At 44.5% G+C, this 123264-nt stretch overlaps 3 protein-coding genes and 1 long non-coding RNA gene across 6 annotated transcripts in view; 2 read left to right on the forward strand and 2 right to left on the reverse strand.

The window, feature by feature from the left end:
- Positions 1–46830: 46830 nt before the first annotated feature.
- LOC134537891 (zinc finger protein 260-like) lies at positions 46831–97828 on the reverse strand. Of its 3 annotated transcripts, none has more exons than XM_063378812.1 (6): positions 97669–97828; positions 97000–97059; positions 96866–96922; positions 72601–72660; positions 72467–72523; positions 46831–54371 (listed from the first exon to the last, which is right to left on the reverse strand). In XM_063378812.1, exons 2-6 carry the CDS (start codon positions 97027–97029, stop codon positions 52545–52547), a joined length of 2031 nt encoding a protein of 676 aa, XP_063234882.1. In that variant the 5' UTR covers positions 97030–97059; positions 97669–97828; the 3' UTR covers positions 46831–52544. The 3 variants fall into 3 exon arrangements, with proteins under 3 accessions (XP_063234882.1, XP_063234883.1, XP_063234884.1); XM_063378813.1 differs by having other exon boundaries at positions 97452–97828; XM_063378814.1 differs by lacking the exons at positions 97000–97059; positions 97669–97828 and adding an exon at positions 85126–85244.
- On the forward strand, positions 74930–77542 carry LOC134537887 (uncharacterized). Its single transcript, XR_010076061.1, has 2 exons — positions 74930–75563; positions 75644–77542. It is a non-coding gene; the product is annotated as an uncharacterized LOC134537887 (long non-coding RNA).
- A 16449-nt stretch (positions 97829–114277) lies between the features above and the next one.
- LOC134537892 (uncharacterized) lies at positions 114278–116607 on the reverse strand. Its single transcript, XM_063378815.1, has 3 exons — positions 116426–116607; positions 116141–116333; positions 114278–116027 (listed from the first exon to the last, which is right to left on the reverse strand). The coding sequence occupies exons 1-3, from the start codon at positions 116596–116598 to the stop codon at positions 115317–115319; spliced, it is 1077 nt and encodes a 358-aa protein (XP_063234885.1). The 5' UTR covers positions 116599–116607; the 3' UTR covers positions 114278–115316.
- A 4364-nt stretch (positions 116608–120971) lies between these two features.
- The window catches only part of LOC134537893 (tigger transposable element-derived protein 6-like), a 3053-nt gene continuing 760 nt past the window's right edge, over positions 120972–123264 (forward strand). Inside the window, exons 1-2 of the mRNA XM_063378816.1 lie at positions 120972–121600; positions 121878–123264. The exon at positions 121878–123264 is cut by the window's right edge and continues 760 nt beyond it. Coding sequence (XP_063234886.1) covers positions 121891–123264 — 1374 coding nt within the window. The 5' untranslated portion in view covers positions 120972–121600; positions 121878–121890. The remainder of the gene's footprint in view (positions 121601–121877) is intronic.

Here is a 123264-nt window from a genome sequence, read left to right on the forward strand (position 1 = left end):
ATTGTATTTGGGCAGGTCATGTAAATCCATTCTCTCTCTATTGCTGGAGGTAGTGGCATTAACTCTACTTGAGGACTGCATGTAAGCATAGTGTAATGGCGGATGGTGATTTTTGTTTTTGTGCAGATCTAAAAAAAATAATAGACATAAATGTTCTGCTAAATCTTTTTCTTAAAACAAAACGCATAACCAAACCTCAACAAACCTTTTCGGCGAACATTTTTATGTTTTATTGCTGAAGTGTGTATAAATGTTGCATGTCAGGTTGTCTTCTAGCTGAACTGATCTGAGTTGTAAAATATGGTGCCCGATGTGTTAGCATTAAATGGTAAATGTCATAAAAAAAATTCTTCGAGGTCAAAAGTATCACAAACAATAGTTAAGCGGGAAAACAGCCATTCATTTCTTCTCAAACTTTGTACTCTTCAAGTGTAAATTTGAATAATGAACAATGGGATTAATGTCAACCAACTTTATCATCGATGGAAAATGTAAAACAAAAAAAAAAAGATATCGGTAATGAGATCCAGTGGCTATGGAACATCGGGAACCCTAAGATGTAAATCAAGCTGAAGCAGCCCGCCGCCTCGTATGTCGCTACGTCACAGCCTTCCCACCCCTCTCCCCTTTCTCCACTTTTTCTGTGAGTTTGCTTCCCCCCTCCTTCTTTTTTCAACTTCCCTCACGATGCTCCGACCGCAGCGCGCTCTATGTGAGGCTTTATAAGCAGCCGTCAGCTGTGCCTCGGCCTCTTTAGCTTAGCATTCTTTGAGCTGTGATAAGGATGTGATCAATTAGTTTGTTAGTTGTTAGGCAGTGACGGCGCCGAGGGAGAGACTGCCGTGACTTGATTATTTTTTTTGCTCGCACGAGATGGCCGTGTGGTAAAGTAGCTACAGTTTGCTCCGAGGATCCCAGCGTTTAAAGTAAGGTAATTGTTTGACATCATGCTGGTTTGTCTTTGTATGGCTGCTGGGACCTCGATGGTTCGCCTATTCCAGGTCCTTTCTCTCTTTCATGCCGCGGTTTGCATTGCCGTCCGTTCATGCCTATTGTCTCCTGATGTCATTGTCCCTTATTTTTTAAGCACCATAAGTGCCGGTGTCACGAGTTGCCTGCCTGAGTGACTTTGCCTTGCTGTTGTCTTTGCTATCTGTTTCTCGCCACGTCTAGCGTAAGTGCTCCCTTGGGCCGTGCACTTGTTACGAATGGAGAGCTCGTGGTTCGTAGGAACATGTAAACGGTCATGCCGGCCTTGATATCTAGTCTACATGTTACAATTCTTTAAATATTAAATTTTTACATATTTTCTTTTGTAACTTGCTTGTTGTAACTCTGCGCGGAGCACGTTGGTACTCTATGTAATATTTTGTTAAATGCTCGTACAATTTCTAAAGTAAAACTAAATTTCTGTCCTGTATCATGTATGGGTGCTTCATATGCACATAGCTTGTTACATACTAAATGAACTTTGGCTGCTGCCTTTTTGGAGCATATGTTGGTGAAGAAATTATCTGAAATTAATTATTGTCCTATTTTCGTGTCCTTGAAGACCGGCATGTATTTTGTATGTAATGTGTAAACGATCATGAAAAAAAATTTATTAAAAGAACTCTATTCGATTAAACGTATTATTCTTGTTCTTACAATTTATAGTAATCTGATATATTGTTTTTACAAGACACTCTCTGCTAGGTACCCAGCAGCAGCCAAAGTTCATTTAGTATGTAACAAGCTATGTGCATATGAAGCACCCATACATGATACAGGACAGAAATTTAGGTTTACTTTAGAAATTGTACGAGCATTTAACAAAATATTACATAGAGCACCAACGTGCTCCGAGCAGAGCTACAACAAGCAAGTTACAAAAGAAAATACGTAAAAATTTAATATTTAAAGAATTGTAACATGTAGACTAGATATCAAGGCCGGCATGGCCGTTTACAGGTTCCTACGAACCACGAGCTCTCCATACGTAACAAGTGCACGGCCCGAGGGAGCACTTACCCTAGACGTGGCGAGAAACAGATAGGAAAGACAAAAGCAAGGCAAAGTTACTCAGGCAGGCAACTCGTGACACCGGTACTTATGGTACTAAAAAAGTAAGGTACAACGACATTAGGAGACAATAGGCATGAACGGACGGCAATGCAAACCTGGAATAGGCGAACCATCGAGGTCCCAGCAGCCATACAAAGACAAACCTGCATGATGGCAAACAATTACCTTACTTTAAACGCTGGGATCCTCGGAGAAAACTGTAGCTACTTTATCACACGGCCATCTCATGCGAGCAAACAAAAAATCAAACCATGGCAGTATCTCCCTCGGCGCCGTCACTGCCCAACAAACTAACTGATCACATGCTTATCACAGCTCAAAGTATGCTAAGCTAAAGAGGCTGATGCACAGCCGACGGCTGCTTATAAAACCTCGCATAGAGCGCGCTGTGGTCGGAGCATCGGTGGGGAAGCTGAAAAAAGAAGGAGGGGGGAAACAAACTCACAAGGAAAAGAGGAGAGTGTAGAGAGGGGTGGGAAGGCTGTGACGAAGCGTCATATGAGGTGGCAGGCTGCTTCAACACCCACCCCTAAAAGGGCCCCTGCCCGGAGAGAAAGCATACAGAGGTGGTATCTTGATTTGTGAAACGAGTATTGAAGATGAAGATCGATGTATCTTGATGCTCGACGAGGGTCTGCCAGTGAAACGAAGTACGTTGTTAACAGCGAGACTCTGCGGCAGTTGCAAGCAAATCCGTGCCCCTGTTGGGGCGACAATCGGCAGGATGCTGACTTTGCGCGGGAGTCGGAAACACAAGGGGCACCAGTCACCGAACTCTAGTCATTCACTATAACAAAGAATAGTTTTCAGACGAGCCCGACCAGTGCAACTCCGAGACCATGGGTGAGACGGGAGGGGTACACAGTCAGCAAGGAATCCCCAGTATAAAGGGCAAGGGGCTAGCTTCTCAACCAGAGGAACTCCAGCGGGAGTCGCTAGTCAACACGGCCCTGACAGCGGAGAAGACACCACACGCGCGGAAGCGGCCAAACTCAGCGGCTAGGCAGCGGGCACGGAGCTCCGGAGGCACTGCGGAGCGCCCTCACATAGCTCACGTGGTAACATTGTCCAGAAGCGAGCTGCCACACACGCGAACTGGTAGATGTCCTCACATATTGTAAAATCGATTCCACAAAGCGTCTCTTCCAGGATGAAGTCAATCCTAGGAGACGGCTCCGACGGAATATTAGAAAAACAGGTGCGACGAAGTTAGCGTAACTCACAGTACAGGCAGGCGGAAGCAGGCTCTCTCTCGGGCGGGTCGCACAGAGGAGCGGGTGCGACAGAGACGGCGCGGAGACGTCTCTCCACGCGGCGCTGAAGCAGCGGCGAGCGGTGCGTAGACGATGCGGTGAAGACAGTCGCGCACAGCCAAGGGAGGGGTCGGGATGAGAAGCGCGCGCGCACAACTGTAGACAATATCACCGCAGGCAGCATACCACAAGAACAAGAATAAACACGAGAATAAATACAGAGGCCTCACAAAACAAAATACACAATATTAGGTTATATATGTGTGCAAATATATATAAAATATGGAAGTATCAAAACTAAAAGACAATGCAACAAGATCATTATAAACAGTAACTATAATAAACAACTGTAACAAGAGGCTTAGCTGACATATTTTTAAAGCTGGGAAACGTGTCCCTTAAGAAACTAATGTTTGTTAATTATTAACTGCAATAGTGCCGTGTTGGGGGCGAGAAATCGGCTTATTACATAAGGCCCTTTGTAGGCGCAATAAGTTTAACATTTATCCTTGCTGCCAGAGATGGCAGGGTAAAGTTTCTACACAGGACCTGGTCACTGACCTCAAACGAGTGAGCTTTTCTATGCTTATCATAGTTAGAAGCCACATCGCATCTCGCGTTCGTGAGATTACATTCTACTCTATCCAAAATTCGGTCCAACTCGGGACCACTAAGGCTTGAGTCCAGCGACGGTATGCCCCACTGATTCAGAAGAGGATGGCTAAGTTCCCTCCCTAGGAAAGGTACAGAAGGGGGGTACCCCGTGGCGGAATTGTGGGCGGAGTTCAAGGCCATGTTTACATACTCGATTTCCGAGTCCCACAACGTTTGATCAGCGCGATTATTTGCCGTAAAGGATACTCTTCAGTACTTTATTTACTCTCTCAGACATATTTCCCTGGGGGAAGTAGGCGGTGCGGTACACAGGTTTAATCGCCCATTAAAAACAGAATTCACGGTAGACATCTGATTGAAAATACCTGGCATTGTCCGACACTATGACGCAAAGAGGACCAAATACCTTGAACACCTGCTCCCTGAGAACCTTTACAATGGAAATAGATTTCATGTTTTTTAAGGGGGCCAAAATCACAAACTTAGTAAATATGTCCAAAATTACCAAAATACACACATTACCTTTCTTTGATTGTGTTAAGGGTCCAAATATGTCTACGTGGAGAACATGCCACGGTGCCACAGGCGGATAGCGCAATACAACCTCACCCTAAAGTTGTGCGGGGGCTTGGAGATTTGGCAGTCGTGACAAGCACGGACAAATACACACACGTCCTTGCGGATCTCAGGCCAAAACAAGTGAAGAGCGATTTTGCGGAAAGTATTCTCTATACCTAAATGTCCGCCGGCGAGCGAGGCATTAAATAAGTGAGCACCATATTTTTAAGTTTATCCGGGACTAGCATCAAACGGGCGCGGCCGGAACTACCCACAAAGTAGATAAGTCCCTGGTCGTCCAAATATTCAACTGACTTTCCATCAGGCAAATCCTTGAGGTTTTGAACACACAAGGCATCATCGTGCTGACACTCTTTGATATTAATGAAGGATTCAGGAAAAACTTTCAGAACGGCAACTAACTTAGAAAGAGGCGGGGTTTCAAAGTCGGAGAATTCAAATTCTTCCGGGTTGTACAACCTGGATAGTGTGTCTGCTACAATATTTTCCGTGCCCTTCACGTGGTGGATGACAAAGCGAAACCTGGAGAGTCTGAGAATCCAACGGCCCAATTTCCGAAGCTGGTGGGGATGGTTAGACAACCAGCTCAGAGCCCTATTATCGGTGTACAAATCGAACTCCTTGCAGTCTAGGTAACTTTCAAATTTCTCCAGGCCGAACAGACATGCTAAGGCCTCTTTCTCGTAAATTCCTAAGCGGCGCTCTGCCTCTAGCAAAGTTCGGCTAGCGAAATCTATGGGTTTAATTTTCCGTCTTCGAAATGGCCTATGACAGCCCCTAGAGCTATAGACGAAACGTCGACCTGGACAGCAAAACGTTTGTCGAAATCAGGTAGAATTAAAACGGGAGGGGAAGCCAGCCATTTCTTAAGGACTGAAAAAGCCATTTCCTGCTCGTTGCCCCAAACGAATGACACATTCTTTTTTCGCAGGTGGTTGAGTGGGGCACAGACTGCCGCAAAGTCGGGAATGAATCTGGAATATAAACCCAGTAAGCCGAGGAAGCGTCGTACGCCCTTCAGATTTTTAGGGCGCGGGAAATCGACAACGGGGATATTTTGTCCGGATCCATCAACAACTGTCCATGGCCGATGACATAACAGAGAAATTTAACAAAATCCTTGGCAAGGGTAATTTTGTTTGGATTAACAGTTAAACCTGCTGCTCTAAGGCAGCTGAATACTTAAGTCAGATGGATTAAGTGTTCGTCAAACGAGTCACTGTAGACAATGATATCGTCAACATGGTTAAAGACAAATTTAAATTTAAGGTCACTTAGTACATGGTCCAACACGCGACTCAATGCCTGGCTGCCAAAACTAACCCCCATAGTGATTCTATTGAAGTGGTAGTGGCTAAGGGAGTAGAGAAAGCAGTGTATTTTAGGCACGCCGGATCCAGTAAACATTGGTGGAAACTCTGGTTCAAATCTAACACTGAAAAAATATTAGCTTTGCCGAGATGCTGTAAAGCACTTGCAGCCAAACGCCAGAAAACTGCAGTTTGACTACTAGTGCCTCGATTACAAAGAACAAGAATGAGATATTAAAATCCCTTAGCATAGGCCAATTGTTGTGTGTATAACTAAATCTTGTTTATATGGTGCTTCAATAATACATGCGTCTATCATCAATATAAGTTTATTTATATTTACAACCATTAACAGCATCATTTCTTTACATACGAATCTTTACAATTTGGGTATAACCTATATATATATATATATCTTTATATGCTGTGCATTTACTAAGTACGAATGTTGTACATATTTGATTTACTTTTACGGCACAAGATAATAGTAACAGCTCTTTAATGTCTTCCTTTACAACAAACATAAGCAAAACTATGTCCGCCTTTGTGTAGAACCAATGCTATACGCATATTGCCTTATGATTTTACGTAACATGTTGCGGAAACCTTCCTAACGTACATAGGGATTGGTTTACAGTTTTCTCGTAAATATGTAAGCGTATATTTTACCTACACCGGCTATGCGCTAACGTCTGAGTAAATAACGAAATAGCAAGCTAAATTAAATAGTGCTGGCGCACAACACGCAGTTGTAGAGAGCCGAACTAACAATATAAATTGCATATAAATAATGGCGGGCCCAACACTCAGCGATCGCCGTCACTATTACCAGAATTTACTTTGCAAAATGTTATGCCGCGGATTTACGGTTTCAAGATCTACGTAACAAGAATCTAGGTTCATGACGGTCAGAACGTAATCGGGCAGCATGACGACGCTGAGTGAAGACGTAACTCGTTAGCGCTAACCGACGGACTGTCCCCTTAGACCTACTGGGCAGACAGCAACTATAGAGAGCTGAGAGCCCGCTTAAATACTCTAAAAAGAACTAAAATCACAGATGTCGCTAGTGTTGAATCTAGAGGGAAAAAAGGGGAAGGATGAGGGGCGGTGGAGGGGGAACAAGACACCTAGAGTGGGAGTAGGGGAAATGAAAGGAGGTGGCGCTGCATCGCGACTGACGGCGACTGAGCGCAGCTACTGCTGCAATCTCCCCTCCCTTAAGACCGCGCCTATCTGATAGTCCGCCTAAGTAGTTTCAACTTGCAGTAAAACCATCCTCTTCATACCACTCATCATATACGGGTAGGGCCACTCATGGACACAACTATAACACTGTTACGTCAATGTACTCATACATAGTGCGTAGACAATAAAAAATAACAAGCACAAGGAACGCTTCTTGCAGCAGGGCTCTGGCTGGTGGCAGACAGTCCTGCGTGTCCCGCTCTTGAGGCCTCAAAGAGCCGGACACTGCAATGGGCCGCCGATGGTTATGCAGCCATCCTATACGAAGTAGCGCCAGGATATGCGCCCGGTCGTCCTCTGGGAGCCTAATCACGTAGCTCGTCCTCGGCGAGCTCGCAGAGCTGAGGCGTAGACTCCTTAGGCGGTCTCGATCAGACAGTGGTCGGGGAGGGGAAGCGACGAGAAGAGCCTCGCTAGGACGTCTCCTTGCGAGGTCGGCATGGGGCCGTCGATGCAGATGCAATCAGCAGATGCAGCGGGGGGGGGGGGGGGGTAGAGGGAAGGAAGGAGAGGCGCGCCCAGCTGTAAAAAGAATGGAAGCGACAAACACCGAACACACATAAAACACGAACACTCCTACAGTGGGGACAATCAACAAATAAATAAATTATAAATCTCACACCTTATAGCCTATAATATGTTGATATAAATATATATATATATATATATATATATATATATATATATATAAACTAATTACAAAGAGTCTTAACTCACAAAAGGTTTTACTTGACTAACATGGCACTTTTTATATTTATTTTTAAATTTACAAGAGCGTAGCAATAATGTGTTGGTGCCAAGTATCCTATCGACCACAAAGGGTCCATCGTACAATGGTAATAATTTCGAACTAACTTGGGCAGCTAAGTTGGGTAAGCGATATGAGCGACATAAAACAAGCTCACCAACCTTATAATTAGCCACTGTTCTGTTCTTGTTATAGACCTCGGCTACTGTACTGCGTGCCCGTTTCAGATTACATTCAACAGAATTTAAAATTTTATCAAGCTGTTGGGCTGTGAGACTGGAGTCAATGGCAGGCAGGCCCCACTGATTTAGTAAAGGATGAATTAAATCTCGACCCAAAAATGGAAGACATGGGGGGAAGCCAGTGGAAGAGTGATGGGCGGAATTTAAACCAACATTAATAAAGGCGATATCAGCGTCCCACATGGTCTGATCATCCCTGTAAAATGATATGAGGATGCTCTTTAAGACTTTATTTACTCGCTCCACCATATTCCCTTGGGGAAAATATGGTGAGCTAAACACGGGTTTTACCGACCACTCAAAAAGCGCATTTTTGTATATTATGGACTGAAAGTATGGAGCATTATCAGAGACTATGATATTTGGAGGTCCAAATATTTTAAAAACCTGCTCAGACAGAACCTTAACTATTGTTTCGGCTTTCATATTTCTCATTGGAGACAAAATTACAAATTTTGTAAATATATCCATAATGACCAACAAACATATGTTACCCTTTTTTGATCGTGTTAGGGGTCCATAAATGTCAATATGTATGGTATGCCAAGGGGCAACTGGCGGGTCTGCCGCATACAAGCCCACATTAGCATTACGTGGTGGTTTTGATACTTGACAATCTATGCAAGAACGTACGAATTTACGGACGTCATCGCGTAAATCCGGCCAAAATAGATATTTACAAATACATTGATATGTTTTCTCAATGCCCAAATGACAACCTATGACCGACGAGTGAAAGTATGTAAGAACCATGGGACGTAAAACGCTAGGCACAACTGCTCGTCGTAATTTACCATTTATTCCTGTATAGTACAGTATACCTTGCTCTACAATGTACGGAATTGGTTTCTTTAACTTCAACTCTTTTACAATTTCACAACACGATAGGTCTTGTTGTTGACATTGTTTTATATTTAAATAGGATTCTGGAATAAATTTGAAGGCCAGTGCGTGTTCTGTTTGTAATTGATTGTCAATGTCGTTCTGTTCAAACTCATCCGGGTTGTACATGCGGGAGAGTGAGTCAGCTATCAAATTTTCCTTACCGGGCACGTGATGTATAACAAATCTAAAACGTGAAAGACGTAAAATCCACCTACCTAATTTTCCCAGCTGGTGTGGATGATTAAATAACCAGCTCAATGCTTGGTTATCTGTGTACAGATCAAATTCACGTGAATCTAAATAGCTCTCAAATTTTTCTACGGCAAACAAACAGGCAAGGGCCTCCTTTTCGTATACACCCAGTCGGCGTTCGGATTCAGATAGGCAACGACTAGCATACGCTATAGGGCGGATTGTTTTTCCTTCTTTGTGTCCGAGTACGGCGCCCAGGGCCAAACTAGACGCATCAACCTGTACAGCATATCTGTCTTCAAAATTAGGAAGAATAAGAATTGGGGGTGCGGTCATTGCTCTCTTTAGGTTTTGAAAAGCCTTTTCCTGATCTGGCCCCCAATTAAAAACTACATCCTTTTTACGAAGTACGTTCAGGGGGGCGCATTTTGTAGCAAAATCTTCAATAAAACGTGAATAATATCCTATCATGCCCAGAAATCGCTGTACCCCTTTTAGATTAATAGGTCGAGGAAATTGAACAACTGCAGCTATTTTTTCTGGATCAATTGTAAGTCGCCCCTGGGAAAGTTGGTAACCTAAGAATTTTACTGAGTTTTTACAAAATTCAAATTTTTCCGGATTAACTGTTAAGTGGGCTTTTCTTAAGCGTTCCAAAACCTCTTTAACATGACTTATGTGTTCTTGCAAGGATTGACTATAAATAATAATATCGTCTATGTAATTAAATACGTATTTATACTTAAGGTCGGACAAAATATGATCTAAAATTCGGCACATGGCCTGGCTACCAAAGGTGACTCCCATCGGGATCCTGTTAAACTCATAATGGCCGAATGGCGTGGAAAAGGCAGTGAATTTACGACAATCTGGATGTAATAAACATTGATGAAAACTGTTATTCAAATCTATAACAGAAAAATATTTTGCCTTTCCTAAATGTTGCAGAGCGGACTCCACAGTGGGCAGGGGATACACGTCCTGATAAGCTATTTTTTTATTCAAAGGAATATAATTATGAGCTAGCCGCCAGCTTACGCCGTCTTTCTTACGCACAAGAAAGGTAGGCGTACTAAAGTCCGAAGTCGAGGGCGCTATAACTCCTGCAGCTAACAGTTTATCCACAATCTGTCGCATTGCTTGCAATTTAGGCGGAGATGCCTGATAAGGTTTACTATACACTGGCGTTTCGTCACGTAAATAGAATTTATAGGGAAGAATATCACATTTACCAATTTTCTTAGTTATGGTGTCTGCAAATTGTGACTTTAAAGATCGTAAGGTTTGTTCACGCGTAGACTCATTCACATCGCTACCAGCTACGACAATGTTACTGCATATGTCGTAACGTAAGGGAATCTTAACGTTAGGAGCAAAGTCAAACCGTAATTCGTGGTTACCCAAATCTACAACACTACGTGACTGACCTAAAAAATCTAAACCAATAATAAACTCAGGGGAAATTCCCGCCACTATGGCAAACTTCCACGACCATGAGAAATGTTTGATTTTAAAGTGCAGTATTACAGATTGTTCAGAGGGAACACAACTCCCATTTGCCACACACAGCTTTATAGATTCACTAACAAATGATGAGGCAGAAAATAATTTAGGAAATTTGAGCTGAAGGCTCTTTACAAAATGCTCACTCATTATAGATCGTGTGGCTCCAGTATCCACCAGTGCCGGATAGAACCTATCTTTTATCTGTATGGGCATGAAATGTAGAAAATTTCTGTAAGAGGATTTCACCAAAAAACGACGGTAACGCCCTCTTTTACGTCCCGTCACTTGTAGTTTTCCGGGCAATTCGCACGATAGTGACCCTTTCCCTGGCATCTAAAACACTTACGCTCTTGCGCCTCAACACGCGGCCCTTTACACTTAAATGCTATGTGGCCAAATTTACTACAATTAGCGCATCGTAGGTGAGTATTTTGCGTGTCGCCCTGTAGTTGCTGGGCAGTGCGGGCGATGTGAAGCGGCCGCGACGGTGTCTGTTCACCCGGATCACTTACACAAGGCGGAGTTACCTTGTGAGGCCCCTGTTGGGTGGTCATATGATACATACGTGGACGAGGTGTTTTAGTGCCTGTAATCTTTTGGCTTTGCGCACCTTGAAATTGCAGTTGATTATATTTATAATTACTGCTTGACTGCTGCGGAAGAACCGCAGGCTGCTTATATCCTGCTGTAAGTGTATCTGGAACGAGCCGCGTATTATCGGACATATGCCCGTGTAACCCTGTGCCGTGTAAACCTGTCTGTTTACTAAAAGTTGCTTCATACTTTGACACCGCAGCTAATCGAGCGTCCACATCCGTAGCCCAACTACGTAAATCATCCACGTCTTTGGGTGGTGACAGCATGCTAGCCATGCTAATGACGTGGGGTGCCACATTCCCTAACATTAAAGAAATTAGTTCGTTGTCACCAGTGTCCAATTCTAATACCGATGCGTATGATAGAACACTATCAACGAATTGGGACACGCTCTCATCGGGTCGTTGTAATCGCAGAACGTAACTACGTTTACATGAATCCAACACATGGGGTGGGCATACAGCACGTATAACAGAGGTCTTAAAGGCCTGGTATTCCACGCCTTGAATAATTGCCTCTGTCAGTCTATTGACATACACCCCTGCGCATTTAGTTAGAAGCCCCTTCATAAGGGAGGCGGAAGGGACCAATTTAAGTTTACTCAGGCGATCAGCCTCTAAAAAAAATTTCAATACTACCCCAGGGTCGGAACTATCAAGGGTTGGTAGTGCCTTAAGCACTGAAAAATAAAGTTTTTGGGAGAATGAGTCTGGAGGTACACTTACATTAGCGGCTGCCTGCCCGCCCACTGCTCCAGCTCCGTCGCCCTCACTGGGTTCAGCCACAGACTCACGCAAATGATGCACCAGACGTGCGCGTAAGACTGCGACGGTATCACTGGAATCTGTAGGTAGGTTGTTTTCTTCACAATATTGGACGAGGTCGGCTCGGTGCAGTTGGTAGACCCAACCGACCCCGACCGAAGACGCAGTCGAAGCCATGGAAACAAACATACAAAAAACAACAATTTAGCTGCCGCTTAAGCAGAGTTGCGCAGAACTTGCAGCCAAACGCCAGAAAACTGCAGTTTGACTACTAGTGCAGCGATTACAAAGAACAAGAATGAGATATTAAAATCCCTTAGCATAGGCCAATTGTTGTGTGTATAACTAAATCTTGTTTATATGGTGCTTCAATAATACATGCGTCTATCATCAATATAAGTTTATTTATATTTACAACCATTAACAGCATCATTTCTTTACATACGAATCTTTACAATTTGGGTATAACCTATATATATATATATCTTTATATGCTGTGCATTTACTAAGTACGAATGTTGTAGATATTTGATTTACTTTTACGGCACAAGATAATAGTAACAGCTCTTTAATGTCTTCCTTTACAACAAACATAAGCAAAACTATGTCCGCCTTTGTGTAGAACCAATGCTATACGCATATTGCCTTATGATTTTACGTAACATGTTGCGGAAACCTTCCTAACGTACATAGGGATTGGTTTACAGTTTTCTCGTAAATATGTAAGCGTATATTTTACCTACACCGGCTATGCGCTAACGTCTGAGTAAATAACGAAATAGCAAGCTAAATTAAATAGTGCTGGCGCACAACACGCAGTTGTAGAGAGCCGAACTAACAATATAAATTGCATATAAATAATGGCGGGCCCAACACTCAGCGATCGCCGTCACTATTACCAGCATTTACTTTGCAAAATGTTATGCCGCGGATTTACGGTTTCAAGATCTACGTAACACGAATCTAGGTTCATGACGGTCAGAACGTAATCGGGCAGCATGACGACGCTGAGTGAAGACGTAACTCGTTAGCGCTAATCGACGGACTGTCCCCTTAGACCTACTGGGCAGACAGCAACTATAGAGAGCTGAGAGCCCGCTTAAATACTCTAAAAAGAACTAAAATCACAGATGTCGCTAGTGTTGAATCTAGAGGGAAAAAAGGGGAAGGATGAGGGGCGGTGGAGGGGGAACAAGACACCTAGAGTGGGAGTAGGGGAAATGAAAGGAGGTGGCGCTGCATCGCGACTGACGGCGACTGAGCGCAGCTACTGCTGCACACTCTCTACTGTAGGGATCGGAAATACATCATCTATAATCTTTTGGTTTATAGGCTTGTAATTATGTACGATCCTCCAATCAGTACTATTCCTCTTAGTCACTAAGAAGGTAGGCGTGGAAAAATCCGAAGTTGAGGGAGAAATTACGTTGACGTCGTACCGACCGAAGGCCATTAGCCCGGTCTCAGCCCGCAGTACTGGCTCCTGCTGGCGGAACGCACCCCTCGCCAAGTCTTCACCCAAATGAGACGAGTGGCGTTACCTTGGTGCATGGAGGGAGTGTCCACCCCCTCCGCAAGCCAACCCCTGAGGCAGTTCTGATCAGCCCGCATCCCGGAGCGGACGTGCGCGTACCGTGGGGAGCCTTCAAGTTTTGTCTCTGATCCCTCATGACTGGTAACTATAGTCATCACCGAATACATTTTTCAACGCAACTCCCCACGCGACTCCGGGTCGGTTTTTTTTTTCTACGGTGCAGGGTTTAACCCGGCCGTCTCTACTTTCCAAGTCAAGCCACCGAGTCTAGGGGACACGCTGGGGCCGATCGACCCACTCACAGTTAGACGACAGAGCTAGCCTGGCGCCCTCCCGGAAAACACCCCAATTTTCACGTACAGCTCCTTAGACTCGCCGCGGGAATCGCACCCGAAAACCCAGCTGATGGTATATGGCGCCCCTGCGTGTGGCAAATAGTGCAAAATAAATTAGCAAGAGAAACACCCGTCAAGCAAAACCAGACAGAAAACAATCCAGGATAAATTTTAAAACAGAATTATTCAAGCCATTCCAAAATCAGACGACAAAGCGGGCACGAAACGGCCATTTTGCGGGCGAGAACGTATCAGGTTCAGACAGACGGCGCGTCGAGGCGAGAGGACATAGGAGCTTCTCCCCACCCACCCGCTTCATCAAACTTCGCGTCCTTCGCGACGCGGGAGCGCGACGCCACAGCCCGATATCCCCTCCCCTCAATGACCGTTTTTCACCTCTGCTTTGTGCGGCTGTCCGGGCGCTCTCGGCCGTCGCTTCGCACGCCCATCCGCATCCCCTCCTCCGCCGCGACCATTCTTGACCTCCGCTTTGTGCGGCTGTCCGGGAGCTCTCGACCGCCGCTGCGCATTGCTATCCGCACTCCCCCTCCTCCACCCCGCCTGTTCGGTCCTCTGCTTTGTGCGGCAGTCAGGGCGCTCTCGGCCCCTACCTTCACACGGGTGTCCGCACCACCCCCTTCTCCCGGCCACTGGAGCGGCGCGCGCAACCAACCCGCCCTCCCAATCGCGATCTCCGCTTTGTGCGGCTGTCCGGGCACCTAGCCCGCGGACCCGCTAAGGCGCGCGCGGCACGTCAATGATAACAGCTGTCCAAAGCACCAAGAGTCACAACACAACTATGTTTCACCAAACATCCAACGGGACATGCGCACACTGCAAGCAACCGAGAACCGCCGACTTGCTGACAGGCTCACTGCCTTGGCAAAGCACGTGCCAATGCGCAGCGCAAACCAATACCATGTCACCAACCAACCAAGCGAACCACGAACAATGGAACATATACTGGGAGAATATTTGGAAGGAAATATTAGAGACAGGGTATACAATACCACCACAACCAACACTGACAGTGCCAGTCACCAGGAACAAGCCAAACACATGTTACGGCATGCCCCCACACCAAACCACAGCACAACCGATTGGGCAACATAGCAACGCGACACACCAACACACGCATGGAGTCGGTGCGAACCGCCCCATACTCATCGAGGTTACCCGAATTCAGTGGTGCGCCTCACGAGGACCTTCGCGCATACCTCCACCAGTGCAAAATCCGACTCACGCGAAGCGGAACCCCAATCGACGAGTGGCCCGAGCGGACCAGCGAACAGCTGCGGGGTAGAGCCCTGACATGGTGGCGCCTATGGGGCCGCTTCGATATGGAGTGACAGGAGTTCACGGAGGCCTTCAGCCAACGGTTCGAAGCAGGCGCGACGATGGTGCAATGCACCGCACAATTCTACGGGAACACACAGCGAGACAGCGAACCCGTTGAGAACTTCGTGGCACACAAGCTACAGCTCTTCAAGTGCATAGCACCACTCGCAGAGCCCACCAGAGCACTCCCCACCATCACCCTACTGTTGAGGGACGAGCTCCAGCCGTTCATGCGCGTCACCCACGTAAACACCGTCATGGAATACGTGCAACTCGCGGTGGCGACGGAGAAAAATGTTCAGAGGATGTGGGGAAGGAGCGCACGTGGCCCCGAGCGAGAATGGAGCAGCCCACCCAACCGCCGACAGCTGCTTCCAATCCAGGCACCACCACCCAAACCACAACAGAGGGGCCCCAACCTCAGGGAGCCAATAACGCTACGCACCGACGGCCTGACGCGGCCAGAAGTCAACGCGAGTTATCAACCGCCGCAGTGCAGGTTAGGATGCTCCCAGGGCACGTACCACTGGCACAGCGACTGTACTAGGGGGGCAAACGCCTGGCGCACGACACAACCCGCCTACCGGCCACCCACTACCTCGCACGACCAAGAGCCGACGGGAAAGAGTAAGGGGGGACACAGATGGAGCCCCCCACCCGCAATACTGATGCGCGAACCATGTGATGCCACGACCACTGCAAACCCACCCGCGACAAGGGCAGCACGACGTGAACCACCCACCACAACACTCACGACAGGACGCGATGACCCCAGCGCCGCACCATGCTCAACCGCCGAGTGCATCCATCGTGCCGACATACGCCACATGAGCACCGGTGACAACCACGACGAGCCACGACAAGCGCCGCCCACCACAACACCTGGCTACCGAAGACCACCAGGTATACCAACCATGTCAGAACCCACCACGACACTCATGACAGGACCCAGCGACCCCAGAACCACACCACGCTCAACCGCCGAGCGCACTCACCGCGCCGACATACACCACGCCCAACAGCCCGGCCACAGCGGACCAATCCAGTTACAACCACCCAGGATGGGACAACTCGCACAGCCCAGCGACCACCTGCTCCGTGTGCCTGTCGAGGTGAATGGGCGCCCGACCCTCGCCCTCATCGACACGGGGGCGAGCCAGGTGTTCATCCACCCCTCGCTGGTACCTCCCGGCACCTTCCGCCCACACCAGGGCGAGCTCCGGCTGACAACCACCACCCACAACGGCCGGATGATGGGACATGCGGATGTGAAGGTAAGCCTTCGGGAGCTAACTACACCAGTGACCGCTGTTGTTGTGGGGAAGGTTTTCTCGGGGTATCTCCTGTTTGCTCTATAAGCGCTTTCGGAGATACCTGATTAAATCCAAACGCAGCAGCTTTGTCTTTCCTAGAACTTCGTGTTTGACGGATTGGGCAAAGTGTTTTCGGAAGTTGTTGCAAAGCGCACACAGATCGAGCACCACCTCCTCGTGGTATAGGGTGGAAACGAAGGCGGGTCATCAGTCAGTGCCTATCACTGCCATAATTCCGAAAGGATTCCCTGTCACGGCTAAGCGTGCAGCTGAGGCGATCTGTGAGGCCGCGTGGATGAGCGCCACGCGGTCTAAGGTCAACCTGGAACAGTTGGCCCAGGAAATGGGACTGGCCTCTGGTGAGGGAAGGGAGCCCAGAGCCATGCCATCCCAAAATCCTGACCGAGAAACTGGAACTGTGGAGGCTCCAGCCCATACGGGGCACTGGATGGTGAAGAGGGGCCGGGCTTACAGGCATAATTCTCAGGATCCCAAATCGCCTGAAGGTGGCACTCAGCGGGAGGGCCCCACAGAGAGCTCAGAATCAGATCACGAAGTGGGAACAAGGAGCAGGACGGCCTCCAAGAAAGTTTGTATTGGAAAGACTGGTAAGGGGAAGTCTCATCCTAGGGACAAGCCTCTAAAGGGCAAGTCCGATGATGGAGGACTATCTTCCAATGATCCGAAGTGTCCGCCTGCCGTGGTGAACACTGAAAAGCCATGCGATCAACCTCAGGAGGGTGCGACCATAGTGGAAGGTCCTTTCAGTTTGAGTCAGCTGGGTCTGACTACAAACACGATAGTTGGGGAGCTATCGAAGATTCTGAATAATAAAGATCTTATTCAACCTGAGGTTGCTCTGGAGATAAATAGCAGGGTTGAAGTACTCCAGATGATAATACATCGCATGGTCCATACAAACCTCTTCCTGGCAGGCCGTCTTGAAGGCAGGAGTGAGGCATGTGTTGAGGCTCCAGTTGGACAGCAGCACTCATATGCAGCTGCAGCCCGGGGGATGAATGTATCACAACCAGGATCGTCCCGAGTAGTTAAGACCTCAGCTGGACCTGTACCCATCCAACCTGTCAAGAAAGTGTTGGTAGTCTATCCGGTGGACACACTGGCACCTAGCAAAACAACCAAAGCAGCCTTGGTTGGTGGCCTGGATAAAACCAAAAAAGATGTAAAGATAAAGGCGATTAGGCCAGTCGCCAAAGGTGGAGTGTTGGTTGAAGCCGGAGATGATGCCACACTGAAGCACATAAGAACTGTGCTCAAGGATTCCTCTGAAGTGAGAGTACATGAACCAAGATAGCTTCTTCCTTCGGTCATAATTTATGATGTGCCAAGAAACCTGGCAAATGAAGCTGTGGCTGAAACAATCTATGGTAAGAACTGTAGCGCAGCTGATGGCACCTGTGAGGAATTTAAGCGGGACTTTAAAATCAGGAGGATGATTGGAGACAGGAAAAAAGAGGAGGTCCATCTGGTTGTACAATGCAATCCAGGAACTAGACGCACTATGATCTCTATGGGAAGGATCTATCTGGGTTACACCTCTTGTAGGGTTGCAGATTTTCTGAGCCCACTGAGGTGCTATAAATGTCTGAGATATGGACATCTTTCCGGCAGTTGCAAGCAGGCGCAAACATGTGGTCGATGTGGAAAGGAAGGGCACTCTAATAAGCAGTGCGAGGCCACGAGGGTTTGCTGTGCCAATTGTAAGCGAGAGAACCTCACTGATCTTGATCATGAGGTCACTGCCCGCACATGCCCAACTCTGGTCAAGATGACCGCCTTAGAGGCTTCTCGCATAGATTATGGTTAGGTGTGCACAACTTAATATGTGGGGTTCTTCGGTTGTCTCGGCTGAGCTTGAAGCTGTATGCCGTGAAAATAAGATTGACATTGCGTTGGTGCAGGAGCCGTACTCTGTAGGCGGAAATCTGCCAGGCCTGACAGGAAGAAAGGTATTTATAGGAGAACACCCCCAGGCAGCGATAATAGTCTGGAATGAATCCTTAGATATGCTGGTATGTGGCCACCTCTCGGGTAAATATCATATAGTGGTGCAGTTGACTGGGTCTGCACGAGAAGAGATATACCTGGTCTCCTCCTACTTCAAGTTTTCAGACGATGTCCAAGTTCACCTGGACCACTGGGATAGGATACTTAGAAGTATCGGAAATAAGCGAGTAATACTATGTGCAGATGCCAATGCTAAATCAGAGTTGTGGCACTCACCCGTAGTAGATTGGAATGGAGAGGAGGTAGACAGGTTTCTCTTGGCACACGGTTTGCATATCGTAAACCAGCCTGGGAGGATGGCCACATATGTCTCGGCCCAAGGAAGCGAGACATTTATTGATGTAACAGCATGCACGGAACGTGCCTGGGGAGTGATTACAAATTGGGAGGTAACAGACCATACCTCAAGTGACCATAGAATGATTCAATTCTATGTAGACCTTTTTCCTACTAATACTGCTACTGATACTGTCCCTAGGACCTGTTACATCCACAAGGGCACAAATTGGAAACAATTTGATGATGTACTCCTGCAGAGGGTGCTAGAGTATCAGGAGAGGCTGGAATCTGACTGCGTTGATGTGAGAGCACAAGCAATTACGAAGATAATACAGGAGACTTCTGAAGCTGTGCTGAGGAAACGCAAAAACAACCGCGTTGGAAATCCCTGGTGGTCAAGCAAACTTGAAGGTGCACGTAAACGATTGAGGGCAGCTAGGTGTCGGCTGTCCTCTCTGCAAGGAGCAGATCGTGAGGAGGGTTCGCGGCGGTATCGTCAGCTCCGCCATGAATATAACCACCGAGTAAGGGAAGTCAGACTGGAGTCATGGAGAAGTTTTGTGGAAACTGAAGGTAACAGGGACCCCTGGGGAATAGTATACAGAATAGCTGCTCAGAGACGGCGAGTGGCCAGTGCGATGCATGGATTGAACATAGATAACCAGTTCAGCACAGATATAGTGGAGAGTTCTGCTGAGATGATGGGAATGCTTCTCCCTGACGACTCTCTTGTCGGAGAGAGCAACTCGCATATGCACACCAGAATGAACATCTTAGAACCATATCATGCGGAGGACACTCCTCCCTTTAACAGGGAAGAGCTTACGGATGCAGTCAATAATATGAAAAACAAAAAAGCCCCTGGTCACGATAAAATAACGTCAGAAATACTTAAGAGAGTCTATCCCAGGATTTCAGAACACCTATTGCAGTTATACAACAAATCCCTTGCTGAGGGAAAATTTCCGAAGACCTGGAAAAAGGGCATCCTTAGAGCCCTATACAAAGGTGATGGGAAGGACCCGGCTAATGCAAAATCATACCAACCTCTCACACTACTGCCAGTCCTGGGGAAAGTCCTCGAAAAGTTAGTTAATAGGCGGCTCACCCACCACCTTGAGCAAGTGGGGGGACTGCACATCCGTCAGTACGGCTTTCGATCTGGTGTTGGAACGGAAACCGCTCTGCATGACCTCCTCAGCAGTGTGGAGCGATGTACGGAAAAATACCTGATGGGGATATTCCTGGACATCGCCAGTGCTTTTGACACAGCGTGGTGGCCAGGGATCCTCAGCCGGCTGAGAGAGCTGGAGTGTCCTCAGAACCTCTACTCCTTGTTGTGTGACTACTTTCGCAACCGCATAGCTGTGGTGGAATTGCGGAATGCGGAAGTAGAAAAGACTTTGTCAAAGGGCTGCCCCCAGGGCTCCGTGCTTGGACCCTTGTTGTGGAACATACTGTTCGATGGATTCCTCCGGACCTGGCTGCCTGAGGGTTGCGAGATCTTTGGGTATGCTGATGATGGACTTATTCTCATCTCAGGTTGTTCCAGGGCTGCTCTTGAGTGGCGATGTAATGAGATCTTGGGGCAGATTTCATCCTGGGCTGACTCGGTGAAACTTCGGTTCTCATCGGGAAAGTCCATATGCATGATGCTAAAGGGCAAGTTTAGCGGAGCCTGGGCTCACTACCCACATGTGAGCCTGGGGGGTGAGCGCCTGAAATTTACCACCACTCATAAGTATCTGGGAGTCTTACTAGATGATCGGCTCTTATTTGCTAAGCATTTAGAGTACGTTTCCCAAAAGGCTGTGGTGATGTTTCATCGCCTCCGAGGATTGTCCCCGACCAACCGGGGCCTATCGTCGCCCACGCTGGCATGTCTGTACAGGGGGGTGTTCATCCCAATCATGACCTATGGTGCAGTTGCATGGTGGCATCGTTCAGGATTGGTACACATGAGGAGGAAACTGCAGTCGGCGCAGCGTGCTGCCCTTCTTGCGGTTACCGGGGCCTACTGTACTGTATCCAATGACGCTCTGCAGGTTCTCGCTGGGGTGATCCCACTGGATCTGCTCGTGGCTGAAAAAGGGCAGCTTGCTGCCCTGAAAGCTGCGGGCACCCTCAGGCCGGAGGACCACATAAGGCTCAGGGAAGTGACCATGGGGCAGTGGCAGCACAAATGGGAAGCAAGTGAAAAAGGTAGGCATACCTATGAGATCTTCCCGAATGTACAAGATCGACTTCAGTACAAGCATATAAAACTGACGCGAGCCACGGTTCAACTTCTAACTGGGCATGGTAACTTCAAGGCCAAACTACACCAATTTGGTCTAGCAGAGAATCCGCTGTGTGGGCACTGCCACACAGTGGATGATGTCAGACATGTGCTGCATGATTGTGAAAAAGTTGAGGATCTTCGTGAACAGCTGAAGTTCCACCTGGGTCTGATTGGGTGTGACTACGACCTTGCAAATGTGGTGGCACGGAAAGAGAGTTGGGTTCTCTTCCGTGAATTTGCTCGGAGAGTCATAGTGAGACTTCAAGTGGCAGACGAAATTGAGCCACTGGCTCCGTGAGCATTCTCCCTTGCAACTGTCAGCGGAGTAGTATTCAACTACTACTGAGATACTTGGATTATGTACTCCTGGATAAGGCACGCACAGGATCATTGACTACCTACTGGTTAGTCAGGGCCCTAATGGGGGACCTGGCCCCAGTGGATGGTCCTCAATCTATGGCAATACCTGGATGAATGATGGGTAGCAGGTGCTGAAGCATGTCTGGTAATTTGTATATGGGTATATAATGGATATATAATCAATATAAGGAATATAATCAATATATAAATAACATGTAATGGACATATAATCAATATATAATGGCATATAAAGGACATGTAATGGACTTATATATATATTATGGTGTTGGTTTTGCTGGACTGTGAATGCGCCTGACTTGAACCCTTACCTGCATATAGCCCCATGTGGGGATTTCAGTCTACAGGTTCCTAAGAAGCCACTATGGGTTCCATAGTGGTGGAGGGGACATGTTTTCTGGATCTGGTAGTATCAGTAGGAAGGGGCCCTGGACTATACAGATATGAAAGCAGACTCCCAATCTACCCTTAAAGGGCGCACATTTGGGAGGGGCGGAAGGCGGGTGCGTTGGCCTTCGGGCATCCGAAAACATGTTGTTGTGGGGGACTTGGGGGAAGAGCTTGTGTTAGGGCAACCCTGGCTGGCAGAACACGATGCCGTGTTGGAGATGGGGCCAGCTAAAATCAATGTGGGACGAACTGAGAGATTCGTTGTGTATGTGGTGGGTCGAACACCTAGTCCATCAGGCCCAACCATAACCCTAGACGACCTCCACCACAATGTACCACCGGAGTTCCGTAGCACCATCAACAAAGTCCTGCACGAACGACGAGGCGTGTTCGCGACCGCCGACCCCCTACGGCGCATCACTGTAGCCGAGCACTCCATCCCGACCACCACCAACCAACCCATCTATGAATCACCCCGGGGTTATGGGTACAAGGAGCAGAGGATCATACGGGAGCAGGTCCCTGAAATGCTGCACAGTGGGGTGATCGAACCCTCGAACAGCCCCTACAATGCGTGTATCATTCTGGCCCCCAAAACGGACGGTACCCTGCGTTTTTGTACTGATTTTCGCCCCCTCAACGCTGTAACCATCAGCGCACCACCCCGCGGATCAGCGTCGAGATGGCGGTATCCGGCCTCGGGAGGGCCCGTGTGTTCAGCACGCTAGATCTGAAGTCAGGGTACTGGCAAGTACCAATCAAACACCAAGACCGGGAGAAAACCGCCTTCACCGTCCCTGATGGCAGGTGATTCCTGTACAGGGCCATGCCTTTCGGGCTCAAGTGTGCACCAGCGACATTCCAAGCAATGATGACGCGGGTGCTAGAAGGGTACCTCGGCCAGTTCGCCCTCGCGTATCTAGACGACGTTATCATCTTCTCGGAGACATGGGAGGACCACTGCCGCCACCTAGCACTCGTGCTCGAGAGACTCGCTGCCCACCACCTGACCGCGAACCCCGCTAAATGCCACCTGGGTACCGAGGAGGTGGAATTCCTGGGGCACAGCGTCAACGCGGAGGGGAGCCAGCCTCAGACTGGCCATCTCCAGAAGATCGCGACCGCGGAGGCTCCACGTACGAGGAAGCAGCTCCAAAGGTTTATCGGTCTGATCAATTGGCTGAGGGTATACATACCCGATTTCTCCCGCGTAATCGCACCCCTCACCGACCTGCTGTCACCGCAAAGGCGCTACCACTGGGGCAGCGATGCGCAACGTGCGTTCGAGGAGGTGAAGAGCGCGTTCACTCGCTGCCACACCCTTGCGTGTATTGACCCAGAACGCCCACTCATCCTGCAGACAGATGCCAGCGCCTTAGGGGTAGGCGCTGTCCTGTTTCAAGTTGACCACCTAGGAGACAAGCACGTAGTGGAGTACGCCAGTGCGAAGTTTGGGCCTGCTGAGCGTAGATACCACAGCAATGAGCAGGAGTGTTTGGCGGTGATCTGGGCAGTTAAAAGGTACCGGCCGCACCTCGAGGGCCGGACCTTTACTCTCCGGACCGACAACCGCTGCCTCACCTGGCTCCAGACAATGCAGGGCAGAAAAGGGAAACTCATACGGTGGGCATTACTCCTCCAGTCCTTCGACTTCGTGGTGGAGCACATGCCAGGGCGAGAAAACCAGCTGCCAGACACCCTGTCACGGCAACCAAGCGACCAACACGAGGTCATCGACGTGGAGGAGTGGGAGGACATGCTGCCGCCCGGTTGCAACACCGAACACCTCTCGCCACTAAACACCTGTTTACGGATCACGACCGACGCCAACCAAACCGACCCACCACCTGACACCGCAACTGACGTCGACCAACGGGTCATGACCGCTCAACGTCAATCAACCGAAATGACCCGACGACGACAACAAGCCGAAGACGAACTACACCCGACGTGGAGAGACCAGGACGGCCGGATCATGCACCGAGCGTTTGGAGTAGCTGGGTCGTGGTAGACCTACGTGCCTCCCGAGGCCGTCTTGAGGTTCTACCATGACCACGACCTAGCAGGACACCCCGGTACGGACCAGACACGACACGCGGTCTCCCAACACTACCATTGGCCTGGCGTGGCGCGAGATGTGAGGGAGTACGTCCGGGAGTGCGAGGTCTGCCAGGTCCGCAAGGCGCGCCGATGCGACGGGGAGCAGCAACAGCACCCACGACAACCGACCCACGCCTTCCAGACCATCGCACTCGACCTGATGGGGCCCTACCCCAGGTCGCCCAGAGGGAAGAGGTTCATATTCGTCGTGACAGATATGTTCACAAGATGGACAGAGGCATATCCGTGCAGCAATGCCAGGGCGTCCACCATCATCCACCTCATGATGCAGGAATTCCTGCCTCGGTGGGGCTACCCACAGTCGGCCTTGACCGATAATGGCAGCCAGTTCATCGGCAAGCAATGGCAGGACTGGTGCGCGCGGGTGCATATCCAGCACCACACCACCCCAGCTTACCATCCCAGAGCCAACCCCACCGAGCGCAGGAACCAGGACTTGAAGATCCAACTCCGACTCCGACTGACTGACGACCACTCGAAGTGGGACCAACACCTCGCCGACGCCCTGTTCTGCATCCGCCATCGTGTGAACGCAGCCACAGGCCACACACCCGCCGAGATGGTGCAAGGGAGTAACCTGCACCTCCCAGGCGAATGGGCCACCTACGGGACGCTGCACGATGGAGAAGGGACGAAGGAACGTGACCAGCGCAGGACAGACATGTATGAAGACGCACAGCAACGACAAACGACCTACTCGCAGAATATCACCCCCAAGACCACGCGGGAGCCACCCCTAGTACGAGCGGGAGACAAAGTCTACGCCCGGGTCCACCCGCTGTCTGCAGCCCCCCGCAACTACTGCGCCGGATTGGCACCGCGCTGGAGCGGGCCTTACAAAATCCAGAGATGCGTGGGCAGGACCGCATATCTGGTCAGACTCGGGGGGCGGCGCATCCGGAAGATCCACCGCGACGATCTACGACTGGCCACGACACCGGGTGAGCTGATGCCGGAAGTACCCGACCACGACGAGACACACAACGACATGCACGACGATGAACAACCGGTAGCAGATGAGCCAGAACCGGCTACCGGAGAGCAAGACCACGACATCCGAACTAGGACACCAGAAGAGGCCCTCGATGACCTGGAAACACCAAGTGATGCACAAGATCTCACGCACGAGATGACGTCACGCCAACCAGGACAGATGACCCGCCACGGACAGGTGACCATCACCGACGTCTCACTGAGCGATCCGGAGGGCCTATTGGGAGACACCACCACCGTCATCAACGAGCCCGACAACATGGTACTCGGCGCCACCAGACAACAACTACAACTCTGTGCGGCTGGGCCAGTGATCGCCCACGCATCAGAGGAGGAGGAGGCAACCCTACCTGAGGGCACTACACCCGTCGTGGAGGAACCCGACGACGAGGCAGCAGAAACCCCGGGTATACCCAAACGAAGGAGGCAACCTCACTCTAGCGGGCCATCCAACAACCACGACGCGAGCAACCGCCGTACAACACCGACGGAAGACCACAACAACAACACCACAACCACCACTCGGACGCCTCACGACCCACCAGAAGCGCCCGTCGAACCGCCCACACGTGAAGTGATGAGACCCGCCAGGGACAGGTGGCCCCCGGGGTACCTGGCCGAGTACGATCTCGGGAGGGCCGAGAGAGGCCACCGCGGCCCCCGCAATCCTGAGGGCACGACGGAGAAAACTCGACCACCAATGGACACGCACTACTACCTGCGACCGCCCAGAGCCCCAACCGCCTGGACATGCTGTGAAAACTAGGCCACCACACCACACCACCACACAACCACAACACTGCACACCACCACCTACCTCATCACGCCTCCACGTGGCCCCACCATCTGCAGCCACCCCAGGCGCCAGGATGGGGAGTCAACGACATGCTAGGGGTGCAAACCGCCGCAGAGCCTGATCACGTGCAAGGCCGGGCTTCTTCAGTGGGGGGCGTTTGACGTCGTACTGACCGAAGGCTATTAGCCCGGCCTCAGCCCGCAGTAGTGGCTCCTGCTGGCGGAACGCACCCCTCGCCAAGGCTTCACCCAAATGAGACGAGCGGCATAACCTTGGTGCATGAGGGAGTGTCCCCCCCCCTCCGCAAGCCAACCCCTGAGGCAGTTCTGATCAGCCCGCATCCCGGAGCGGACGTGCGCGTACCGTGGGGAGCCTTCAAGTTTTGTCTCTGATCCCTCACGACTGGTAACTATAGTCATCACCGAATACATTTTTCAACGCAACTCCCCACGCGACTCTGGGTCGGTTTTTTTTTCTACGGTGCAGGGATTAACCCGGCCGTCTCTACTTTCCAAGTCAAGCCACCGAGTCTAGGGGACACTCTGGGGCCGATCGACCCACTCACAGTTAGACGACAGAGCTAGCCTGGCGCCCTCCCGGAAAACACCCCAATTTTCACGTACAGCTCCTTAGACTCGCCGCGGGAATCGCACCCGAAACCCCGGCTGATGGCAACGTCAGCAGCCAAAAGATACTGAATAATCTGGCGCATAGCCTGCATCTTAGGTGAAGATAATTTAATATATTTACTACGTACGGGTACCTCACCCTTGACGTAGAAACGGTAAGGCAAGATGTCACACTTACCCAGCTTACGGGTAATATCGTCAGAAAAAGATTTTACCAGGTCATCAATCGCTCGTTCGTGATCGCCAGACGCTGAGGCGTCACAGGCGGCGACAATAGGAGCGTGGGACTCATGCCACAACAAAATTTTCACCAGGGTCGCAAAGCCAAAATACAGTTCGTGCCGCGAGGCATCCAATACACAAAGGGCTTTACTTAAAAAATCAAGCCTGAGAATAAAATAAGGAGAAAGATTGAGCCAGTTCCACGAAAACCCATATATTTTAAAATGCAAAACAATAATTTTGTGTGACTTCACATTTTGCCCATTTGCGACAACAATATTTATGTCGGAATCCTCTACAAGGCGTTGCTTAAAAAAGGGGTATTTTAGAAATTGGCTAGCCAAGCAATCCTCGCTAATGGCCGAATGAGATGCGCCTGTATCAACCAGTGCCGGATAAAAATACTCCCGTATGCCTATAGACAAAAAATGTAAAAACGTGGGCAGAGAGGCTTTACGAAGGGTACGACAGAGACAACCTCTTTTGCGTCCCATCAGCGGCCGTTTCCCGTTACCGGGCAGTCGGCACGATAGTGACCGGCGCGCCTGCAACAGAAATACTTTCTTTCATTGACATCCACGCGGGGGCTCACACAATCCCCGGCCACGTGACCGAAAGCGCAGCAGTTAGAACATCTGCCACTACTATGGCTCGTGTCTACGCACGGCCGGCCTTCAGGGTCATTCACAGTCAAGAGCAGCGCGCTTGGGGGCGGAGTTACATAACTCACTCCGCGTTTCATGGCACTGCACCCCAGGCACCGCAACTGTGTCAAGGTCACAGATGGCGCACAAGAGGGCGCACTTACACCAGCTGCGTTATAGCTCGCGTCAGTACGCGTTTGACCTGCAGCACCGACCGAGAGCAGCGCACACAAGGGCGTAGCTAGACTAGCCGAACTGTCATTCCAAGACGAGCGAACACCAGCCTGTCTAGCGCACGGCTCGCTTACATCAGACACTCCAACGTGCGCAAACCTCATGTCGCCATGCGCCGCAACACGTGGGCGTGTCCCCGCCGGCAACGCCGGCCCTGCAGTGCGTGGCTCATATGTCACTAAGGCGGATGTTTCGTTAGAAAACTCCGAGTGATATTTAGAAACAGCACCTAAATGGCTTTGAAATTCACCGCCCCAGGCTCTCAAGCTGTCAAGGGTGGTGGGCGGCATAAGCATGGCACAATGCTGCCATACCAGAGGGGAAAAATCACCCAAGACGAGCTGTAAGAATTCTGCCTCTGGCGTAACAAGGTCAAGGGCCTTCGCGTAAGCGGTGACAGACCTCACAAATTGCGCAATGGTTTCCTGCGGGCGTTGGAACTGGAAGACGAGCTCCTGTTTACACGTGTCAAACACTCTGGGAGGGCAAACAGATTGCACTAAGGATTTCTTAAAATATGGGAATTTTACTCCATGCAGAATGGCCTCAGTAAGCAAGGGCACATAAGTGCCAGAGCACTTGCTGAGCAGTGCTTTCATAAAAGCGTCTGAGGGAACTAGATTTAATTTATATAAATGTTCGGCCTCTATTATGAAATCTAAAACTTCCCCTGGGTCACTCCCACCCAAGACAGGAAGTGGTTATAGGGCTGTAAAAAAAGTTTTAAGTTAAACGAAGAGGAAACGGACAGACTCACGTCAGTGGGAACAGACCGTGGCTGGTCCTCTGGCGCCATTTCAGACACTTCCCGCATGTACTTGACCAGACGGTCCCGCATGTTGTCGGTAGGTGAAACAGGAAGCCCATTCTCTTCGAGGTGGGTGATCAGCTCCTCCTTGCGTAGAGTGTAGACCCAGCTTACGGCCACAGGCGAAATCATGGCGATGATACCAAGAACAAACAAACAAGCACACAATGCTCTGCTAGAGAGCAGAGTAGCGCAGAGTTCAACGTGGTGTGAACGAAGAAAATTACAAAACACCAAACAATTCACACCAAGTAACACAATGCGCTCATATGAGTAAAGGAGTATATAAATTCACCCTTTCTGTGTATGGTACCTAGCAGTGCGTGTCTTGTAAAAACAATATATCTAATTACTATAAATTGTAAGAACAAGAATAATATGTTTAATCAAATTGAGTTATTTTAATATTTTTTTTTTCCATGAACGTTCACACATTACATACAAAATACATGCCGGTCCACAAGGACATGAAAAGAGGACAATAATTAAGTTCAGATAATTTCTTCACCAACATATGCTCCAATAAGGCAGCAGCCAAAGATCATTTAGTATGTAACAAGCTATGTGCATATGGAGCACCCATACATGATACAGGACAGAAATTTAGGTTTACTTTAGAAATTGTACGAGCATTTAACAAAATATTACATAGAGCACCAACGTGCTCCGCGCGGAGCTACAAAAAGCAAGTTACAAAAGAAAATATGCAAAAATTTAATATTTAAAGAATTGTAACATGTAGACTAGATATCAAGGCCGGCATGGCCGTTTACAGGTTCCTACGAACCACGAGCTCTCCGAACGTAACAAGTGCACGGCCCGAGGGAGCACTTACCCTAGACGTGGCGAGAAACAGATAGGAAAGAAAACAGCAAGGCAAAGTGACTCAGGCAGGCAACTCGTGACACCGGCACTTATGGTGCTTAAAAAATAAGGGACAACGACATCAGGAGACAATAGGCATGAACGGACAGCAATGCAAACCACGACATGAAATAGTGAAAAAGAACCTGGAATAGACGAACCATCGAGGTCCCAGCAGCCATACAAAGACAAACCTGCATGATGGCAAACAATTACCTTACTTTAAACGCTGGGATTCTCGGAGCAAACTGTAGCTACTTTACCACACGGCCATCTCGTGCAAGCAAAAAAAAAAAATCAAACCACGACAGTCTCTCCCTCGGCGCCGTCACTGCCCAACAAACTAACTGATCATATGCTTATCACAGCTCAAAGTATGCTAAGCTAAAGAGGCCGAGGCACAGCCGATGGCTGCTTATAAAGCCTCGCATAGAGCGCACTGCGGTCGGAGCATCGGTGGGGAAGCTCAAAAAAGAAAGAGGGGGGAAACAAACGCAAAAGGAAAAGAGGAGAGTGTAGAGGGGGGTGCGAAGGCTGTGACGTAGCGACATACGACCTGCCGCTTCAACAGTTCAGTTAGTCTAGCTGTGCCCTTGCATGCGCCGTGCTCGGTCGGTGCTGCTGGTCAAACGCGTACTGACATGAGCTATAACGCAGCTGGTGTAGGTGCACCCTCTTGTGCGCCATTTGTGATCTTGACCCAGTAGCTGTGTCCGGGGCGCAGTGGCATGAATCATGGAGTGAGTTATGTAACCCCGCCCCCAAGCGCAGCGCCCTTGACCGTGAATGACCCTGAAGGCCGGCAGTGCGTAGACACGAGCCGTAGGAGTGGCGGATGTTCAAACTGCTTAACTTTCGGTCACGTTGCCGGGGACTGTGTGAGCCCCTGTGTGGATGTCAACGAGAGGAAGTGTTTCCAGTGCAGGCGCGCCGGTCACTGTCGTACGGACTGCCCGGTCACGGGAAACGGCCGCTGATGGGATGCAAGAGAGGTCGTCTCCGTCGTACGCTTCGTAAAGCCTCTCCGCCCATTTTTTTACATTTTTTGTCTATAGGCATACGGGAGTATTTTTATCCGGCACTGGTTGATACTGGCTTTCTGTTTCACCTACCGATACCGTGATGGCATTGCGGGCCCGTCTGGTCAAGTACGTGCGGGAAGTGTCTGAGACGGCGCCAGAGGACCAGCCACTGTCTGTTCCCACTGACGTGAGTCCGTCCGTTTCCTCTTTGTTTAACTTAATTTTTTTTTACAGCCCTAAATCCATTTCCTTTCTTGGGTGGGAGTGACCCCAGGGAAGTTTTAGATTTCATAATAGAGGCCGAACGTTTATATAAATTAAATCTAGTTCCCTCCGACGCCTTTATGAAAGCACTGCTCAGCAAGTGCTCTAACACTTACGTGCCCTTGCTTACTGAGGCCATTCTGTATGGAGTAAAATTACCAGATTTTAATAAATCCTTAGTGCAATCTGTTTGCCCTCCCAGAGTGTTTGACTCTTGTAAATTGGAGCTCGTCTTCAGGTTTCAACGCCCGCAGGAAACCATTGGGCAATTTGTGACGTCTGTCACCGCTTACGCAGAGGCCCTTGACCTTGACATACCAGAGGCAGAATTCGTACAGCTCGTCTTGGGTAATTTTTCTCCTCTGGTATGGCAGCATTGTGCCATGCTTACGCCGCCCACTACCCTTGACAGCTTGAGAGCCTGGGGTGGTGAAGTGCAAAGCCGTTTAGGTGCTGTTTCCAAATATCACTCGGAGTTTTCAAACGAAACATCCGCCTCTGGGACATATGAGCCACGCTCTGCAGGGCCGGCGTTGCGGGCTGGGACACGCCCGCATATTGCGGCGCATGGCAACGTGAGGTTTGCGCACGTTGGAGTGTCTGATGTAAGCGAGCCATGCGCTAGACAGCCTGGTGTTCGTTCGTCTTGGAATGACAGTGCAGCGTGGTGTGAACGAAGAAAATTACAAAACACCAAAATTTTCACACTGAGTTACACAATGCGCTATATGAGTAAAGGAGTATATAAATACACCCTTTCTATTAAGGGTACCTAGCAGAGCGTGTCTTGTAAGAACAATATATCTGATTACTATAAATTGTAAGAACAAGAATAATATGTTTAATCGAATTGAGTTATTTTAATAATTTTTTTTCCATGAACGTTCACACATTACATACAAAATACATGCCGGTCCACAGAAAACATGAAAAGAGGACAATAATTAAGTAAAGATAATTCCATCACCAACATATGCTCCAATAAGGCAGCAGCCAAAGTTCATTTAGTATGTAACAAGCTATGTGCATATGAAGCACCCATACATGATACAGGACAGAAATTTAGGTTTACTTTAGAAATTGTACGATAATTTAACAAAATATTACATAGAGCACCAACGTGCTCCGCGCGGAGCTACAACAAGCAAGTTACAAAAGAAGATATGTAAAAATTTAATATTTAAAGAATTGTAACATGTAGACTAGATATCAAGGCCAGCATGACTGTTTACATGTTCCTACGAACCACGAGCTCTCCAAACGTAACAACGGCCCGAGGGATCACTTACGCTAGACGTGGCGAGAAACAGATAGCAAAGACAACAGCAAGGCAAAGTCACTCAGGCAGGCAACACGTGACACCGGCACTTATGGTGCTTAAAAAATAAGGTACAACGACATCAGGAGATAATAGGCATGAAGGGACGGCTATGCAAACCGCGGCATGAAAGAGAGAAAGGACCTGGAATAGGCGAACCATCGAGGTCCCAGCAGCCATACAAACACAAACCTGCATGATGGCAAACAATTACCTTACTTTAAACGCTGGGATCCTTGGAGCAAACTGTAGCTACTTTACCACACGGCCATCTCGTGCGAGCAAAAAAAAAAAAATCAAACCCCATAATCTCTCCCTCGGTGCCGTCACTGCCTAACAAACTAACTGATCACATGCTTATCACAGCTCAAAGTATGCTAAGCTAAAGAGGCCGAGGCACAGCCGATGGCTGCTTATAAAGCCTCGCATAGAGCACGCTGCGGTCGGAGCATCGGTGGGGAAGCTGAAAAAAGAAAGAGGGGGGAAACAAACTCAAAAGGAAAAGAGGAGAGTGTAGAGGGGGGTGCGAAGGCTGTGACGTAGCGACATACGAGGCGGATGGCTGTTTAAACAGTTCGGCTAGTCTATCTGTGCCCTTGCATGCGCTGTGCTCGGTCGGTGCTGTTGGTCAAACGCGTACTGACACGAGCTATAACACAGCTGGTGTAAGTGCGCCCTCTTGTGCGCCATCTGTGACCTTGACCCAGTCGCGGTGTCCGGGGCGCAGTGGCATGAATCGCGGAGTGAGTTATGTAACTCCGACCCCAAGCGCACCGCCCTTGATCGTGAATGACCCTGAATGCCGGCCGTGCGTATACACGAGCCGTAGGAGTGGCAGATGTTCTAACTGCTGCGCTTTCGGTCACGTGGCCGGGGACTGTGTGAGCCCCTGTGTGGATGTGAACGAGAGGAAGTTTTTCCTGTGCAGGCGCGCCGGTCACTATCGTGCCGACTGCCCGGTCACGGGAAACGGCCGCTGATGGGATGCAAGAGAGGTCTTCTCCGTCGTACGCTTCGTAAAGCCTCTCCGCCCACGTTTTTTACGTTTTTTGTCTATAGGCATACCGGAGAATTTTTATCTGGCACTGGTTGATACTGGTGCATCTCGTTCGGCCATTAGCGAGGATTGCTTATCTAGCCTATTTCTGAAATACCCCTGTTTGAAGCAACGCCTCTTGGAGGATTCCGACATAAATATTGTTGTCGCCAATGGGCAATGTGTGAAGTCACACAAAATTATTGTTTTGCATTATAAAATTCACGGGTTTTCGTGGAACTGGCCCTTCGTGGTCGTGCCCGTACTTTCGCTTAATTTCATTCTCGGGCTTGATTTTTTAAGTAAAGCCCGTTGTGTATTGGATGCCTCGCGGCACGAACTGTATTTTGGCTTTGCGCCCCAGGTGAAAATTTTGTTGCGGCATGAGTCCCGCGCTCCTATGTCGTCGCCTGTGACGCCTCTGCATCTGGCGAGCGCGAACGAGTGATTGATGACCTGGTGAAATCTTTTTTTGACGTCATTACCCGTTATCTGGGTAAGTGTGACATCTTGCCTTACCGTTTCTACGTCAAGGGTGAGGTACCCGTACAGAGTAAATATATTAAATTATCTCCACCTAAGATGCAGGCTATGCGCCAGATTATTCAGAATCTTTTGGCTGCTGACGTAATTTCTCCCTCAACTTCGGATTTTTCTACGCCTACCTTCTTAGTGGCTAAGAGGAATAGTACTGATTGGAGGATCGTACATAATTACAAGCCTATGAACCAAAAGATTATAGATGATATATTTCCGATCCCTACAGTAGAGAGTGCTTTACAGAATCTCGGCATAGCTAACATTTTATCAGTGTTAGATCTAAACCAGAGTTTCCACCAATGTTTTTGGACCCGGCATGCCTAAAATACACTGCTTTCTCTACTCATGTAGCCACTACCACTTCAATAGAATCCCTATGGGGGTTTGTTTTGGCAGCCAGGCATTGAGTCGCGGGTTGAACCATGTACTCAGTGTCCTTAAAATTAAATTCGTCTTTAACTACGTTGACGATATCATTGTCTACAGTGACTCGTTTGACGAACACTTAGTCCATCTGACTTAAGTATTCAGCCAACTTAGAGCAGCAGGTTTAACTGTTAATCCAAACATAATTACCCTTGCCAAGGATTTTGTCATATTTCTCGGATATGTCATCGGCCATGGACAGTTGTTGATGGATCTGGACAATATATCCCCAGTTGTCGATTTCCCGCGCCCAAAAAATCTGAAGGGCGTACAACGCTTCCTCTGCTTACTGGCTTATTATTCTAGATTCATTCCCGACTTTGCCGCAGTCTGTGGTACCCTCAACCACCTGCGAAAAAAGAATGTGCCATTCGTTTGGGGCGACGAGCAGAAAAAGGCTTTTTCAGTCCTTAAGAAACGGCTGGCCTTCCCTCCTGTTTTAATTCTACCTGATTTCGACAAACGTTTTGCTGTCCAGGTAGACGTTTCGTCTATAGCTCTAGGGGCTGTCATAGGCCATTTCGAAGACGGAAAATTAAGACCCATAGCTTTCGCTAGCCGTACTTTGCTAGAGGCAGAGCGCCGCTTAGGAATTTACGAGAAAGAGGCCTTAGCATGTCTGTTCGGCCTGGAGAAATTTGAAAGTTACCTAGACTGCAAGGAGTTTGATTTGTACACCGATAATCGGGCTCTGAGCTGGTTGTCTAATCATCCCCACCGGCTTGGGAAATTGGGCCGTTGGATTCTCAGACTCTCCAGGTTTCGCTTCGCCATCCACCACCTGAAGGGCACGGAAAATATTGTAGCAGACACACTATCCAGGATGTACAACCCGGAAGAATTTGAATCCTCCGACTTTGGAACCCCGCCTATTTCTGAGTTGGTTGCCGTATTGAAAGTTTTCCCTGAATCCTTCATTAATATCAAAGAGTGTCAGCGCGATGAGGCCTTGTGTATTCATATACTAAGGATTTGCGTGAAGGCAAGTCCGCTGAATATTTGGACGACCAGGGACTTATCTACTTTGTGGGTAGTTCCGGCCGCGCCTGGAAGGTGGTACTCCCGGCTAAACTTAAAAATATGGTGCTCACTTATTTTGATGCCTCGCTCGCTGGCGGACATTTAGGTATAGAGAAAACTTTAATCGTTCTTCACTTGTTTTGGCCTGAGATGCGCAAGGATGAGCATGAATTTGTCCGTGCTTGTCACGACTGCCAAATCTCCAAGCCCCCACCCAACGCTAGGGTGGGGTTGTATTGTGCAGATCCGCTTGTGGCACCGTGGCATGTTCTCCACGTAGACATCTTTGGACCCTTAACACAATCAAAGAAAGGTTATGTGTGTATATTGGTAATTTTGGACATATTTACTAAGTTTGTGATTTTGGCCCTTTAAAAAACATGAACTCTATTTCCATTGTAAAGGTTCTCAGGGAGCAGGTGTTCAAGGTATTTGGTCCCCCTTGCATCATAGTGTCAGACAATGCCAGGTATTTTCAATCAGATGTCTCCCGTGAATTCTGTTTTTAATGGGCGATTAAACCTGTGTACAGCACCGCCTACTTCCCCCAGGGAAATATGTCTGAAGGAGTAAATAAAGTACTTAAGAGTATCCTAACCGCGTACTATCGCGCTGATCAAACTTTGTGGGACTCGAAAATCGAGTACGTAAACATGGCCTTGAACTCCACCCACCATTCCGCCACAGGGTACCCCCCCTTCTGTACCTTTCCTAGGGAGGGAACTTAGCCATCCTCTTCTGAATCAGTGGGGCATACCGTCGCTGGACTCAAGCCTTAGTGGTCCCGAGTTGGACCGAATTTTGGATAGAGTAGAATGTAATCTCACGAACGCGAGACGCAATGTGGCTTCTAACTATGATAAGCATAGAAAAGCTCACTCGTTTGAGGTCAGTGACCAGGTCCTGTGTAGAAACTTTACCCTGCCATCTCTGGCAGCAAGGATAAATGTTAAACTTATTGCGCCTACAAAGGGCCTTATGTAATAAGCCGATTTCTCGCCCCCAACACGGCACTATTGCAGTTAATAATTAACAAACATTAGTTTCTTAAGGGACACGTTTCCCAGCTTTAAAAATATGTCAGTTAAGCCTCTTGTTACAGTTGTTTATTATAGTTACTGTTTATAATGATCTTGTTGCATTGTCTTTTAGTTTTGATACTTCCATATTTTATATATATTTGCACACATATATAACCTAATATTGTGTATTTTGTTTTGTGAGGCCTCTGTATTTATTCTCGTGTTTATTCTTGTTCTTGTGGTATGCTGCCTGCGGTGATATTGTCTACAGTTGTGCGCGCGCGCTTCTCATCCCGACCCCTCCCTTGGCTGTGCGCGACTGTCTTCACCGCATCGTCTACGCACCGCTCGCCGCTGCTTCAGCGCCGCGTGGAGAGACGTCTCCGCGCCGTCTCTGTCGCACCCGCTCCTCTGTGCGACCCGCCCGAGAGAGAGCCTGCTTCCGCCTGCCTGTACTGTGAGTTACGCTAACTTCGTCGCACCTGTTTTTCTAATATTCCGTCGGAGCCGTCTCCTAGGATTGACTTCATCCTGGAAGAGACGCTTTGTGAAATCGATTTTACAATATGTGAGGACATCTACCAGTTCGCGTGTGTGGCAGCTCGCTTCTGGACAATGTTACCACGTGAGCTATGTGAGGGCGCTCCGCAGTGCCTCCGGAGCTCCGTGCCCGCTGCCTAGCCGCTGAGTTTGGCCGCTTCCGCGCGTGTGGTGTCTTCTCCGCTGTCAGGGGCCGTGTGGACTGGCAACTCCCGTTAGAGTTCCTGCGGTTGAGAAACTAGCCCCTGGCCCGTTCTACTGGGGACTCTCTGCTGACTGTGTACCCCTCCGGCTCACCCCATGGTCTCGGATGTGCACTCGTCGGGCTCGTCAGAAAACAGTTCTTTGTTATAGTGAATGACTGGAGTTCGGCGACTGGTGGCCCCTGTGTTTCCAACTCCCACGCTACATTCGCGTCCATCCGATTGTCGCCCCAGCAGGGGCTCGGATTTTCTTGTAACTGTCGCAGAGTCTCGCCGTCAACAACATACTTCGTTTCACTGGCAGACGCTCGCCGAGCATCAAGATACCTCGACCTTCATCTATACTCGCTTCGCAACTCAAGATACCACCTCTGTACGCTTTCTCTCCGGGCAGGGGCCCTTTTAGTGGTGGGTGTTGAAGCAGCCTGCCGCCTCGTATGTCGCTTCGTCACAGTCTTCCCACCCCTCTCTCCCCTCTACTCTTTTTCTGTGAATTTGTTTCCCCCCTCCTTCTTTCAGCTTCCCCACCGATGCTCCGACCGCAGCGCACTCTATGCGAGGCTTTATAAGCAGCCGTCGGCTGTGCCTCGGCCTCTTTAGCTTAGCATACTTTGAGCTGTGATAAGCATATGATCAGTTAGTTTGTTAGGCAGTGACGGCACCGAGGGAGAGATTATGGGGTTTGATTTTTTTTTTTTTGCTCGCACGAGATGGCCGTGTGGTAAAGTAGCTACAGTTTGCTCCGAGGATCCCAGCGTTTAAAGTAAGGTAATTGTTTGCCATCATGCAGGTTTGTGTTTGTATGGCTGCTGGGACCTCGATGGTTCGCCTATTCCAGGTTCTTTTCTCACTTTCATGCCGCGGTTTGCATTGCCGTCCGTTCATGCCTATTGTCACCTGATGTCATCCCTTATTTTTTAAGCACCATAAGTGCCGGTGTCACGAGTTGCCTGCCTGAGTGACTTTGCTATGCTTTTGTCTTTCCTATCTGTTTCTCGCCACGTCTAGGATAAGTGCTCCCTCGGGCCGTGCACTTGTTACGTATGGAGAGCTCGTGGTTCGTAGGAACCTGTAAACGGCCATGTTGGCCTGATATCTAGTCTACGTGTTACAATTCTTTAAATATTAAATTTTTACGTATTTTCTTTTGTAACTTGCTTGTTGTAGCTCCGCTCGGAGCACGTTGGTGCTCTATGTAATATTTTGTTAAATGCTCGTACAATTTCTAAAGTAAACCTAAATTTCTGTCCTGTATCATGTATGGGTGCTTCATATGCACATAGCTTGTTACATACTAAATGAACTTAGGCTGCTGCCTTATTGGAGCATATGTTGGTGAAGAAATTATCTGGACTTAATTATTGTCCTCTTTTCGTGTCCTCTTGGACCGGCATGTATTTTGTATGTAATGTGTGAATGTTCATGGAAAAAAAATTATTAAAAGAACTCTATTCAATTAAACGTATTATTCTTGTTTTTACAATTTATAGTAATCTGATATATTGTTTTACAAGACACTCTCTGCTAGGTACCCTTAATAGAAAGGGTGAATTCCTACAGAGCCGTGTGTAACTTGGTGTGAAAATTTTGGTGTCTTGTAATCTTCTTCTTTCACACCACGTTGCAAAGTACTTTCCCTGCCCGAACATGCCCGAATATTCACCCTTGGCCAACCTCGGGTTTATTTATATATATTTATATTTCGCTGTTTATTTTAATGTAGCTATACTAACCTAACTAACCGTCCTTAGTGTTTTAATGTAGCTATCCTAACCGACTACTTTTAATATTTAAATTGATTTTTCCTGCGCAAAAATAAAACAAATCTCGTGGTTGGCCGAAGGTGTATATTCGGGCGTGTTCGGGCAGGGACAGAACTTGATGTCGATCTTAAGCCTAGTACACACTAGTAGACATGTTGCGCGATTTTTGTCTCTGAGACATGTCTAGAGTTGTCTATGTAGACATGTCTATAGACCAATCGCCGTCTACGAGTCTGTTGCGAGACAAAAAATCGCAGGTCTATGGTCTCCCGATTGGAATGGGAGACCATAGACTGAATACGACTGATTGAAAAGTTTTTGCATCAAGTATAACAAATTTTTTGGTTTAACTAGTGTACTAAGAGCATTCTGTAGTCTATAAATAGGTTCAAAAAAGAGCATAAGAATCGTAAAACTGGATAATGGCCTCGCAGACCACTGGTACCATTTGCGATATTGCCTGCTTAGAGATTCTGAAGGTGTACATGAGGCTTGTGAAAGAGGAAACGCAGGGTGACAGCCAGTCGAAGAGAAGCTAGAATAGTTTCTCTAAATTTTGTATCTTTCTTCATTATTAGTCCTCCAACCCTCAGAAGCAAATCTTCAAAATCAGCAGATGTCAGCCGGGCAAAATTTCGAAAACCCATAGCATCTTCCAGTCTTAATTTATTTAATAACGTATTACCGAACCTAGGTCCTTCTGCGAACACTTCACGCGACCACCAACGTTTACGTTTTCGCGTTCTTTCGCTAGCAATTAGTACTAAGCAGGTACTCTTTGCGCACAAAAAAATGTCCTCCATGATGGACTGAAGGAGATGAGACGAGAAATTCAAATCGTAGTGTGGACGCTAGACGAGACGAAGGACGGTGCCCATAGATGGTCTACAGACCATATCTCTAGACCGTCTATATACGGTCTGTGGACAAATCGCGCAACATGGTCTATTAGTGTGTACTAGGCTTTAGGCTTCTCATGGAACATTATCATTGTGGGACATCGCAGGAAATTGTGACCTTTAACCAACGACCTAATGCAGATCTTCAGTGACTTTCTTTGTATCGCGGGACGAGTGACAGATCGCCGGGAGTAGCAACTCAAACAAGGATGTATATTAGTCTGATTTGAAAAAAAATATTGGAATAATTTAGTTATTGTCATATTAAAAATTTTAGGTTTAAGTTTGAACATTCGGCTAAGTTTTGGTAAATTTTACAGTTTAAAATTAGTAGGGGAGTGTGGGGCACCTTTGGATATGGGGAACATTAAGACAGCATGGATGTTAACACTGGGTGAAAATAAAATCTGGGTTCCTTTTTTGTGCAAATGGTAATAATAATCTTTATATTGTGCAACTGTTTCATCCAATTACAAGTTACTTAATTAGGTCTTGCATCAATAACTATGTTTTGTGATGTGTGTATTGAATTATTGTGATATAATTGGTACCTACTGGATTACTTAAGTATTTTTAGTAATATAGTAATCTTCTACATTTTACTTGTATCTATATTAATTACATGTTTTTAAAATGATAAATCTGTTTTGCCAAACATATTCTTAGACTTCAGTGATTTCTTTTTGTAATGAGCATAAGAGGCTTTTAATCTGTCGCCAAATCGGCTGGCTCATTATTGAAGTTGGAACTAATAGTTTGTGGCCGGTGAGGCGAACTTCGTTCTGCCTATAAGTCAATGAATGTCGTGTTAATTTTTAGCTAAAATTAATTTAGGAGTTTATTAACATAATAAACTGCTAAAATTTATTTAGGAGTTTATTAACATATTACAATTAAATACTAAAATGAAATAAAAGTACAAAAATCAATTATTTCAATGGTGTGTAAGCAAGACATTTGCTTTATTTATTTTATATTGCTGCATGGGTTTGACGTCAACAGGCTGTCCCTCCCTCATTGATTTATGCCCGGCTGCCCAGCTGCTCTTGGTAAAGAAGGGTTCGGCCAGATTGGCCCGGGACGAACCAGCTTGAATACGTGATTATTAAAAGCCTGTGTTAGCAGAACGTCTGTTTTATTCGCACAGAGACTCTTTACATGGGGCTGGTCCGAATCTGCCTGCGACAGTCTGAAGCTTTGCACGGCAACGCGAGTATTGTTCACCTACTCCACCACTGACACACTGTCCTGCACAAACTATATGCAACACTGAAAATTTAACTCTAACCCATATATGTACAAACTAAGCGGGAAAGAGAGATGAATGTTCCTTGGTAAAGCGTACGGTCCTATCATTGGTCTCTCCCCGTCCCACGCTAACGTGCCGGTAATTTACAGTCTATCCTGTCGTTGTCCGCATGCCGCCATTGGCCCGTACCTGCTGCTTGACCTATTGAGCTAACGGCGCTGCCCGACCGAGCTCGCTCCCAGACCAGGGCACTGCCCCCAGTAGTCTGGAAAGCTGTTGCCACTGCCTGCGTCACAATGCCGGCGCCCACTTACGTGCTGCCCGCCTCGGCGTCCTGCGTGGCACGTCTGTCCACCGTGAAGGCCTGTCGGCGACTGCCGCTCTGCGCTTCGCGCTCCGCGAGCGACTAACTCTCTCTCCCCCCTCCATCACGGCCCACGCCGCCCCTGACATGTCGCAGGCGGGAGACCGTGACGCAGTCGCCCAGTGAACAATGATTAACACAAACCCTTAAATATTAATAAATACACTATAAAAAGGAATTAACAAATAATATTTACAGAACTATTACAATTATTAATTAATACAGTTATTTACACAACCTCCGAGTCTTCTCAAAGGAAATTCCTCTTCGGCCGATGGCCCCCCTGACGCGCGAGTCTTCTCCCCCCTGCCTTGCCGCACTGCACTACACAATATGGCGCACTCGCGACACTGGGCAGGAAAAGGTGTTGGCATGGCATAATGAGCTGCGGAAACTAGGTAGACACTTGGGTCGATGTCAGGTTGCACTCGGGTTGATTTTCTTCAGTGAAGCCCCTTGTGATATACTACAATATTCGTTTTGTTATCAGGTGCAATAATCGGATGATTTGCCGACACGTGAACATGCCACGTACAATTGACCATAAAACAAAAACATGCATTTTCTAGATTCAGACCACAAACACTCAAGAATTGGCCTTGTGATTTGTTAATTGTCATGGCATATGCAAGACAAATCGGAAATTCAATTCGTTTAAACTCAAAGGGTATATCGGTTGGGATCATCAGAATCCTCGGAATGAGAACTTCCTCACCTTTGAATTTTCCATCGAGTGTTGACGTCGTCCAGCCGAAGGCCATCCCAAAGCCTGACCTGCAACCGCCAGTATTCGACCCCGCTAACAGAACGCACCCCTAGCCATGGCCCACCCGAGTCAGGCGAGCCTTCGATGCCAAGGTAGAATCAAGGGCTATGTCTTATTAATTAAACACCACGACCCCTATTCACGAATAATCAAACATAATTTAATAACAACCACAATAGTAATTAAAAACCCCACCTAAGGAAAGTGTGACGCAGGAGTGCTCGAGTCACTCACGTGTGAACTTACATTGACAAGTTTGTGTGTGCCCCCTTTGCGGCATTCAGCCTGAATTAATTCGTGTTGTGTTAACGTAAATATTACCTCCCTGTTTTTTATGTGTAACTAGTCACTGGAGCAGTCAACAAGTGACGAACAGTCTCTGGTGTGATTCTTATTATTTAAACTTAATTTATGTAAATCTGTTAGCCATAATTCTTAAAGAGTATCTGCCAATTAGATTAATCATTAATAATTAATGTACGAATTTAGAGCCACTCTCAGCTTCTTGTTATTAAAATAATTTCCGAATAACGGAACTTTAGAAACTTTGGCGCGAGAGAATGCTGAGATCTTCCCTCGCGCCAAGGAAAAACGCCAGTATCGAGCGACTCGCGGACTGGAGCGGATGACACGGGGAATCATCACCCTTTGTCTCCACTGAACATTATTGCTGGTAACTATAGTCATTTAAACCAAATATTTTTTCATTGTGTAAACTCCCCGTGTGTCCCAGGTCCTTTTACGGTGTATGGCCTAACCCAGCCACTTAACTATAAACTCCACACACTAGACATTACGCGGGGCAGTTCACCATATGGCACGGGCCGACTCCCGCTAAAAGTGACTTTTTGTTAAACATCGAGTGCACAGGCACCGACAGCTACGCATAGAGCTTGCATCTAATTTAACTGCGGACCGCAGTCCACACAGGTGGACCCGGATGCCGCCACACTAGTAATTTTCGGGATTGGCCATTTCCAATCAACCTCCCCCTTAACCTCGACTGGTGTGAGGGCTTAAATAAGGTACAGTGCGTCAGAGCACTCAGTGTTAATTTAATGTAATTTCGTAGGGTTATTCAATGTACGTCATGTAAGTGTAAACTGTAATTGTAACTGTTGAGCCGATTAAACGTCCACTCCACACACTCCGTGTGCGACGTGTCACCGACATTACAAAGTTACAAAGTCGCCGACGGTCCTAGCGGGCCACGCAGGGGCAACGCACCCACAGAACCCAAATTTGGTTAGACGCAGAGCTAGCCTGGCGCCCTCCCCGAACGTAATTTCACCAAGAACCAGTTTCCCGCTAAGATACGTGCCCTGTCTCGAATACGAGAACCCGGACGACGGCAGTGTCATCGCGTGAATCACATTGATCATCAGTTTTATTATCACCAAACGCATTCCATTACATAGTTTTGGTTGGTTTAGATTTCAAAGCACAATGACTACCGAGCCAACCTTCAGTTGTAAATTGTGTGGTGGTAGGCCAGGCACATCCAAGGAGTTTAAAAATCAGTTGGATAGTTGGTAGCTTTGTCTACATTTGTTACAGAGTCAATAAATTTGAATGAATGTAGAGTACCAACGATTTGATTCTGAATTACGAAGTTTAAGCCATCCATATCTTTGTTCTTAGCCACCAAAATTGCTCGCTCACTCAACCATTTCTTATTTTTGTATTTAGCAATGATGTTAGGGAACACCTTGTTGATGACTCGTCTTTCGATGAGACGAAATTTAAAAAATTCGGAGGAAATGAAATCAATCTGCTCGATTCGTCGACATGAACACTGCCATTACTGATAGTAATTGCTTGGAGAAATCTTCAGCAGATGAATCGTTCATCTATGCAACTCTTATGTTTTGCTGCCAGCTGAAGTTTCTTCACAAAGTGCCATAGATTTATTTATTTGAGTCAAGCGTTTATTTTATCGGCAGCAGTCGATCTTGGAATGACTGTGTTTGGCGGAAATCGACAGACAGTAAAATGATTGCGAATATCTTCCAATGTTCGGTAAAGTGCTTCCAATGCACGTTTGTGCGCCATTGTGCATTCGTCCCAGATGATGATTTTAGATGCTACTAAAACTTTGGCAATTGTGGAGTGTTTCACAATGTTACATGTCGCTTGATCAGTATTTTGAAGGTTTAACGACCATTTTAATGCTGAATGAGCCGTATGGGATCCTTCTAACAATGTGGCCGTTATTCCAGAAGAAGCAACTGCTACCGCAATGTCGGATCTCACACGAACAGTGGCCAAAATCAACATGAGGATTACTTCCCAGTTCCACCAGGGGAATCCAGGAAAAATAAGCCACCATTTACATCATAAATCACCATTAATGTATCATACACTTCCTTCTTTTGGGGGTTCAACAGGGGTAGATTCGTTTGAACTGAATGATCTAATTCATGTCGATATTTACGTTCACTTTCCAATTCTCGATTAAATGCATCATTCATTCCTCGATCTGATGCTGGAATTCCTAACTTGACTCATAAACTGCCGCACATGAGGTAACACATGTCTTCGATCAAGAGCAAAGCCTGGTTATGCATCTCCTCATTCACCTCAAGATCGCGATTTTTTGAAATAAAACGAATTAGATGTAAAATGTCTTCTGACATGTTATTATTGTACATGTTCCACAGGTCATGTGGCTTTGGTGGGAAGCATGTCGAAATGATAATAGCAAATAAAGTGTGTATCTGACTCGCAGATGCAGAAATAATTGCTTCAGCGTTTGTTGTGTACCAATAAGTATAGTTTTCGAGCAAACTGAGCTCATGACATGCTGCACGAAATGTTGGACACTATACCATTAACAGTTCGTAATGTTGCCCACGAAAATTCACCAGCAACAACCACAAATAGATGCTATCATCATTCTTCGGATGAACTGTGTAAATACGACCTAGAGCGACAGTAGAACACACATCCGGATGACCAAGAACTGCATCGCCTTGTTTCCGACATTGAAATTTCTTCGATGAAGCATTCCAAGTGTAATAACGTTGCACCTCCGAGTAAAGCAACGTTCGTGCAAACGGATCGCTTTGGCAAATCGCAAAGAAACTGGTCAATGTTATCGCTGGAGGTGCTTCAGCACATTGAGAAAACTTCGACGCGGTAAAATACTCATTGAACATTCTCCAGATGCACCGCCAAATGTTCAAAAGTGGGATGACGTTCGTGAATAGGGAATGAGAATATACCTACCCCAAATCGCCTCATTGCAGTTCACATATTGAACAACTTGATAGTGCATAATTTCATCGTTGGTATTGGAGGTTTGGATGACAAAAACTGCCATATCGCTGCCTTTCCTTAGGTAGGTAATATTTGCAAATTGTATTTGATGGACTTCACCGAATTGCATGTTGCAATGTGGTTTGAATGTTTTTGGAAAGTTGCGAATATGGAACAATCCAACTGTTGTCGATCATAAATCGTTTCCTTTCACTTTCGTTGTGATATTTTGAACATTATCTTTGAGCACTCGATGCCGATAGAGCGGATAACCATCGTTGCCAGGAATGGTTTCCACCATCAATTTTCGTGGATAACATTTGGAACACTTGCCATCGACCATTCACAGTAATTGGAGCTTGATGGCGCCACACCTTCCATGAATAATATTCGTAATTACAACATGTAGGTGTGGATCGGTTTCGGGGTAAGGAATCTCGGCACATATGATATCTATTTGGTCCGGTCGAACTCTTTCAAAGTGTGCATGCGGCAAGTCTCGTACTTGACATTTGATTGAATACATCCAGCATCGAGTATCTCCAAAGACACGATGCTTGACAATGTAGTTCATCAGCGACCATATTTTTTGCTTGAAGACACACGCGGTGATGTTGTGCCGATCACTATGTATGTCCGGGAAGCAGCATTAAAAAAATTTGTATCAATTTTGGATTGCATGTAAAGGTAATGAATAGGTCTGGCCGACCGTAATGATGAACATTGTCACTGCATCTTGCGCGTATTCATGCACAAGACATGGGCTGTGTATGTCGCCGGTAGAATAGTCAATCGACCAACATTAGCTGCATCTTCTTCGGTGTTAATTGCATTGTGTAAATAAATATACTCCTCCGAAAACAGTTTGGCTTGGTTTAATCCAACGAAAGTCAAGCGCTCTGTTTCGATTTTGATGTACATGTCGATGCAATATTGCCAAAGCAATCAATGAAATCGCAGCAAATAGTTGTCAGCATTTTGACAAATCATCAAATGAAATGCATAATAATTCATCGAGCTAACCTTTTTAGTAGTTTCCTCACTTGAAATAAAAACCGTAAAATTATTATATCTTAAAAGTAAAGCTCACATCCATATTCCCTGAAGGGGTGTACAGAACCGTGTGATCACTAAATTCCCGAAGGTAACTTTTAGCATATTTAAAAGTGGTTAAGATAAATGATTTAAGATTAATTGCCAGCTCCAAACAAACAACCCCTAAAATCTTAGTCGTCTCTTACAACTTCCTGGGGAATTAGGAGTGGTTGTATTTTTTTTTTTTTTTTTTTTTTTTTTTTTTTTTTTTTTTTAACAAAACCAAACAGAGTAAAATTCATGTAATGTTCAAATGAAAACCATAATATTGATACTCACCATTCAGTGGATTTATCATCTTGATACTGAAGTGATATCCATCGTCTACTTGCCAAAATATCAGCAGGTACTGCAATGTGTAAAAACAATTTCGCGTGATTACAAGTTTTCACTAACAATCAGGATAGCAACTTCATCTATTGTTGGAGCGTTAAATGTGCGTTCGTATGTTACATCAGGTCATATTTCCGCTTTGATCATGACATTGTACCATTATTTTGCATGCGCTCCAAAGCAATCTTCAGCCTAACCAATACATTGTTACGGTGCCACTCGTGGCGGCACCTCTTGATACGGGGGCTGTAGTCTCTGATATTTACTGACTGAATTGTAATGCGTGCTCGGGTTTTATGGGCGCCACCGTGCCACATGCACGGACCGATGTGAGACTCTTTCTCAGGGTCGTGACGTCGCCCATGTGAGGCGTGATTTTAATTTCCCCCTGAATACACCTAGCACGAATCCTTGCCCGCTCTCAGCGTCAGGCACGCTATTATTTACACAGTGGGCTCTCAGGTGTCCCACACGCCGTCACACTCCACGTGGTCAAACAGATTTAAATAAGAAAATAATACATTTGATTTACACACCTGATTTATTCGGTGAATGCAACTTACACACGTACACGATTGAAACTGTTTAAAACGCCCGCGGCACGAATCGGTTTAGGTGTGAAGACCCCCATGTGGTCACATCTCACATTACGTATTACAAAAGAGAAAAGACCGTTGCTGGTCGTAAGACAATTAGTTATACAGTCCCCCGACCGAGACGAGCTCCGAGGACCAAAAGAAAACGATTTAGACGGAATTAAATTGAAACAGAATTACTTGGCGGTGAAACAAGCGGTGAGGTCCCCGGAGTGCTGAAACGTCTACTCTCGGTTGTTGATGGCGGCGGACTGGGCTGAGATCATGGCTCGCTCGACTAACATGGCGTCCTCCCGCCGAAACAATTTCCGTTAAAAGATATTTGCGAATTCATGCCACGGGAAACTAAATTAACATGACAAGAATGAATAAAAAATTATGTGACAATTTATGAATACTTGAAAAGAATAATACATATTATAATTAATAAAATGAACATTTAATTATTGTCTGGCTTCGGGTTTCATCGGGAATGTCCGGAAACGCTATGATATTTTAATACATTATTTTAAAATAAAATATACATAAAACCCTCCCGGCCGATCTGCCGTCACGTTGCACTTAGGGAATATAAAAACAAATAACACAATTATATATACTTATGTTTTTAGGGGTGCGGCACACTGGCTCGACAGCGCCCTCTTGCCGAGCGAACACACACGCACACACACGTACGCACGGGTAGGTGGGAGGTTTGAATGGAGGGTGGGTGGTGTTTGGGCGGTGGCATATCGGGCTTAAAAGGGGCCGCAGGCCCGGACGATGTCAACATGATGTTCATGAAGTAGTTGCTGCAGATCTTGAAGAATTGCTATTTTCATTGCTGTGTTGATCTATTGACACCAATCAAGTTGTTCCTACATATTGCCCATTATGTATATTTGTAAGAATTTATGTTGTGCATTTTCAAGGGGTTGCAATGATCCAATTCGATGGTGAACCTGGCCTTGAATATGTAAGTCGAAAGCGAAGTCACTATTACTGATTTATAATCACAAATTGTTTGAAATGTTAGTATGCCTTATCTATTTTGGAGGCAAACACAGAGTAAATGAAGTAGGTACCTTGATTGTCGGATTAAATCCGTTCTTCGATAATGTCTGCCCCATATGAAGTAGTTTGAAAACAGCCATTGTATTTTTGAGTGTTAGCAAAGAAATGTTGTGATTCTGGTATTTCGCTATGAATTAATGAATGCAATGGCTCAGGTGGCGGTGTCAATAATGGCAATTTCACTTTGCCATTAAGGCAACACACTCCACGCGTTTCTGCAGCAAACTTCAATGCGCCACAATACTATCAAACAACATCTATTGGACCAATGTGTACGAAAGGATGCGAGCTGTAATAAATTGTGCAATCGTATAGAAACACTGCTCAATTCAAATCAACACTTGAAGCAATTCTTCTTGCGCGTAGAAGATTATGTAGTTGTTGATCTATACAATAAGCTCAACAAATTCTCATTGTCAACCGAGCTGTTTCACAAGCTGCCTCTCTTTGCTCTTGGAGAAGCATGAAGTCGGGCCATACTAACACATCGCTCTTCTCTTTAGATTCCTTGTCTTCTTCAGAGGATTGATTCGCAATGTTCCAAAGCCTAATTCCATAACAGCTTTGTTAGGAAAGATTAGATCTGCTTTTTCGCAGCATTGTTAATAATAATACTCACACAATAAGAATTATTAATAACACTCACAAAACAAACAAATTGACTGGTAACCTTTATATGCTTTTTTGAAAACATATTATATTCCACATGAAAAAAAAAAATTACACTTTCGCTACTTACAGATTATATACTGAGTAATATATACCAGCCTAATCATTTAAGTCCCTGTCAGTAAAATGCTTGGAAATTATATACTATCTAGCATAAATCATATGGAACAAATTTTGCATGACAAGTACAATTTGACATCAACCGGGCCTGCGCCCCAGAAGCCTGGTCAGCCTCTGCCACCTTTCCCCTCACCACCCCATCCGACTTCCCGTACTGGCAGCCGCTCCGTCTTGAGTACGTAGTCGGGTGGTTGTGTTTGAATAGCGCACCACGGATGTCAAGAGGGCGCTGTAGCAGCAGTGCACCACACCCCTTTAACTAGAGATAAACATTGTAATTCTTTTTTGCTTATTTTTCCCCAAGTGGCATGTGACTGCAGATCGGCCGGGAGTGTTTTATGTACTTAAGTAATTCATGTTTAGTTAAGGCATAAACAATGACAAGATGTACCGAACATGCACGACGTGAACTGAAGTCCGCCGAAGCCGTTCGGGTTATCATTAATAATAAATTGTTATAATTTAAGTTAAAAGTTTTTATCATGCATTAGGTGTAATATAATTATTAAGAGTGTTTCATATTTTACCTGTAGCTTCCTGTGGCACGTAATCGTAAATAGGTATAACGGTAACTGGTTCGGCGCGAAGACACCATGTTAGGTTAGCAGAGCCCTGAGCTCACCCCAGTCCTTTGCCAGCACCAACCAAGAGCAGACGCATCAGCACCCCGGGGACCTCACCGCTTGCCTACACTGCTAAGTAATTCTGTTAAATTTTAATTATCTTAAATCTTGCGTTCATAATTCCTCGGGGCTTCTCTCGGTCGGGGGGACTGTTTAAATAATTGTATGAGTGACCACTATGGTCCTTTTTATGCTAATTACCTACTTGTAGAGTGTGACCACGTGGTCATGTCGCACCACGTGAACCGATTCGTGCCATAGGTGTTGTGTGATATAATCAAAGGTGTAGGCGAAGTCGCAACTAATACACCAGGGCATACAATTTTATTTGTATTTGTTTATTTCAACATCCTGAGTGTGACGGCGTGTGGGACGCCGTAAGAGCCCACTGCGTAGGTGAAGAGCGTACCAGACGCTGAGAGCGGACCAGTGGCGAGTACTAGGATTGGCTTTAAGGGGGTTGAAATCACGCCTCACATGGGCGACGTCACGGCCCTGAAAAAGAGTCTCTCCTGGGTTCGTGCCCCTTGCACGGTGGCGCCCACAATTTATTCTCAGTACATGTATTGACGCGAACCCCCGCTTAGCATAAGGACAGTTAGGCCGCGGCCATGTCAAATTCAGGACTAATTTTTTTGCAGATCTTAATTGACTTTTAATATTCAATGTGATACATAACCAATTATGGCTTTAAAAAATATTAAAGTATTAATATAAATAAATATTTTTAATACAAAAAATTTCACTTCACACTCTAAAATAATATTTACATAGAGCTCTAAGAAACAAAGTACATGTATTTGGACTAAGATAAGAATATCAAAACTAGTGCATAAAAATAACTAGCCGAATGCACAAAAAACTAACTTACTGTGTCAGCAACAGGAAGTTTTTTGAAAATCTATTTTATTCTAACTTATTTCATTGCTGGCATTAATACTTGTTTACAGCACCTACAGAATTTAGGATCTTGACAGAAATAAACCTTTCAGCCAAACAAACTGCAGGAAAACACACAAATAGAATATTTTTGTCTGTTACTCAAAATGTATTGGAAAAATGCACTAAAACAAAATTAAGGCAAAAAGAAGTAGAAAAAATTAAATTTAATCGCCAAAAAAGGAGGCTAAGAACCGTTTTAAAAGGTTAGTAAAGCCTGATATAATTAATGAAAATTTAATCTTAATACAAATCGCAAACCTCTTAACATTAAAAAAGAGCTTCAGGAATTTCTATATACTGGAACCTCAAAATCATCTTTCTTAAAAATATATTAATCTATTAGCCACCATACATTATCTGCATATTTACTTCTACCACAATGATCCCACACCAACAACTGGCGAAATGAAATAGAGTGATCACTAATGTTCAATACACTTAGTACAAGGGTTACAACGCAGCTTACAGAAACCCCTGTATCTTTTTCACAGACAATACAATACTAACACACAAATAAAAATCAGCACTAGTGTTCTACCTATTAATTTTTGGGTGAAATCGTACAATTTGGCACGTATGGTAATAGTTACCTCTGTGATTATTGGTGAATGTGAAAGTTGCTAGCATTAACTGTCACATTCCCAAATATCCAAAAATTCCTCATTTCTCCATCATCTTATAAAATTATTCTACTTTCCTCTCATCCTACCACAAATTGTCTGGCTGCAATATTGCCATCGTAACAATACATAACACCAATTGTAGAATTTTTTGGAGTTAATTTTGGGATAGATAAGAATTTTTATTAATATTAACTACTAAAAATTGAACTGAAGATATGAAAAGGGCAAAAAAAATGTAAAAAGAAGGAAGATGGGGAAAGATATGTCCTGTCGTGATTAGGGTTTTCATAGGGTCTTCACGATGAGGACAGATACTGGGCGCCACCACGTGGAAGGGCAAGTGGACCCGGCTGAGACCCGCCTCAGGGCGAGACGTCGCCCGTGTGAGGCAAGATTCGATCCACGTAATTCGCTCAGACCTGGGCCGCTCTCAGTGTCGGGCACGCTTATACTATATTAATGAATCGTGGGCTCTCAAGGCATCCCACATGCCTGCTCACAGTGGATAGATTGCCACGAGGTCGGTAAAAGAAAAGAACGTAGTTTCATACTTAAGGTATTTAATGTATACACACGCTCCCATACACAGCTTCGAGATGATAACGTTCAACGGCCCAAGGCACGTGGTCGCGCACAGCAAATACGTAGTATGTGTTTAAAAGGAGTCTCTTCAAGAGCTGAGAAATATTTAATAAAACAGTTCTTCGACCGAGGCAAGCCCCGGGGATAATGCGAAAGTGATTGATAATTGATTAGAGATAAAGCAGATCTACGCATCAGAGTACAAAGGGTGCAGTCCCCGGGGTGCGGGAGGCTGCGGCTTGTCTCGGTTGTTGGCGGCGGAGAACTGGCTGAGCGCTGGGCTCTCCCGGTGCATCATGGCACCTTCCCGCTAGGCCAGATTACTGTTACGTCTTATGATTAAATGCCTTGAAATCCTACGTAGGGAATATACAAAACCATTTTATAATTATGGCACAGTCTCCCACTGCTCTGCTATTACTAAACAAACCGTTATTAATGTACTTGATTAAAATAAAGTCTGACTTCGGCTCACGTTCGGGTCCGCTCGGCAATGTCTTTATATTAAACAAATAAAATTATAAATTGAACAAAAACAAAACTGTCCCGCCCGTCAGTGGCGACACAAATTCACAGGAAAAATAATAATAAAAATTAACAAAAATTTATTAAAAAATTTAAGGGGACATGACACTGCCGCTACAGCGCCCTATTGTGACTACGTAGTTTCGTGATGGTATGAATGCCAGTGAGGGAAGTGGGACAGGGGCCAGGGGAAAGGAGGCGGAAGCTGACTAGGCTCCTGGGTGCAGGCCCTTTTGACGTCAGTACATAATCGTTTTTTCACCATTCATTCTCAAATTGTAAACCAGACAAAAAGAACACTGTTATAGCTCCACCATAATTGTTTCTTGAGACTGGCCACCTGCTAATCAATGTCTCTGCACTGCAGCATGTTATATCTGTGCTAGAGCTATTTCAGGTGCTTCAACAGACTTGGATTAAATTATTTCATACTAACAGACATTCATCACAGAATTCTGGTATGCATGACTAAGTGATCATTGCGATTAAATATTTTCTACAAGCTAACATTTAAAGAGACCTTCGCCTGCATGTAATTTCATGTGTGTAATAAGTTTTTCTTTTACAGTAAATGATTTACTACACATATCACAATTAAAGGGACACTCCCCTGTATGCAATCTGTTGTGAACTCTGAGAGCCGCTTTAGAACTAAAAGACTTACTACATAATTCACACTTTATAGCATTCTCCCCCGTATGTAAGCTGTAGTGTGCATTAAATACTTCTCTCCTAATAAATGATTTACTACACACATTACACTTGAAGGGCCTTTCCCCTGTATGTAGCCTGATGTGTGTAATGATATCCCTTTTACAACTAAAAGACTTACTACATACATCACACTTAAAGGGATGCTCCCCTGTATGTACCCTCATGTGTATATCCAGATACCTTTTAAAACTAAAAGTCTTACCACATAATTCACACTTGAAAGGACGCTCCCCTGTATGTAACTTGTTGTGTAAAATAAGACACGTTTTAGAACTTAAAGCCTTACCACATAATTCACACTTGAAGGGTTGCTCACTTGTATGTAACCTGTTGTGTAAAATATGATCCCTTTTACAATCGAAAGATTTACTACATAATTTACATTTGTAGGAATGCTTCTCTGTATGTACCCTCATATGCACATTCAGATACTTTTTTAAACTAAAACACTTACTACATAATTCACACTTGAATGGATACTCCCCTGTATGCAAGCTCTTGTGTTCTATAAAAGTTTGTTTTCTAACAAATGATTTGTTACACACTTCACACTCGAAGGGACGCTCTCCTGTATGTGACCTGTTGTGTACAATGAGTTCCGTTTTAAAACTAAAAGACTTACTACACAATTCACACTTGAGGGGACGCTCCCCAGTATGCACCCTCTTGTGTAAATTGAAGTATTGTTTCCTAGCAAATGATTTGTTACACACTTCACACTTGAAGGGACGCTCTCCTGTATGTGTCCTTTTATGTATAATCAGAGACCCTTTAGTAATAAAAGACTTACTACATAATTCACACTTGAGGAGACGCTCCCCTGTATGCAAGCTGCTATGTACATGAAAGCTGTGTTTCCTAGCAAATGATTTGTTACACACTTCACACTTGAAGGGACGCTCTCCTGTATGTGATCTGTTGTGTACAATGAGATCCCTTTTAGAAATAAAAGACTTACTACAGAATTCACACTTCAGGCGATGCTCCCCTGTGTGCAAGCTGTTGTGTAATTTTAAGCTTTGTTTCCTAGCAAATGATTTATTACACACTTCACACTTGAAGGGACGCTCTCCTGTATGTAATCTGTTGTGTATAATGAGATCCCTTTTAGAAATAAAAGCCTTATTACATAATTCACACTTGAAGGGTAACTCCCCTATGTGTAACTTGATATGTACAATAAGTGTTTTTTTACTACTAAATGTTTTACTACACATATCGCACTTGAAGGGACTCTCTCCTGTATGTAAATTTCTGTGTTCAGTAAGATTTTGTTTTCTACCAAATGTTTTACTACATACATCACACTTGAAGGGACGCTCCCCTGTATGAGATCGGTTATGTTCAACTAAATGACGTACTAGTGGCTCTTGTCTTGATATATCTGCAGAATCTTTGACTTGTTTGCTTGACGAACACAAATGCTGATGAGGGTGAAGGCCCTTGCAATCTGTTGAAACATTGATGCAAATGTCAGACATCAAAATAGTACCGCAGGTAGCACTTTCTTCTGGTACACATTCAGGCTTGAGAGAGGCACTACCTTCACTGTTGTAATTACCTCTTGTTCTGGTAGCTTCTGCCAGAGAGCTTGTCTCCACAGCAGGATTATCAACCTGCAACAAAATAATTCTTTTATTTTAAAACGTATGTATTAAGTTAACTGTAGCCACATCTTTGTATTTCATTGAATAATGTTTATCAAGCATTTCTTGAGGTACACAAGGATTAAAATGATAGTAAAAACAATAGTATTTATTAAAGTAGAAAATTTATTTATTTTGTAACAAAAAATAGGTTTTCATTCTAAAAAAAATTAATACACTATAATTTCTTTTGGATTCAATTAATGCTAAACAAATACCAGATGTTCAGGTCAATTTGATCTAATGTTTAATAATTCTTAAATTTAAGTTTTAGAGGTATCTCCAAGGGGATTGAGCTTCGCTGAAGGGAGGGTAATGCTGCATGTTACAAATTTCCAGAGTTTATGAAATCAGATTATTGTACTTCACAGTTAGGACTCTGGGCTGGCTGCTCTGTTCACGCTCCGTGCATGTGTTGGACCGAGTGATTGGGGCGCGTATATGGCTGGCATGCAGATTGGACAAATTCTGTTGTCGTTTGTTTGCTGAGCGCTTGCACAGTCGCTGGCCGCAGCCACTGGGGTGCGCTGGTGCAACAGGCCGCGCGGTGAGGGTGCACACCTGAGTGAAGGGGGTAGCATGCTCAGCTGTCCTCGTTAGTTGTTTGGAGATTTAGTTCCAACAACCATGGATTGTTTAGCGTAGGCGGTGAGTAGGAATTTAACTGGGAGTTTGAGTGAGGCTGGGGCTCGCTCAGGCGGAAGCTACGCCTCTTGCTTGTGGCAACAAGTCCCCTAGTTTGCAATGTAACTTTTTAAGTTCACTCCGAGGGGAGGATTAGGTTGTAAGAAGAGGAGTTAACACAATGTAAGTATTTATATTTCACTTAGTCGGACGAGGCCCGAGTGGCTCGAGGAACAGCAGTCAAGGTTTGTTAACGAGGTTCTCTGTATTCATTAAAAATAAACCCCAATAGTTGTCACTATGGCTGAGAATTGTGAGTTAATTTCTACGGTTCCGTTAGTCAAGAAAAGAGGAGTCTCTTTAGGTCAGATTGAAATTTTTGACTGCAGATGCGTAAGGTCAGTAAATAAAGTCATGGTATCTCGTTTGTTTATATGTGGTTGATTGTACTGCTATTGCAAGGAGGAGGGGGGAGGTTGGTTGATAATAATTTAATCAGAATATAATCTTGTGGGCGCCACCACATGGAATACTGGTCATGTGGACCCAGCATCTCTCGTCTCAGGGCCGTGACATCGCCCGTGTGTAGCGAGACTCGTACTTCCAATTTAGAATAAAGCACTTAAAATAAGACTACGTCTACTCTCAGCGGTTGCACACTATATTAAGTACGGTGGTATGCTAAGCAGGCTCTTGGAGGCAGCCTCCACAACTCATTCTTCATGTCAAAGAAATAACTATTCTTATTTCTGAGTTTTATATCCGTTATACATCTGTTCTCCCTCTACATCATGTTACACTATTACAAAGCCAGCGACACAAATCAGTTTAAAGGTTGGTCCAGGAAATCAAGTTAGAGTTCAAATACATGACAAAGTTCAATTAATGAATAAAAAATAATAATTATGTCCAACATGCTACTACCCGAGATAAGCCCTGAAGTTACATGAAAGCAATTTATACATATTAAGAGAACAGATGGACGTGGATAAAGTTGAAGACGACGGGTGAGCGGAGCTCCTTACCCCGGGTAGCAACGGCGACAGACTGGGCTCCTCTCAGCGCCCTAGAGGCAGGTATCTGCACGTTTCCGGCTGATGACCGTTACATATGTTTTAAAAGCGTGCCACCGGAAAAATAATGACTACATATAACTAGGGCCACTTGAAAATGGTGTTAAATAAAAATGAGGAACTTTGTCATTATAAGTAGAAAAAAGCGGTATAAAATTTAGTCACAAAAAAAAGTATAGCGGTGTTAAAAATCTTTAATTTAAATTAACGGTAAAACAGGTTTATTTTTGAAAATTATTTTCTCTCTGTATTTCTTACACGAATACGTATGCATACACTTTATTAACATAAGAATAGCATTATTAATCAAAGCAATTTAGTATATACAGTGAAACCCTGATTATTCATTTTCCAATGGACCACGAGTAAAAAACGGATAATCCAGGAAATCCTACAATGTGGGAACACACTCTAAAGTTACCAAATGCACAATGTATGTACTATTGCAAAAACTTTCAGTGAATCAGTTAGGTATTTCCATAAACTGACACCAGCAGCATACTGTATATACACTATCAATATTGGAAAATTATACAGCAAAACCCCTTATTTGCACTTTTCATGGGGACAAAGTAAAAAAGTGTAAAAAGCGGGAAAGTGTAAATAAAGGGAAAAGTAAGAAATACGTTAAAGTTAATTAAAATACAGTCGCATCCTACAGCGTTCATAACAAATGCGGGCTACATTACACATACGCATTGCACCACAGTAAAAAAATTTTAAATAAAAGGGCCGCAAATTGGAAATTTACCGTCAATAGCGCGCCGTGCGCGGAGAAAGGTCATCGTACTCAATCAGCTGTTATGGCGCGGCGTAGCCGCCGGCTGGCTCTCTCTGTTGTCTGAGCTGCGCATGCGCAGTATAACTCACTCAACGCTCCGCCCAGACTCGTGACGTTCCATCAGCAGCCAGCCAATAGATGCGAGCTTAGCGGAAAAAAATATAAGCTCCACCTCCCGTGTACCAGTTTTGTCCAGTTCTAATACCAGTTTATTGGTCTAGCACCAGTTTTCTCGCTGCCGTGACGTGTTCAAGTTTACGTTCACCTTGATTTCTTGATACCAATAATTAATTATTTACGATCCCCAGATATAAATGGTTAGTTTAAAAATATGCGTCAACTGTACAATACTTCCGAAATTATAAAATACGTTTAAAACAGTTACCAAGACTCCGCTCATTTTATCTAGTGAGGTTTATGTCTCGTACCAGTATTTCGGCTAAGTTGTGACATAAATATAGTAACAGAACGTTTATACATTTGTGAGTTTACGTTTTTCCCGAGTACATTTTAGATTGCCTCCTGCTATAATTACTCGGACTTTTACACGCCTAGGCTTAAATTATTATATGTTCAGAAATAAAAGCAACTTTTCATGTTATAAAATATGTTTATTTTACGATTTAAAATGTTCACTGCCGACTATAAAAGTTACGTTTTTCACAATGTTTTTAGGCCTACTATCGTTGTTACGTGATGTAAATAGCGGGATGGATGAGATTTTTGAGACGTAATTCGCGTGAAAGTATTGTATTGGATTAAATGGGAACCAAACGGGACCTGAAGAATATAGTACAAATAACGGGAAAACGTAAATAACGGTAACGTAAATAAGGGGTTTCACTACTTCCTTAATTTTTTTAAATGAACAAAATGTGCCATCCACTGGGATGTTTGATGCCCGAACTTGCTGGAACCAAGAAAACAAAACTTTCTCAAGCTCACTGTATTTCGACTGTCTTGCCATTTTCCGTTTTTTTTGAAGACTGGCCGAACTGACTTGCTTGTTTCCGAATCTCATTTCTTCTAGCAAAGATAGAATTAAGAGTCGATGGAGGAATACCATAGCGCTTTGCCAAATCAACCCGTTTTTCGCCTGGATTTTTTTCAACGGCATTTATAATTTCTAAACGCTCTTTAATGGTTTTAACCTCTTTTGTAGGCCGATACATAACAATGAACCTATACAAATTTCACACGTGCATTAGAGTTAAATGCGTAAAGCTAATTTACCGTAAACAAAGAAAATCTCGCGCATATAAGGCCGGCCACGGAAACGCTAGGATGAACAATTTCGTCTATGTTTCTCGCAGGATTTCACTGTCGCTAAATAGAAACGTGTTTACGTTGGGCTAGTATGTACAGTATATCGACCACGGTTATATTGTTGTGTCGATTATCGCACAAAGCAAGAACTATCGTGCGAGCGTTAGCTTTCGTCTGTTGTTTTATCGAAGTTGGTGAACCTGTTAGCAACAGCGTCATGCTCACTTTATTCGGTTTCTTTTAGTAATGGCCGCCATATGTAAATATTGGTATTGCGTGTTGTGTAGACACGCGTAAACTGGAATATTTCTCGGGAATTTTAACGTGAAATCGGTAAAAAGCCTGTAAAGTTCAACCCGTTAAACCGGGTTAAAAAATATTCGTAAACGATGGAAACGGGATTTTTTTAACATTGTTCTTGCGGGATTTTTTCGGGACCACGGACATTGAACAATAAAACCGGGAAATTCTACAATGCGGGAACGAATAAACGAAGTTTCACTGTAATGTGATTTGTATTTATTTGAAGGTCACTTTAGTGCACATGGCTAGCAGTAAATAAAAACAATATGTTGAAAAACAAATCAACATAATGATACAATTACGGACATCCATTGAAATATCTTGAAAGCATAATCTAAATGTTTTGTATTTTTAAACCAGTACACAGGTCAGAAAATATCTGGCCATACGACGAAAATGCTCTTTACTGTCCACATTTGAAACTGGTATCCACAGCACTGGTAAAGCTTGTGACACAAAGTTGCCGTAATCACATTGCAATCCTTGAAAAATCTTGCAGATGTCAGCAGTGAGCCCTTCTTTCAAAACATTGGAAACTTGCACCTGAAGTGCAAGATAACCTTCTAGAAATTCCTTCTTTGTAACAGAGTTGATAAGAGGAAGATGGTTAGCAGTTGTGAACAGCTTCTGATCAACATTATTGCTCACAATGTTTCGAGCAGCAAACAGTTTCCCAATAGTGCTGAAGAACTCTTTAGCAGTGTCTTTTCCCTGAGCTCTTTGCTTGACAGCTGAAGGGAGTTTTGAAAGGGCAGAAGATGTTCTGTCGCCAAAAATTCCCCTGCTAACCAATAAGAAGTTATTCTCTAAGTCATACAACTTTGAATAGAGTTTATGACTAAAAGAGAAACTACAACCTTCAAGCTCCAGGATGTTTTCTGTGAGTTTCTTACCATGGTCCACGAGAAATTCAGCAGAGAACAGAATTATTGTAAGCTGGCAGTCACTCAAGTTCTTAAAATAGTCTGTCGAAACACCACTATCTTCTCCATCGAGAAATTCCATCAGATCATCAATGTATTCCGCAATATATTAAATGGAATGGAACCAGGAATTCCACCTGGTCAAAACTGGTGCTGGGAATAATTTGACATATTTTTCTTGTTCTGGGTACTTTTGTTTCAGATGTGTGGCGTATCTGTGCTTTCGTTTCCTTGAATTCAAAAATACATGTTTGACATTACTAACAAATGTATTTAGCTCTGATAGAGAGAGGCTCCACAAACTTGCGATGAGATTAAGTTTGTGCGCCCAGCAGTGAACATGAACCATTTTCTCACAAAATACAACCTTTAAACTTTTAAAGTGTCTACACACTTGGTCATATATCGTGCAACAACTCACCACAGCAACTATATTTTTAATTTTATGTTGAGTTGTGCAATAATTGACGGAAGCATTCTGTGCCATTTACACTGTCCAGTTCTTTTACACCACCCACAAACAACTTTTGGTCACTGGTACTTGCGAGAACACGAATTAAAATAATGAAAACACATTGTCCCTTCTTGTCTGTAGTTTCATCAAATAGAAGAGCAACTTTCTGGTTTTCCTCAGATTTCTTCACCATGTCAGAAGTGGCCTCACCAATTTTGGGTAGATATATATATGTCTCGTAATACCCGAGCGTCTGGAATATTTCCAGCACCTGTAATTAAAAAAAGAAATAAATGTAAAGTTGAAGCATTTAATTTTCTAAAAATAATCATTTTAATGGTATCGACAGTTTAGATTAGGGCAAATATTTTAATAGTTTAGTATTTGCACAGTTAAACACTAAATGTATAGCTAGGCCTACTTACCTGGTATGAACATATTTTTGAAGCCAAGCATGGACACAGTCAATATCTGCCTTTTCCAGTGGTATGTTGGCATCTAAAACATGTTCGTGAAGTCCACAATAAATTCTTGTTTGTTATCCCTTCTTCTCTGCCCGCGATCTAGAGCACTAATAATGCTCAACTGCTTCGGGGTTGAATGAGTTTTCAAGTATGCTTCTTTTTTCTGTTTATGGGACTATCCCTGAACATGCTTCTTGCAAGTGTCTTTCCACAGCCAGTCCACATGACTATAGCAATACTTGCACATTATTATTTTACTACCTTCATCAAAACTAAAAAAAATCCATTATTTCTAAATTCTATCAAACGTTCATGTAATGTTAGAAATTTAGGCATTTAAAAACTAACAATTACCGACATTAAAACATACTTTCACGTGTGCAGAACAACACATTGGAATTATTACGACAAAGAATGTGTTGTGTTCATTGTTAACACTCAAAATTCTCGCAATGGCACCATTTTGGAATGGTGGTGATATTTTCTTCTTGAAAAAATTGGACTGTATCAGATAATCTTCAGTTCACAGGATATGAAGCCCCACCACAACCTATTTCTAAGTTTACCGAAATGAAAGGTTAGGATTGGTCACTGTAATAATGTTGTTTTTGTTTTGTTTTGTAAAGTCTTTGTTTCTTCAGGGAGGGTTAGGAAGGTATTAGTACGTTATCATAACTAAAATTAAAGGTGTATATCCTTGCAAAATGGAGTTTCTATTCACGAGCGATCGGAAAACTTTGGAATACCTCGGAACTGTTCGTGTGTTGCTCTTGTGAGCTGTAGGCTTCCTATATCTGCACTAAAAGGTCTGTGTGCCTATGGTTTAGTTGGGAAGCCTTCATTTCACAGATGAGAGAGCCACACCCAAAGTTCCCCGAAGTTCATGCTCACTTTTTTTTTCCGTTCTATCTCATTGTATAAACTGGTGTGGCATTAAATTTTGCAGTTGATTAGGATAGGTTAGCTACATTATACATTCTTTAAAACATTGTGGATGGTTGGTTATATTAGGTAAGTATAGCTACATTAAAAATACTGTAAAATCATTTTATGGTTGCTTAGCAAATAACTTTTTAATATGTAGCTATCCAGTGCTACGAAACCATTTACATGATTTCAGAGTATCTTTAATGTAGCTATCCTAACCAAATCAACCATCCCCAATGTTTTAAAGTATTTATAATGTAGCTAACCTAACCTTTTACAATGAACAAAAAAGAAACCCCGAAGATGCACGATCGGGCGTTTGGCTCTCTCGTCTGTGAAAAGAAGGCTTCCCGGTTTAGTTTGCAACATAAACAAAAAAGATTGCGCGTGACTTTATCAATAAAATATATCACTGCGATCGTCATTTTACTGCATTATGCGTTATAGTTATGAAACAGTTATCTGAGCCATGGAGTATAGAAGTAGAGAGAGATTTCACTCCCAGGTTGAACCTCTTTCCTTATTTTTTTTCTCGGATAACTGCCACTATGTAATGTAATAATACAACAACCAGCGTGAAATAAACCATGCAAAAATGTATTTTAAATATGTATTTTATTAATGCATAATGTTAAATTATGGTTTTAAAATAGTTTTTGAACAGTTTTTTATTTATTAAATATATGTACATAAATTGAATTCAATGTTATTGTTTAAGAAGGTAATTTTGTTTGTCCCAATACCGCAGGATCTAGGGCTCTATATTGTTTAAGATCTAGGGTGTTATTTTTATTCCAGATTAATGGAAATATTTTTAATCCCCCCCCCCCCCACTACCCAAATTTTTTAATATTAGAATCGTTCCAAGAATAACTTAGGTTATCATCTATCCATCATATTAATAACTTATTCTGAAGTCCAAAAAATACACATAACCTAACAACCCTTTCAGAATCATTAGGGAAACTAAAATTTTTCACATCGTTTCTAGACTTAATATTTTCACAGTGCGGCACCCAACATTTTCTTCCAAAAGTTTTCTTCTTAACTTTTATCATCTCAAATTTTTAAATAACTCAAAGTAATAACAAATTGCATTCGTTTCAAATTCAAACTATAACAGTTTTAAATTTTTAAACAAACAGTGACATCAACACATACATTCAAAATATCAAAGAAATAGTGTATTTAGCATGAATGATTTTAAACAAGTAAACTAAAGTAAATTTCGAAAATAAAATCAGATTCCTCCATCAAAGTCAAATTATTCAACATAAAATTATAAAATTATTTAGTTTAAAATAGCTTTCTCACTTTGGCACAAGTCTTTTCCACAGTCTTCAATAAGCCATGGTAGGTCCTATCTAGTGACTATCCCATGATCTGAGCTTAGAAAAAGTCTCAATCAGCAACGTATCTACGGGGGAAAAAATACCTTTTGAATTATAAAGATCATCCCGTACCGCAAGAATTTATGGCAGAAAGTTCTGTATAGTTATTTAAGTAATTAATTAAATAGATAATGTCGCCATTTTTTTGCGGTGTTACAATGATAAAACGAATTACATTTTATTTTCAAGAAAGATGGTTCAAGTAGGCATTGTCTGATGTTCAAACACAGAATTTAACAGATATTTTCTTGTTTTTTTGCTGTTTTTTTTCTTGAATCCATAAAAAAAACGTAAATTTTGCAGGAAAAACCAATTTCATAGTTTTTTCACGTTTTTCGTCATTTTTTCACAATCGCGAAAATTGCATGGCCCTTCATATAACTCTTATTTAAATTTAGCCTAATGGCTAACCAATGGTTAACCAAACTATTTAAAACATACTAAATATTAAATCAGGTTTAAAATAAGAACTTGTTCGGCATTGTTCGGGCCTTGACAATTTTATTACAATATATTTTAAAAGTATCCGTCTTGAAGTGGTCACTCCGTCTGTTATAGGGGCGAAGATAAAACAGGTTACATATAAATTTACTTAAATAGGGGAGCAGAGCACTGAGATTACCGCACCCTCTATAGTACACCTACGCACGCACACGTACGGCAGGCTGTTTGACACACAGGGTGATGGTGGGAGGAAAGAGTCTGAAGCGGTGAGGCACATCGGTCTTAAGAGAGGGCGTAGCCCTGGACCTCAGTACGATTATTTCTCTTATGTAATGTTAGTTCCTAAGTAATTAATTGTAAGTTTAAATATTTTGTTATTGGTTTAATAAAATAATGTTTATTTTAAAATTATTTTTAAATAATTGGTTTTAAAATTCTTAGGATAAGTAGTCATACCCTGGAAAACCCCGTACGGCATACCTAACAACTTGCCAAGTATACACTCGGTAAGAACACTCACTAAATTTTTGTGTAAATCAGAATATGTGATGATTCAATCAATGTTGGTGAAACATGCACACTGTTGTTCTACCACCTCTGCCGTTCAAAATGGTTTATTTAGGGGCGAACTGACCATGATTTTGTACCTGCGGGCCAATTCGCAGGGCGAGCAGAGACTCGTTTCAGGGCGTGATGTCACAGCGTGGCTGCAGCAGACGGCAGGAGTGATGATGGCTCTCTGAGGGTGATTAAGGAATCTGTGACGCGCACACGCTGGTATAATTCGGGTTGCGTCGAACACTGATGAGCAACTGGCGAGCATCGTCACACAGTCGATTGGTATGCCAGCAAAAATCTACTCGCCAGCGGCAGCTGGTATTCGTTGCGTTGCACTCCCCTTCAGAGAGGACGTGTCGAGGTGGCATAACGGGCTACGTGAATCAGGGGATCCCTTGGGCAACTTCAACACACAAATAGTTTAATGGAAGTATACCTACTTAATACCTAAAAAACTAATTAAAGTACATATAAAAAAACACAACCAAAGAAAACCAGAGTATAATTTATTCTAATAAGGGTAAACTTACCAAGAGATATGATCCGATGCTTATGATTACAATAAATATATTTTTTAAACATGTCACAAGCATGTCCCCAAGATCAACAAAAAAAAAGAAATGCTTATACTGTTCAAATCTATGGCAATATTCTCACGTCGTGGCTTTTGCATAAATACAATAATAAAAAATCAGAAAATACTTTTTTCAAAAAATAAAAAATGTTCCTCTATTTAACCTGAAAACATTGTTTCACGATTCCTACAGGTTTCTGAGAATATGCCATTTATAAGTTACCAATGCCATTTCTCTGACTTTAACAGCAATTTTCGTGTGCCCACAAGTACTCTTTTGTGCATTGAAGTCAGGAACATTTCTTGAAACCAATTTACACTAAAAAAATTGATATGTTCGATAAAGAACATATTAAATAGTATTTTTCTTGAATAACATCTGTGGTATTGGTACAGCTTGTTGAAAAGAATTTTTTTTTCCCTCAGCACATTTTACATTACTATTGTGTTTTAAACACTTCACGTTATTAAAAACATTGGTCTTCCCGTTCATCATTTATGTTACCAATGAGGAAATTTTAGATGATCAGATATTTTAATTGTTTTATAACACTATTGTGTTGAGAAAGAGGAGTCAGCTGATGAAGAAAATGAAGAAGACGAAAAGATCAGCCACTCAGCAGCAAAGTATGTGTTCACAATTGTCCTCAAATATTTGGAGCAACAGTCAACCACTACAGCTATAGACATATTGTGGGCAAAGACGTGGCATAATTTTGATTTATTACATCATTTTGAGCTCTGTAAAAGAATTGTTTTGTTCTTCTCTGATTAACCGACCTTTTTAGAGTTCCGACCTCACCCTGGTCCCACAAATGACAGTTAATCTAGCCTCGGACTAATTCAGTGTAACAACACCCAGCCATCTAAAAATCTGCTTGATATTTGTTTTTCCAAATGTTATGTTAGTAATTAGATTAATTATAAGTTAACAAGCTAACGGGAACTAGAGTGTTGGAAGACGCCATGACACCCTGTTGACCGGTCAGTCTTGTTCTTCCGCCGCCCGGAGTGGGACGCTTCCGCACATCGTAAACATCATTGTTTGGTAATATCTGATCCGTTAGCATCCGTTTTGCATATATTAATCAAAATCGCTTTCTTTCTGCCTTCGAGGCCTACTCCGGGTGGTAGACTGTTTCAATAAGAATTTAAGCTCCTCGAGCATTTTAAATTTAACTTCGTTACGTTTCTTTGGTCAGGCCACGTGGTGACCAGGCCCACCTCTTAAAAACAGATTGTTTCCATTGGCTTTTTATCCGCTTCGCATGAACAATGTAGAGACGAGGAATGTTTAATAAATATCAGGTGTGAATCTCGAGTGTATATTATTTCGGTCACGGGTGCCCCGGTATAGTTGTCTGGCGTGTGGGATGCCTAGAGCCCACCTAGGTAAAGATTAGGACATTACGCGAGTGTACCAGCATACCCGCCGCTGAGAGCGGATGTTAGGGGCCAACGAAGCATCATTAGGGTTGTGTGCCTCGTCGCACTTGGGCGACGTCACGGCCCGAGAAAGGAGTCTCGCCGGGTCCACGTGCCCATAAACCTGGTGGTGGCGCCCAAACTCAGTATCCGCCTCCTTAGACAACCCTGTGGGATAACAAATGGCGCCCAACAGCGCGGGGCGAGGCACAACGCGAAACAACACAGAAACCCGGAGCGCGTGAATTGTGCGGTTTTGCGCCGGTGCGCAGCGGAGCGGCCGACCGGTAACGGAAATTTCACCGGGCCACGTGGCCACGGAATGCACGCAAACAACAACAGGTGCGGACAGTAACCAGTGACAAGCAGAAGTGACTTTCATACCGCAGGTACTAGCATCTTCTAGCATGGCGTCAGTCAAGGTAGAGAATTTGTTTAACCTAAGTGACTCGTACTGTATTGAGTGCGCACGCCCGAGACATGTGGGTGGCGTGACGTGGTCCGACACGTGCGTATGCTTAGAGCCGCAGGACCTGCCGGCGGATGGAGGAGCGCATAAGTCAGGAACAACCGCGTGTGGTAGAGTTCCTCAAGGGCACTGTCGAAGGATGTAGCGGACAGGCACGTGAGGGTGGCAGGTGCTGGAACTGCCGAGCGTACACCTACAATGCGCGGATGGGGCGGAGGCAGAGTCGTACAAGGGCGGATGGGTTATGTGCCAATTGTGCCACGAAGTACAGAGCTCGCACCACAGGGACACGGCTCACGTGTGCGACAGCAACGACCACGCGGCTCTCACACCACGTGGGAGGACGATCCCGGTCGGGCCGGTCGACCTGCCAGAGTGCGCGGGAAAAAACTGTGACGACCCAGGGAAGTTGGTGCGAGTGTGCGAGGACCGGTTGAGGCGTTACGGGGTCCCGGAGGCCGAGTGGGCGGAGTGGGTGGGGCGCGTCCTGAAGGGGGACGCCAAGACCTGGTGGGTGCTCATCGGCGAGTTCGACACGGAATGGACGGAGTTTGTACGGAGGTTTCGGGCACGCTTCAACGACATCCGCGCCGAGATGAAGGTGCGTGCTGAGCTGTACTGCTCGGAGCAAGGAGCCGCGGAGTCCGCGGAGGCGTTCATGAGCCGCAAAGCACGTCTTCATTGACGCTTGTATCCAATGGGCGACTCCGATGAGATCTTAGCACACGTGGTCAAGGCCATGCGACCCGAGCTGCACCCGTACTTGCATCAGGCGACCCAGAGGCCCCTAGAGGAGTTCATCCGGCAAGCAGACGCCGTGGAGCAGGACTTGAAGGCGACCAGAACATTCCGAACGAGCCCAAAGAGCAAACGCCGCCAACCGGAGCACGAGACCCCCATCGCAGCTGGTGCACTGGTACCGTACAGGCCGCCGAACAAAAGCGTCAGGACCATCGGCAACACCCAGAGAGAGAACAGGGCCACGCCGGCCTGGCGCGACCAGACCATCAGAGAAGGGCAACCACCCAGGTGCCAGACGTGCCCGGGGCCGGGGTACCACTGGAACAAGGACTGCCCTGTGCGCAACCAGTTCCAGCCCAGACGGGCCCGTGACGAGCCGGCGGGAAACGGGCCGCAGGGGGCGGCCAGGTAAACCGTCCCACCCCCACGCGGAACCCAGAATACTCCAACCCACCGACGCCGACTGGCTACTTCTTGGGTCACGTGACCGCCACCGAGGGGGACTTTATCCGGGTGCCCGTGGCGATCAATGGACGTGCTGTCAACGCCCTGGTGGACACGGCAGCCAGCCACAACTGCGTCGCTGCAAGACTCCTCAAGAGAGACCACTTCGTGGCCCGTGCGGGCCGACTCCAGCTTGCCACCGCTGGTGACGACTGTGACACGCAGGGCGTACGATGCTGCACGTCCATGTCCGCGACCAGGAATCCACCACGACCGCCTTGGTAGTCCCGGGACTGCGGGATGATGTCATCCTTGGGCTGCCCTGGCTGAGTGAACAGGACACCCACATCGAGGTGCGGACGGGGTGCCCGCACGTCAGGACCCAGGGTAGGCGAACACTGCACGGCGTCGGACGACCAGCACCACCGGCGCAAACCAAGGTCAGTCTCAACCAGTTCCGCCATGGTGTTCCCCCCGAACACCATGCCGCGATGCAGAGTGTGCTCGATCAACAGTGTCATGTGTTTGCCTCGGCCAACCCCCTGAAACGCACAACAGTAGCGGAGCACGCCATACCAACTTACCCGCACGAACCCATATTCATAACCCCAAGGAGTTACGAACACACAGGGAGACAGACGATCCCGACGCAAGTACGTGAGATGTCACGTGACGGAATCAGAGAGACCTCTGAGAGCCCTTATAACTTTCAAATTGTTCTCGCCGAGATAAAAGACGGCAGCCTGCATTTCTGCATGAACTTTAAACCGATAAACAAACTAACTGTCAATGCACACCCCCCCCCCCCCCCCTGTTGAACATGGCCACCACTGTCGCCAGATTAGGCAGAGCAAAAATTTTCACGTCTCTTGACCTCAAGTCAGGATACTGGGAAGTGCCAATTCGCCAAGACCCAAGGCCCAAGACCGCGTTCACCATACCCGATGGTCGCCGATTTCAATTTTGCGCAATGCCCTTCGGCTTGCAGGACGCACCGGCCACATTCCAAAACATGATGACGCAGGTACTGGGGGACTACTCTGGAGACTTCGCCGCAACCTATCTCGATGATGTCATAGTATGGTCACAAACCTGGGAGGACCAGGAACACGCCCACCACTTGGCGTTGGTACTAGAGCGGCTGGCAACGCATGCGCTTACCTGTAACCGCAAAAAATGTCACATCGGCACCACTGAATTAGATTTCCTCGGGCTGGTGGTAAACGCGGAGGGGAACCGACCTACCCAGCAACAGCTAGATACCATCCTAGACAAACCCTCACCCCGGACGCGTAAACAACTACAGCGGTTCCTTGAGCTGGCGAACTGGCTGCATGCCTTCATTCCTGAGTTCTCCACGGTCGCAGCGCCAATGACAGAGCTGCTGTCCCCGAAGAAGCCGTTTAAGTGGACCCAGGCCGCGCAGGATGCATTCCTAGAGCTGAAAGACCGTTTCCGACAATGTCACTTGCTAGCCCGACTCAATCCGAGCCGCCCAGTAATATTACAAACGGATGCGAGCCAGAAGGGGATAGGCACCATCCTATTGCAGACAGGGGACGGAGGGGAACCCAGGATCATCGAATATGCCAGTGCTAAATTCGACGAGGTCGAGAAGTGCTACAGTGTAAATGAGCGCGAATGTTTGGGCATGCTGTGGGTGCTGAGGAGGTACCGGGCGCATTTTACACTCCGGACGGACATCCTGTGCCTGAAGTGGCTAGCGACAATGCAGGAGCGATGGTCAAAAATAACACGCTGGGCAATGTTGCTACAGGCGATGGATTTCACATTGGAGCATGTCCCAGATAAAAACAATGAGCTTGCTGACGAACTGTCCCGCAACCCCGACGAAACCGTAGTAGCCCGGGACGATGCGGATTGGGACGAGCTGTTACCCCCCACTGGCAGGGACAGGGGCACGGACGTCCGATACGACCCCCTACCCGCAGTGCTGTACAGCATCGGCGGGGAGAATCCACCCACCCTTTCCCCCGGCGCCGAGTTGGATGATCTGGACGAATTCGTGCGAGGCATGCAGCAGGTCGACGAGGGCACCAGAGACATCATGCAAAGGTGCGCGGAGTCTGTGTGTGAGGGTTACCAAGTGGTCGACGGGCAACTACAGGCCCGTCCCGCGGGGAGTCAGCTGAAGTGGCGGACGTTCGCACCCCCCCCCCAGACGCGCAGGCAAATCTTTCAGCTGTTAACGTAAATAAACTCGCCGGCCACCCTGGCATGGATGAAACAACGCGGGCTATTAAAGAACTGTTCTACTGGCCAGGCATCGGCAGGTTCGTGCGCAACGCCGTAAGGAGTTGCCGGCACTGCCAACGGTGTAAGGCGCGGCGGCCGGACGGGAGGGAACAACAGGTGCCGCGCCGACCTACGGAACCGTTCCACACGGTCGCACTCGACCTGATGGGGCCGTACCCGCGCTCACCTCGGGGCAAAAGGTTCTTACTCGTGGTCACAGACTGCTTCAGTCGGTGGGTGGAGGCGTACCCCTTGCCGAACTGCAGGGCATGGACGATCGCACAGGCTTTGGTGATGGAGTTCTTTCCCCGATGGGGGTACCCGCGGGTACTACTCACGGATAACTCCACACAGTTCTCAGGGCGCAGGTGGGCAGAGATATGCGCGAAGTGGACAGTCCGACCACACACCACCCCGATATACCACCCCCGAGCGAATCCCACTGAGAGGCATAACCAAGACCTCAAGACCCAGCTGAGACTGCGTGTGGGAGACAACCACACTCAATGGGACCAACTCTTACCGTATATACTGTACTGCCTCCAGCGTCGAGTGAACATAGTTACCGGTGAGTCCCCGGCCATGCTGGTGCAAGGACGGAACCTCCGGAAGCAGAACTTCTGCGCCGGATATGCACCCAAATGGATCGGTCCCATCCCGATCGTAGACACGATAGGCCCCACAGCCGTGGTGGTCAAGTTGCAGACGGGCCGCAGAGCAAAGTATCATCGGGATGCAGTAAGGCTGGCGGTCGAGGAAGGGGATGGCCCCAGATCAAGCGACACGGAACCGAAGCGACACAGAGGGCCCGACCACGTCAACCCCCTCGAAAGACGACGACAACGAGTACCAGGGGTTCCTGGAGGAGAGATACACATCAGCAATCAGGGCAGCAGAGGACGTGCCTCAACCGAGGCGACTGGCCACAAGCCCTGGAGATCAGCTGACACCCTTCCGCAGGTTCCTACGAGACGCTGTGACAGGAGGGACGGGGGAGGGGCACCAACCACAACCCATCGTCTGGGAGCTGGGAGAAAACGAAACAGAACCGGTGAATGCCTAGAAGGAATGGCTGAAATGACAATGCACCTATCCTTGGTGAAATCGACGTTCCGAGTAACGATCGAGGAACCAGAGGAACCCGAGCAAGAACCGCACCCAGAGACCCGAGGGGGGAGCATCACGGGGGCTACGGCGGCCGGACACCACTACCACCTACGGCCGACGCCCAGATGTTGCCCGACGCGCGAATGCTCCAGTCCCCTCACCGGCGATGGCCCCGACGTCCTCAGCACCCTCACCCGCCCGCCGACACCACGTCAGAGACGACGACACAGCTGCCACATCGAGCTTCTTCAGGGGGGCAATTGACGTCAACCAGGGCTGCGCCCTCCCTTGAGCCCGATGTGTCCCCTGTTCTGCCAGCGCCACCACCCGCCCATCACCGCCCGCCACGGTGACGTGTGCATGCGTGTGTGAGTGAGCCGCAGGAGGCATTAGAGGCAGTGCGACGGCCCAGAAACGTCAAATAGTAATAAATTAATAAGTAAAGAAATAAAGGGCTATGTATTGTGTGTTTTTATAATTACGCCCAGTGTTTACTCTTAAGTCACAGGAAGGACGGCGCAGCGCCACACGTGGCCGCTGCAGGAACTACCGACGAATAATCTTTATACAATAAATAATTAAGTATACTGTTATGAAATCAGATGGAAGTATCAGAAATTGTCGTTTAATTATTCCTAATTTTTAAAAGGGTAAACAATGTTAGTAATTAGATTAATTATAAGTTAACAAGCTAACAGGAACTCGAGTGTTGGAAGACGCCATGACACCCTGTTGACCGGTCAGTCTTGTTCTTCCGCCGCCCAGAGTGGGACGCTCCCGCACATCGTAAACATCATTGTTTGGTAATACCTAATCCGTTAGCATACGTTTTGCATATATTAATCTAAATCGCTTTCTTTCTGCCTTCAAGGCCTACTCCGGGTGGTAGACTGTTTCAATAAGAATTTAAGCTCCTCGAGCATTTTAAATTTAACTTCGTTACGTTTCTTTGGTGAGGCCACGTGGTGACCTGGCCCACCTTCTAAACAGATTGTTTGCCATTGGCTTTTTATCCGTTTCGGATGAATAATGTAGAGACGAGGAATGTTTAATAAATATCAGGTGTGAATCTCGAGTGTATATTATTTCGGTCACGGGTGCCCCGGTATAGTTGTCTGGCGTGTGGGACGCCTAGAGCCCACCTAGGTAAAGATTAGGACATTACGCGAGTGTACCAGCATACCCGCCGCTGAGAGCGGATGTTAGGGGCCAACGAAGCATCATTAGGGTTGTGTGCCTCGTCGCACTTGGGCGACGTCATGGCCCTCGAAAGGAGTCTTGCCGAGTCCACGTGCCCACAAACCACGTGGTGGTGTCCAAACTCAGTATCTGCCTCCTTAGACAACCCTGTGCGATAGCAACGTATTGTAGCAATCCATCTTAGATTTGTAAACTTTCAGATTTTGGCATTGTAGCTCACCTCCTTCACAAAATTTTTATCAAAATATCCATTGCCTTGTAGTGGTTCGGGAATAGGAGAAGGCACATGAGGGGCAAGCCAGTAGATGACTACACCACATGACATCCACCTGTAATAATAAAGTAGACAGGCTGAAGCCGCAAACCTTACCTTGGAAATTTTAACAATCCTACATATATTAACTAAATACCTATATTTATGGGTTGAAGAGAAAATAAAACTCCCGACAGTAACTTATTCGTCTCACTGGAACACAGCCACTACAATCTCCATTATTTGTTTTGAGAAAGAGCATGATGATTAGTTAGTCAAGTGTTTAAAATTATTTCATAACAGTAAGACAAAGAGAAGTAGTACTGTGGCTTCTACGAAGAGAGACAGCCTGGCATTGTGACCGAGACAGAGTGAAACCACGACTCACCTGCCACACAGCAGCTGGTTGGACGCCAGCCAGTGGAGTCTCTTCCTCGACCTCCTCCTGCAACACAACCACAGTGGAGAAGACTGCTCTGGTACAAGGAGACAGCAGCTACACACACTTGCAGGCTACTGTACCTTGATGCTGTCCACCTTCACAAACTCCATCTCAACCACTGGCTTCTGTTCCATCTCCTCCTGCAACAAACAACACCAGTTACAAGCAGTAAACAACACCCCGTGCCAGTAGAGAGATCTGACAGAACAAATTTGCATTTTGTGATACATACAATTCAACCTGCATTTTAAAAGTGATTTTGTGTACGAAAATTACCACACATTTGAATTATTTATATTTTATAGGTAGTGCAATTTAGGCTTTATTAAATGCTTTGCTGAGATACAATGTCAGCAAAGAAATTTAATTTAGTTTACTTTCTGTTGCACTCTGATGATAATGATCACTTATAGTAGGTTCCCCTCATGGAAGGCAGTAAGAAACTATCATACAGCCCAGCATGGAGTAGGAGGAAAGAGAGGGCTCAGACACTCAGGATGACACATGACGGAGGCATGGTCACGTCAGTAGAAGAGAAAAATAAACTGTGGGGTAATTATTTGAGAAGCAGTTAAAGCCCGGCAGGATTGAGAATGAAGAGGAGCAGACGAACAGGAAGTAAGGGCAGATTTGCATGATGAGGATATCACATGGAAAGAGGTAGAGGAAGGAATAAAAAGGATGAATTAACGGTAAAGCTCTAGGGACTGATGAAGCAGTAGTAGCAATTCATTGGCTGTGCAGTGTGATGAGACTATCTGGAGAGTAAATGCACACTAGAGAACTGGGGTAAAGGAATATTAGTGGTTAGTCTGAATATTATGTCATTGTTTCTGTTAAAGATACATAAGGCGAATAATAGATGACTATGGAATTGAGGAACTCTTAGGTCTATGTTATATAGTATACACTTGCAAATAAAAAGTGAGTCTAAGTAGATTCTACAATCCGAGAGAGAAGCTACAATCGGCACGGGAAATAGTTTATTAGAAATCAAATTGACTTTTTATGAATGTTTTCAATTTTGTAACTATCAGATTTCATTATACTATTCCAAAGTATTGAACAATATTCAAGTTTTGATCTAATTAGAGCTATGTATAGTGAAAGAATGGTGTCTCTATTTCAAAGTAACAACTTAGTTGCTTAGGCTACTCATCATAGAATTACTTTCATTAAAACTAAATAAATGCTGTGACTACCCAAGTTGACTTTCATCACTATCGATATAATTGATATACTTTTATTTCATGAAATAGCTACTCACACATATTCCACTATCATAAAGTCTCAAGATATAGTATCATCAATATTTCAAGAGATAAGGTTTCTATCATCATTCAAAAGGAAACTGTAATATTTTTTAAGCCTGGGCACCATAGAAAACTTTTTAAGTAAACACTAAACTCAAATCAAACTATTATTGGACGTTCAACCCAAAGAGACAATTAAAACCAATAGAAAAGCATAGTTTGACTATATATTCACCAAAACAAAATCAACTAGATATCAGCATATGCTTTTCCCAGTTCATAAAAAAAAATTAGTCATGAAAAACCAAACAACAAACTAAACAATTTATTGAACATAAACTCTTGAAAACAGTGACTGACGAAACTAGCATTAAATTTTGAATTAAATAATTAAATCATTTGGCTTCATGTTATCAACATAAATAAAGAAAAATAAATTTAATCATTTATGTGAGATATTGTTCAAATATTACAAATTACCTTTGCACAACTAGTCAGTCAGGAATTTTAATAAACAAGTGAGAGTTAATACTCAGAGATCACCGGTGGGTTGTAGTGAGAAAAAGTAAAGGAGTAAACGTTAAAATATGGTTTCAAACATTTATTAGCAATTAATGTAAAGAGTTAAATTAAAGCAGCAATCATCAAAGTTAAACTGGCTAACTCTTCGAAAGAATGCTAGTTATCTAATATTAAAACACAACATTTTCCCTGAAACAAAATGAGAATTTTTACATACCATGAACCATACCTTATTGCCATAATACAATGTGAATTTTGTGAAAAGTCCAACTGTCAGAAATATTACAACCTTGACTTGTGGAGAGAAGCAATCTCTGGTTGACCTTGTGAATCGTAGTAGGGTGGATGTTAGACGAGGTGTGCTCACAAAGCTGAAGATGATTCGAAACAGTGGCTCGCCACAGACACAGAGAGTTCTTCGAAGAAACCATCGAAAAACTCACAGCACTCAGATAGGTCGTGTCATCATTTTGCAGAATCTTGTAGTTCAAGAATTTTTATATTTCAGTGAGTCAGCCTGTGAGATGTACGTGGGATTGTATATATATATATATATATATATATATATATATATATATATATATATATATATATATATATATATATATATATATATATATATATATACCCAATATATATGGTTCATAACATCCTTTCATGGCCTTTGGTTACAACAATACGGTAAGGAACTAGAATAAAATTAATTGAATTTACAAATTAAACAGATGGTCAGAATAAAAAAATAAACGGTAAAAAAAAATTAACGAAAATTACAACAATGCAGATGAAAGAAAAAAATATTAATATTATTAAAGTTCCACAGATGAAAAGTTTATGGTTGTCATAAGGCGAAATATTTACTAAACATTCATAGCAGATATCTTAATAAACACGAAGATGTCTGTGCTATTACCATGTAATAGTACAGATGCTGTCCCATGGGATAATCATAAAACGAAGCGAGCACAAAGCATAAGATCGCCGGTTTATTATTAACCCATCTGTCTCTCTCACACACAGCAGGTGCGACCGTTACTCGAAGCGACGGTTGAGAATTGGCAAGGAGGTGGGGGTTGGGTGGCGCGCTAATCAGCGATCAACCGGCGGCCGAGGCGTGGCGTGACTGTTCAGTCTCGTGTCAGCCGTCTCGCAGTAGACACCTCGCTGCTTCGCGCTCCGGAAATGGCGCGAAAACTCCGTCGTCTCGTAGTCGTGCTGTTGATAGGGTGTTGGGATGGTGAAGAACATCAAGCAGGAACATAGCACTGGTAGGTTTACTTACAGTTGAGTGTAGTGCTCGGCTAGGTAGTGTCAGGTGCACCAATAATAACACTCAGTGGTTCTCCAGGATTCACCACAGCGTCGTGGTGTGCTGCCACACAACTGGGCAGGCGATAACGATACCTCCACGCCACCGCAGGGGGGTGTCGGCTACTGATCACGGCAACAGGATGTACCGTGTCGGGTGACCTGCGCTCGTGAGAACTAGTGGCTGACAGTGGCGGGTCCTGACGATGTCCGCTACAGTGCCGGGCTCGGCTCTCCAGGTGGCCCGTGGGCTGTCCCAGCCCTTGACCAGGGATGGTATCAACGGGGAATAGACGGAGGTCTCATGCTGACGCCGCTGTGTCAGCATACGTGGCGTCAACCTAATGTCTAGTAGGAGCAAGGCCAGCTCCGTCATCGCACCGCTAAGTATATTTCCGTGTTCTACACTCGTGGTTATTTCCGCACTATGCACACGACAGGTGTGTATCTAGTATATCGCGTTTCCATAACTCACTTTAACAGTAAACATAACAATGTTCTGTGCTGACTGGTTGCTGCTTGAAGTCGCTCTCACAGTAGGATTGGTGTAAATAACCAGGAAAGATTTAATCACTTTTACGAAAATTAATTACTTAATCAAAAAAAATTATATTCGTTACGAGAAATAGGAAATTGTTTAAAGAAAATAAATTCTAGTTGTCATTATTGACGTATTAATAATATACTATACATTGCAACAATAAGATAAAATCTTATTAATTATTCAACATCAAAGTAATGCTATAATTGTGGATTATCATAGGAACACAATATTTACACAATTGTACTGCTAGTTTACTTATTGGTTGACTAGTCTGTCAGTGGTATAACCTTATATTAGTTTTCTGGTTTTGTTTACAACTTGTAATTACCATATCAATAATTATCAGTGTTGATTTACACCTTTTTTTTTTTTTTTTTTAATTATCCTCATTAGATATCATGATAATGTAGCATACAATTGCTATTCAGCCTATTTTACTGCTACATAACAGTATTATGATTGGAATTTTATTCCACAAAAAAAAATATTATTCATATTTACAATGGTTTCAACACAGCATTTAACCTGTGATTTACTGAGTAAATTAGTTGACTACTAATGCAATTATCAGTATTATTACAATTTCTTACAACATATTAAGAGATTATTAAATAACATAACACAAGAAAAATATTTACACACAAGATTAACCAGTTGAAAAATTATATACATAATTAAAGTTATACATAATTGAATATCATCATTTCTTATGATGCAACAGTCATTATTATTTTACAGTTTGTTACACATATTTCATAACCTTATCAGTTCTTATGATATCTTGACAGATATTATTATTATCCAAGCCTAAAATTATTACATAGTGTTCTACAGATGAATAATAATTCAGATGCAGTCTTGGACAATTTCAGTGTTTTTTCTTGAGTATGGTGAGGTTTTCAGCTGGTGGTTTACAGTCTCTCACTATCTTACTCTGGACACAGCTGCACAGTAGATTACTTGCAGAATGCTGTTGTCTTGTTAGGTAGGATGTCAGCTACTGGCTGATGCGGAATCTCATATCATTTCAAGAATGTTCATGATCTTCCAGTCAGGTGTTACACCTATTTACCGTGACATATAAAAATTTCTTGCACTTTTATACATTTGTCACAATTCTGTTACAGTGACTTCCTTCAACAACTGGGCAGCATAAGAGCGGACTTTCTCTCGCAACACCAGTGTTCCTTGCTACTGTGGATAACAACTCAGAAGACAATCACATCATCATGTACTGCTGAACAACAGTGACGTCACTCGCGTGACAGTGTGATCCTCAAGATGACAGTGCTTCGAATTATGTGTTACACATCAAAATAATATTCGGAGTTCATAAAATTAATTTGTGCCCATAATTTATAAAATCAAATTCCAAAATAAATTAGTTCCAGTGCAGTTTTTTTTTCTCTTCATTCTGATAGAGCAAAATAAATCACACAAATTTCTTCATATCAAGCTTCCATAATTTTTTTTTTTTTTAAATTGCAAAATATTATTAAATATTTTTTTTTTTTTTTTAAATAAGATAGCTTTGTGGGTGATCCAACAACAAGCTAAGGCTCAGAGTGCTACGAGAAGGAGTATCATATCTGCAGGTAACTAGCAGTTAGAGTGTGCATGGCTTAGTAGTTGCAAGTGTTCTTGTGCTTGTAGTACGCAATGTGCATGTACTGCTTAGGAGTCACACAGCTGGTCGGCGAAAAAAAAATTAACACATAGTAGTCACTCTTGTTAGGTTGGTTAGCTCACACTATAGTGGATCAGTAGGTTTTTTTTTTCTTCAGAGTAAACAACATGATTACACTGTTAGTAGACATCTAGTCCTGCTCACATGTGTCACCGAAGCTTCATACCCATTTAGGTTATGCCATAGCCATACATTACGGTACCATAATAACCCTAGGTTAGTGCTGTACAACAAATCCCAGTGCGGCAGAGCCTTAGTCTTAGACCGTCACGAGACAACACACTGGTTTTAAGCTCATCAGGCAACCAGACTAGTGCATTTCCTTACACTAACAAATACAGCATACCGTACAACCTTGGCTAGCACAGGTCCTGACTTGGACACAAAACATTTAGCTTCACACACTTACAGTGCTTGATGTGCAATTCCTTGATTACATAGGACTGCGCAGTGTAGGTAACATGTGCACTTATATTGTTACTTAATTCCCCAAGAAAAAAAAACCATTAAACACTATTGTAGTAGCTGACACAAGCAAATAACACTTGTTACTGTGGGACCATAGGCTTGTGGTAGGCCCTTAGCTGGGTTAGGTTATACCTGCCTATGCTGTGGTTGGTGGCAGGGTCTGCCAACTCATAGCAGTTGTTATGTATCCTGTCTGTGACCACATAGGGTCCCTTGAACAGCAAGAACAACTTCTTGGTGACTTTGTCCCATTTCTTGCTCACACTTGCACTCCTGCATAATACGAGCTCTCCTATGTTAAATTGCTTGACTTTCGAAGCCTTCTTCCTTCTTTGCCTTGCTTGTGCCTCAGACTGTAGGCGACTGTTGATCAGATGTTCTACCTCACTGCCTGTGGGTAGTTCTTCGTAATCGGTTTCTTTGTCAAATTTGGGCATATAGAGCGGGTCGATCGCCACCGATCTATCCAGATACAGAGCTTCATAAGGGGTGACATGTAGGCTCTGGATAGCGGGTATGAGTTCGGGGCGATGCAAACCTGACCCGTTCTAGTTTAACACTCTATCCTGGTTGTTCTGGCTGCACTGCTGGGCAGCTGAACCTGCTGGGTTAGGCCCTGTCCAATTACTTGGACCATTAGCAGCCCTGTTTACTGCTGCCTGAAACTCTGCAGCAACAGGATTCACTGGTGCGTTACGTTGAAAATAGCCTTGTTGTGGCTGGAACTGTTCTTGTGATGAGAATTGAGGGTGGTGGATATGCAAAATGAGTTTGTATGCCGCCAGACGAGCTGTGATGACTCGGTGGTCTGCCGCTTCTGTCTGGGCTGGCGGGGTTCTTGAGATGTGGCTGGCGGAAGTCATGTTTACCCCTAGTATAGTCAGCGTAAAATTGGCGTTGACTCTGGTGACGGTAGTCAGCCTCACCATCTGAATCTGCATAACGATGGGGGTACGTGACCTTCCTGGGGGGCCGTTCAACAGATGTTTTACCCAAGCGCTGGCCGTGGTGGCCATCCTCACCATCACTACAGGCATGTTTGTTCGACCACCAGATAGTCTTGTTGTAGGGCTTGTTATGCCTATTCTTATGGGTATACTTGCCCTTTTGTTTCTTAGCGAGATGCCCTTGGTTGTGGTCCTCATCACTCTTGACTGTACTCTCCCACGTCAAGGTGTGCACGTTTGCCTGCTGGTCCTGTTTGGTCCTGTTCTGCCAGTAATTGTGCACTGGCACATTCTTACTGGGTGGTTGGTGAGGTGTTCTTTCAGATTCCTCTCTAGCACCTTGACCTCGCTGTAATCTCTGTAGTTTGTCTACAGCCAGAACATGGTCCCTAAACTCAGTAACATCTTTGTAGGTATGTCCCGACATTTGTATTTGGTAGGCGATAGGGAGTTGTGTCAGCATGGTTGCGATGAATTCATCGTCTGACATGGTAATGTCTAAATATCTGGTGCGCTCATACATTGATGAAAGGTGCGCCTCCAGACTGCTCCCTTTCCTACTGTCGAATCTGTCGGAGTGTAGCTGGGCCCTCAAATTCCCTTGTACCTTTAGATTCCAAAACTGGGATCTAAATTTTTCTTTGAATTGTTCGTAGGATTTGATGTGCAGGCTTTGCAACTCCCACCAGAAAAAGGCAGTACTTTTAAGGGCTACGTTCAAACACTTCAATTTATCATTGTCACTTAGTACAAAGGTTCGGGCATATTCCTCAAATTTGTTGAGGAACCTAACTGGATTTTCTAAGGATTTGCCAGAGAACGTAGGCATAGCCTCAGCCCAATGTTTGGCTGGGTGATGTATCAGAGCCACCTGATCAAGATGTGAAGTACTGCAAGATGGGGTCTGATGAGGTGGTGTGGCGTTTGAGGTAACCACTGGGGCTGGTGGTGAAGGGTAACTGGCAGTCACGGTAGGCTGTAGGTTGGGTAGCTCTGTCCTGGAGGAGTTGGCAGTTGTCATCCGATTATGTAATTCCTCCCCTCTCAGTTGCCTCTGTTCTTGTAGTGAGCTGGTGCATGCTTGAGCAGCTTGTTCAGCGGCTGATCTTGCCCCTGACTCTACTGTTTCCATTCGTGACTGCAGAGTGACTGCTGTCTCCTCTATATGTGCGAGTCTCTGCTGGAGTAGCTGTGACTGGTCTCGCCCCTCTATTCTTACCAGTTCCATTGATCGAATCATGGAGGTAGTGTGTGACTCCAAGTTCTCAACTCTTTCTTGTTGTGTCAGTACCTGGTTGGCCAGCTGTCCCACCGACTGACATTGTTCCTGTAATCTGGCATCCAAACGTCCCTCCAGGTCACTGAGGCCTGTTTGCAGCTGATGATCTAGAACCTCTATTCTGGTGTTGAGTTCACTCTTCAACTCGCAAAGGTTTGCGTCCAGCTGACCTCTGACTCCGTCAATCTTCTCAGTAAGCTGCGTCACGTTCTGTGCGTTGTTATCCAAACGGTTGGTGATAGCTGCCATGTTCTGTGCGTTGTCCAGAGCGTTGGCGTCCAAACGGGTGGTGATAGCTGCCACGTTGTCGTCCAACCGGTTTGTTATAGTTGCCACGTTCTGTAATAACAACATAATGCTAGACCACTCAGTTGACTGCAGGTTCTCGGTCGGTGTGGTGGTGTGAGTCATGTTCGCTGCTTGCTCATCTTCAGCTGCAGCTGTAGGTGTGGCTGTAGCTGTCCCACTCTCTCTGTGACATTCATTTCTTTCTGGTGTGCTGGGTTCAGGCTGTACCTCCATTACCAGTTGATATACAGGCTCATATCCTTCCTGTATACTGTCGTGTTCTGAGAGATCTTCCAGGTTGTTGCTGAGCTCTGACCGACTCCTCAATTCATAGGTCTTATTAACAGACATCTTGTGTTTTTACCTTGGAGAGGTAGTCTACTTAGGGATTCTCTTCGAGCCCCACACGTTGCGGCGCCACTTCCTCTGTTCTGCACCTCCCTTTGTTACACTAATAATTCTATCTCTCTCTTTCTTTAATTTATTGTTGAAGTAGGGAGAGAAGGCAGTACAGGGTGGAGGAAAAAAGTGTAGGTACTGTGTTGTTGATACCTTCGTAAACTTAATAATATAACATTGCATAAAAACCTCAGAAACAATGCTCTAACAAATAAACAATAGTAGACGGTAACAACTGACGAATCCAATCTGTAGTTTACTATGGAAATATATAGTATTTTAATTATGGAGTAAGAAATTTGTATGTCAGTGTATGTTTGTTATTGAAAGTGTTGCTGTGTTATGTTTACTATCTATGGGGACGCCAAGCAATTCTTAAATTGGCTTATAATTGACATAACTGCTTTAAATCCAAGTAAATATTACTTACAGTTCGTTAAGATATTTAGTTGTAACAATTTCATTAATGTACACAACCGACGATACCCTAAACTCATATTTTTAATAATTTTAATTGTTCAGGCGTCAGGCCTTAGCCTACACGTAGTAACGCCAAAAATCACACTTTTTTAAGTTACTTCCTGTTCCTGTGTGGCTGAGATACGTGTATACCCAATATATATGGTTCATAACATCCTTTCATGGCCTTTGGTTACAACAATACGGTAAGGAACTAGAATAAAATTAATTGAATTTACAAATTAAACAGATGGTCAGAATAAAAAAATAAACGGTAAAAAAAAATTAACGAAAATTACAACAATGCAGATGAAAGAAAAAAAAATATTAATATTATTAAAGTTCCACAGATGAAAAGTTTATGGTTGTAATAAGGCGAAATATTTACTAAACATTCATAGCAGATATCTTAATAAACACGAAGATGTCTGTGCTATCACCATGTAATAGTACAGATGCTGTCCCATGGGATAATCATAAAACGAAGCGAGCACAAAGCATAAGATCGCCGGTTTATTATTAACCCATCTGTCTCTCTCACACACAGCAGGTGCGACCGTTACTCGAAGCGACGGTTGAGAATTGGCATGGAGGTGGGGGTTGGGTGGCGCGCTAATCAGCGATCAACCGGCGGCCGAGGCGTGGCGTGACTGTTCAGTCTCGTGTCAGCCGTCTCGCAGTAGACACCTCGCTGCTTCGCGCTCCGTAAATGGCGCGAGAACTCCGTCGTCTCGTAGTCGTGCTGTTGATAGGGTGTTGGGATGGTGAAGAACATCAAGCAGGAACATAGCACTGGTAGGTTTACTTACAGTTGAGTGTAGTGCTCGGCTAGGTAGTGTCAGGTGCACCAATACTAACACTCAGTGGTTCTCCCGGATTCACCACAGCGTCGTGGTGTGCTGCCACACACCTGGGCAGGCGATAACGATACCTCCACGACACCGCAGGTATATATATATATATATATATATATATATATACACAGTGTAAACTCTATATAACGACACATATGGACTGAGCATTTTTCGGCGTTATAGAGAGTGGTCGTTAATGGAGAGAAATAGAAGATATCATTTTACTATTTTATAATAATATGTATTTACTAATATATAGTACACATTTTACACACGAACATTAATATTCATACAAATAACAACACTATTTGCATATAGTCTGTTATTTTTTCTTTGTTTTTCCATATTGTAGACACGGTAGAGCGGCTAAATCCAAAGGGTTTTCCAAATTCTTTTCTCCCGCCTCTATTGAGTGTATTAATACAAATATTTTGTTAATACACAAAGATTTTCGTTTAATCGCCATGTTTACATTTCGAAAGTCTGTAAGCAACTGCGATAATGATAAAGTGTAACAACTTGACAAAAGTCTAGTGACCTAGTTAAACATGTGCAAGATCATCACACAAAAACAAAAGACAAAATTTCTTAGAATCTCCGGTACGTCAGTCGAAGTAAACACCTGCTAGATAATACACAACAAAACAGCAAACAAAAGAATGTACACAGCAGCAGTTCTTATCAACTTCAGCAACTTAGAAAGTACTGCCAAATGATTTATAATGCCGTATTGCTGTCGCTGAATAGAGTGAGCATGACACTATATAGAGTGTATTATTGTATAGAAAACATGGTAAACCAACCAAAAAGTCAAGTAATTTCGACGTTTTAAGGAATTTGTCGTTAAATCGAGTAACGTTATAAAGAATTTACACTGTGTGTGTGTGTGTGTATATGTGTGTATATATATATATATATATATATATATATATATATATATATATATATATATATATATATATATATATATATAACAGTCCATAATTTATAGTCAAAATGACCTGATTTTACAGGCTTTTAAAAATGTAAACAGAACCTACACCCGCAGACATATTTAATTCTGAAAATCAAATGTAGGTAAATCTGAATTGCAGACTTCCACCATCATCCAAGATCTGGTGAGTATTCTCAATATACAATGTATCAGCTGATTATACAGGACAAAGTTATGGCACCTAGTTGGTATACCATATTTTTGCATGAATATAAAAGCATTCCTGTAGTCCGTGACTATCGAAGATTGGCGTTATTTCCTTTTGAGAGACAAAATGTTTTAGGTTCACCCCAGCTAAATCTGCTTAAATGCTAGTGCATGTATCCAGTAATAGCTTGTGGCTCATACTAGAAACCAAAATTTTGAGAATTAATTTAACAAGTTTAACTCACACAATTGTATCTTTGTGAAGTCCTCAATCGAGCCACAGTTGTTCGATGATGCAAGATTGTCTAAACTAATACAAATTGTTATTCCACATATGCTTCTTTCCCATCACACCTTGTCCAAGCACTCAATGGGCAGTAATATTAGGTATATACCTATACAACACAATTATATGTGTTGACCCAAGAAGACATTATGAAATGGAATAAGTGTTTAATAATTATTTGGCAGATGAATTGAAAATATTAGTATGATCTTACACAAAAACATGTAGCATAAAGAAGTCATTGCCAAACATGTTTTTCTAAATTCATAGCATGATCATTTTGTATTAACTGGTTTTAATATTTCATATGTAAGGTTATCAAAATCTGTGTTACAAGATGGTATAAACTTACATTTAGTTCACTTTGGCATGCCACAGTCCTCAACACTGGTTAAATATTTAATTAACAATTTATTAGTAAGTCTCATTATGTTCAGTACCGTGGTTAGGTTTCCTAATATGTTTTTAATAAACAGTTTTTATTCCTTATAAGAAGTATTCCTGTATTTGCTGTATCTTGCAAGAGCATAATTAACATTTTTTTCATGGTTTTTTATGATATGACAATTTTATTGCTTTATGGTAAATCAGGCCCAAGGCCTTGTTTTTACATGTTAATTTGTGCATGTATGTTTTTATATGCTTTCACGTATTTTTTAGGGTTTGCTTATTATGCTTTGTTTGAAATGGCATAATGTTATTTTCTTTTCTATTTTTATTTGTTCTCGCCATGATTCTTTGTCTGAAGATGAGCAGGTGCATAGTTTCTCTAGTGCATAATAATCAGAGAGAGACAGAGAGCTCGATAGCTGCGAGAAAGGACTAGTTGCTGTTGCCATGTGCCAGTATTGGCTGGTCTTTTTCACAGGTATTTTTTTAATTGGTTAAAAATTATATCACCAGAAGTTGTGATTTTTTCTTGTTGTAATCTCAGTCGAAATAGTTTGTGAGGGATGTGCTGTGATTGGCTGGAGAGCTCATGCACCTATTACTTCCTCCGGGAGGTACGCAGATGCATGTAGCCTCGGCAGTCCTCGTCTGAACGAGGTACCAGTAGGTCGTGTGTCGGGCAGTGGCTCACAAATATTGTGTTTATGTTTATGTTTGTGTTTATAGAGAATTTCTCGGCTGTGGTCAGGGCGCTACCTAATATAATCAAATTTTTTTTACCACAGTCGCAGGTATAGTAGGGCCGCGACGTCTTGGCGGGTCGACTCCCTAGAGCTCAGCGACCTTGTAATCGACACGTCCCTCCTTGTCTGCTCCGCAGATAACAACGGCCTGGAAGTCTCCATGCCGTTCCGAAAACATTGGTCGAGAACAATCTCACGTACGGTGCAACACAGCGCAGATCTTAATGATACAAAGATGCGATAATGCTTTACGGTAATTTATTATTTAAAGGTAGCGTACTATTTGCTCGACTGGGCAGCTTAGTTAAACATAGTTAAACATAGATATACAATACTTTAAAAGTTAAGAACTAAATTTGTAATTGTGGGTTGCTGTAGAAAACACAATTAATTAAGACTTGCAGCTAACTCCCTCGCTGATGCTTACTTTTCCATTTGGTTTGGCTGAAATGTGAAGACGATCGACATGACACTTTCACGCACTTCAAGAACCTTACCACTTTTATGCACACGGGTTGGTATTTTTTCCATAACAGCACTCTGAAAGAACCATTTTAGTAATTTCGAGGGGTCCGAAAACCATATTTATAACAAACCATCCTCGCGTATTTTATAGTCTCCTGTTGTTGTGCCTGCTTTATAAACAAGAGAGGCTCCAGGAAGGAAGCCCTGCCTAGAACCAACGCTTAAAACTATCAGCCTGTGCGCTGCATTTCCTGTTGCCATTACCTACACCTTCAACGTCACCTTTCTTTTGCCAACATTTCTGAAAGGTTAAATTAGTGTCAACCCAGGATTCATCCATGTCAAATATATTCTTCCCAGTCTCCCTGCACTGTTTCATCTGAGTCAGCTACCGTTATCGCCAAGCAACAACGTCAGATCTTTCGAGAAGAAGCATTCGCTTATTTTGGCTTCTTCTCCACACAAAACCCATTTCTTTGAGTATTTTACGCAGCGATGTCTTTCCCTAACTCCATCCGAATTTTTTCTTTCAAAACTGGCAGTAGTTTCCTTGTCGTTTTTTTACTGCACAAAATTCGTGGCTAGTGTGTCTGATCACTCTTCTATCAAAGTCATCAACTGACAACAAACGTTTCCCAGTTTTTTTTTTTTTTGCTTGAAATGAATAATTAAACATGAGAGGCTGTTTAACGGTCAAATAAAGGAGTGATAAATAAATAATGTATTAATAAACATTTATATATATCATAAAATCATATATATCATAAAATATATAATGCAATATATAATGTATATAATGTAATATAATATCATGTAATATAATGCAATATAATGTGTAGCAATATCGGCTACACTTGTAGATAAAACATATTCTAACAAGCGGTGCAGAAAGTTTGGAAAATTGCCAAATGCAAAACAAACAAACCGCGGGTGAAATTACGGGGAATGCGTTGAAAAACTTATAATGTTGTTGTTTGTTTTTTATTTGGCGTCTCTCTGTTGTGTTTTCGGATGCGCGAAACTGATCTTTGGCTTATACCTGTGTATCGCGCAGCTCTTTCGGTTGCATTTGTTAGAGGTACTAGCAGACATATGTTGGCAGCTTCTTCATCACAACACTGGATTACACTACTTCTAATTTCCCTCTCCCCACTATGTATTACTTTATTGTATCTTGAACGTCCTGCGTCGGGCTCCATTGTTCACTTCAGACTGAGAGCGTGGCGCCTGATGTTTTTGCTATGAACCGCATAGCGGCTGATGTGCGCGCGCAGCTGCTTCCCCTCTCATTTACTCTTCCCCGCTTCCCCGCAAACCGACACGCCAAGACGTCGCGGCCCTACAGTAATGGCCCACCATAAGGGTCGATGGAATTTTGTCTTTGTTCCTAAGTCATATTCCTTCAGCTTGTACTGTGTGTTTGTATGCAACCACGGGACATAATAGTGAACAATGTTGTAATATTCATCCTCCAGTACTTGCGAACAGCTTTTTTTTTTTTTTAAATTAGAGAAGTGGTTATATGCAACTTGAATATAAATTCTACAGGTACTTACTATTTTCGTGGTCAGAAAATGGCAGCCACAATGACTTGTGAATGAATGTAAAATGCTAATAAAAACAGTTAATATAAATTTTTTGTTCGAGACATGTTATTTTAGTAAACAAATAATTGACATTAACATTTCTTTGGAATCAACATCATATTCAGCACCCTATTTATAACTGTAAGTGTTAATAACAAATGTATGTCCACCCCAGATCCAAATTTTTGAGCTAGCTGAGATTGTCTAAGGTGTCACAAAGTAATATAATTACTATAAATTAAATGCCTAAGGGATATACAGCACACAAATGTAATATTATAATTCAAGTTAAAGATACACTTTGCACGTAGGTTAATTAGTGAGTACCTTGTATTTTTGTTGTATATACCGTTTTGTAATACTTGTTTATTAAACAGAAAACTGTAGATTACTTTAAATAATTCTTCACTATAAACTTTTATTTATAATATAGCTGTAAACAAAAACACAAATATGCATTTCTAAAAAAAAGTTGTACACAAATGGGTCAATATTTGTAAAGTGACACACATAATGTCCCTAGTAGTCCAGGCAAATTAGACCAAAAAAAGGCTGTGCTTCCCGAAAAATCGTCCACAGCTGGACAGTGTTTTAATACCTTTTGGGGGTCCCAAATAAGAGTCCTGTGAGTTTGCGACGGATTCTGACTCCTGCTTAAGTTTTGGGAGTCAAAAAACCGCGGAATTTTCGCACTTTGTTTAGTTTTTCGCTTATAACTCCTAAACGACGCATCCTACAGAAAATTTATTTGAAGCTTTTTTTAAATAGAATTAAATTCTGCTTCGAATGGTTTTCGGTCCGTCAAAATCGGCTTAGCCATTTAGCCGCAATCAATTTTCAAAGTTGGGCCATTTGTACCAACTTGGCTAAAAAGTTGATTCTTTGTTTAGTTTTTCGTTTACAACTCCTAAACGACGCATCCTGAAAAAATGTTTACTCATAGCTTTGTTTAAGAGCATTAAATTCTGTGTCGAATGGTTTTTAGTCTGTCAAAATCGGCTTAGCTGTTTAGCCGCAATCGATTTCTGAAGTTGGGCCATATTTTACCAACTTGGCTAAAAAGTTGATTATGCCCTTCGAATGGATCATATGAATCATTTGATGATGTTTTATTCAATCATCCAGGGGCGGATCCAAGAGTGAAGGGAAGGGGGGCACGGCCTCCCTTTGGAATTTCAAGTCTAATCCTTATTTTTAATAAAATATTAAATATTAATTGTTCTGGGGTTTCAGAAATTCTAGGATTCGTGCCCCCCCCCCCCCCCCTCCTTCCTACAGGATCCGCACCTGCACACTCCAAAATGATGTTATGTGGTTTCAAATTATAAGAAGGCATTATAATGAATAATGTTTTATTGAAGGTAACAAAAGATGTATACACGTAAATGATAACGGTATTAGTTGTGTACATGAAAGATCATAATATGAAAGATGTACAAGGTACTCATGTTGACGATTTCTTTCGCCGTTTAGGAGAAGACGGTCGCTCTTCGCCGATCACGTCATCCAGCTCCTCATCCTCGGAATCTTGAGAATGAGGATTCATTTCTTGCTCTCCTTCGATGATATCAATCTCCTCGTCACACTGGGTGGCATCCAGTATAACATCCTTGTCTTCAGAGATGGAATTTAGGCATGTGTGCCCTTTGCAGGTTATGCAGATGGTAGTGCATTTTATCCCTGCCTTTCTACAGGAGCAAGCTGCTTTGCACCCTTTGTTACATGTGCACGATATGGAGTTGAGAAGTTCTTGTGGGGCCGGTAGATCAGTCGTTGTGATGGGAGTTAACCCATTGGTGGTTATTTTCCACCCCCATCTCTCTGGATCTAGTACATTACTCCTCCATACCTGCACCTGTAAATAAACTCTGGGAGTGCTGGCGAGCAGCAGCTTCTGTAGGAGGCAAGGACGCCAAGTCGAAATTCTTTTTTGAAAGCGACCTCTGGAAGAGGTCAAACCTCACTTGATTGAGGGACTTGCTGCTGCCACCCGTGTACAAGGTTTTTATGAAGTGAACGCCTGCCTCTGCAACTTGATCAGGAGTTTTGATCGGGTCAAGAAAAATAGAGGCCTGATGAAGGAGGTTTTGGTCTGCCATGAATTTCTTGATCAATTTTATTTTCCCCTGGCGGAAAAATGAGGATGTGGTGTCGCACCCCGTGAAGGCATGAAGAAACAGGGCATGCTTCCTCATGTTTTCAGGCAGCCGGCAATTGCTCAGACTGTAAACGACAGTTTCCTGGTTCTGCTTCCCGGGTTTGATGAGGAACACGTTGGAGATGGGCTCTTCAAAGACAGCAACATGAAAAGTGAGCAGGACCAACAGATCGATGTCCTCTCCCACTATGAAAACATTGCCTCCCTCTATAGACCTCTCCATTGCTGTGCTCACAATCAGAGAGTCTGCATCTTCCAAGGCTTGTTTCACGTAAATGCCCTCGTCCATCAGTTTGTTTGTCAGCATCGATATGAGACGTTTCTTGTCGTGATCATTCAACTAGAAACGATCTTTCGGCATTTTGGCCTTGGTATGTTCCTGGAATATAACCGACGAAGATGACATAGCATGGGCTCTTCGCGCTCTTTCAGCATACTTTATACTCTTCTCGGCCACATCCTCTGGGTATCCATCGAAAACTATGGTGATACTGTCAGACTTGTAGTTGGATTTCACGTAATTTACGTACTTGTGAATGATATTGGAAAACTGTTTTCCGCTGTTCCACACAACTATGTGCAGGAGGAAACCACCATCCACTACGTAGTCTGCATTCACAGTGAAATCCACTTTGATTGGAGTGAACAGCTTGTACAGTTCAGATTTTCTACTCTTCCACATCATGCCGTCATCATCAAACAGTGGGAGTGGGTACGGGGCCAATTCGAATCTAAAGTACGATTCAAGCTGAAGCTGTGATTTCATGTGAAATGGAATGCGGCGGAAAATCGTGTCCGGACTGATAGGGGCTGATTCTCCGTTGATCTTTGCTGTAGCCTTCACGGCTCGTAGAGGCACCACTAGGTTTTTTCTGCTAAGTTGAAGTTCTTTGAAGTTTTTCCCTTCAATGGTTTTCATACTGGCTGTGCCCTTTTCAAAAGCTTTGTGGCAGTTGATGCTGTCATCTGCTATAACTCCTGTGCTGATGGACATGAGGGAACTCATTTTAGGGAATGGGTCATGGCACTGAAACCATTCGCTGAATTTCTGCAAATCGTTGTCGTCCCTCCGTATTCTGGAGTTTGTCGTGTCAACATGCCGATCGGATGTTGAGAAGGAGACCTCACAGTACTCCTCAATTTGATGACAAACATCCACTGCAGTGGGCATGCCAGCGATCCACCGGGCTAGTGTCCCATCGCTGATTCCCTGCCTACGGGATAGCCCTCCACAAGAAGATGTTGCTCTCATGAGCACTTGCTCGATGGTCATATCTGACCATATTCCGGACCAATGCTTTTCGCTACGCCTTATTGTGAAGTAACCTTGTACAACGAACTGTAGATATTCAGCATTGGTCAGTTTTTTATTGAGCTCCTCCATATCCTGCAGGTAGAGTTGACTAGCTTTTGCGTAGTTGAAGTGTCCGCTGGCGTGGAAATATGGAATCATGTTTCTGATGCTCTGCAGGTGTAACATCCAATTCCCAGTTCTTTCAGTCTCGATAAATTGCTTGAGGACTGACACCATCCTGAAATACTGCACCCACAGCTGTGCTGTGCTTCCTCGTTCCTCTAAGATTTCCAATTGTCTTTTGAACTTTTCCATAAGACTGTCAACATTTGGGTTGTTAATGTCAAATCTTTCTGATGTGAAATCCTTTATGAGATACGATAGTGCATCAGTCTCTTCGTCTGTCAGCTTTGTTTCTTGAGTTGTGGCCGACCCGGTTTTGCTCATTCGCCACTTCGAAAACTGCACAATTGGAAAAAAATATTACATGATACATGAGAGTTGGTATAAATGGCCCAACTTAAAAAATAGATTGCGGCTGAATGGCTAGGCCGATTTTGAGGAAGTAAAAACCATTCGACATATAATTTAATGCTCTTAAACAAAGCTATGAGTAAAAAAATTTTCAGGATGCGTCGTTTAGGATTGGTAAACGAAAAACTAAACAAAGAATCAACTTTTTAGCCAAGTTGGTAAAAATAGCCTAACTTTGAAAATCGATTGCGGCTAAATGACTAGGCCGATTTTGACAGACCAAAAACCATTCAAAGCAGAATGTAATGCTTTTTAAAAAAGCTTCCAATAAACTTGTCTGTAGGATGCGTCGTTTATGAGTTATAAGTGAAAAACTAAACAAAGTGCGAAAATTCCGCGGTTTTTTGACTCCCAAAACTTAAGCAGAAGTCAGAATCCGTCGCAAACTCACAGGACTCTTATTTGGGACCCCCAAAAGGTATTAAAACACTATCCAGCTTTGGACGATTTTTCGGGAAGCATATGTCTAATTTGCCTGGGCTATAGGTGAATACTGTGCTTGTTACAAGTACTAAAACATTCTTCCAATTTTGATTTTAATTTGAAACCATGATTAATCTTATCATTATTAAATTTATTTTACAAGTACATTTTTTTAATTAATTAATGTTTTTATGTCAAAATGTCAGTTCCGTGGCATGTCCCTACTGCAAGTGGTTTTATTTAAATTCATCTTATTGTATATATATATATATATATATATATATATATATATATATATATATATATTCATGTTACAAATTTTAGTCTGATTTCATAATATTTACAATTTTACAAACCATACTATAAAAAAATCAGCATGTTTAATTTTTTTTTCCTAATTAGTTAAATCTTGTCCCCAAGCGTTTTGTGTCAGTCCCATGGCTAATCGTTTAGTTACAGTTATTTATAATAGATGGCAGTTAAAAGCCATCTGCATATGCTCAGGCTTGTACCACAAATATTTATTGGAAGCCATGTTGTTATTTCTCTTTCAGTGAGTACCTGTGTGTGTATGTTAGTGGTATTGTGTGTGGCATTTATGTTGTAACCAACAAGGTGGTCAGTCCCAAGCTGGCTGTGAAATCTTTTTACGGAAAGATAACTTCATGGTTTTATTTATTTTACTTTCCAGGTAAGTACACCTACAGATGACCCAAGAATATCCTAGGTATTCCATTTCTCTGATTAACAGTGCCAATTTAACCTCAAAATTGTCAGTCCCGTGCCTAGCAAGACGACACGGAACTGACATATTTTCTATGGGACTGACATTTTCCATGAAAAATTCAATTATAGCCACACTGGGTGGATAACATAACCTTAAATATGACACATTAATTTGTTTTATTATGATGTATTCATCATGTTAAAAAAAAATGCTTTACTTATTTGTACATTTCAAGATTCTTATGTGGCAACAATGAGAATTATAAAATATAATGTAGGCTTTAATTGGCCTTTCATATCATATTTTAAGCTAGGATGATCTCAAACTTCTTTTAACATTTTTTTTATCACATTGGCTACGTTATTCATTGTTTGACACAATTTTTTTTTGTTTGTTTAGATATGTTACTGGAATAATGGCCCCAAAGAAGGGAAATGAAGAGAGGCTGTCTAGAAAGAGAGAAAAGGAGAGAGAACGCAGAAATAGAATCAGGGAAGATTCTGTGAAAACGGCAAAAAGAAAGGCAAAAATACTTGAGGCAGAAGTTATGAAGACTGATAACAGAGTTGAATCCTAGAGAGCAGCATGCAAAAAGAAGACAGTGGAAAGCCTACCAACAAAGTTCAAGATTAAGAAAAAAACAATCCGTGAAGGAAAATGAATTTTTAGAAGCACACACACCTCCAAATTCAGAAAATGAAATTCAACCTCAAAACTGTTCAAGATCCGATTCTGTAAAGAGGCAACGTAACAAAAATAAAATCAAAAGACATAGAGAAAGACAATTCTTAAAGAAGCAGATTAGCACTCTCAAAAAAAACTTAAGACAAATATAAGAAGCGATACAAACATTTACAAAAAGAGAAAACTTTGCATAGTGAAAACACTTCAACACCAAAAACCCGTGTGAAAAATCTTTTAAGAAAGTCAAAGCCATGTTGTCAAAAGGCTGAAGTAGTCAAGAAACTTGTTTTTGGTGAAGTAATGAAGGATCATTTATCAAAAATATACAAAGATCTAAAGTCTAATAAAGAGAGACAGGTTTTTAAGAAAACTATGGCTGGAAAGATTTTGAAGAAATACCATTTACAATCAGCTTGCGCAAGAGTTTTTAGATACAGGAGGAATAAGCAATCTTTTGAAACAAGAAATATTTTGAAGTAGGAGTACAAATATAAAATGCTACATTCATGAGAAGAAAAATAGCAGAATTCCTTCAAGAAGATATTAGCAGTAGAATATGCCCTGGCAAGAAAGATTTCATCACACGGAAAAACGTTAGAAAACAAAAGCGTTATCTAACAGATATACTAAAGAATCTATATCAGCAATTTTTGAAGAAGTACCCGGAAACAAAAGCTAGCTATAGTTTTTTTTGTCTAAACCGCCCTTTTTGGCTACCACTGAAGGTAGAGGATAGAGATACATGTGCATGTGCTGTACATGCAAACATGAAACTGATTGTAGAGGCTTTGCATTTAAATGGCGTGATCTCTGAACAAACAACTTCTGATGTTATCAAAAATTTAGCTGTTCTTACAAAAATGAAGTGTGTTTGCTGCATGACTGTAAGAACTGTCTAGAATTTGAAATAATGTATAATTAGCTTGAAGGCAACCAGCCAGTAAAATTTCAACACTGGGTACGTGGGAAAGAGCACTACATAGATAAAAAGACAAAACAAGTGAAGACAGCCATAAAAGTAACAAAACAGGGTAAGGAATCAACACTGCTGACTCTTGTGAGTACGTACGAAGAGCAGCTTTCTCGATTTCTACAGCACGAAGGTACTATTCTCCACCCGTTCAACACCATGTCTCAACTGAAAGATAATTTGACAGATCACAAAATCATCGCACACTGCGACTTTAGTGAAAACTATAATTTAAAGTTTGTAGAAGAAATCCAATTATTCCATTTTGGTGGTGCACGGCAACAAATATCAATGCACACTGTTGTTGTTTACAGAGAGTCCTCGGGAACTCTAGAAAAAAATGTTTCTGCTCCAGCAATTTGGGCTCATCTGTTTCCAGTGATGAATGTTGTTGTTCCAGATAGTATTCACACGGTACATTTACTTAGCGATAGTCCATCTGGCCAGTACAGAAACAAATCAATGTTTTTGTTTCTAGCCAATCACATAGGAAATCGTTTTACAGGTGCTACAAATGTTACATGGAACTATCAGGAAGCAGGCGCACCTGATGGAATTGAAGGTGTGTGCAAACGCACAGCAGACAGGATTGTGGCTCAAGGAAGGGATTTGCCCAACATAGATACTTTGGTCGATGTTCTTCAATAGAATTGTCCGGGAGTCAAAATTTTTTCAGTTTCCGAAACAGAGATCACAAAGATTTCTGATGTGATTTAAAAAGGGAAAGTTTTCCGTTTAAGGGAACACTGAAAGTTCACCAGGTGAAAGCAACCAATAATCCAAACCGGCTTAGACTGCGAAGGCTATCATGTTTCAATTGTTCAGATAAGTGCTGTCATTATGAGATTGGTACACTGACGTATGAAGATTCACCAACATCAGGTCTTGATAGTGAGGAAGAGCTGGGTATGATTTCCAGCTACAGCAGCTCGCAAATTCAATACGAGGACGTGTATAGCGATACTGAAACTTTATGCACAGATACTTCTGAAAATGATTTTTTTCAAGTGTTACCACAGGAATGTATGTGTTAGTAGAAGTTCTCCAGGTGCATACAAATAAGAAGAAACAAGAACGTAGTAATAAGAAGTACTACATGTACGCAGCACTTTGTCAATCCAGTGTTGATGAAGATGATGAAATAAAAGTTGTATTTCTTAAACTTGTATCAAAAAATTAAAATGTTCCTCATCGATGACACTGTTAGCATGTAATTTCGTAAACAACTACTTTGGAGACATTGAGCCATTACTGTCTATATTTTCAAAGTTAGATGTCAGTCCCGTGCCAACCTGTGTCAGTTCCATGGCTCAGTATTTTTGTTTTTAATTTATGAAAACCAAGGAAATGAATATTATGTTGGTTACTTCAAGCTACAAAATGATCAGTTTTATCTTTCCACAATAAATGCATAAAAAAAAACTATTTTGTAATTTTTTTTATCTCTGACAAATGCACATCTCAAATGTGTCACTTTGCTAATATTCACCCAAATACGTTCAACTGTGTGTTTAAAGTATTTTTTGAAACAGTAGTTAATTAATAAGTTTCTAACTTTTCAGAAAATCATAGAGGTTCACCGCATCACTATAACAATCACGGTAAATATGTAGTTGGGCGGTATTTGCGAAAAAAAATGTTAAAAATCCGAAACTACCTTTATTGTATGCTCTTCAACTTCCTCTTTTCATTAAAAGCGGCGGAGGTAAGAAATTCCAAATACTTTAGGAGATATCGAATTTTAAAATTTCATCATATGTAGTTGAGCGGTATTTGCGAAAAAAAATTTTAAAAATCCGAAAATACCTGTATTATATGCTCTTCAACTTCCTCTTTTCATTAAACCCGGCGGAGATAAGAAATTCCAAATACTTTAGGAGAAATCAAATTTTTAAATTTCATCACAATAGCAGTGCATTAATGTGGCGATTATCATTGTTTCTTGTTTACGTACGAGTATCTACTTTTTTTTATTGGATAATGATGTCACGTGATTGTTCGTGATAGGCCAGAATTCAAACAAACCAATACGTGATTATTTAGTTCATTTATTGTTTAAAACGGTGTTTAATTACCACCTCCAACTTAGGTGAGTTTTTAACGTTTCTAATTTTAAAGTCTTATTTGTTATTTTGATATTGTTGCGCAATTAATAAGTAACAAAAAAAATTTACGAGAGTTGTTACTGTGCATCCTTTGTTACGGGTTTGTTATGTAAGGTCAGTTACATTATAAATAATTTAAAACTAAAGAATAATTAAAATTAATTCATATTATTTTTAATGTCGGCTTAGTTTGAAAGTATTAATAATGTAACTGACCTGACCTAATCAACCATTTTATTAATTACGCATTGACGATTCACGTATTCACGAACACACAGCAAAATAACAAAAATGGCGTCGCTCGAATGGTTCCACAGGTCTTGCATTGCAAAATTAAAAAATTCGATATCTCCTAAAATATTTGGAATTTCTTATCTCCACCGCTTTTAATGAAAAGAGGAAGTTGAAGAGCATAAAATAAAGGTATTTTCGGATTTTTAACATTTTTTTTCGCAAATACCGCCCAACTACCTACATATTCACCACAATCACTACTATCGCTTAGTTCTGACTGCTGAGGCACATATATACTCATAAAATGAGAAAAGAGAAACATAATTGCTTGGCACATTTTTATTCCTTTTATATAATCTTACGAACTCTTATGTCAATCTAATTTGCTATAGCCTATTTGATTTCCTAGGTATTTCACTTCTGTGATCAGTATGGATTTCCGATTCTTTGAAGCAGAGACTGGAGAGCCACTCTCGAAAAGATAGTAGACCTGGCTCAAATTAGTAGTTGAAACATTGTCTACCAGTATTCACTGTGGCTGCTACGAAGAGAGACAGCCTGGCATTGTGACCGAGACAGAGTGAAACCACGACTCACCTGCCACACAGCAGCTGGTTGGACGCCAGCCAGTGGAGTCTCTTCCTCGACCTCCTCCTGCAACACAACCACAGTGGAGAAGACTGCTCTGGTACAAGGAGACAGCAGCTACACACACTTGCAGGCTACTGTACCTTGATGCTGTCCAAACTGATAAACTCCATATCAACCACTGGCTTTTGTTCCACCTCCTCCTGCAACAAACATGAAGTCATAAGTGGTAAACACCTTGAGCATTACAATATGCATTACTAACTCATCCTCTGCACGATTTTTAAAACAATAATTCTTTATTTTTCCTTCCGACTATTAATATTTCGGGCACTTAAGGAATCTACAAAATAGAAAGGTTGAGACTGATGAATCAAATATGTTGAAAAGGAACACTAATGCATTAACATATGGGAAACCTCATTAAACTTCATATGGAAAATAAATGTCAGGGAGCAGGGAGTGTGCGTTTCTAGTGATTACGGATGTTCTTCGTTAAAAACTTGGGTGGAACCACAGCTGAGGCAATGACGTGACGTGACCCGTGTGGGTGCTAGGCTCGATTCTTCCCTCAGTATCCGACCATGAAACTCACCCGCTCTCAGGGTACGCCCCTTACAAATGTTAGTAACTACATGGGTTTTAAGGTGTCTCATAGTGCCATAGTCTCGCGATCGTACACACGTAGTCTCTCTAACATAGACGGCCACAATTTTTGTAACGTTAGATTTATTTTTCCATTACTGTTACACAAAGTTATTGAATTTAAACTTAAAAAGAGTTATTGAAAGTAAAAAGCAAATGACACGTACAGTAGAACCTGGTTTAATATTCCTGCTATAGTTTTTCTGCTTATAATATTATATATTTTTTACGTTCCATAATAATCTGAAAACAAACAAAAACAGCTCATTTTTTTTCTTTTCTTTTACAACAAAGAATTTTTTTTTTTTTTACAACGCGATCACACCGAAGCAGAGCTTAGAGAAAGCAAAGATGTTACAGATGGAGCATAAACACAGTTTGATGGTATCTCTGTTGAAACCAGGGACATAAGAGGAAAGGAAGTCACCGCCATATTGTGACATGAAGAAAATCGAATTTTCTCATAAGTGATGTATATATTGACCCCAACCGTTAGTGTTCCTCGAATCCGCACAGACCGCTATGGCGCGTCGCCGCCTCGCATAGAGCGTGTGCGACGTGAACGCACCTGGGTGCAGGGTGGTGCAACGCCTCGAACATAAGCTGTCCCGCCTAATCGACTGTCGCCCGCGCGATAGTCGACCACGGTGGTACTGTGAGATGACATGATTATCTGGACTTTGTAATTAACTTTCAGCGCTCTTAAAAACACTCTTAATTGAGTAATGGCTATGGTTAAATGTTATTTGTAATTCTGGACTTTAGTGCGATCAGGCGGCGTGCATGGTCCGGGATTACTTTTGCACACGACACGTTTTCGCGGGAGCGAGGCTGGGGAGTCGTGCGGATGCCACAGCCATCGCCAGTTGATCACCGCCCTCCAAGGAGACTAGTCGCGAGTCGCCCGCGTTGCCTCTCGACCTCCGCCCTTGCCATCTCTACCGGAATTGCATGAGTTTTAAACCTGTCAGCTCCGAGATTCGCGGACAGTCCGGCTAGTCGACCTGAGTTCACGACTTACTTAATTCGTGTTCATCACCGGAACTCCCAGTGTTACTTAAATACTGTTTAAGGTTAATGGTGTGTGAAGTGTGCACAGAACATTAGGGTAGCACGGCACAAGCCCATCAGAAACGTGGCCTGTGGAGCGCGGCTCCCAGTAAGCGGGCCATGCACGACGCAGCGCATGTATAGCGTGCCTTATAATTTAACACTTTAAATTGAGCCTCCGCGTATCTGTTACAATGCCTGTAGCATAGCGTCCCTGGTGGCTAAAACAGCCGGGGGTAACTCTGACGGAACGACCCTTACTGCCTGCCGGCCACGTGGCGACGTCACGCCCTGAGTCAAGAGTCTCGGCTACGCACTAGCATGTAGTTGATATTGCTAGTTGGCGCCCAAAAGCAACTCCACCACAAATAAAGACTGTTGACTCGAGAAAATGATTGTGTACAAGAGTATGAAGTAAACTACATTTTTACTGACGTCGTCCCGACCATGGCATCTAAGCCCATGCTCCGCACCGCTAGTACCAGATCCCATTTTTGGAGAGCAACCCTAGCCCAGCGGGAATAAGTCAGGCGAGCGCCTCGGGCGTGACCCAAATAGACTCAAATAAACTTAAGGGCACGGAAACACAGGGGCTATAACCCATAAAACAATTAAGGGACAAGACACTAGAACACCATTATTAATTCACAGGCATTAAACAAGTGCGTCGTAGCCACTACGTGCGAGCACCGCACACACAGAGCAGACAATGGACCTTATTAACATACACTGCGGCCACTGGCCTTAATTAAAGTGCCCGTGACAATGATCAAGTCGGCTTAGAAGAAATCCCACTAATACAGTTCACAGAGAGACAATATGTTAATAATTTTACAGTCGCCAACTTGATGCCACAATTCAAATAATTAAATACTTTAAAACAATTGCTAAGGGCCGGTTGCACCAATAACTGTTCGGATCCGAGATCGTAAGATCTTTGTTTCAGTGTGATCTCAAGTCGAATCTAAGATCCAGTGTATATGTGTTGCACCAAAGTGAACTTACGAGTTCAGACATTCGATCTCACGATCTAAGTTTAGGTTGGTAAAGATCGATTGTAAAATGAAAGCAATTTTTCTATTGGCTACTGAATTCCGTCTAGTCACAGAGAATTTTCTTTAGCATGTTTGAAGTTCTTGCTGTAAATGTTGGCATTGTGATATTTACATACAAGCCTATTTGTTTACTGATTACAAACTTGTGGCAGGTTGCGAGTTGACTGTAGTAGAGGTGTAAAAGTAACGAAAAAAAGCGTACCCGTATGTATTCGTTACTATAACAATTAGTACTCGTTACTATCGTATCGTTACGTTACTCGTTACTTCTGATACCGCATAACAAGCTATGTTATGTTGCAGCAACGAATCGAGTCGTATTGCGTACTCGTACAGTATGACGTCGCGTAAATAATAATAAATAGAATATAAACAATTAACAATATTTGATAATTAACAGTTTTTGTTAACCAAGAAACAATTAAATCTGATTAGAGCGGTTTTATTATATTATCTCTTTTAAGTTAAAAAAACCGTGAAAATATGCGATAATAAAAAAAAATAAAAACATACATATATCTAATTTGTAAAAAATACTTTCTTATAAATAGTAAAAAACTTGGACGACGAATTCCCAAATTATACTTTACTTAATAAACAAACATCGTCCTTTGTAACGTAAATTCGTCGAATACCGCATGCGTAAAACATACGAAAAATGCGAGTAACGAGATGCCGCCGTGTGTAAGGTTTCGTTACGTACTCGTTACTAGATGGCGCACCCGTTACTCAGTACCGAATACATACGGTTTGCTACAGCTCTAGTTGACTGGGTTACACGCGAGTACACATGATGATGGAAAAGAAAATTTCAGTATCTAAAAAAAGTTTTTTTCTCTGAAAAAGAAAAAAAATCATCCTTGTCGATTTGGTGCAAGAAAGACAGGATATTTTAGAGTATAAGAGAACTGATGGCGTGTTTTGTAAGCAGAAGGAAGAAGCTTGGCAAGAATTTGGCATTATATTTTAAATAACATTATGATGACAATTACCGTACTTCGGGCATACCTAAAAACATATCGGCCTAAATTTCCTGTAAACTATTGTAACCCATCAAAATATCAATTGTAAACAAACCAGTATCTATGCAAACACGACTACAAAACACAACAAACCAACGAAAAATACACAAGATCTCGGATCCAACTGCTCTGAACCATCAATTTCGGTGGTTCAAACAGAGGTTCACCTCAATCCTCTGTTAGAAGGTGAACTCGAATGGTGCAATCCGTTTGTGTGACTATCGTGGTTCATTACCTCGTATGATCTCAGATCGACCAGCGATCTTCAATGGTGCAACCGGCCCTAAGCCTTAAGCACCCAATTACCAGGTGCTACCTTTTAATTGGGCACCTGGAACGTGTTTTTAGCTTATAATAGAGCAAATTAAGTTAATGTAAGTTTTTGGCACCGACTCACAAAGGAGGTGAAAGTTTTCCTCCCTTGCTAGGCGGCCATGTTCGGCAGTCTCCAACCACTCCGCGCCGGGTCAAGACATGTGTCCGTGAGCAGCCCTCCACTTTGTTCCACAGATAGTTCATTCTGTAGTCACTTAAATATTAGAACCTTTCCTTTTACTTCATTGCTGCCCACGTCGACGCAGTGTGTAATTTGCAGACCCGGGCTTATCTCAACCGTTTTCCTTAGTGGTTCTACACCACATCGCGGACCATGCCATTTATGGCACTGGCTGACTCCAGCCAACACGCTTTCGCTAGACAACCGCGTATACGCCTGCCGGCTGCAAACTGAAGTATGTGTAAAGTGTAATTTAGGATCACGCTCACCAGAGCCCCCCTAAGACAATACACTTTCGGAACTGGCCGTCTCCAGAGCACTAGTAACCACGCCCCGCGAGACTGCCGAGGCATAGTCATAGTGTTATGTTAGTATCGTGTTATGTTCTGCAATCAGCGTGTGTTAAATTAACTGTACAATGGCTGAGACGCCGCATAGCACATTCGCATAGTTTTTGTAGCGGTACTGACATCGCGTAGTGTATGCATAGGGAGTACCGCGTACCCATGCGTACCACCGGAGAAGTCCGTGAATTAAACGCAAATTAACATAAACAGTGTTGCTTACGATTATTTCGCTCAAATCCGTCCTCCACACAGCCGAGCGGCCTCAAAATCAAGTAGGGAAGTTCAGGTTGGATTTCAAGCCGCATACCTGCAGGGGCACGCGGGGGAAGAGTACCCACGACCCATCACCAATGGCCTAGTGTCTCACTAGCCTGGCGCCCCACGGACAACAGCAGGACCGCGGCACCTGTAGCGCCTGTCAGGTACTTCCCAAGCCCTCTACAGAGGCGGGGTGATAGAAAATGGCACCCCTGCGTTCGTCATAATAAAAGAGCCAGAAACCAAGAAAATCGGATTAATATCAGACAAAGGGGATGGAAGACGGCCATATTGGACACACGCAGTGGAATTTGGTGCACAGAGGAGCGGCGACATAGGGACTACCCCAGAAGAGCGCATCACCGCCCGCGCCACACCTCCGCCAACTTTCACTTTCACCGCCACTCCCCCCCTCCAGTCCTCCAGCGAGCAACCCTGTCTGTGCACCAACCCCACCTCCCCACATCTAAAGCTCCCCTCCCATTCACACACATCTGGCCATGCGCCAGCACCCCCCCCCCCCCCCACATCCTCAAAAAACACTCATCCACACCCGGGAAGCGGATGGTCAACAGAGCCACGTTGTGCCCCTTGTGTAGATAAAGAAACTTTATCTATGGTTATGAAAATACTGGAAGCTGCATCAAGTGGGCGAAACAGTACTTACAGTATACTCAGAGGACACAAGGGAGCAACCAAAAATATTAGTTCTCACAAAGGGAACTAGGAAGGAGGATCGTATTTGAAGTGAAAAACAAATATTTTTGCTTAAAGTTTACCCTTTTTATTGTTAATTAAAATCCGCATTATATAATTTTGATGTTCTTTGAAATTACAAAATTACCATTATTGGAATAAATAATTAATTATTTTAAAGGGGGCCCGGTCCACTTGAAGTCATTACTTACAATTTTTTGATACATTTCATAAATGAGGTATGTAAATAACCATAATAGTTTTAACATTAATAAATGTAATAGTTATAAAAAACATTAATTGCTCTGATTGGTGCTGGAGTACATATTCAAAATGTTGCATAGCGGACTGTTCACTGGCGGAGTATAATTAGGAGGTTCTGGGCTTCAATCTCCGAAGGATCGGCGTAAATTTGGTAGACTAAGGGCCGTATTCCAAGACACAAAAATAAGGTCTTAGGTGTTGAATATGCAATACCTGTACCCCAACCATATTCCAAGTGCACAATAGGACACGGCCAGTCCCTTACTTCTAGGCACTGATTTTTGGTGTCCTATCTGTTGCCGATTTGATCCATAACTGTATATATATATATTTTTCCTTTTTAATGAACTTTAATGGAACTTTTACTATTACAATTTCCCCCCTAATATCTTAAAAAACAGCAAACAAAAATATGGCAAAAAATTCATCGTTTATTCTTGTACAACTAAAATTAAATATTTTATTTCACATTATAATTCAATAGTTTTAAAAAATAAGCTAAAATTACGATGGATTCCACGAAGTACAACTGTTTATAGCCTCGCACAAGTCCTCGTTTATTAAAACGGCTGCCGATCTCATACCTTACAGGGTTTCAGTTAGGACACGTTTTGGAATATGACCCGAGAGTTAGGGTACGGCAGTTGCCCAACAAGGCAGTGCATATTCGCTACCTTACTCAAACGTCTTGGAATACTGCCCTAAGTCTTGAAAGGAAACTTCACTCGAGTCTTGAAACATTTCTTGAACCAAGTTGACGCCGTCCCCGCTACCTCTTACTATTCTGACATGATTTTTGCTTGGGTTCGATATCTCAGGGAGAGTTCGGCCTTGTGGCGAGAGGTAGGGGTTAACGCAGTAGGGCCCCCCGAGTTGTTATGGCCACTCGGGACGCCTGAATAATAACACAAAGTTTCTGGAAGATACTTGATGAATTTATTACGACACAGCCCTACACAGGGTGCTGCCCGTTCTGGCCGTAACGGTTTTCCCGACGCGACTAGTCACACGCGCAGCTCACTTCCTCAGTGGCGGCTCACGATTTTAATGCGCGTGAGGGACGGACTTGTACACGTGATGCGACAGTTACAAAATTACACTTTAACATGACGAACGATATCTTGACGAACAATACACTTCACTACTACCTAACACTTAATAAACTGGGCTAGTGGCACGTAGGCCCGTGTCTCCAGCGACTCTAAGTGATACCTAGATGTGTCCCAGGGACTGATTCGTTAGTACATTTGGTGGCACGATGCCGTGCAGCGGTGATACCTAAACTCTAACATGACAGATTACACTTTAAAGAGCAAATATTTCACTACTACATAACACTTAATAAACTGGGCTAGTGGCACGTAGGCCCGTGTCTCCGGCGACTCTACGTGATACCTAGATGTGTCCTAGCGACTGATTCGTTAGTACGTTCGATGACACGTGTCGCCTGCTGGCTGCCCCATGCAGGCCAAAACTAAGTAGCCGGTAAGCTAAGCTGGGGCGTGAAGCGCCGACGTAAAGTCTCGTAAACTTCCCACAGTACTGACGTATTACGTAGAACACTCATCTTGGAGCACTGATTTAATTAAGTTAAATACCTCATGTTAGATTGAGGCCGACCGCGGAACTGTACGTAAAAGTTTGAGAAGATCTTACACTATTGAAAACTACATGTCGGTGAAAGCAAAGGTTGATGGTTCTGCATTGCGCGCAGGCTGCTGGCTTGTCGGAGCTTCTGAAGGACACTCACTGTGTCGCCGCGCGTGACCCCCCTCCCCCGCCAGGCCTCCCGCGGAAATGTGTGAATTTCGCGGGAAACTGAACCGGCCAGGTTCGGGACAAATCGCACAGTGAAACATGATTTTGCAAGGGCTGAAATATTAATTGATGAAAAATAATGTTTAATAAAAACCTGTGAAAAAATATACATAAATTAATTTGTTGTAGTGCGGCGGAAGGATATGCCACACCCGGCCGGATCCTTCCGTCGGCGCAGCACTCGTTGCATGGCGTTCGCCTCGTCGCACGAACTACACTTTGCTGCGCACACGAGCGCGTTCGGTGACACGCCTTTGCGAGACATTGATGAGGCATAGCGGACTATGCGACATAGAGGAGCATTGGCGGTCGGCGTCAAAGTCTTGAACCCCACTGGAACCAAAAGGGAATCCAGTGGTCAAGAATAGTAAAATAATTATGTTAGGGCAAAAGGATAACGGGGAGGCAACAGTTGTCAAACAGGACATTGACTTTTCCACTTACCGATCTGGGGTTGGAGTGAAGTGAAGTGAAGTGAAGTCAATACCCGAGGGGAGGCGGCGAGGGTAGTCGCGGTGAACCATCGCGAAACATTATACGAAATTACTACTTGGCTAAACTAATGGCAAATAGCCACCCAGAAGAAAAAAAATCATAAACATTAGGGAACACTCCCGAACTTGAGAGAACACATCTCTTAACTAGGAGCGGGCGATGCGGCTTCAACGCGAGATGCTATCGTGGTGACCGCCGAAGGAAGAATCTCCAGCTCTTCCAGGTGACATGAAGTTAAGTTCGAGCGAGAGGACCGGAGTCTTAGGGAGTGGGAGAAATGGCCTCTGATTGGCTAGAATATGCCCGGCGGAGTACTCACTCTGCCCTCCAACAAAGAAGATTTGAAGAGGACTAATTGCCTAACTTAAAGCGGCCTCATAGGTGCAAGCAGAGCGCTCTGTTGGGGACATGAGGAACTGACTCTGTGTTGGTACGCAAGAGTCCCTTGGGCGGGGGGGGGGGGGGAGGGGGTTACTAGCAAAAGCTTTTACCATATGGAGCCCTCTTGGTGCGAGCTCTGTCTGGGAGGAAAGGAACTTAGATTAAGTACGGTCGCGGCCACCAGAGCGCTCGCTCCGATGCCTAAGAGAAAATAATTTAGTTCGCCATGCCACTCGGAGATGGCGCAAGCTGTCCCTTCGCCAGCCTGGGGTCTGTTATAGAGACAGGGAGGGAGTTTATCCAGATGAAAGGATCTGGAATGGATAGATGGGAAAAGAGAAGGGGGGGGTAGTGCTGCGTAGTGGGAAAGGATGACTACAGGACTCCCGAGGCGTGTCGAGACCGACCGTAACATGTGCCGGCGAACCTGACCTAAGTTGCTTCGGTCAACTGTAGCTTGAGCTACGGGTGTGCCTAAGAGGGCTGAAGGAATCTAAGGTAGTGTGTAGCAGGACGTGCACAGAGCACTGAAGGGGTGCGAGATTTCACTTGCGTACATGCAGAGGAGCGGGGAGATATGAGACGATGCTTAATCAGGACTTGAGTGGTGTGGGAGTCCATAGATGAAACGGCCGGAGACAAAATTAAGTAGGAGAGTACAATACTGGGATAAAATTTTGATAGCCTGTAAAAGGCTACAGAAAAAATACTTAAAATATTTATTTAAATTATACTAAGCCTAAATATGAGCCAGGAGAATATGACAATTTATGGCTCAATGTGCGCGCGCGGAGGTTGTCAACAGAGTCACGTGCGCGCGCGATGCGATGGCGGACAGGCTAAAAATTAACACCTGTAGATTCTGCTACTGGCCACGGGGTAGAGACCTGCTGACAAGAAAGGCTAATACGCGGCAGACATGCAAATGTGCGCCGGACAGAAACTCACCGAGGATCAAGACCGAAGCGCTCCTGGAACCATGGCACAACAGCACCGAGACGCACATGCAGGCGAGAACACCACCAGTGAACAACACCCCCTTGCTGGTCCACATCACACCAGAGAACACCACCCCTCCAACCACCCATGCCAGCGACTGGAGCTCGCACACCGCCCACGCGGCGCACGCGCCGGAGACGACCGAGGCCAAATGCGATTGGCCCGCCCTGAAGGACCTGGCACGAGCCCTGCCACCCAGCAGAGAGACTCTTCCACAGTTCACCGGAGCCCCGCATGAGGACCCGAGGGAATTCCTAAGGCTGTGTGAAGCGTGCCTAATCGGGTGCTGGATGGAACAGTCCGAATGGACAGAGTGGGTCTGCAAACAGCTGCGAGGGACCGCCCGGAGCTGGTGGAGTATAAAGGGCAGGTTCGCAATGCCTTGGAGCGAATTCGCCAACACGTTCAGCCACCGATTCGACACAGGATCGCCCCTTGTCGAATGTTCCGCCCACTTCTATGGAACCCGGCAGAAGGACGGCGAAGCAGTCGGGGCATTCATAGCCACGAAAATTCAGCTGTTCCGCTGCATCTAACCGGTACCGACCTGTCTGGGGTGCTGCCCGTCATCACGGGCTTAGTGAGAGACGAGCTGCCACGCCTGTTTCATAACAGATTACGTGCAGGATGCACGCGAAACAGAGCATAACTTTAAGCGGGCCTCCAAGCGATGCCCAGCATCGAATGCACGAGGGAGTGACTGCCTGCCGGAAGCCCGGCGGAACACGGCACCACGGGACACGCCCTCATACTAACCAAGAGGACCACAAGCCATGGAGGCGCCACCATCTTGGCGAGCGGAGCGACTGCCATGGGATGCCAGGCATGGGAACAAGTCCCTCTGTGTCGCTTGGGGTGCCCGCGGGGCGAACGCCACTGGCAAAGTGTGTGCTACGGGGATTCTGGGCAGCAAAACTAACCACACCACCGCGCCAGGAGTCGCACATGATACCACAGCCCGCCGGTGCCAGGAAACAGCTTCCGGGGGAACCGGGATTAGGGCGCCCTCCCCCCGCATTGGCCCACAGCCCCGCGCTCGGAGAGGGACAAGCACTCCCGACCTTGGGACAGCTGGGACGCCCGCTAGAAAACTTGTTCGGCATTCCCGTAGAGGTCAACAGACGGCCAGGCGCTGCGCTCATCGTTACCGGAGCGTGCAACGTCTTCGTGCACCCTTCTGTCATGCACGCCGGCGCGTTATGCCCGGGCAGAAGCGAGCTATGCCTGGCCACCACTACGAACACTGGGTGGATACTGGGACACGCCGAGATAGTGGTGAGTACCCAAGAGTTGAACAGTTGTGTATCCGCAGTGGTAGTAAAGGATTAGTGCGAGGAGGTGGTGCTGGAAATCCCCTGGCTAGTCAAGCAAGACGCGGTATTAGTGGTGGGACCTCCCAGCCTCAACCTAGGACGGGTGGAGAGATGTGTAGTGTACGCTGTAGGACAGATGCCCCTCCACCAGGACACGGTACTTACCCTAGCTGACGTACGCCACAATGTCCCCAGCCCTCCCCCACCCCGCATACCAAGCTGAAGTAAACAAGATCCTGCCCCACACCCATGCAAGCACAACTGTCGATGGGCTCCCTACCTGTACCTGCTTCACGATCGACTTAAAGGGGCCTAAACACCGCCCAGCACCGAGGCTGATGGGCCAGACACTCCTTACGACGCACGGTCGCCACTAGAGCGACCGCGAGAAACAGCTGAGGATGCCACCCCGGAAGAGCAGGAACACCTCGCCGACAGAGGACTGGAAGCGCACACCCCACATGACCCCTGCGAGGCACCCTGTCCTGCAGCAACCCCACCACAAGGGGATTCCCCTGAGAGCTAGCCCCCCCCCCCTGAGGCAAGAGAAGCCCGCGGGGACATACACCACGCCACGCAAGTGGAGAAGGGGCCGACCTCACCATTCCCGGTACCAGGTAATGGAGGTCACAGGGGAAGACTCCGAGGACCCTGCCGGAGTGCACCGTAACCCGTAGCCCATCATCTCCGAACTGGATGAGGCCAATGCAGAATCACCCACGAGCCCGATGTTTGTCTGGCAACTGCAACAAAGACACACCTAATAAAACTACAGCGAATTCAGAATAGATGCCTTCGCATCGCTACTGACAACCCAGTGTACTGCCCTGTTGAAGCATTGCATCGTGAATTCGGGTCGGAAACTTTGCAAGATTTTTACATCCACACAACTCAGACTTTTTATGATAAATGCGTAAATAGTCTTAATCCACATATTACTTCACTAGGGAACTACGATCCGGAAGTAAAACAGAAGTATAAACTCCGGAAGTCACTCCTGGCGCACAGGCCGCCGTAGTGCCGCCTGATTGGCTGAGCAGTCTGCCAGCCAATCACAGCGCGTGGCGTGCGACCCCACTCCAACAAAACTAGTTCCACCTCCTGCGCGGAGCTCAGTCGCCCACTAGCCCTGGGCAGGTGCACACGCGCCAGACCCATGCCTGCCCACGAAAGAATAGCTATGGACTGGCAGAAACAAATCTGCCTATGTGCTTCTCACGAGAAAGGAAGTGTGCGTCCAATTGTACCACACAAGAAATGTGCACCACACGCATGTATGCTGGCATTTCATTTAGTTTAAGTTATATTTCTATTAAACCTAACTATATTTAATTTAAGGACCCTCCTCTCCACCCAGAGTCCCTAATATTTTCACACAACCGTAGCCTACGATTGCATAGATGCTGAGGCTAGGGCTTCGCAATGAAGGACTGGATAATTTCCCTAACCAACTTCGGTCAACCTGAGGCTATATCCACTCCTGAGTGTTGGTCTGATGCACCAGTTCGTGAAAGTACACTTATACACACTACGTAGCGTCCGAATGTGTATATGCTGAGGCTAGGGCCTCGCAATGAGGGACTGGATAATTTCCCTAATCGACTTCGGTCAACCTGAGGCTATATTCATTCCTGAGTGTAGGCCTGATGCACCAGCTCGCGAAAAAGCATGATTAAATTAAAGCTACAGACTAAACATATTTTTAAATGTTTATTTTATGTTAATTAAATGTTTCTTTACATTTGCTTAAATTCAACAGCGCACACGAATTTCCCCCCTTCTTAACTTAGTCTAGGCTGGCTGGCAGCCTGGTGGGAAACGGCTAAAGCCGCCCCCGAAACAACCAGTGGCACCAAACAAATGCGGACAAAATGTCCAAGCTCCCGCCCATTTGCATAGTAGTCTTTCTACTCTGTCCAACTCTTCTTCCAGAACCATCCTTCTGTTTGCTGTAACCAACCTGCTTGTAATTAATGCATGAGATTTTGCATCCCGCATGTCAGTGCCCAGGGTTTTCCCTGCGTCTATGCAGGTTTTACCTGGGCCCAACTTATCTAGTTTTAACTTAGAATCGTTTGTGAGGGGAGTTAGTCATGGCTAAAACGTTGCCATGGCTGGCCAATCCCCTCCTAGCACACGATGCATGCTTCCTCTCCTGCATGGTTCATAACCTGCATGCTTAGAGCGTATAGGCTTCGGCCTGAGATGCACTTAGTCTTCCCTACCCAGACCCCTCGCAAATAGTTATTAGTTAGGTTAGGAAAAAAACGGGAGGCGGCGCCGTGGCGCCTGTGGAGGCCAGATTGCGCGCCTCCTTGGTTGATACTGTGGCAGGCTGGTTGAGGGGCGGTGTCGTGGTGACTGTGGAGGCCAGAGTGGGCACCTTCTCGGCTGCAGCTGTGGCAGGTTGGCCGTGGGGCGCCCACGTGGCACCTTTGAAGGCCAGGGTGTGTGCTCTATCTACAGCAACAGGTAAATCCGGGTGGTGATCGGGGTTGGTAGGCATGGCCCCTTGTTCTTGGGTTGTCCCACGTGGAGCACCCCAGGGTTCGGGTTTTCCACCTGCCCCCTTAGGAAGTTTCCCAGGTCGTAATCGGCCAGGTACTTCGAGAGTTGTTTGGCTCGTCGTGGGCGCCCGTTGGGTGGATCTTCCAGGTTGTAGGGTCCCATGTAGCTTGGAGCTGTGAGAGCCTCTCCTTCTGTGGTTGGTTGGTGGGTTAATGATAGGTAGGGCCTCCTTTACCCTTCCGGGATACCGGGTGGGTCGTGCATCTCCACCCCCTTGCCATCCAATGGGCTCTCAATGTATGGATCCTTTCCCCCTGTTATTGATTTGCGTGACGTGGACTGGTAAGGCCTCCTCTCTCGCTCTGGGATGCCGGGTGGGTTGTGCATCTTCCCCCTCCAACTTCCTGTGGGCTCCCCATATATGGGTCCTCGGATCGGTGAGACTGGTTCGGTCATCGCCATGACCTTTTCTGTGTTTTCTCCCTAGGAAGATCGATGCGCACGTGGAAGGTGGCATCGGCGAGCGAGGCGAGGTGCCCCCATGCACCACGTGTTGGGGACTCGGGTGTTGTCATATCCTCCTCTTCCGGTTCCGAGATAAGTGGGGTTGGGCTTGAGCCCTCCTCCACCTCGAGCCTGTCAAATTTGTGTGAGACGTCTGTTATGTTCAGTGTCACTGACCATCTTCAGTGAAGACGCTGTCGGGTTGGTTTGGGTTACAGGGTGTATTTCCCTAAGTGCTGCGGCCGGCGTCGGAGACGACGTAGGCGTGGTCTGGTCCCCTCATTAGGATTCTGCCTGTGGCTCTGGTTGGTGGTGCTGGCAAGCGGGTTGTGGTGGCTCTCGTTTTCGTCCACCGGGTCCCTGGGTGCCTCCGCACTCACCTCTCTGGGCTGTACATCCACTGTTGTGGTTCTTGTGGTCCTGTCGGTACTAGGCTCCACCGCAGTTACTTCTATCTCTCGGAAAGTGATTGGGTGTTGCCATCCCTGTCCGCCTCGTCATGGCAGGGGTGTCTGGTATGCTTCTGCCCCCTCTTTCTCGCACAATGTGTCAGCATCGGGGTTGGGCGGTGTCTCTTCATCCGGGAGCCCTTCTCCTGGCAGACTGGCGAGTCGAAGGTCGTCCCGGTGTACCTTCTTCACCTTCCGCCCTCCGAGGCATACCAGGTAAGTTGTTTTACCCATTCGGCGCTGCATGGTGTAGGGACCTCGCCATCGCGGTGCCAGACTAGCACAGTTGTTGCGGGGTGCAGCTGATAGCAGGTTTACCCACGCGAACACTTGGTCCCCGGCCTGCACAGTCGGCAGCAGGTGCCACGTCACAGGGGTTATCTCCTCGGCATAGGCCCTTTTGAGGCACCGGGTGTCCTCCTGGTTATTTGTGCGGCACTGATTGCGCTCCTCTGTGCTTTCTGTGGGGTGTGGGACCTCGTGAGTGGCCCACTCGCCTGGTAGTGGCAGGTTGTGCCACTGCACCATCTCAGCTGGTGTCATCCTGGTTGCGGAATTCGTCCAGCATCGGATACAAAACCGTGCGTCTGCCACGTGCAGGTCCCATTAAGTCTGATCCCCACCGAGATGTATGCACGATTGGGCCTTCGGCTCCTGGTTACGCCGTTCGGTGGGGTTCGCCCTCGGATGGTAGGCAGAAGTAGTGTGGTGTTCGATGCGCTGGTCCTTGTATCAGACTTTCCACTAGCACCCCAGGAATAGGCTGCCGTTGTCCGTGAGGATGGACTGTAGGTAGCCCCAGCGCGGAAGGAACTCGCTAGACAGGATCTCGGTGATGGTGGCTGTTCTTACGTATCTACACGGGTATGCCTCTGTCCCCCTCGTGAATAGGTCCGTGGTTACCACTAGAAAACATTTGCAGCGGGTTGTACGAGGGTACGGGCCCATTACGTCCAATGCGATGGTCTGGAACGCGGTAGTGGGCTCCCGTGGTTGCTTCTGATCTTCGCCGTCTCATCTCCGTGCCTTCTCACATGACAGGTTTCGCACTCCCGAACTTATTCTCGCACGTCGTGGGTGATGCCGAGCCAGTAGTAGTACTGGCCTACAGCTCGTCGCATCTGGTCTATCCCTGGATGGTCCGCGAGGTCGTGGTTGTGGAAGAACCGTAAGGTCGCTTCCCGAGCCTCAGGTGGTACGTAGATTCTCCAGTCGTGATGGCCTCCGGGTGTCTGGGTCATCACTGTCCCGTCTCGCATGCTCCATACGTCGTGGTCTCCGGATGTTGCTTGTTGACGGCGTGGTCGGAGTACCACGACGTCTCCTGAGCTCTGAAGCGTAGGCACTCTTGCTCATTGCTACAGTACTGGCATTCGACCGGACTGAACTTGGCACTAGAGTAGTCCACTACTTTCTTGTCACCGTTCGGGTTGACGTGGAACAGTACCGCTCCCACCCGAGGGCGCTTTCGTCAGTTTTCTGGTACAGGTGGTCTCGGGGTTCACTCGTGCCAGCGTGTGGCATCGTGTGACGCGTTTTTGATTTCGTCAAACGAGTGTTGGGCCGTGTTGTTTAAGTGGTACCGAGATTGCGGTGACAGGAGGTCAGTTAGCAGCACTATTGTTCGAGAGAACTCAGGAATGTAGCACCTGAGCCAATTCACGAGGCCGAGTAAACATTGTAGTTGCTTTAGGGTCCGCGGTAACTCTGCCTCCGCGATCTTTTGCAGGTGGCCGGGCCGCGGGCAGTTACCCTCGGTGCTCACAATGTGGCCCAGGAACTGTACCTCCTGCGTCCCAATGTGGCACTTGTGGTGAGTGGCCATCAGGTGGTGTGTTGCTAAGCGCTTTAGTACTAATGCCAAGTGTCGGACGTGGTCCTCCCACGTTTACCGAGAAGACTATTACATCGTTCAGGTAGGTGATAGCGAATTGATCCACATAACCTTCCAGTACCCTCGTCATCATCTCCTGAAAAGTGGCGGGGGCGAATTTCAGGCCGAATGGCATGGCCCTAAACTGAAATATACACCTGTCCGTGATCGTGAAGGCGGTCGTTTCTCTGTCCTCAGAACGTATGGGCACTAAGTTGCCAATAGTTGGCTTTCAAGTCAAGGGTGCTGAATACCCTGGCTTGGCCTAGCCCCGTTACAGCAGCTACGACACTGATCTATGGTGGGGGGGAACTGACCGTAATTGCGTTCAGCGGGCGAAAACCACGCAAAAGCGTAGGGAGCCATCATTTTTAGGAGCTAACACGACACACGCATTGTAGTGGCTGTTAGATGGTTCTACTAATACGTCCCTTATCATTTCTGACACTTGCTCCTTAATGCCGCGCTGTTCCCGGAAGCTGTAGCCTCTAGGTGTCTCGACAACAGGGTTGTAATGAAGGGTGGGTATGTGGTGTTCCACCACTGTGGTGCGTTTGAGGGGGTCAGCGTTTGCGACACGTCCTTCCTCTCTGCTAGCACATGGTTCACCCTATCCTGAAACATAAGTGGTACGTCATGGCACAATTATTCTAAGGTTAACAGTGTTTTGCGGGAACCATGGGTGTGGTACTGGTCGCGTACACGGTGAAATGTTCCTGGGTGCCTATGTGAACTCGCGCAGGTCTCATCTCTAGCACTGCATCATGCTCAGCTAACCAGGGATGACCCAATACAATCTCTTTGTGTAAGTCTTCGACAACAAGGGCTGTTGATAGGTCCCGAAGGCTTACCTTAAGATCCGCCTGTCCCACTGTCTTGCCTGGTTGGGTGCTGGTTGCCAACCGTAGCTCGGCCTGGTGTGGTCGAAGCGCGCCGGGCGGCACCTGGCTCGGGGACACGAACTCGTGGCTCGTGCCTGGTCCACCAGGGCAGCTGCAGGCTTCCCTTCCACTGCCACTGGGATGCGTATCAGACCATCCTGGGAGCAGGACAGTTGGTTTAAGATGGGCGTGGTGCCGTGCTGGTCCTGCATGTCTCGAGTTGCAATTGATATGGTGATTTAAAAAACGTTCCAAGTCCAGAAACTAAAATTTTTCAGGAGAAGCAAAAAACTAATTCATTTAAAAACTAGTTGTTGCAAGCAAAAATGGTATCACATCTTTGAGTAGTCATACATTTGGTCTGTATTCATACAATAAAAGAGTTTCTTAGTCCCCTGTGAAACCATCAATCGGTGACCAAAGTAGATGGACTTGGGATGTTATTGAAATCACCGAATTTGTTAGGGTTTATTTTTTTACAAAATCATGATTTACTCTGTTTAATAATTAATGTATATTGAAAGAAACCTTTGTAGTAATACAGGAATGAATAAAAAGTACATACTTTTATATCATAAGCAAAGAAATAAATCATTTTTCAAAAATATACCCACTACACACATAGCATAGCTGTCATGTAAACAATGTTCTTTCATACATTTTCTGTAATGTCTTCATAGTCTCCGTCCTCATTACACAACTCATCAGATCCAACTAGCGAGTTAATAAAGCTCACCGCATCCGGTTGTAAATACTTTAACAAAGACCTGACATCATCAATTTCTTTTGTTGAACTGGGAGTTGTGTGCTGTAAGCTTTACATTCAGGGATATTTGGCTTAACATTGGGTTTTAAGATGCGAAAGAATTCTGGCATCATTCCACCCATTGTTTTATCGACACAAACATCATTGATATGGCACCTATCAAACTTGAACAGTTTGTACTTGGTAACGCAAAATCGCTCGTTGTTTTTCATAATGCTGGATTTGAAGTACTTCTTGAAGCCCCCTTGGAAATCAATGATGTGCTCTGTTTCTAAGGAACGCACAAGGATTTTTTTCTTTATCAGTTCTACCCATCCTTCGTACATCTCCATAGTCTCCACTCTTCTTTTCATTTTTTCAATAACATCAAGATGTTGATCACATGGCAAAAATGAATGGCCTCGGACTGGGAACATCTGAGTAACGTTTACAAATCTGTGCACATAGACTTGAGTGAAAAAATAATGCATCATGGTTCTGTTGTGGTTCTGACCAATACAACCATCAGAAAACACAAACAGCTCTTTACAATTTTCTGGAAGGTACATTTTTATGTATATATTTAGACAGGAAATAACTTCGTTTGCACCTTTTTTACCTTTCGTTTCTGGCCATGTGAACATTACACTTTTGCCAGTTCTCAATTTGTAACAGCAAAGTTGTGAAGCCACAGTTGCCTCTTGTAGAAAACATCGCTAACCTGAAGATGGGGGAAGGGAATATTCTGCTGAAAATCAAAACAGATTGCCTGTGCATTTTCATTGCCCTGAACATACCCACTTGCATCTTTCATAGATGTTCTAAATTTCCTTGCTTTTGCTTTGTGAAGTTTCAGAGTCTGTTGCATTTGTTTTCGAACCACTCCATTTTTTTCAGCGCAAATTTTGACACGATACTCTTCACAGAAAGCACATAAATCCGACCGTGGTCTGCCAAATTGATAATTAAAATGTTCCTGATAGTAGCGAAGAAAATACTCATATTTCACTGTACACTTTACATGCTTAGGATCTGCCCCACCTTTTACTTGCAAGTATGTTTCAGGGTAATGTTTTTCAAGGAACAGTACATACATTTGCATAACATCTAAATCAGAACGCAAATACCTTTGCTTCGCTCGTGACCCATAATGCTGAACACAATATGGAAAGGAACGTATGTGAGCATCAATCATTTCTTTAATGTCTTCCAATTTCGCCCTTGGTCTGTTGTTGTGACATCCTCTGTTGTCTTTTGGTGACACACCGGCGCTATGAAGTTCTGTTAACCGCCTCACTCGCCGAACACCTATTCCAAACAAGCTGGCAAATCCTTCACGGCATACAACAGTTTCTTGTTCACCAAGTACAACCTAAAACATAATAAATGTAAAAGGCGCTATGAGAATAGCCAAACATATTATTCAAAATTAAAAACACATCTTTAAAGTTTCAGTATTATTTTATTAATATACATTATACTCACAGTGTATATATACTGTTTTTCACGCTGCAGGGACTTCTCTCCTTTTCGTGGTCGTCTTCTGTCAATAACCTTTTCGCGCAGAAGTCCATACAAATAAGAATCTTGGGCATCTTTGCAGGTTAGATTGTTAAGGTTAGTTATCAGCAACTCTTTTGCTTCATCAGAATATTTTGTAAGACAGCCTCGTTTACACCTTAAATAAATAACCAATTTCACGTAACACAGTAAAGTACAATAAAAAATAAAACACAGCATAATCTGTGAAAACAAAATGTAGGTACATACCTGCACGAAGTTCCTGTTTTACGGGCCTTTATCCCTTTACCACTTTCATTAATATATGGTTTACCTTCTCTTCTTAAACGTTTACGTACATTTTTTGCCCATGCATTCTCATTTCGTTTCCTTTTAACTTTAAACGTACTACCATCATCAGTTTCGGTTTCGTGGTCAGCCATGTTGGGACAAACAATAATTTTCATAGACTATTATGTGAAAAAAAAATGTATTTCGCCCACATGTATTTCACAGTTTTTCGTTACCAACCTTATTATCCACATGACATTTATATTCTCTTTGGAACTGCATCTAATTCCAAAAGATAAAATATAAGCAAATTAATTAACATTATAACAATTTTTTGGATAAAATACCAATAATTTATGTAACTGCAATAATAAAATTTATTAGTTACTTTCACCTCACTCAGCTAATTCCCAAAATACCTTGTGCTGAATTTTGAGGGTGTTTCATACATTAAAATATAAATATCCATATTTTTCTCAGCCCTACTGCATATTGTACAAAGTGCATCTGGTCATTCGTATAGTTATTTCAAGAACCTCCCAAGTCCAGGACTTGGGATTGTCTTGTCATCACTATGGTTTTCAGATGGCATTTAATGCAGCAAAAATATAGAAAGTTGGGTAGCTTATAACACCACTGCATGCGGCACATTTCATACTACAACTTGCAATGATAAAACGATTTTGGTGAAATACTGGATTTGGGTCGTTTTTGAAATCACCGTATCAATTGTCGGGGGTGGGTCACTTAGTTCCGCTCCCCCGGGGGTCCGTTTCCTGGGGGGGTGGTTGGTGACTGCCACTATGGTGGTGGTAGGGGGCAGTCGACGTGCTAGTGGCACTTTCCAGGTGGGCAACCTCATTGACATAGGGGTAGTGATGCGTCGGTCTGTCTTGGTGGGCCATCGTGGCTTTCCCGCGCATCTCTTCCGTTGGGCGTAGGTGCCTCCTCAATGGAACATCGCCGTGTGAGCAGTTGTTGTTGTCCATCGGCCCTCTCCGGTAGGTTCGCTAGGGGCGGACCTCGACTCGCTGTGAAATTAATTCACCCCCTGTCGGTACTCGGCATAATCCGGTGCCATAGCCCCTGCATGTTGCGCTCGGTGTCTACGGCCTGTTGAACGTAGTCTTCAATGGATTCGGGCCGCTGGCACCTCAAGAAAGGTTGTAGTTCCTGCGTAATAGGGCTGTCACAGTAGTCAGTGTGTGTGTTGGCTCCCTGCCGGGCGACACTCGCCTGAAGAGTTACATTTTCTGTGCGATGAATTGCTCGACTGGCTCGCCGTCCCGTTGTCGTTCGATGTATAACATGGATGTACACTGCACAATGGCTTGATCAGTATCGAAGCTGCATACGAATGTGGCTGTGAAGGCCTCCCAGGGCATGCTGAATTGCCCCTACAAGTTCCACCATTGGCAGGCTGTGCCTTTCAGCTTCTCGCTGGTGCATTCCACCAATTCATCATTGGGTATCCCGGATCTCGCCAGTCTTGCTTCACAATGCTGCAGGAATGTGGTACGGTATTTGTGCGCAATTCCACTGAACTCCGGTGGCACTAGTTTGGTCCACTAGTAGAAATTTTTTGGAAACTGTTGAAATTTTCCAGTTTTTGCTACACACAAGGGGCGCCAAATGTCGTCACCTACAGTCTTGGGATCGAGACCCGGGGTGGTCCTGGTGGTTTTTAGTGGCTCTAAAGGAAATCTCCGGTGGGCGCCAGGTTAATTTGAGGATAACCAAGGTGGTCGTGAGTTTTTGCCCCTGTGCGTTCTACTAGGATCGATGGCTGTTGATGGTGGGAGGGAGTCCCTACTTCTAATAAGCACTGACCCTTAACAGTATCCGGGCTCACCTGTGTGAGTCGCAGGACCACGACGATAATATTAAATGGCGAAGTCTTTAAGATTGCAGTCGGCAGGCGTATGCTCGACGAATTACATGAATATCTGTTCGCGGGAGTCAGCCCGGACCGTAATATGACTACGTCGCGAACCTATGTTCTGCGATGAGCAAAAATTAAATTGGCCCGGATAAGCCCTGCACCATAAAAAGACATGGGGCACGTGGAGAGAGAAAGGAGGAAAAAGGTTTTAGTGAATTATAATAGTTACCAGAATGAAGAATCAGAAGCACAAAATTTTGAAGTCCCCCTGCGGGATCACACGTCCATCCTGGCCCATGAGTAAAACTCTACTAGGTACTGCTTTGTGCCGGCTTGGGAGGGGAGGAAGCGTCATGACGTGCCAAACTTTCTAATATGCCGTTATTCCAATTTTATAAGCATAATTTGTCTTTATTATTTATAGTGTCGTAGGATGGTCGACTAGTCCCTGAAAATGCTGCTATTGGGGGGTCTGGGCCGCGTGGCCGAGGGACTTAGTCTCCAGAATTGAAATGAGAACAACTCGAATAAAGTTTGCTGGTCCTTTATACTCAAGACCATGAACACTTTACATGGGGCTGCCGCGTTTCCGCCTGTGACTATTTCTATATGGGACGAAGCCCGGTTCCGCACACTAATATGGTAATGAAAATACGGGACATCCCGCCCGTGACGAGTATTACCCACACTATAAGAAATAGAATTCTCTATGACTCACGCGCAATAGTATGTCTGTCCGACTGAACACCACAATGACTGGGGAAAAAAGTAAAAAGCACAGAACATACGACTGCGAATGTCCAATTTGCAAAATAAACCGCGACTCGCAAAAACTAGTAGAAGAACACAAGTGAGACAAAATGACAAGATGAGAGCACGCGACAGAATGACAAAGTAACAAACTCGATTGCAAGACTGAAAACGCTTCCACACGGCAAAGTTAAGAGCTACTGCAAATACCGCGCCCGCTCAATCTCACCGTCCCGGAGCGACGTCGACAACACGTCCGTTGTCTCTCGTGCCGGGTCCACGACTTTTTGCCACTAGCGCGGAGCGATGACACTCACATTACCGCTGTCCCCCGAGTCCTGGCGACGACTGACTCCCACTCCCCTGGCGCGCCCGAGTGCCCGCGTCTCCCCTCTCTCCGCGAGCCCGCGGAACACTCTGATTGGTCACAAGCGGAAGCCACGGCCTTGGCGCCCGGTGAACAAATAAAGCTTACACGAATACATAACCCTGCAATACAAAATTCATTATAATAAAATATAAGCAAAATATATACAAAAAATGTAAAACAAAAATATATTTACAATAAAATAATATGTAAAATCCTGTATAGAAACAAAATATCGCACGTCACCTTCACTTGCGTCGCACTACACACGCAAGAGATGGCGCTGGCGAGGCATAACGGCCTGAAGGAGCCGGGGAGACACTTGGGTCGACGTCAATAGAACACTCGTATCTTAATGACATCTGTCTGAATTAGTTGGCGGAAGGCCTATAATAATACATAACAAAATGTAGATTAATTATATTTGAATATAAAAAGTCAAGCTGGAGACTGTCACTTGTTGACTACTCCAGTGGCTATTTGCAAGTAAAAACAGGGAGGTAAATTATTTTGGTTAACACTGTGGTTAATTATTGGCAGAAGGCCGCAAGTGACGTTTCGGACGGTTATTAATTGCGGTTTCCCACGGGGGAAACCACTGCACCTCTACGACGCACTTTCACTATTAAGTGTTGTTCTGCTGATTAAAAATCACTTAATTAATCACAGCAATTTATGATGCGTGAGAACTCTTTGGTGGTGTTGGCATATGGACGTATCTCGGTAGGCACTTACGAGCATCGGTGGCTCTCTTGACTCACGTGAAATGTGCAAGGGGTGTCTTCCTTGAGCGGGGTTTAATACTGGCGGGTGCAGGCCGGGCTTTATGGCCTTTGGAGGGACAGCAACAATATATATACACACACATATATATTGAAGCATGATCTTTTTTTGTCGCTCCCGCGTGGCCTAACGATTTCCTCCCCTTATCTATTCCTTCTCTACCCTGCCACTCTGGCTTAGCATTCTCCTCCACCTTCATCTTCCACCCCTTTTGCGGTCTCCCTCCATTGCACTTGCGGCCTCTCTATTTGGATGATATATAAGGCCATGTCGGGCCTGGTCTCGGGTTGTTCGGTAGAGGTCGGAGAGGTGTCTGTATCAGGTGAGTATGTATGAGGTCAGTATCGGCGAAGTCGAATATTTGTTTACGGGAAGCTTAATAACTTGCACGATATGGCAGCACCATTCTTGACATTGATTATAAAGCCCCTAAGTTGTTAAAAATAATGAGCCATATGTTCTGGTTGTAAATGGGTTATAACTTCTGGTGCCTTTCCGATCGGCCTGCCATTTGCCTGTGGTTTGCAAGGCCACTCGTTTCCTGTCTGTTCTTTTCTTGCTCTTTAGGGGCAAAGTTATATGTCTCTCTTGCCGCACCGAATTGCGCCCCAGTTTTTGACGCGTCGACTCTTGTTTCTAATTGTAATATGTTGCATTAGGTGTTTAAAATTTACGTGTTTGATATAATCAGAATTATTTGTTACACATGTACGCATGTACGATAAGTCTAGGATTTGTAACTATGAGATAGGATTATTAATGTGTTGTAAGCCTTATGTACCCCCTCAACTCCTTTGCATAGTAATTTGTAATGAGAATTTATTTATGTTTTTGGTACTGGTAATATTTGTACTGGTTTTGATGTCACCACATTACCGTTTTGGGAGTTTGAAAATAAATTACTGCTCTACGGACTTGGGCTTCCCTGACTCAACGAAATACATTCCAACTCTCTAAATTCCCTTTGGAAATTAATTCTTATTCTTCTTTGTGTATTTGTAGCTTGGTCGAATTAACATGAATGCTAGACTGCAACCCTGCAGTCAGAGAGCTAATTTTTGTTTTCTTTGTGCTACATGATCATGCCTACCCCTGCCATCAGCTGGATTTACCGCCACCACCGCGCCGAGTGTCAGCACCTCGAGGAAAACGGGCTCTCGGTGCTGCAGACCTACACGATGGTGGAGTTGCATGTAGGGGAAGGTGGTGTTCCTTTGACCAGTTGTACCTTTAACCACTCAATGTTTTTATGTGTTATACAGGAAAATTTCATGATTTGGTACTCTTAGTCTGTACTTCCACCACCAGGAGTATTGTAGCTCTGCTTTCCATTTAGAAAGAAGCTCCTGTGTTTTTGTTTGAATCCATAAAAGTAAGTATTTCTTTAATGATATTATTTGTTATTATTTTATTTCTATTTATGTTAGAACAATTTTAAATATACCAGAATGTGCGGTAATCATTCTAGACAAAAATGTGTATCATAGTAAATATGTGAACCTAACCTCCAAATGAGCATGATTTTTTTATTCAAAACTGAGGTACTGTTGTACCTTTGACCACTATAGGCCATTGTACCATTGACCGGTCAAAGGTACAACTGATGCAGCCACGTTTCTCTACAATTAATGTTTTATATATTTTTTCAGGTGACTGGATAAGATGCCTAGAAGCAAACTAGGCATTAAAAGGAAGAAGATAAACAAGGATGACTTGGAAATTGCAGTAAGCTTAGTTCGTAAGCAAAGAATGACAATAGGTGAAGCAGCAAAACATTTTGATCTAAAGAAACCAACTTTGATTTTTCACTTGAAGAAAACTAAGGAATGTGGGAATGAACAATATAAATATTTACCTAAGAAACCTAAGCGAGTTTTCAGTGATAAAGAAGAGCTTCTTCTTGTACAGTATTTGCATGATGCCGCAAATATGCACTACGGGTTGACATTGAAGCAGGTACGTGGTCTGGCCTATGAGTACGCAGTTCAAAACCACAAGAAAGTTGACCCTTCGTGGGAAGTAAATAAATGTGCAGGAGAGCAATGGCTACGAGACTTTCGAAAGAAGTATGCAAACCAACTATCACTGCGTAAGCCAGAAGCAACTAGTTTGTCCAGAGCAACTGCTTTTAATAGGGACAATGTGGAAAAATTTTTCACTAACTATAGAAGTGTCCTTGATAGGTATAATTTTGAGCCCAATGAAATCTGGAACTGTGATGAAACAGGGATTTCAACTGTGCATGTTCCACCAAAGATTTTAGCACCAAAAGGAAAGAAGCAAATCGGTGGTATGACTTCCGGGGAGCGCGGAACGATGATTGCTGCAGTGAATGCGGCAGGAAATAGTATCCCCCCATTATTCATTTTCCCTCGTGTGAACTTTAAACTTTTCATGCTGAATGGAGCTCCATGTGGAAGTGTTGGTGTAGGTAATCCATCGGGATGGTCAAATGAAACAATATTTGTTCAATTCATGCAACATTTTGTGAAACATGTTCGACCAAGTGTGGAAATACCTGTGCTCTTGCTCATGGACAATCACGAAAGCCATGTTAATATTCCAGCTATTGACTTGGCAAAACAATCTGGAATTGTTCTGCTGACTTTTCACCCACATACCAGTCATAAGATGCAGCCTCTCGACAGAGGTGTCTTTGGGCCTTTCAAGACTTACTACCACGAAGCCATGAACAACTGGATGATATCACCTGGAAATGCTGGGAAACCAGTTACAATATATGAGGTAGCAGCGATGGCTGGAATAGCATTTCCTCGTTCATTCACACCATCAAATATTTTGAAAGGATTTAAAGTATCTGGTATTGTCCCGTTCAATGAGAATATATTCACTGATATTGACTTCATGGCAGCTAATGTCACTGATCGACCAATGCCACAGGACACTGAGAGGCAACCCCCTGTTTCTACAGCTAGTCTTGCATCACCTGAAGAGCCTCATTCTGTTGTAGATCTACGAAATGTAGATGGACCCGATGAGAATCTTCCCTGCACTTCTGGACATGTAATCCGGTCA

The sequence above is a fragment of the Bacillus rossius genome, chromosome 12 (genome assembly GCF_032445375.1).
Source record: "Bacillus rossius redtenbacheri isolate Brsri chromosome 12, Brsri_v3, whole genome shotgun sequence".
Taxonomy (NCBI): domain Eukaryota; kingdom Metazoa; phylum Arthropoda; class Insecta; order Phasmatodea; family Bacillidae; genus Bacillus; species Bacillus rossius.

What these genes read in the sequence shown, in the direction of transcription:
- LOC134537891 (XM_063378812.1), bottom strand. Translation starts at nt 97,029, where the DNA reads ATGGAGTTTATCAGTTTGGACAGCATCAAG. An exon ending in TGAAGGTGGACAGCATCAAG is followed by an intron (nt 72,524 to 72,600) that starts GTACAGTAGCCT and finishes GTTGTGTTGCAG; the next exon opens with GAGGAGGTCGAGGAAGAGAC. An exon ending in AACCAGCTGCTGTGTGGCAG is followed by an intron (nt 54,372 to 72,466) that starts GTGAGTCGTGGT and finishes ATTTTGTTGCAG; the next exon opens with GTTGATAATCCTGCTGTGGA.
- LOC134537892 (XM_063378815.1), bottom strand. Translation starts at nt 116,598, where the DNA reads ATGGCTGACCACGAAACCGAAACTGATGATGGTAGTACGTTTAAAGTT. An exon ending in AAAACAGGAACTTCGTGCAG is followed by an intron (nt 116,334 to 116,425) that starts GTATGTACCTAC and finishes TATTTATTTAAG; the next exon opens with GTGTAAACGAGGCTGTCTTA. An exon ending in AAAAACAGTATATATACACT is followed by an intron (nt 116,028 to 116,140) that starts GTGAGTATAATG and finishes ATTATGTTTTAG; the next exon opens with GTTGTACTTGGTGAACAAGA.